Here is a 143,140-nt window from a genome sequence, read left to right as displayed (position 1 = left end):
CCATGGCATTCCAAGCGATGTTATAAGCAGCATGATTGACGTTTGTACAAGGTTTTTCGAGCTGCCATTTGAGGAAAGATCAAAGTACATGTCTTCGGATATGCAAGCGCCGGTCCGATATGGAACCAGCTTTAACCAGAAGAAAGATAATGTGTTTTGTTGGAGAGACTTCTTGAAGCTAATGTGCCATCCCCTATCAGATGTCCTCCCACATTGGCCTTCTTCTCCTATGGACCTGAGGTGAGAGTTTACCTACCTTAGCTTCAGCCTTCAATTATTTTTATTTTATTTTATTTTATTTTTTGCAGTCCTTTCTCTCTTATATATATATATTTATATAAATATATATATATATATATATATCTCTTTCTTTCATTTGTGTGGCTCATAATCGCTAGCTAACCTGTACACGTACGGCTTTGCGGGAAACGAATAGGGGTTGACTTTTGCAAATGAATTACTACGACTCCTATTACTCATGAAGTTCTTAGATATAAAGAATAATTAACTTGCTCGTAGTTGTCAAGCAATGATATCTATTACATGCATGTATATGTAAATATTAATAATTTGAGGACCAATCAAGTTGATGGTTCATGCTTTAAACAGGAAATTGGCGGCTACCTACGCAACAGAAACCAAATACTTGTTTCTAATGCTAATGGAGGCCATCGTGGAGAGCTTAGGACTTGTGGGAATCGCGGATGAGAAGAAGAAGACAGAGGAAGAAGAAGAAGAAGATGACATATTAAAAGACTTACAAGAAGGAAGCCAGTTAATGGTTGCCAATTGCTACCCGCCATGTCCAGAACCCAATTTAACCCTGGGAATGCCACCGCATTCCGACTATGGATTCCTCACACTTCTTCTCCAAGATGAGGTTGAGGGCCTACAAATACAATTCCAAGAAAAATGGATTACTGTCCAACCAATTGCTAATTCATTTGTTGTCAACATTGGTGATCATCTAGAGGTGGGTCGTAAGTACATCAAAGTGCACGAAATCCAAAAAATATATATAATTAATTCAAGTAGTTTGTAATTAACTGTTGATTCAATTATATTTTAATTTGTCTCAGATATTTAGCAACGGAAAATACAAGAGCGTTTTACATAGAGTATCTGTGAACCCTATGAAACCTCGAATATCGGTGGCTTCTTTGCATAGCCTTCCTTTCCAGAGCATGGTTAGGCCGTCGCCTAAACTGATCAACGAAGCGAATCCAAGGCGTTTCAAGGACACCGACTTTGCTAGTTTTCTCGACTACATTTCATCTTCTGAGCCCAAGAGGAAGAATTTCTTGGATTCTAGGAAATTATTGGATTAAGGCTATATATATATCTAGCTAGCTCGGAGAAGTACCGATGAATTAATCCAGATCTATATATCAAAACGGATTAGACGCTTGTATGTTGAGTACTTTCGTTGCAATCAATTATGTATCATTGATTACATGCATGGAATTAATGTATTTTTATTCTCTCTCTCTCTCTCTCTAAAGTTTGGTCAAACCTTTAAAGGATAAACCCCATACCTCACCTGCTGGTCAGTGTTATAATATATTGCCATATATATATATATGAAAAGTAACTTAATTAAAAAAGAATTGGTAAAAGTTATCGATTGAAATTTTTTTTAAAATGTTTAAAGATATATAAAAAAAATGATTGAAATAAAAAGAAAAAAAATAAAAAAAGTGCATTTGTAGTTATTGGTCAAATTTCATTCATTTATCATCGGTCTCAATAGTATTATCATATATATATATATAGTGTATGTGAATTTCCATTTGGATATAGAAACGATTTCATCTTATCTTATTATTATAATTTTTTTAAATTTTTACACAAAATATAATAAACAATTCAACTTTTTTAAATCTAAAAATAATAATAATATTAAAAATAATATTCTAACAATATTTTATTTAATTTTCATCTAAAACCATCTTATCTTATTCCACTATCTAAATTAATGGAGCCTTAGCTAGTGAACTATCTTGGAATGGCGCTGCATAAAGGTTGTGTTGACGAGGATGAATAAGATACTTAAATTATTAAAGCTTTTCACTATTAATGCAGATTCATGTCTCGTTGTCTTATTTTACAACGTTTACGTACTTACTACGTAGGCACATTTTGTTTTTGGTATGTTTATTTTTTTGTTGTTGTTGTTGTTTTTGCACATTAAGCTAGTAATTAATCTGATCGACCATATCTATCCGAAATCTATACCCACCCTTTTGTCGTCCAAGAGCCTAAAAATCTAGTGCCCCGCGTTTTCATGCATATCTAACTATTATATATATACAGCACCAATATTAAAATATTATATATATTAGCTAGACCCATCTCGATTGTGAAGTTAGAGATTATGAGTACTACTGATCAGTAAATATTAGTACTCGCATGTATTAATTATTTGGCTAATTATAATTAATTAATGAACTTAAGTCGACAGCTTAATTAATTCCCTTAATTTTAGCAAGTATTGATGAATTAAATGACATATATATTGTTTTAGTTTGCATGTGGACGGGGATCGATTATATATATATATATATATATATATATATATATATATATATGTTTACGAGGTTCTATTCATCATTTTGACCATTATTTTGTTAGCAATATGATCTTTAATTTGACACTAGATCGATCTAGGAAATCATCATGTAGTCATGTTTCAAGGTAATAACTAATTAAAAGTAACAAATTAAAAGGAGCCCTATTCTCTTGTATTCTGATCAAATAGACCCTACGATGCATGTTGGGTTTAGGATTGTCTAATTAAAATCTACACATGATCTCATGATCTACTTTGCATGCAGCTAGCTAGAATTCATGAGAGCTATGCATTGAGATCAAATGGACAGTACGTACTTATTTTGTTGAATACAAATTTCCTTTTTAATTTTCCGTGATCAATTACTTATATATGTGCTATATATGCTGTTTTTTTTTTTTTTTTTTTTTTTTTTTTTTTTTTATTTTTATCACAATATTGATGCGACACATTTTAAATGATTTCATAAATCAATCACTTAAATGAAAAATTAGGTATTTAAAACATGCATGATCGATCTTTAATTGATATAATTGTACGTGGATGATGAGAAACAAAATTTCTCAATGATCTTTTGGTGCATATGGTAAAAAATTGTCATGTTTGGGGTAGATGTAAAAGTTACTTCATTGTTATGGAACAATATCCCACTAATTAATCGAACACGTTAAGAATTTAAACGTGGTAATTAAAATAATAAGTACTGCAATAAAAATAATTCAACGAAACATATATGATCATTCATTAGAATTAACTGATCACAAATAAATAGTTTTCTTGTAGTGTCCAGCATATTCTCCTCGTATATATATATTTCCTGACTCGATTGACTCCGTCCCTTATAGCTAGCCAGCCTCCTGCATGCCTGCCGTCGTAACTTGCTGCATATATATATTTATATATGTTGACCGCCTGCATGCGTCCCTTCCTTTCTAATTTGTTGTACTATACTATTGTCATGGCGACGGTCCAATCCATTAACATCTTCTTTCTTTCTTTATTTATTTATTTCCCTTTTGACTGCAAAATGGATATTATATATTAAGAAGAACATCAATTATATATACTTATTTACTTATTTAGAATATGCAACAAATGGATTGAATTATTCTCCAAGGGTTGTAATTAGGCCTTTAACTCCTACATTGAATTATCAAAACAAACAAACTTGAAGTATTATTTGAAGGTATTTACGTCACACGCTATTTATATAACATAATTTGATTTATAAAATTTAAATTTTAAAATTAAACTTTTAAATTAAATTTTGACATGTAAATTATGTGTGGTGTAATGATTTCAAATAGAATTATTTGAAAAGAATAGTTAAAATTGTGATAGTTGTTATTGGGCTAAACTCAAGCCCAATTAAATAGATCCTAGAATATTAATATCCAGTCCAATATAAGGCTTGGGCTTGTGTTCCTATAAATAACAAGCCCGTTCCGTGCTCATCTCGATTTGTACTCCTAGAAGGTCCTCTTTTATGGGCTTTATGTCTTCCTCCCGATGATGTCTCCTGGGTTTCCCCTTCTCATAATGGTTGGGCCATTATCCATCGGGTGACAGACAACACAGTCTACTTTACGACGGAGTATGTCGCTGCATTAAGAAAATAACATCCTTATTAAAAACATTTCCTTTGGCCTCACTGTTAGAGTCTTTAAAGACGACTGCTTGTCGTTATATATTTTATTTTTAAGGGTTCAATTATTAAAATTTGGAGAGTTTGATCCCTTTATATTTAAAAAAAAAAAAACTTCTAGAGTGATTGATCCCTATGTTTTAAAATTGGATATTTCAATCCTTATTCACTCAAATTAGACCATAATGGTCAACAAATTAAAAAGATACAAAATTAAATTTAACAATTAGAAATTAAGAATTTTTTTTTTAAAAAATGCCTGAATTAGAAGAGGGTGCGCAAAAGGATGTTATCTAAGAACATTCATAATGAATCATTTATCTTATCTATTAAAATACATCACCAAACTTCACTTTTTTTATTTTATATATTGACTTTTACAATATATCATACATTAGTTTATCTATTTTTTTTTCATATCATTTAAATATTATTTTTTAATTTTTTTTTAAACATTTCTTTTCTACCAATAAATTTTTAATATCCATATATTTGCAAGATATTATTATATAAAATGTAATACAATTAAGTTCTATACACACAAAATAAAAATATATAAACCAAATAAAAATAAAAAATAAAATCAAAATATGAAAAAATTAGATAAATAATATTTTCAAGATATGTTTTAGAAAAAAATTAAATAGAGGTGTTTTAAATGATAAATAATAAAAAAAATTGTATTGAAATGTAAAAATAAAAATAAATAAGGGAGTAAATAAAGTATAAATAAAAAAAAAATTATTTAAAGGATAAACAGTACCGTTATATGTGACGGGTTATTGTAGACATTTGCATTTTACATATTCATCAATTCTTTAAATAATTTACAGTTTTTATATTAGATATAAGAAAGCTCTAAAATGCCTAAACCCAATCCAATCCACAATCTTCTGTCGCAACTATCACCCACACACGCTGCACAGACTTCAAACACTTCAACGCTTCCATCCGGCAATGGTGACTAAGAAAAACACGAGTGCATAGAGAAGAAACACGCCCAGAACCAGAAGAGTGCTCACTTCCCCGCTATGTCTTCCTCCCTCTCTACCTCCTCTGTCTTCCGAACCCCTCCTCTCCTCAAACCCACCTTCACCACCAGTACTACCATTTTCTCTTCCAAACCCCCACCTTATCAATTCCTCACCATCAATTCCTCCCTCAACAACAACAACAACAGCAGCAACAACAACAACAAAAGCAACAAAACAAGTTCCTGGGTAAGCCCTGACTGGCTCACCTCACTCACTCGGTCTTTAACGTTGAGCAAAGACGATGACTCCGGCATTCCCATCGCCAGCGCCAAGCTCGAGGACGTGTCTGATCTTCTGGGCGGTGCACTTTTCCTCCCACTGTTCAAATGGATGAACGATTACGGACCCATCTACCGGCTCGCTGCGGGGCCTAGAAACTTCGTGGTGGTTAGCGACCCTACCATTGCTAAGCATGTGCTGAGGAACTATGGGAGGTATTCCAAGGGTCTTGTGTCTGAGGTCTCCGAGTTCTTGTTTGGGTCGGGTTTTGCCATTGCCGAAGGCCCGCTTTGGACGGTAATGATATCCATTTTTTACGGAGTGGGGAAGTTGGTTAGAGTTCATTTACTTGATACTTTCGGGCTATAATCATGGAGTTTTTACAATGCTGCGTGTTGTTGGTTCAATGTGGGTGGGCTTTGGTTTAGAACATCATTTTTGAGCTTTCAATGTTATGTTCTGATTCACCTTATTGAACGGATGGTTATGTGCCCCCCAATTCTCCCGGTTTCTTTATTGCCATAATGGACAAGCATAATTTGTGCTTTATCTTATTTTGCTTGTTATTCTCGAGAATAAGTATAGGTGATTGTCTTGCCAGGTTTATTTTTTGCACTCATGTCATTGCCTCCGTTTTTCATTTTTGTAAGCTCTCAGCCAGTAACAAAAAAATACACTGAACTGGTTATGATCCATGTGATTTTTAATATCTTGTTAACAGGCAAGGCGTAGGGCTGTGGTGCCATCACTTCACAAAAAGTATTTGTCAGTGATGGTTGATCGAGTGTTTTGCAAATGCGCTGAGAGATTGGTGGAAAAGCTCAAGCTCGATGCTTTAAGTGGCAGTCCTGTAAACATGGAGGAAAACTTTTCTCAATTAACTCTTGATGTTATAGGTCTGTCTGTATTCAACTATAATTTTGATTCACTTACCACTGATAGCCCTGTGATTGATGCAGTTTACACTGCATTGAAAGAGGCAGAGGCTCGTTCGACTGATATATTACCATATTGGAAGGTATATCTTTCTGCTGCCCTGTTCTTGCTTTTCATTATATTTTTTTTCCCATTTTGATAATCATATACGTACTATATTGTGTCTTGATGTAGGTTAAAGCTCTTTGTAAAATAATCCCAAGACAAATAAAAGCTGAAAAAGCGGTTACTGTGATAAGGAGAACTGTTGAAGAACTTATTGAAAAGTGCAAAGATATGGTGGAAGCCGAGGGAGAAAGAATAAATGAGGAGGAATATGTAAATGACGCTGATCCAAGCATTCTTCGCTTCTTGCTTGCAAGCAGAGAAGAGGTCTGCTAGTGTTCTTTGGCCTTGTTTCATTACACAGATGAGACAAGATAAGATGAGAAATCTGTGAATAGTAGTGAAATAATTTGAGTTAAAGATTTTATAGGATTTTGAGAAATGAGATCGAAAAAGTTGAATAAAAAGATTATAAAGTTAAAAGAGGGTTAAAATATAATTTTTTAATATAATTTTTATTTTTTGATTTGAAAAAGTCAAATTGTTTTTTGTGTTTTGTTTGGAAGTTTGAGAAAATTGTAATGACTAGGTAATGATTAGATGAAAATTTTGAAAATTTGAAATTGAAAAATGTTTTTGTTTAAATGGTGTTTAGATGTTGAGATGAGATGACATGATTTGTGAAACCAAACCAAACCTTTATCTCCTATGTATGGTTTGTTTTGCTTGTGATCACTGTGTCATTTGTTGCTGTCCAGAATGCACATATGCAGAGGTTTTCAGGATGGTAACAACTTGGTGTTTAGATGTTTTGGGACTGGAAAATTATTGGTGCGTTTAAAACATACAAGAAGAATTGATTTATGGTTACATGTGCTTATAAATGTGAACAGGTTATAGTCAAGACTTTAATTGAAGACGTGAGAGTGTTCCAGGTTCTATAAGTTTGCAAGTCACTTCATTAGTTTTATTTCAAATCTTACTAGATTTTCCAAGCTTTTGGCTTTGGAAGCATAGAAAGGGACAATACACAAAGTTTTCATCTAGTTTTGCTTGGTTGTGACTGTTGCCAATGGTTGAGTTTCCATGCTTCAAGTTTACAGTCCCTGGTTTTCCGCCTTTCTGGCCAGAAGTTGTCGCATATGCCTGGAATTCACTCCATATGAGCATGCTTTTTTATTACTCGATTTTTCTATGACCACCTCCGCAATGTCTCTGCATGTTTACACAGCTGCCCACTTTATCCACCTTCAAGAAAAAAAGTTATTTTCATCCATGATACACTTGCCTTTGAATGTGGCAGATGTATCACCTATGCTACACATCTACCGTTGTATTGTCTCAATGTTGTCTTGAAGGATTTTTGTTAGGGTAATAGCATTTAGTTTTGATACAATTGCTAAATACTGTTTTAGGTTTCAAGTGTACAACTACGAGATGACCTATTGTCAATGTTAGTTGCTGGTCATGAGACTACTGGTTCAGTGTTGACGTGGACACTCTATCTTCTGAGTAAGGTATCCTTTCCATTTTCACTTCTCTCTTTATTATTTGAGTCTGCCATTTGTATGATAAATTGATGCTAACTTTAGCATCTGACTGCATAGGCAGGCTCTGTGTTACCGATTCAGAATAAATATATAACATCACACCAATTTATACCCATCTCTTGATACTTGAAAGATTTCTTTTGATTTTTTTGTCCTAATTGAACAATACCGTTCTCATCCATGATCCGTGTATGCCTTGTACCAATGTTTTGACCCCTAAACTGCCTGTTGGCTCGAAATGTTGGCTGAACATAGGTAATCGGGTTCTGTTGCTATTCAAATGGGTCCAATATATGTGTTAAGAAGTAATTTATAAGAGGTTGTAGCCCTTAAGTTACTATCACAGCCCGATCCTTACCGATTCATGGACCCTTGCTCAAGTTCTTATGATTTGTATTGTGGATCTGGTGAACTATAGAACATGTGTAAAATATTGATATGCTACTTTGATTGCAGTAATAAATTTGGACGTGATTCAGACTATCTTTTCCCTTGAATGTGGTATTTGGAGAAACTGTTTATTGTTCATCATCTTTTGCAGGACTCGACTTCATTGGTGAAAGCACAAGAGGAAGTTGACAGAGTTCTACAAGGAAGACCTCCTGCTTATGAAGATATTAAGGATCTAAAGTTCTTGACCCGCTGCATAATTGAGTCACTCCGTCTATATCCACATCCTCCTGTCAGTTGCGTTCTTTCTCTTCCACTTATATCAAAATAATATGAAATAGAAAGAGTATGTGGTAATTCTGCTGACTCAATTTGTTGCTTATTTCACTCTTTCAAATCTTCTAGGTCTTATTAAGAAGAGCTCAAGTTGCTGACGTGCTTCCTGGAGCTTTCAAGGTTAATGCTGGTCAAGACATTATGATTTCTGTATATAATATCCATCATTCCTCACAGGTATCGGCTTATGTTGTTTAAACTTCCCTTTTTATGGTCAAATGTAATTTCTTTTATTGTGCAATTCAGTAATTTAATGCATAATTGAAACAGACCTGAGATGTCTGATTTACTTGTCTTTCCACATTTCTACATTTTGGTACTTATCGGGAAAAAAAAAACCCACATTTTGGCAATCTTCTTGTTATTTTTCTAGGTCTGGGAGAAAGCTGAAGAGTTTGTGCCAGAAAGATTTGACTTAGAAGGCCCAATACCTAACGAAACGAATACAGATTTCAGGTATTGGATTTTTATATCCTTTCAGAGATGCCAAAAGAGTTTCATAACTTCAATGCTGTTTTTTACCTTTTCAATCCCATTTACAGAAATGTGTGCTCTTTATTGTACTGATAGCTCAAATGCATCCATTCTTTACTTTTACATATCCCTTTAACACTGGCGCTGATGGTGCAAAATATATACCACAGATTCATTCCATTCAGCGGTGGGCCCAGAAAGTGTGTTGGTGATCAGTTTGCTTTGCTGGAAGCTATTGTTGCTCTCGCAATCTTTTTGCAGCACATGAACTTTGAGCTGGTTCCTAACCAAAACATTAGCATGACTACTGGAGCAACAATACATACAGCAAACGTAATGTCATCTATGAATATTATTAGTCGATCCATGCACAAGTAAAGATTACACTAATTGCCATGATTTCAAATCTGGATTAGAATTCAGATCCCAAGCAATATATGCATTATTACTCTTTTGGTGATATGCTTGATGGGTTTTGTCTGGTTTGCATTTGATATTTTTATTTCCGTTGACGTCATCGATGTATGCACCAGTCAGTGGTTTCTATGTGCGCATAAATTATTGAAATGTTTAGGTTTTGTTTTAGGAAAACGGAGGACCAAATAGAAAAGAAAGAAAAACAAAGATTTGAATTCAACATATTGGAGTCGACTTACTCTTATAGAGGAATGTGATGTGTTTTAACATGGTGCTATCATTGCAGGGCTTGTACATGAAGCTGAGTCAACGACAAACAAAAGCTGCATTTGCTTCCTTGTCTTCTAGGTAAGCTGTAACTTTGTACATAAAATCTAATAATATCCAAGGGTTCTAGCACAGAAAGTGTTGTGGTAATTTGCGGTTTTGGGAGAAAACATAATTTACCATTGTTATGATTCTTTTGAGTGACAAAGGTAATTTTCTGTGTATCGTCGGTTTACCATGTTATGCATTAGCATTTGGAATAATAAAATTAATACGTCGAAAGCCGCGGAGTTTGGTTTGCTGTTCTCACTCCATTGTAAGGGAGGTGCCTGTGCTTCAGAGAGTGAAAATGGTGGTTAAAAGAAAATAATTATGTACACTTACCCTGTGACTACAAATATGTAGCAAAATAGTATATCGATGGATGCTAAGATCATGAAAAGTTTCATTGCCATTTCTGCAGTTATACAAGGACTCGTCATTATTCTTCTTGTGAACTCACCTCAGATTTTGCAAATTCTTCTACATAACCAGAGCCATGTAATAAGCAGCTTACCCACATATCTTACTAGGTGGAATTGGCTGCCTGAAATATGTATATATATATATATATAATATAATAAAAAAGGACGGTAGAAACGGAAGTTTGTAAGGGAAAGCTTGTCTCGACTCTGATTCTTTCGCTTCTGATTGGCTTTTGCTCAGAAATGGTAAAAGATAAGAGCAAATCACTGAGAAACAAGAACTGGGCTCTCTTTACTAGTTACATGCTAGCGAGTTCCAATTGCAATCAGATATAAGAGATTTTTGCAAAAGGTCAAGAAGAAGAAGGAGCAAATATCCAATGGGAAGGCCCGAGGGATCATCTTCAGCATGAGGTCAGTAGGGAAAAAGAACAAACAATTGGGCCAGTAGTTTGGTAATGGTTTAGCTGTTGGACGAGGATCTGCATCTTACTTTAAGGGGACACAAGAAGCGGGGCTCTACTGTATGCGTGTCCTTTTCACCAACCAATTGCTGATGAGCTAACTAAGAATGAATAATCTCACTATTTTTATGTAACAAATCAGTAATGTTAGGTATAAATTTTAAATGTATACATCTTTTATAAAAAAATGTAGGCTCCATAATAAAGAAATAAAAGATAAGGATTTTTGTAAAGGAATGTTAGGTAAAAATTTTAAATGTATAAATCTTTTGTAAAAATATGGGCATCATAATAAAGAAAATATAGAGATTTGAAAATGTTATTTCAGCTTATAAAAGTGATCGATTGTTATTTTTATTTTTTTATTTTTATTTAATGATTAAAAAAGTAATATTAATGAATTTGTTTTTTTTTAAATGTTTTAAAATATTTAAAAATAGTTGAAAAAACAAAAACAAAAAATTGCATTTACACTTATGTTACAAGAGATATATTCTAAAGTCTCGTTAGGATATATAAACGGTTTTATTTCATCTCATTATTATAATTTTTTTAAATTTTTATATAAAATATAATAAAAAAATTATTTTTTTAAAATTTTATAATAATAATAATATTAAAATATAATATTTTAAAAATATTTATTTAACTTTTATCTTTTATTTAAAATTATTTCATCTTATCCTATTTCCTCTCACACTACATCCTCGGTGAGTGTAATACTACTCTTACCCAAATGTTGTCTGTGGCTGTTGCTCTTCTAATAAGTATCTTATTTAATATTTAATATTATATCATAATTATAAATAACACAATTTACGTTTGATATAATTTGATTAGTAAAATTTAAATTAAATTTTATTTTTAATATTGTATATAGTATAAATTTTTTTAAATAGAATTATTAGTTATTATTATTATATTTATTATTTATGATCTCCACATCCCTCAATAGGTATCAGTCACTATCCAGGTATGTTTGGAAGATGAGATGAAAATTTTATGTTTTGTTTAAAAATTTAAAATATTATATTTTAATATTATTATTGTGTTAGGATTTGAAAAAATTGAATTAGAATTTAAAAAAATTGAATTGTTTATTATATTTTATATAAAAATTTGAAAAAAATGTAATGACAATATGAGATGAGATGAAATAAAATTTTTTTAAAATTTATATTAATCGTGGATTGTAGGAATATTTTATTAATATATATATTAATAGATACCTCTTTCTGTTCATACAGAATCTAAGTTGAGAGGTTATTATTTTTTCTTTTAATTTCATATATTTTATTTTATTTTTTAATATATTTTATTTTTTAAAAATATTTAAAGATATCTGAAAAATATTAAAAAAAAAAAAAGCAATTTTGACTAAGATACAGAGCAAACTTGAGTTGTATGGTAACTGTTCATCCGACCCGACCCGACCCGAGATTTACTGTTCCGACCCGACCCGAACCCAAGACTATTCCGTTACCTGATTGGCCGACCCGTACACTGTTTTCGAAATACCCAATTACCCGATTTTTTTTTTTTTCTAGAAAATAGATATATGTTAGTCTCTTAATCTTCTGACTCCAAGAATTTACAAAAAATATGTTTGTAAATATCCACATAAAAAAAAAAAAAAACTAAAAAATATGGGTATTGATCCATAAAGTTCCATAACACATCATCTCTTACTTTAATCCTATCAAACACTTGGCGAGCACTTCCAACACAAACACACTTGGCATACATATCAATTTAACCGGACCCACAAAAAAGTACTTCAAGTAATCTGCATGCCCACAAAAAATTGATGTCCACATGAATCCTATCCATGCGTGTTCATGAATCTTCCTCCTGTCTTCAAAACTAGCTAATCTACATGCCCACAAAAAATTGGATAATGATACTAAAATTGGACATCCTCTATTGCTAAGAAAGAAAGTGAAGATTGAAGAACATGCCCACAAAAAAAAAAAAATTCAATCTAAAGAAAAAAGAAAAAATGGTCTTACTCTTGGATTAGCTAGTTTTGGTCCAAAAGTACTTCAAATAATCTTCAATCGATCTCATTTAAAATATTTTTCAAAGTTATCTCCACATGAAAAAAAATTATGTTAAACATATAATTAATTGAAAAGACTATATGAAAATAAAATTCAAATATGAATCTTATCGGTTTCTAACTTGTAGCTTTCAGCATCTTCCATTACATCTTGGGAGTCATAATTAATGGAGGGAGCCATTAACCAGTTTTGTGTGCAAATAAGAGATTCAACTGTTGTTGGGGCCAATGAGCTACGAAATGAATCTAAGACACGACCTCCAACGCTAAATGCCGACTCAGAAGCAATAGTAGATATGTGAATAGCTAACACATCTCGAGCCATATTGGCAAGGATCGGATATCTGATTGAGTTCACCTTCCACCATAGTAGAATATCAAAGTCGGGTGTCGATCCTTTCAACACTTTCCATGAAATACTTATCCAATTCTGATTTAGACTCTACCACACCTTTTGATGCTTGATATTGTTCAAACATACTTAATATATCATCCACATTATCATAAGAAGTATTGCTTTGGGTCTCACCAACACTTGATTGGCTCCTACTTGAACCTACACTAGATTTTGAATATTGCTTATACATCCGCTCAATGATCTCCTTAACCAATCAACAAGTTCAGACGCTCGCTCATTCCCAAGAAAATTTCTAAAACAAAATTCCAAAACTTCTAACTTGAAGCGCGGATCAAGCATAGATGCAATAAACAACATTTTGTTCAATTTCTCAAAATCCCCCCAATACTTGTCATATTTCAACAACATCCTCTCCGACATGGTTTTCAGCATATTACTCTCACTCATAGAAAATTTGTTCAAATAATTATAGACTGTAAATACTTCTCTAATGAACAAATTTGAAGTTGCATAAATTGAGCTTGAAACCCGCAAAGTCGTATCATAAAAAAGCTTCAAAAATTTTACAAAAACCTTAATGGTTTCCCAATCATGTAAAGTTGGTATTCCTTGTCCAACCTCACGTAAATATGGGTCAAACTCATTGTCTTCATCTTGCATCACCTCAAACGCCGCATAATATTTGAGAGCCGCACTCAACATTAGATATGTTGAGTTCCACCTAGTTGGAACATCAAGACAAAGAAGCCCACCACCCAAAATATTTTGCTTCTTTACGCATGACTTGAACTTATTAAGTCTTGCAGGAGAAGATTTAACATATTTTACTGCATTTCGAATCTTGACAATTGATTTATCAACTATATGTTGAGTTCCACCTAGTTGGAACATCAAGACAAAGAAGCCCACCACCCAAAATATTTTGCTTCTCTACGCATGACTTGAACTTATTAAGTCTTGCAGGGGAAGATTTCACATATTTTACTGCATTTCGAATCTTGACAATTGATTTATCAACTTCTTTCAATCCATCTTGAACAATGAGATTCAAAATATGTGCACAACATCTTATATGCATAAGTTCATTCTCTAATACCATACAATCCCTAAGTTTGGCAATTTTCCTCAAATAATCAATAGCCGTAGTATTAGAGGATGCATTGTCGATTGTGATTGTAAATATCTTCTTTATGCCCCATCCAAGTACAGATGACTCAATCTCTTTTCCTATTGTTATTCTTTTGTGATCAGGAACTTTCTTAAAATCTATAATCCTCTTATGCAAGATCTAATCATCATCAATAAAATGGGCTGTTATGCACATATAGTTAAGATTTTGAATTGATGTCCACATGTCAGTAGTGATGCAAATCTTATAATCAGATGCCATGAACATGTTCTTCAACTTATCTTTTTCTAACATGTACATCTTCATACAATCTCGCATAATAGTAATGCGAGAGGGGATTGGAAATCTAGGCTCAACTACGGCCATAAAGTCTTTAAAATCTTGTTTTTCTACAAATCTAAACGGTAGCTCATCCATGATTATCATTTTAGCTACCGCCGATCGTATTTTCTGTTCATTGTACTTAGCAAGTCCAACACTAGGACTACTAGTTGTACCATCCACCCCCGTCTTCCTAGTCCCGGTCATTTTTTATTGGGGGTTATCCCTTCCAACTCCACTAGCATTAAAGACTTTACATGTCTGATGATGGTACTTCAAAGATGGAGTACCTTATTTTTTAGGATGACATAACAAAACCTTACCACAATAATCGCATGTGGCTTTGGGCTCATTGGGATCCTCGACATTCTCAATCCTCGTAAAGTGTTGCCATACATCTGATCTTCCCCGTTTTCTTGTGATAGGAGGGCGAACTTGAGGACTAGTTGTTGGGAGAGAGCTATCCAAAGTTGGAGGCTGAGTACTATCCAAATGAATCACATTAGACATTGATTCAGACCCAGATGAAGGCATATTCCCTGCAAATTAAAAAAAAAAATAGAGTAAGATACCTGCAAATTAAATAAAACATATTCCCTTAAAAGGATGCAAAGAGAGACTCAAGCACATAATAACTATCCAAAAAATTCATTCGCATTCGCATTCCATTGATTTGTATTTCTTTTGAAGTGTACTCAGCAATTATATCTGCTAAAAAGAAGAAAAGCAAGTGTCATCTACCCAAGTTACTGTGCCTTGATTGTCAAATTGTTTCATTGCAGGTAATAGAGTGCTATGGATCCAATTACCGTGGGGTCAAGTTGATCCTACCACTCATATCTGAAATGCAAACTATCTTATTGGCCTTTAAGAAGGAAAACGTTTGACAATGTATCTGAATAAAACAAAGAAAAACTAGAAGAGAAATTGGGTAATTTTATAAATTAATTTCCATTTTGGGGTTTATTTTGAAACCCAGTGTTTATACAAACAATCAAAATAGCAGCACTGTTTTAATACATTTATGTACACGTTAGAAACTGTCCAAAATCACATCACTTTTGGCTTAGAATTTGGAGTGATCTCCTTCCACTTAATTAATATATATATTGAATCAAAGATGTGCTACCGGAACAAGTTGCTTTTATTGATCTGAAATATTAGCTTGAAAATAGCAAATTACAAATATTCCAAGTAGTACAGCTAGCTTATATATCAAAGTAATATCAAACAAGCAATGATCTCATGATCACAACTTATTAACGTACAAATTATGAATATTTTGATAAGTTAGTGGGGCATCGGCACCGGACCACATTCGAACCAAAACTGATTAATTTGGACCGTCCACTAATTAATAATTTAATTAAGTGTCACACTAAATTAAGGGGCCTATGGCTGTGGGGCAAACCCTATTATTTTTGTCTGCCACACTTTCCACATTTTTGTCACCTTTGATTGAGTTTTGTGGGAATCAACGAGGACATGAATAGATACAAGCAATTACAAGGGTATTGCCTTCGATCTCTATGCAATATGCAACGTCATAACATAAAATTAATATACCCACCCAATTGCAAAAACTGGACTTCAAACTTTAAATGAAGGCACTTACGGGCAAGTGGATCATTGCAAAACTTAACACTAATGAATGCCAAAACTTTAAATGAAGGCACCCTAAACATGTAGTCAATTTAAACGAAGGGCTAAAGCTCACAAGATGGTTGGTTTTTGTTACTTGTTTGCAATGGTGCTTCATACAAACAATTAACTTTGGTTGAGGAAAGGATGCAAGAGAATAATGGGAATGAAGTGAACTGTTTTAAGCCTCAAAACAGAGTGCATAGCAGAATTTTCTGCACCTCCATAGACAGCTAGTAGCTTTAGTGCATTCATGCCTTTAAGCATCCCTCCATTCAATCACAATCCCAACTACATAGACTAAGGACACTAGTATTGAAGAAAACTAGCAAGAAACATCATTTTTTTTTTGTTTAAACATAGCAAAAAACAGCAAGGGTGAATCCCTTATAAACTAGAAAATTACAACATAAAAATCACTAGTTTTAATAAAATCCTTGGTTGCTTAGTAAGACTATTAACTTAGGGAAAATATTAAAAATACCCATTCTCATCTCTATTAATTTAATACATAAAACAAAGGGTTAAACATAACTAAGAACATAATTTAAACTCAAGAAAACACGAGGAAGGGATACATCAAAAATGCCTTACAAAGCACACGGCTGTGAGTAAAACAGAGCACAACATAAAAATATTATCCTTCCTCTATTCGGTTACCACCAACTAGAACAATCATGAGAGGAAAAAATTGAGAAATCAGTCTAGAAACTACCGCACAACAATCGGCCAGCACAGAAATTCAAAAATCCCTAATACATGGCCCGATTTCAACCCACACGATTTTAACCCTAAACCAGATACCAAATTTTACCAACGAGCATAATAGAACAGAGATGAGAATGGGTTTAACCCACTAACCTTTCCGCTCGAGTTGCAATGGAGAGAGTGAGATCTGCGAGAGTCAGCTGCGATGGAGAGAGCTGCGATGGAGGAGAGCGGCTGCGAGGGAGAGTGTCGACTCGAGCGGTATTCTGTAAGATTTTAGATGAAATCGGGTAAACGGGTAATACCCGTTTAAAAACAAATCGGATAACGGGTATTCCGTTTCCGTTTTAAAACACAACCAGGTCGGGTAATTCGGGTCGGGTTGGGTCGGTAATTCGGTCGGGTCGGGTATTCGGTCTTTTCTTTCACCCTCTGTAGCCTATCGAATATATTATTTTTATTTTATGAAAATGTTTTGGATCTATTTAAAAGTATTTAATTATTTTATTTAATGATTAAATAAATATTTTTTTATAATATTATAAATATTTTATTTTTTTAAAAAATATTTATAATAATTAAAAAATACATAAAAACAAAAATAAAATAAAATAAAATTGGTGTACTGCTTCTGGCTATTTTTCGATAACCTGACAGAACTCTTTATTTTATGAATAAATCTTCTTCACACAGTAGTGTGTGAAGAAGCCGCAGCACACCAAACGTGCTGGGGTGACAGAATATTTATAGGGTAATTCTATGCATCAACCTACACACTTCACACATCATGCATTTAAATTTTTTTTTTTTTAAACCTCAATATACTAAATGTGTTAAGTGTGTGATGAATAGTAGACTGATGCAAATATTTTTCCATATTTATAACCAACTTCAGCAAATTGCAATACAACCGGATCAGAATATCAGAGTACAGAGTGACATACCCAGAAAGTGGCGTGAAAGTGTCTAGCTGATGGAGGACGAGATGACAGAAAGTCGAAACCGAGCCAGGCTGGCTATAATGGAGCTCTCCAACATGATCAGCGTGCCCATGTCCCTCAACGCCATCGTCCGCCTCAACGTCCCCGATGCCATCTGGCAAGGCGGCTCCAACTCCCCGATCTCGTCTTCTCAGATCCTCGCCCGTGTCCTCCCCTCCCAGAGCTCTGCTGATCCAGAGAACCTCCAGCGCATCCTCCGCATGCTCACCAGCTACGGCGTCTTCGCGGAGCACCATAACCCCAACGACTCCGACTCCGAGAGAAAGTACTCACTCACCGAGATCGGAAAGACGCTCGTCACGGACGGCGAAGGTCTATCGTACGCGCCCTACGTGCTTCAGCACCACCAGGATGCGCTCATGAAAGCGTGGCCATTGGTCCACGAGGCCGTGGTGGACCCCGCGTCGGAGCCGTTCGTGAAGGCCAACGGGGACTCGGCGTACGCTTACTACGGGAAGAAGCCGGAGATGAACGGGCTGATGCAGAAGGCGATGTCGGGAGTATCGGTGCCGTTCATGAAGGCGGTGTTGGTGGGGTACGATGGGTTTGAAGGTGTGGAGAGACTGGTGGACGTTGGGGGAAGTGCAGGGGATTGCCTGAGGATGATCCTCGGGAAGCATCCTAACGTACGGGAAGGGATCAACTTTGACTTACCGGAGGTGGTGGCCAAAGCACCGATCATTCCTGGTGAGAAACGGCTAGGTTTATTTTTTGATTGAATTTTTTTCTCCTTAGTTATTTAGATGGATAATAATAATAATAATTCTTAGTATAATTGTTAATCTTAGGTTTATTTTTGATTGATCTATTTTCTTCTTAATTATTTGGATCGATTAATAATAATAAAAATAATCGTAATTAATAGTATGCAATTCATAATAAAAAAAAATTTATACAATTTTTTACTATTCACCTAAAAAATCTGACAGAGTTTGCACATGAACTGTCAGAAGTCAGAAGCCTTTAGCCGGTGTCTGAAAAGTTGGATGGTTACGTCTACAGTGCACAGATAAAATTAGATGAGTTTTTAAAAGTGGGGTTTGCTATGCATCTGTCAACATCCGGTACACACTTCATATATTTTTTTTTTTACACTCAATGCATTGAGTGTGTGCCGGTATAGACAGATGTAAAAATTTTTCCTTTTCAAAATCTCAAGTAGCGTGCGTTTGAATACACAGATGAAGCCAGCCGTACAATTAGGATGAGATAGTTGGTATCTCATGTTTAGTTTAGAGTATGAAAAATTTTAATATTGTAGTATAGGAAAAATAAATTTAAATATTTTATATTAAATAAAAATAATAAAATAGAAAGAAGTCTTATCAAAAGAATGGTTTGAAGTCTTGGATGAAATTTTTAAATTAATTATTATAATTTTTTCAAAATAATTATTACAATTTTTTTAAATTTTCAAATAAAAAATAAAAAATAAAAAACAATTCAAACATTTACAAATCTCAAATAAAAATAATTTTATAAAATTATATTATTATAATATTTTAACTTTAAAATATTTTTTATTTAATTTTTTTTCTCTCCTCTCTCAAAATTTTAAAAATATTCAATTCAAATGATCTCACTACTATTTATAAATTATCTTATTATTATACAAAAAATTCTTATTTCATCTCACTCTTCAAACAAGCCTAAGTGTTTGATTGATTGGGTGATGAAAGGTAGTACATATAGATAGATAAAGTAAAAGAGAAATGATATTAACAAATTTTAAATGGTTAAATTTTGTGTAAGTTTTATAAAAGAGTATTGCTATTCATAAGTCCATACACCACACACTAAAATTTTTTTATTTTTTTTAAATTTTTTTAAAGTTTTATTTTATTTTATTATTCTTAAAATAATTGAATTATTCTACTCATAATCTATATACCACACATTTGGTAAGAGAATAAAATTAAAGAAATCATAAAAAGATTGGTGTGTGGTGTATGAGGCTTAGGAATAGAATTTTTCTTTATAAAAATGTAGACTTTATTTTGAAAAAGTGTAAAAATATTATTTTCTTTTTACTGAGATTTATTTTTTTATAAAAAGCTTATGCTGGTTTGTCATACTTATACTTAGCATTATTTATATATTTTTTATATTTAAAAATATATAAAAAATATTTGAAAGAAAAAAGAAAAATTACACTATTGCACGTTGGGCGGTACACGTTGAACGGCAGAATAGCACGATCCTAAAAAATCCATGTGAATGCTAACGCGACAACTAGTTATTTCCGACATATTTAAAACAGAACATAATATTTGGTGTGCATTGATGGGTCTATTTTGATCTTTACAGGAGTGACCAACGTTGGTGGCAACATGTTCCATTCTATTCCTTCTGCTGATGCCATCTTCATGAAGGTTTTGTCTGTTTTTAACTACTCTTCTCACTCCTCTCTTTGTTATACGAATTGCTTGGACAAGGTTGTTATGTGTTAGGATCATCATAGCCGCATATCATTTATTATTCATCAAAATTATATATGTGTATATATATTCTATCCACAGATCAGGTACCGATGCCTAATTCAGACAATAAGAGTTTCTCTGTTAAGAAATAACCAAGTTTCTTCGAGTGGCTAATGAGCCTTGTATATATATAATCTTGTAATTCTTGAATTAATGTTATTTGGCAGTGGATTCTGACGACATGGACGGATGGTGAAGTAAAGTTGATCATGGAGAATTGTTACAATGCACTTCCAGCAGGAGGGAAATTGATCGCCTGTGAGCCTGTGCTGCCGGAGCAGTCGGATGACAGTCATAGGACGCGCGCCCTTTTAGAAGGAGATATCTTTGTCATGACAATCTACAGGACCAAGGGTAAGCATAGGACTGAAGAAGAATACCGGCAGCTTGGTCACTCGGCTGGTTTCCCCCATTTCAAGGCACTCTATATTGATTATTTTTACACTGTTTTGGAATTCCGAAAGTGAATTCATTGCATTGGGACAGATGCAATATATATGGGTTGCAAGGCATATCCAGCTGACTGGCTTTGCTTTGCTTGGCTTGGCTTTGCTTTGGGTACCCATCAACGAGATATATATCCTCTTATCTAATATTATGCATGGCCTTTACCAATTAGCTAGGTGTCTTCATATATACTCGAAATAATTTTATTGGGTATTTGATTTCTATATTAAATGGAAATCCTTTTTATAGTACGGACATGTGTTGCCGTTATTTAAAAATGATATATATATATATATATTATCTAGAAAGTGATAAGTATTAATATCCGAGTGTATTCATATCGATAATTTTTGACAATTTTAGCACAGAAAGATGAATATCTGCATGTAGACTTCCTTTATAATAAGATAGACATTAAGGCGCCTTAAGATAATCGAAAATAAATTTTTGCAGTTGAAATATTAAACGAAGTAGTAGGAGTTGAAGAAAAAAGAGTTGGTTGTGTGTTTCAAGTTCAATTTCTGGATTATGCCCAGAACCCATGGCCATGTGTTATAGGACGTTGGAAGTAAAACTTTATTTTCCCGCGTTCGCGGTTGAGCCACTCGCATTATTAAACTGGTGCTTGAGAAAATTCTCCAATTATTAATGGAAGATGATTGTAAAGAGGGCGGAAGAGAGTAGTAGTATGGTTCAACTCAACTCAATGCTGGTAGACCAAACGAGTATGGTTCAACTTTAATTAATTAAAAAAGTCGACAAAGTTGAAACTGAGAAGCGGATATTTATTATACGTAAACCACACCACCTCCTCCTCCTCCTCCTCCTCCTAAAAAAGAAATATAATAATAATAATATATAAAAGATCAGTGAAATGTAGGAATCGAATCGAAGTGGATGATGGCGTTCATCAACCCATAAATTTGGAATAATTAAATAAACTATAAAGTTAAAAAGTCAAGGAATCATACTATTGGTGCACCTCTAATGTTAATAGGCCACGAGTCCATGACACGTCAACCGAATTAGTGGCTGCGCTGACTCTGTCGTTGACAAAGTATACTCTTCTATACTTGAGGATCGGGTTGGTTGCCTTTGCTTTCAGTTTAAAACTTAAACAACGGGGCCGTTCTACCCTTCTCTGATTCGCACCTCACTCTCCCAACTCTCTCTCTCTCTCTCTCTCTCTCTCCATCCCCTAAATGAAATGCCATAGGAAAATAAAATACCACCCTTCACAACAATGACCACTTAGCTAACGCTCTCTCTCTCTCTCTCTCTCTGCGCCTTGTTTCTCTCTCACTCATTGATATTTCTCTCCCTCTCTCTGCTTTGTTTGGTAGTAAATGATAATCGTGGTTGAGGAGGTGGTCGTGGTGTTGCTACTTCATCTTTGATTTTGAATTGGTGAGAGATTGATTTTTACCAAAGTTTACCGGAAAAATAAAGGGGATACAAACACAATGTTCAGACTCCACAACAAGAACAAGCATGCCAAATCTGGTAACAGAGTTGATTTCAACTTCTCCCGCTTCAAGGCCCTCCAGGTCCATCATTGTTCCTATATCGATCTTGCTTTCAAATTATACGAATTACTGGTGCTTTATTCGAATAGGATATATGCATGTTTCTTCAAGTGCCATGATCTTTATAGGGTATTACCGTGAAGGAAAATTATATTGCACGTTATGGGCTTTTAAACAAATAAAACAGGGTCAAGTAATCAGATAAAAGATTTAGATATCAATAGAGGTGGTAGACGAATATGATTCTCCTGTACTCATGTCCATTTGCGAGTACTGGTTATTTATGGGAAATTTTGAATAAATGTCAATCCTAGTTATAAATGAGGGACGTTTAGAGATGCAAGGAAAATTATGTCCAAGTCAGATGTGGCGAATTGCTGATGCAGTTATTGACTCTTTAAACCTTGTTATTAACTATTGCTAGAAAACTCTAGAAAGGATCTGACAAGTGGATGTATAGATAGATTTAGGTTCAAGTCGCTGGTACCTACAAATTGTGATTGCTCTGATGGGAAGCTGAAGTGTGCGCCTCCAATGTGTGGTGGCTTTACCTCGCAAGCCTTCATTTCTCACCTGCTAGTTGCTGAAATTATCGGCTTGAAATATGAGACTGCTTTGTATAATCATTTTCCGTTGTTGTTGTTGTTATTATTATTATTTAATGCTCTGTATCAAACTGTTTGGGGGTATTTCTGGGTCCTCTCCTCTACCACCTTCTGAAATATCCTCTAATCCAATGTTTATCTTGCTCATATAAGAAAAAATAGTGGCTGAAATTATTTATCATAGACTATTGATTCTCCTATTGAAGTTGTCATCAAACACTATTGAATGTTCACCTCTGAAAATTATGAAGGACGCTCTTTATCTTTTTCTTCTTCTTTTTTTCGTTTGATATAAAGTTCAATTACCACCATTTAAAATTATTTGGATAAAATGTTTTGTTCAGTCGAGTGTGCAAGCTTTTGAAGGATCTTTAGTCAATAGTCGCAAAATATTTGCTTACTACTGATTTTATGTTGTAAAAGGTTCCGAAAGGCTGGGACAAGCTGCTTGTATCTATTATCTCTGTCGAAACTGGGAAAACGCTGTCAAAGTCAGGCAAAGCACTTGTACATAATGGAAGTTGTCAATGGGCAGAAACTCTGTCAGGATCTTTACGGATTTCACAGGATGACCCTTCAAAGGAGCTAGAAGATTGTTTCTTCAAGCTTGTTGTCTCCACGGTATTGTTGTTGCCTTTTTGCTTCTGTTCACCAACTTTTTTCTTCTTCCTTTTCTTTTCTTTTTCGAACGATGATATAATATCATGATATCCACTCTTCACTGATTTTCCATTCTCTAAATAAAATTTTGAACGTGCTTCTTATATTTCATTGCTCGATTTTAGTGTCCATTCTCAGAGCGTGCTTATAAAATTACTTAATTTCATCTGGCTTAGACCTTGTGCTAAGTATGACTTTCTTACCGTAGGCTTCATCTAGATCTGGCATCCTTGGGGAGGCCATTGTCAACATGATAGCCTATATGAGTTCACCTTCTCCTGCTCCAGTTTCACTGCCACTGAATAAGTGCAATTATGGGACAATCTTACAAGTGAGTTGTATAATGCTACTTGGTCTTCTTCTTCTTCTTGTTGTTTCTTTTTATATATATATTTTTTATATTTTGCTACAATGCACATCATTGAAAAAATTAGGACATCGTAGTGTACCTATGAGATCTCCCCCTCCCCCCCTCCCACTTCTTTTTTGTTGAGATATTGTATGCTTTTATGGTTATAGCAACAATTTTTTGGCAATCCAATTATAAAAGGCTTCTTGACATTTCAGGAGTCCATTAATTTATATGAAATCTTTAGAAATGAGGAAAAATATATTTCTGTGTATCTTCCCCCATCCCCCCACGTGGGCGGGGGTTACCCATACAAATCCTTCTTGCCAGAGTGTGCGTGTGATGATATTCTTATTGCAGAATAATATTTTTTTTTTCTAAGGTCAAATAAGACCAAATTTTTAGTAGTGCAGGTGCAACTTGTTCTTGGACTAAATGAATTTAATAGTGGCATGAATGGGACAAATTATTATGAGTATACTGTATAAATATATATTTCTCTATACTAGGAATTCAGCACTTACCAGAAAAACAAAAGAAAAGAATTTGACTACTTCTAAGAACAGAAGTTTTACATTTATGTGAAAAGGATGCGTACAACAAATTGGATAAGTAGTCATATGAAGTAGTACTTGCACTCAACCGAGAACTCATGTTTCTTTCCCTTATATCTCTCCCCTGCCATTCAGTATCTCAATGGCTTTCCTCTTCCAGTTTAGAAGAAAAGAGTATGCTTTTAGCATTGCATATGCTGAACTTTAAAAAATGTGGCATCTATGAGTTTTCCTTACATGTCTGACTTGCAGGTAAAAATTCACTGCCTGACACCAATAACAAAACTCAGGTTAGGATTCTATTGTAGATATTCTTCATCATAACACTAAGTCTTTAATATTCTGTTTGTTATGAAGATTTACTTCTCATTTTTCAGGGATGAAGAATCGAAAGAGACGAATTTTCGTATGGAACATCAGGAAGCAAATTATAATGATGTGGACTCTAAGTCAGATGTGTCTGGAAGCACATTTACGAGGAGTATTGGATCTTCCTCTAGTAAAGATTTGGGATCTACCTCTCACCCAGGAGAACCTGGGAGTAGGGTACTATTACATTTTCCACTCAAAAGTGTCTATATATATAAATATATATATATATATATATATATATCTTGTTAGAACTTAAAGACATTGTAATTTTAATCGTTGTTCATTAACAGATCATAAGTTTTAGTCGAACTTGTTTCTGCTAGACACTTTTAACGCTAAATGTGATGCAAGTGTTGCATGCAGTGTACTAACTCTTGAAAAAACCCTTGGTCGAAGCAGTTCTTTACTAACCCTGAGATCTCCAGTTATTATTTACAGAAACTAGAGAGATTATCAGAGACTGAGGTGATTTTCCTAAATGTTTGTAAGCCTAGTTTGAGCCTAAAAGATGAATTGAAAGCCTTTTCCTTTCGGTAGCTAAGTCTCTAGCCTACAACAACACACCTTCCATCAAGTCCTTCCTATTATGCCTTCAACGTCTGAAAATTATCTAACCAGATTGTGATCATGAAGCTAATTTGGAACTTGGAAGTCAGATGCGGAAGTCAGATGAAAAGATTGTTCTGTTTGATTATGTTATGCATGAAATAGCGTTCCATTCAACCACTAGCAGTCAAGAAGCTCCTGTACATTAGCCCCGCAGTTATCTGATGTGTGCATTACATATCATGTGGATGGTTATTGGTAGTTACTACACAATATACTGCCAATCAGCCTTTAGTTACCATGAAACTTATATAATATCCTTGCTCCCCTGTAGGAAACAAGTTTCTCTGCATCGAGTTCACATCATAGCAATGATTCGAGGGAGGGTTCCACAGGGAGGGAAAAGTTCTCCCCGAGAAGCAGCTTAAGTAGTGATGGACATGGTCTAATTGGAAGAGAAGCAGCAATCGGCTCCCAAGACATTGTGCATTCTGGTTTCAATCCCATCGGTAATCCTATTCAATCAGATCATTCATCATCTAATTTGCGGCTAACAGCATCAGGAAATGACTCCCAGAATAGTTGGCAAGAATTTGCAACATCATCTTTGAAACCTGCTGGTTCTTCTAAAAATCTTATGGAAGCAGCACATGATACAATTGATCGTGCAGAAGCAAAGATGTGGGAGAGGGATGCACGGAAGCTGATGCTCGATTTGGATATACTGAGGAAGGAATTCACCGAACAGTCCAAAAACCAGGAAAATTTAACCATGGAGCTTTCAGCAGCATATGCTGATCGTGATGGTTTAAAGAAACTTGTTGAACAAATGAAAATCTCACTAGAGAGACCTATGGTGCAACAAGCAGAGACTGAGCATTCAACATTTCAAGATGAAGACATATCCCATATTCAAAAAGAACTAAAGGATGAACTGAAGTTTCAGAAAGAATCCAATGCCGATTTGGCTCTGCAGTTGCAGCGGAGTCAAGCATCAAATCTTGAGCTCGTTTCTGTTCTTCAGGAGCTGGAGGAGACCATAGAAAAGCAGAAAATTGAGATAAACACTCTTTCAGCACCACCATCAAAACTTAGTGACATTGAAAACTTTATCCAAGTAACTGTGGAAGAAAACAGAAATTTAATGCTCCAGCTGCAACAATTGCAGGAATCAGAGAAGAGTTTGCAAGTTAAGGTACAACAGCTGGAGCAGGCCTTGGAGAAAAATCATCCTGAAGGGAGTGAAGGGAGTTTGAACAACTACACCATTTTAGAAATTGAGGCCAACTTCAAAGGTAGATTAGATGCTAAAGACGAAGAAATCCTTATGTTAAGAGCAAAGTTATCCGAGTCTCTTAAAGGAAGAAACTTCCCTGATAGGGGATCCATAAATGAAGGTGATGCAAATCTAATCAGAGAAATTGAAATATTGAAAGAAAAAATGCAGGAGCTAGAAAGGGATTGCGATGAGCTGACAGATGAAAACCTTGAACTTTTATTCAAGCTTAAGGAAGCAAAAAAGAATTCCATGATGGGAGGCACTATTGTCGATCTTCCAACCAATGAGCTATTAAATAAATCTTTTGTCAGCTTTGAGCCTGAAATGACTGAACATAAATCCCAAATGTACTGTGTGGAAGATAAGTTACAGATTAAAAATCTCGTGGAGACTGAAGATAAGGACTTTCTCTCTACTCAAGAACTTGAGACTTTGAACATAGAACTGCAAAATCAAGTTACAGAACAGGGTAAGAAATTGACTGACAAAATTTCTGATATTGCAAAACTTGAGACTAAGTTGCAGTATAAGGAAGAAGAGATTGGAGTACTTAAACAGTGTCAGATTGATTTGGAGGCTAAGATCTCTCATCTTCAAAAGGAGAATATCCAGCTAGAGAAACAAATGAAAGTCATGCATAGAGAAAGTGATATCACATCTAAATGCTTAAATGATTTGCGAAGTGATTTGATAGTTAGCAACAGCTTGGACTCCCATGTTTCTGCCAATAAGATTCTGGAAAGGAAATCTTCAGAGCTAGAAAATGGAAAACACGAACTAGAGCTTTGTATAATGGAGCTTAAACAAGAAAATATGCAGTTATCATTGTGTATATCTGGTTTGGAAGATCAACTAAGACATTTGACTGATGAGAGGGAGTCCAAATCTCAGGCTCAGAGTCTTCAGGATGAGATCTCTAGGTTAAGGATTGAGATAAGTTCTGAAAAGGCAGATATGAAAGAGAAGTTACAGGACATGCAAAACCGCTGGTCAGAAGCTCAGGAAGAATGTGACTATCTTGTAAGAGAAAATTCAAAATTAAAAGCAACAGCTGTGAATCTCATTGAAGAATGCAGTACGCTTCAGAAATCAAATGGAGAGTTGAGGAAGCAAAAATCAGAGTTGCATGAGCGTTTTGCCCTCTTGGAGGCAAAGTTGAGAGAGTCAGAGATAAAATTTGAAAATTGCTCCAAAAGTGTTGGAATCTTAGAAGATAATATTTCTTCAATGTTGGTAGATATTTCTTCAAAAGAGAAAAGCCTTACTTCAGAATTAGATGCACTTGTTGTCGAAAATAGAAGAAACGTAGAAAAACTTACTGTGGGAGAAAGATTATTCAATCAGATGTATTTGGAGAAAAATGTTGAACTTGAGAACCTCCAGCAACATGTAGAACACCTAACCGATCAACTTTCTGCAATTCATGAGGCAAAAGAGAGAATAGCTACTGATGCTGTGCTTGAAGTATCCAATTTACTGGCAGATAAAGTTAGTTTGGAATCTGCTCTTCAAGAGTCTCAAACCAAGATGAAGTGGATTGAGAATGAGCTTGAAATGACACGAACAGAATCTGAATCGAAGCTGCAAAGCCTGATTGATGAGCTTGCGGCTTCGAAACAAAACCAGGAAAAGCTGATGGCTGACCATGAAAGGGTGTTTAAGTTGTTGGAGAATTATAAATCAGATGAAGAAAAGTTTAAAAATACCGTGAATGGTCTTGAGCTAAAGCTCGCATTTTCAGAATATGAACGGGAACAACTTTTGGAAGAATCCAAAAAAATGAAGGTTGAGCTCCAGAATATGGCACATCTTCATGATGATGTTTTGGCTGTTAAGAATGACCTTCATGCAACCAAGCTCGAGAAAGAGAGATTGGAAGCATCACTGCATCTAATATCTGGAGAATGTGAAGATCTGAAGACAGAGAAGAATTTACTGGTTGAAAAGATCTCTGCTTTAGAGGACTGTAAACGTAAAAGAGTCACACTAGAAGACAAGGCGCAATGTGCTCGGGAAGCTGAGCTGAAGACGGAGCTCGGCCAGATCAAGAAAGCAAATAGGCAATATCAGCAGAAGATACGACTACTTGAGGAAGAAAAAGATCAGTGTGTAACAAAAGCTCAAGCCCTTGAAGAAGAACTAAAGCTGATGAAGGAAGGAAAGCAGAATCAGAAAGAGTCCAGCAGCCCTAAGATTCCTAGCTTTTCTAAAACCAATTCCAAAGTTACTCCCGTCCGTGAAGATATGAAGCCCTCAAAGGTCAGTATCATTTCTTCCTCAATTGCACATTAATATTCAATGTCAACACCAACTAGTTAGCTTTATCTCTTGTGGATTGATTTAGAAGAATGAAATGGTGAAGAACTCTAGTCAGCATCGCGATTCTAAAAGGAGACAACCCTTGAAGAATGGTAAAGTACAAGAACTTTTAAACGATCAACAGAAACTTAGTGGCAACCAATATCAAAGAGAGGTAAGACATCTGAATGTTAGGTTTGTTGAATTCTGCCCCTATAGCTAATGTTGCCAAAAAGAATATGTTCTCGTCTCTTTGATTGCATGTATAGCTCACTGGTATTTGCATGATAGAATCTAATTGTAAAGAATCCTTTAAGTATGGATGATTTTTCTAACTCAATATCTTTTTGTTTTTTTTGTTTTTAAAGGATGATAGTGGCAATGAAATTCCTGATGGAAGTTCTCCTGCTGTTGGAGTCGATCCTGCTTCAAAGCTTCAGTTACTTGAGAATGAACTTGCCAAGGCTTTGGAAGCAAATAACATATATAAAGCTCAGATTGACAGGTAAGTAGATCACAACACGTCTTCAGACATGTGAATTTGCATTTTTCTGTGCGTGATATATTCTGTATATATATGCTTGCAGTGATTTGCAATGCAAAGTTTTGTACAAAGAGGTCAAGAAGAAAAAATAAAAGAAAAAGGCTTTCCATTTTTCATTCCGTGTATGCCATTAGATTCTTCTTGTTAACTCTAACCGATTAATCAGAATGCAAATATACCTTCTAAAGATGAGATGACTGAATATGATTGTCTTTTAGGTCTATGGATGAATAACAAAGCTATGAAGTTGATTCTTATTAACATCAACAGATCTACAGCGTTTTGTGGTTTTACATTGATTAAAATAAACAACTGAAATTCTTTAACCACAAGCACCATAGTCTCAAACTTGACAGAATATTTCGACATTTACCCTTGCATGCAGGTTGTTGTCTGAGGGACAAAGCAGCCACACTGACGTTTCTAGAAAATCAACAGCTGAAGACGAAATAGTGGCAAAAGAAAGGAATGGACGCACAAAATCATCACTAGAGGCAGAGTTAATAGACATTCGCGAGCGTTACCTCCACATGAGCCTCAAATACGCAGAGGTAGAAGCTCAGCGTGAGGAACTTGTGATGAAGCTCAAGACAGTCAAGAATGTGAAAAGGACGTGGTTATCGTAAAGTACTGATCATTTACCTTAACTATAAACTTTTTGGTACGGTACGTAGTACGTACACCATTTTCAGGTTGCTTTTCAACGAGTCTTTTTCCAATTCATCATCCAGCGTGAATTGTTGTGAAGGATGATCGAACAGGCCTAGCTAGCTCTGAAGCTTGTAAATGTTCCGCGGGATATTGTTAATCCGTTCTGCTTGCTAGAGAGCGGAGTCAAATATTATCGAGACGTTGAAGAGATAATAAATAGAAAACCCTTTTTGTTTGATTTATCCGGCCTCTTTAGCACTGTATATTGCGACAGTTCTACGTAAGTACAAAGGTATGAAAACTCCATGCATCCAACTAATTTTTTTTAGTGCATAATAAATGCAACTGATCTTCTTCTTAGTGGTCACACTCACAGACACGAGAAGTGCAGCTGATGTTGGAAAGCACGTACGTGGAATTAAGATGTATTTAGACGTTGAATTAAGTTAAATTCTTTATGAATAATGAGTTGAGATTATGAAGTGAGTTTTATAGGATTCACTTTAAATAAGTTTAAAGATGTTTAGATATTAAGATGAGTTTATATGTATTTATAGAAAGTTAAAAAAAATTATGGGTCTCATGTGTAAAGAAGTGTTGAATTGAAAAAAAGTTGTGGATCCTATAAGTAAAAAGATTTTGAATTAAGATGAATTTAATAATTTAAGAATTGAATGTTTAGATGTTAAATTTAATTTAAAATTAGACTGAATTGAGTTGAATTCAGATAAATTTAACAAACAAATAGCATATATATTGTTTGTTTTGGTATCAAATAATATTATATTATATTTGTATTTTATCACGACACGGGAGGCTTGCTTCACCCATTATCCACTACTAAAGTTGGTCTCACATGAATCTTCGAAGTGCAAAATCGCCACTTTCAAGTTTCAACGACATTACGCAATCGCAAACATAATTAGACCTTTTTATTTTTTTACTAATGTTTCAGAGAGCTAAAGAAGGAAATTGCTGGGGTCAGTGCTGATCATGACAACATGAGATCTCACTCAGACAACTTAAAGCGAAGGAAAGCCGCGAGAAAACGGCCTGCCTTCTACCATGAGAGAAGTCTCGACTCTTCTTTTCACAAGGAACGTCTCTCTGTGAACGACACCAAGGAATGCTAGCTTTGTATACGTGGCACAATTCGGTGCAACCTCTCAGGCCGATCAAAACTCTAAATCTATGTATCTGACGGCTGTGGTTAACCTGGTAAACGGCCTAATTTATCATAAAAATTTGATAAATTAGGTAGTGATCAGGTCAACCTCCTGGACCCAAAATTCTTGCCACCTAGGCAGTCCATGTCAACCTAGTACATTCTCATTGCAGGAGTACATGGTAGGATAGGCAACAAAAAGTTGATCAGTACTATTACAAATTGATAATATATAAAAATCTAGAAAAGAAAATGGAAAGATCAGTGGGAGGGGAGGTGTCATCGGATGCGGAGGAAAGAAGGTCCCAAAGGCATATTCCATGGAAGATGCTGAGACTCGAACTTTGTAGCCTCCCATCTCACTCTTTTCCCTACTTTTTCTTTCCGCTTTGCTTTAGAAAAAAGTGATTAGAGGCCTACTTAAGTCATCTGAACCTTTTATTGCCCTGGTGACCAAGCGAATCCTATAACATCCAATCCAAGCTCCATGACCAAACCCTCTTAGTACCGCACCATCCCATCACAAAGGCCTTGGTGTCCTCTCTGTCACCCCCTCCAATGGCACCAAATTGCTCTCAAACTGATCATGAAGTGGTGGGAGGGGGTGGCTGCTTATATATTTGTCTGCAGCTTGATGGTGGTGGCTGCATGGTTGTGTAGTTTTTTCACGTATGCGTTTGAAGCTTTTTTGCCATGCTAGGCTCTTTCATCCAGAGCAGCGGTGGGGAAATAATAATGGCTGTTAAGACTGAATCGCCTTGTTAAGGGCGGTTTCTCTTACAGGGCAACTTCGATCCTTTGGCATTTCCAGCAGTACTACTATTTCATCTTCCTCGGAATCTCTCTTATAAGTTTGCTTCGATCGCGTGCATTTGGGCTAGCTCGAGGAAACTTCCATCACAAGGGCGGCGACTCGCTAGCTCATCACTATATAAATATGTTTGTGTGTGTGATTTTCTTGTTTTGTTTTTAATTAATTTGTAGTAGTATGAAAAGCAAAATAATGGCTGCTGGTGCTGGTAGCAAATCGTATCTGGGTACGTAAGCTTTATTATATAGATCTATGTCATGTAGGACTCCGGCCAAAGTTTATGAATGCACTCTAAATAATAATGTTGTGTACTGTGAGTTTGGAGCATTGTATATTTGAATGAAGCTCATTATTAATTAATGCAGCATATATAGACGTTGTTGGAGGTTTATTATTGCAGTCTTAGTTGTTATATATATATATATATATATATATATATATATAGATAAGGTTTGGAAATATTTGCTTGAGTGGTGCGCTCGATCGATCTTAGTTTGATGAAGCGCCATTAATTGTGAGCGGAAGGATTTATTCATGCTGCATGCATGCAGCTGGATCTTGATGGCTAAATTAGCTAGCTAGTACTCCTACTAACAAATTACTATATATCGTCAATATTTATCTCCTCATGAATTCTTCCGGAATAGCTGAACTTCACATGATCATGAGGACCCCAGAAAAATGTCTCTACATGAGACAGAGACAGACAGACATAATCATAAGTAGGATTATATATATGTGTGTGTGTGTGTGTGAGTGAGGTTTTGGGAAGAGGGAGGTGGCTAGGGAACGTTAATTACTAGGACAAACTTCTTAATTAGAGTGATCAGATAAGAGAGAGAGAGAGAGAGAGAGAGAGAGAGAGAGAGAGAGAGAGAGAGAGAGAGTTAATTGATCTTGAAACGTCATGTGTATTAGCTAGTTAGCTGATATATAATACCATATATATACTATTCATGAACTCCCTAGTTGCATGTATGTGTGTGTGTATATATATATATATTTCTTTATATTTAAAAGTGCCTATCGCCTAATGAACAATAATGAATAGTAATCTTGTTTGACACTTTTCTTCTTCCACTTATGTCCCTCTATACATCCTCACAACAATTATATTCCTCGCAAAATCACTAATCATCACAAAATCACCACACAACAAATCTCAAAATTACCACACAACAGAGCAAGAGAGTTGCGTCGTGACTACTAGAAGCGGCATACAGCGGCGTCATGGTGGTCTTATGGTGGTGGATTTGGGATCCCGTGAAGAGAGAGGGCATGAAAGGAGCTAGGGCTTTGGCTGGAGGAAAGGAGGAAGTGGAGGGGTCGTCGGCGAAGGAGGAGGTTGGTGGTTGTGGCGTGGGGGTGGCTAATGGTGGCGCTATGGGGAGAAACCCGTGCGTGTAGAGGGGTTGCGTGCGTGAGGCTAGGGAGGAGCAATAGGTGGTGGGTTCCATGGAAATGGTCCACGTCATGAGGGGAACTCGGTGGCGGTACTTGGTGAAGCTGGGGCTGAGCCGCGGTGGCCCAAGGGTGGAGAACCCTTGCGTCGAGACCCATTTCGGGTTGCTCGTGTGCAGCTGAGGGATGAGTTGCTAAGGGGCTTCGACGATGGGGTTTGGTCGCCGGCGTGAGGGGAAACCGGTGAGGTGGTCGGTTACGCCGCAGGGTGGTGCACAGCAGCGTTGGGCTGCTTCAGGGAGGAGATTGGGTGTGAGAAAGGGAAGACGTGCGGCTGAAGGGAAGAAGAGAGAGGGAGAAAGGGAAAGTGAGGGGAAAAGACTAGGTTTGGAATTTTAAATCCCAACCCTTCATCTTGAATCTCTAGATTTGATCCAACGGTGGAGGTCTAAACATTGATTTAAACTAACTTAAAATAGATAATTAAAATATAAATATCATATCATACACTTAAAATCAACTTTAATTTATAAAATACTAATATTTCATTATTAAATAAATAATGAAGTTTTGCTAAATATTTTTAAGAGAATAAAACTATCTAATTAATTAGAATTTTCAACATAATTTAAATCTTATAATAAATGACAAACATGAATGAACAGTAATTTTGTTTGACACTTAATTCTTCCACTTATGTCCCTCTATACACATAATTAAATGATGAAGTTTTGCTAAATATTTTTAAGAAAGTAAAATCATATAAATAATTAGAGTTTTTAATATAATTTAAATCTCATAATATTCTTAATTAACTAAAAAAAAGAAAGAAAGCAGAAACATGGAGGGTGGATTTGCTTCATACAGACTCACTACATCTTCTGGATGGTTGGGTAACTTGACATGCATGCATTGATCTCTACTGTCAAATATGGTTAATTTGTAGAGCTGAAACTTCCATGCAGAGCTTTAACACGTGATCATGATTGATTTTTCAGGTACAGATAATCAACCCAAAAGAAATGTTTGGAGATACTGTGATTTGAATAAACCCTTCTTATTAAAGTAGAGAAAGATGAAAATTAATAGATGTTTGCTTATATTAGGTTTTATACTCTTATGCATTAGACTATTTACTAATCAATCTTATGTACTTTTTCAAGCTTGATGATTATGCACTAACAACTAATTCAATTATTTAATATTTTATATTGTATGTAAGGAGTCACACTTTATTTTTTCTTTCAATTAGGCAAATGTGGTAAACGTGTTTTCCACGTTTAAACACTACTAATATATATATATATATATATATAAGTTCTCAAAATATTAAAAAAAATGTATTTATTACATAAACATAAATGTATTGGTAATAAAGTTGTAATAGCTTAGAACATAACAAATTATTTCATTTCAGACAGATTTCTATGCATATTATGGAACATTCATCAATTCATCTCTAATTATATTTTTACTACAAGAAATAGGAAAAGTTCAGAATGAGCATAATTGTTTAAATAAAAAAACAGAACCTCTAGACAAAACACCAGTGTAAATTGAAGTGTAAGTTTAAAATGAGTTTGTACAAGACTCACCCAAAACAAACAAGATTATACAGTTCAAAACTGTTCTAAACACCATATTCTGAGGAGCCTTCTCCTTTCCCACCCCCTTTATCACTCTAAAACTACTCCAAATCATCAGATTCAGTATTTCACAAAAGGTTTAAACTTTAGGAGCTCCTTGAATCTATATTTTCTTGAACAAATATCCACCCTTGTACATCAGACCATCAAGAACCTAAACGGGGTCAGTCTCACGATCACATTTGAATTTAATAAAATGTTGAAACTCCCTATAAAGTCATAATTCAAACATATATGTTAGCGAAGCTAAGATTTTGAAAAGATGAATTAAAAAATAAAAGATAATGCATATCACTCAAGTTCACTTGTAATCATGAATCTTGCTGTAATTTTTCTTGAATGAATAGAAACTATATATTAAGGCTCTGATGTGAGTAGTTATGGTTTGAAATTTGGATACTAGATATATACTGCGATTCTGAATTGCTCATTTGCTTGCCATGATAACCCAGATGTTCCATCATGTTCACATCATGTTCCTTCGTTACATCCAATGCAAGACATGTAACAAAATATTTGGTGTAGATCAATCACAAAACTAAATGAATGTTTGATATGAGGGCTATACTACAATGAACATCATCACTGCATGCAAACTAAAATCATGGTCTAAATATAATAGTTCAAAACATAAAATCAAAAGCCAAAATACATTAATCAAACTTAGAGATATACACTAAATCAAGCATGTGCACAAGTTAGCATTTTTACCTACTAAGTCAAATGAATTCTTAAATGCCCTAGCTGGGTATATCCTTCTTATATTTATTGCACATCATTTGTTATGGATCCAAAGACATTATCGGCTCTTTAACTCCTTATATTTATTGCACATCATTTGTTATGGATCCAAAGACATTATCGGCTCTTTAACTCTATAAATCTCCTACATCCAAATATAAGTTCTAAATGATACATGTTATGTCTATATATGTGAACATAAACTTTGACATCAGTAAACACATATAATGCCATATTTACAATCTTGATTATAATTTATTGGGTTTAACCCTCCGGATTTTTTTTTATCTTATTTTTATTTTTTATACCTGATCTATTTCCATTATTTTCTATTCTTGAATCACAACATGACATTAAATCAATGATTGAAACTGAACATACCAACAAGTTTACACAAATTTTCTAGTAGGAAATGTGTATTTTTAAACATAGTAATATATTCGAACAGATTTGAGTACTTTAAAAAAGCCACCACCTAACATACTAAAAGTTATGTGCATCTATTTTCTGCCTGTTGTGTAGCTCCACTAAATTTAATTCTCTAACAATCCATGTTAAATTCAACCAAACATAAAACAAACCATCTAATTGCAAATTTAATTTTCCAACACAAAGAACAGACTAGCAACACTAACTATGGCATTAACAATTAGGTCCAATAATCTCCATGAGCCTAGAAGCCATCTATTTTCTTGACAAGGTTGGAAAGCAAAAAATTTATATTACACAACCCCAAAAAAGAAGGTAGAATCTTGTAAATGAGAGCACATCTAACATTAGAAAAAGAGAGAACACAGACCAAACCGAGATACTCGAGCAATTAATAGAACAAAGTGAGAAAATCAGATAAATACAATCCTCTAAGTAGCACAAGTTTGAAAGCAAAACCTTAGAAGCTCGCTGCATAGATCAAATCAAGAAACCGGATCAATTACTGGAACAAAGTGACAAAATCAAATAAATACAAGCATCAGAGCATCACAAATTTAAAAACACTAAAGCCAGTACAATCTATTTGCAAAACGTGGCTTTATTGACCTATTGAATTGCAATTTTCACTTTAGAATTGAGAGTGACCATTTATTTAAAACTACTTCTTATTTTCTTTTATTTGTTCAATTTGGATATAATAAAATAAATGTAGAATACTGGAATATAAAGGAAACACATCTGATTTGTAGTTTGAGAGGAAACAAGTTAATCAGCCAAAAATGGTAACAACATACCTGAACCTCATAGTAAAATACAGAAGGAAATAGTGGTCATATGGGTCAATCAATAAGACGGCCACATAAAAGTTCACATTCGTTTGGAGCACTCTCCCTCTGCATGAACGTGTTTGGGATATATCTTGGGTAAAATAATTTTCTTAATAATCAACCTTATTAGAACAAAATCTATTAAGAACCACAAAATGATTGACGTAGTGGGCATGCGGGCCCACAAAGATATGGGAGCACATATTAGAAAGTGATTCTGGATACATCAAATGGGAACATTGGTGTGGCTCAGTATTTTTATAAGCATGACTCTATTATCAGAAAGATAAATAAGATAACAAAGTTTCATTATATTTTGTTTTCAAAAAGAGTGGAGCCTCAATTTTGTAGCCATTGGCTAATCGGGGTGGTCCTAATTGTATGCTATTTCAACATTTTGGTGGCTACTCCCATTGTAACTAAGAAAGTAAGAAAGGGAAATTGCATACATCGAACAGTCCATTTACATAGGATTGAAAGCTATTTTTTTTCCCTCCATTTTCATATGTTTTCTCCATAGTAGAACAGACAACGATGTAGTTGATCACAGTTTGGGGCTAATCCATTTATTGGAGTTGTACAAGATGTGTAAGGTAGTTGTTTTGATAGCAAATTCTTGGAAACTATTTCGAGTGACCAAATGCTAAGAAAATATATTCAATTGCATGCATGCTACCCTACTCTTCTCCTGTGTTATTGGTAAGAAAAGCAGATGGGACATGGCGGCTGTGTGTTGACTATAGGGGCTAAACAGTGTGACCATGAAAGATAAATTTCTCCTATTCTCGTGGTTGAAGAGTTAATGGATGAACTACATGGGTCAACTATATTCTCTAAACTGGATTTGAGGTCTAGCTATCATCAAATATGGGTTAAGCCAAATGACATACCAAAAACTGCCTTTAGAACTCATGAGGGACACTATAAGTTCCTAGTGATGCCATTTGGGCTCACTAACGCCCCCTCAATTTTCAAAAGTCTCATAAACGAGATATTTCGACCATTTCTAAGGAAGTTTATACTTGTGTTTTTTTATGATATTTTGGTGTACAACAAAACAAAAGGGGAGCACACACAACATTGCTCACCTTAGAGATACTAAGGCATCACAAATTATTTGCAAAACAGTGCAAGTGCCGGTTGGGGTGTGAAGAGGTGGCTTACCTAGGCCATCTAATTTCGGCAAGGGGGGTACAAGCAGATCCGGAGAAGCTGAATGCTATGGTGGAGTGGTCCCTACCTAAGTCCCTTAAGGCTTTGAGAGGATTTTTGGGCTTGACGAGCTACTACCGCAGATTTATAAAAAGGTATGGTGAGAGTGTGTGAAGAGGTGGCTTACCTAGGCCATCTAATTTCGGCAAGGGGGGTACAAGCAGATCCGAAGAAGTTGAATGCTATGGTGGAGTGGTCCCTACCTAAGTCCCTTAAGGCCTTGAGAGGATTTTTGGGCTTGACGGGCTACTACTGCAGATTTATAAAAGAGTATGGTGAGAGTGCAGTGCCACTTACCCGGTTGTTGAAAAAAGATGATTTTCATTGGAATGAATAGGCAAAGATTGCATTTCAAAGGCTGAAGGGGGCTATAACTTAGCCACCAGTTTTGGCTCTCCTGGACTTTTCCATACTATTCATAATTGAGTGTGATGCCTCAGGAATAGCAATAGGGGCAGTGTTGATGCAGCGTGGAAGACCTATAGCATTTCTTAGCAAGGCTCTTAAAGGCAAATCCCTCTCACTGTCTACCTATGAAAATGAGATATTTGCTTTGGTTTTAGCAGTATTAAAGTGGAGACCTTATTTGTTGGGAGGGACCTTTGTGGTTAAAACTGACCAACAAAATCTCAAACATTTGCTCGATTAGAAAATTGGAACCCATATGCAGCAAAAATGGATCACTAAGCTACTTGGCTACGATTTCGTTGTGGAGTATAAAAGAGTCTGAGAATAGGGTGGTTGATACCCTATCCCGTAAGGATAAGGAACCTGAAGGGGTACTAATGTTGATCACCTTTCCTAATGTGGAATGGGTGGAGGACTTGAATAAGGCCTATGATGTAGATGCGCACTTACAGGAGTTGATGATGAGCTATTCAGAAGGTAAGTTAAGCTCTAACTATACCTTGAGGGATGGGTTACTGTTGTACGATAATAGATTATGCATTCCTCAACATGAGGAATTTAAAAATAAGTTAATAGAGCTATCCCATTGTAGTCCGTAGGGGGGACATTCAGGTTATGATAAGTGTATTCATCGGATGAGGAGAGATTTCTACTGGACGGGAATGAAAAAAGATTTGAAGAAATTTATTATAGCAAGTGATATTTGTCAAAGAGTTAAGGTAGATAACACTCTAACAAGTGGCTTGCTGCAGCCATTACCCATACCATCTCAACCATGGACTCACATCACCATAGATTTTATTGATGGGCTTCCCATGTCACAATGGTACGATTGTCTATGGATTGTGTTTGATTAATTGACTAAGTATAGCCACTTTGTGCCGCTAAAACACCCATACATAGCAAATATAGTGGCTGACTTATTCCTAAAAAATATCCTTAAGCCTCATGGATTACCCTGCTTTATAATTTTTGACAGATACCTAATATTCACAAGCCAATTTTGGCAAGAGCTGTTCTTCCTACAGGGGGTTCAAAATGTCTATGAGCACTGCCTATCACCCTCAAACTGAAGGGCAGACGAAAGTTGTCAATAAAACTGTCGAGAATTACCTGCGGTGTTTCACATGAGATATGCCTAAGGACTGGGCAGTGTGGGTTTCACTTGCAAAGTAGTGGTATAATTCCACTCAGCACACATCCATGAGGATCTCACCCTTTGAAGCCCTCTATGGTTACCCCCCACCCCATTGGCTGGACTACATTTTGGGAACAGTCTGTGTACATTCAGTGGACCTCACTTTATGCAGCAGAGACCAAATATCAAGAATACTTAAAGCAAAATTTACAGCAAGCCCAAAATCGCATGAAAATGTATTATGATTTGAAGAGAAAAGAGCAACAATTTGAAGAAGGTGAATGGGTATACCTACGCCTACAACCGTATTAACAGACCACCGTAGCTCAACGGTGCAGCCACAAACTAGCACCATGGTTCTTTGGTCCATTCCAGGTGCTGCAACGTGTTGGGGAGGTAGCATACAAACTGGATCTGTCTTCATCATCAAAGATCCCAACTTAAGAAAAAATTGGAGTTAGGATTTTGACCATACCCTCACTACTGCTTGTAGATGAGCAAGGGGTTCTACGGCCTGAACTTGAGGAAGTCCTCGGTTGTCGCATGGTCAAGGCGGGGAACAAGGCAAGGGCAGAGTTGCTCATTCATTGGCATGGGCAAGAAGCGGCCGACGCCACTTGGGAAGGCTATTCGCGGCTGAAAGAACTCTTCCCCCACCTTGCGGGTAAGGTGTTCTGATGGGGGGAAGTGTGTAACACAACTGCTGACATTAGGTTGACCAGGAGGAACGAGCAGCGGCGGTTGGGTGATATCTGTAAGAGGAGACCGAAGAGAAAGATGATAGGGTTCACGGGACACTTGGGAAGTGAAGGAACTGAAGTGAAGTGTCGTGTGTACGTGTGTTTTAAAGTGAAGTGTACTAAAGGCAGGTTGTCTGAAGGACTAGATGTAGGGCGTGGACTGGACTCAGCAGAGTGGGCTCAAGGGACTTGTACTTGGGCCGAATCATGCATGGATTTATTTAGTTGTTTTCTTTTAGTATTTGTTGTCAATTGGACTACTCCAGATGTTATTTGCTGGAGACGTTATTTGCTTTTTATTTCCTTCTAGTACAGGCCCATGGCATTTTTATCATACTGTAGGGTTCATACTATGTACGGTGCTGTCATGTGCCTATTAAGGTATGAAAATTCTGAATGAAAGCTTAGTTATTTCTTCTTTACCTGTTTTCTCTCTACGTGCTCTGAAAAGGCATCCCTTAGGGAAGCTTTTTCCAGTGTTATTTTTCCAAAGTGTTACAAAAGGGGTCTGAGTTGAGAGAGAGAACTTGAGAGGGAGAGGGAGCCGAGAGAGAGACAGAGAAGTTGCAGAAAAATTACAATGGTGGTGGAAAGGATTATCGGCAGGAGGGCATGTGGAATTCGTCATTTCAACGAGAGAGAGGGGGAAAGATATCGAGGGAAACGAGAGAGAGAGAGCGAAGAGAGATGAAGGACTTTGCCAGTACTCATCCCATCCCATCAGTCAGCCAAACCATCCTTCATTCTGACAAGCAATAGAACCACACTAACATAGCGACGAATTCACTCTGAAATAATCGGAAGGATTAAACAAAGAACAAAGAAGTTTGGTTATCAGGGATACAACCGTAATTACAATTAGTCATGCAGGGAGATAAGCAGAATAGACAGTCTCAAACAAAAATACTATTCATTCCTATTCATTTGTCAATTATAAAAATATAATATAATATAAGATATATATATATATATAAACGGTATTATTTACATACTGGATATATATAATAATGTGCATGCATCATGTGGGCTACTTCAATTTCGCTATCATCATAAGCTAGCAATCCCATATATATATTTTATATATTTGGGGAACTAAGGTCATGTTAATTATATACTTACTTACTATACGTACAATATCAATTAATTAATATCATAGCCTACATATATTCAGAGAATCCGTCTCCCTGAACACTTGTAGCCACCTACGTACATATAATATATGATGTACGTACATTTATTATATGAAATTAATTTGATATATAATTACCATACAAATACTGAAGTTTTTTTATTATTTTAATTTTCTTCTTTCACATAAAACAGTAGTTGATTTGTTCATGATTTTCCATCTCCTCTTTCGAATGCACTGGACTGGACTGGACTGGACTGGGAAAGAAAAAAGGATTCGCAAGATTGAAGGTTGGAGATGGGCTGGAAGAGCTGCAAAGATGAGATGGGATTCTTTCGAAAGGAGCTGAGAAATGTATGGGCCTGACACGCTTGGATTCTTATTGTCACTCCCGAGCCCCCCAAATTAAAATGGCTATGGATATTCATCCAGATGAAAGATAAAATTCTCAACGTAAATCAAATCATAGAATTGCATTGCTTTCGGACAGCATTTGGGTTTTAAATTTTAATAGAAATATATATTAATATTCCATTATTAAACACCCCCTAGCTCTTTGACACATAAATGGATGATAATATGTGATTTGATATGTGAATTTAACACAAATGAAATTAATAATTTTGAGTTTGATATTAATATGTTCAAATCAAAACGGATTAACTTTTAAGATACTATTTATAAACGGATTGATAATTAGTCAACCCGCTTAATCCAAACTCAATCAATTTTGACCTGATTTTATTTTAAAATTATAATATTATTATTATTGAGTTATAATATTGATATTTCTTAATATGTTTATATTTTTATTATCAAAATTGTAATTTTAGATCTATCTTCATATTTGTTATTGTAGGACTTATCATATTGATTTTATTATATATTAAAATTTAAAAAATATTATTAATTTTTATCAGTGGATAGTCTTATTTTAAAATATTATCTCTATTAATAAATATAGATTTTAAAAATAATAAATCGGATTTAAATTGACTTATAATCGTATATTTATGACTTTACACTACCAACACGAGAACTGCCGTACATCTTTACTCTCTCTCTCTCCGAGTTTGGGTCACTACCCACACCTTCCCAATTACTCCCAAACTCTGCACCCCTATCTCATCCTTACTCTTGTTCCATTCAAATCCCGAGTGGTAATAAACCCTAAACTCCCCAAAACCTAATTCCAGTTCCATACATTTCTGCTACTTACTGCCTTTTAGTCCCCCTTCTGAACCAATCAATCTCTTAATGGCACTCCTCCCATTTTATCTGGTGCATTCTTCCTTCCCCAATTTCCCGTCTATACCCTTTCAATTATGCATAATCCTTCTCACATTCTGATGCTTTTTTCCTGTGGTTTTGCAGATTTGAGGCCCGATTGGTGAGAGACATGAAGCGAGAGTTCGAGTTTCAGCCTGAGCCGGACAATTCACTCGGTGGTCGGACTCCGACCGATACGACTGAGTCCACTTCTTCTCGTATTGAAGTTTATGACACTGTTAATAGTAATTGTAAGAGATTCAAAGGTTCTTTGGTGAACGGTTTAATTGTTTATACTCGTGAAAGAAAGTCTCGGTTTAATTGGTCTAACGGACTTTCCGAGAATGGCCATAATGAGCAACTTAGGAGCCCGGATGAACGCGAAATTAATGTTAACGCTTCGGTTGAGGATGGCCGTAAGGGTAAAGAGGTCCAAATTGTAGATGGTGACCACCTCATTTGTAAAGATAAAGAGTTGGTACGATCTCCAGCCAAGGAAGGAGGCCCCGCGGGAAATATTGTGGTGATTGCTACTCAGAGTTGCGAGGGAAAGAATGATTTTCCAGAAAAAGAAGTTAGGTCGTTCACGCCGTCGGCAGTAAGACCGAAGGTCAAGCCGGAGCCGACGGAGAGTTTGTTAAATGCATCAGAGGATTTGGATGGGGAGGCAACGGGTGGAGTAAATTTGACACCGAAGAATAAGTTGGAATTGAAAATGTCGAAGAAGATTGCTCTGAATAAGAAGCCGATGACCGTCAGGGAGCTGTTTGAGACTGGCTTGCTCGATGGGGTGACTGTGGTTTATATGGGTTGCCACAAGGTTGTTCTCATAATACTTGATATTTGCATATGCCTAGAATATGAACCTAATGTCTTGCTTAAGGCTAAAATTCGTGGCATTTCAGTTTCAGGGATCTGGTCTTCGCGGCACAATTAGAGATGGTGGAATTTTGTGCTCGTGTACTTCCTGCAATGGATGCAGAGTGAGTATTGATTATTACTCCACTTTAGTAAAGCATGGTAATTACTTTTTGCGAATGCGAAGGCATTTACTTTTTTGCTTCTCCTTCCACACCCCCAAATTGTAGGTTATTCCTCCTTCCAAATTTGAGATGCATGCTTGTAAAACATACAAGCGGGCGGCACAGTATATTTGTCTTGAAAATGGGAAGAGCCTGCTCGATCTGTTGAGGGCATGTAGGGCCTCTCCTCTGCATACTTTGGAGGCAACAATTCAGAACATCATTGGTTCCACACCTGAAGAAAAATATTTTACCTGTAAAAGATGCAAAGGTTGGCTTTTCCCTATGATTTTGATTTGTCACTATTCTTGTATCAGACTAGTTCGGATCAAACTCTTAATTATAACAATTGTGACAATCTTTCCTATTTTATTTTATTTGTTGATTGGGTTCAACATCCCAGGGTGCTTTCCTAGGTCTTGTGTGGCAAAAACGGGGCTTCTATGCAATTCATGTGTGGACTCATTGGAATCTCATGATACCCCTACGCACGAGGATGGTAAAAGGTCCGGGTACAGTTTCTTGACGAGTTACTTTGTGCATCTTAGCAGTTTATGTCACTTTCTTTGTGGAAAGTGGATATTGTGTTCTTTTTCTAGGGTTCATAATCATCTTTGTTTCTCCTTAATTAGTTAGTTTGGGTTCAAAATAGCACTTTTCAGATGTGGATTCAACCCCCCCCCCCAAAAAAAAAAAAGAAAAAAAAAAAAGAAAAAAAGAAAAAGAAAACATATTTCAGATGTCAGTTCTTATAGGAACATGCATAGTTCCTTGTTTTGCAGTAAACCGGTTGACTACTGTCATTAATTTGTGGGATATCCTTTTTTTTTTTTTTGGGGTTTTTAGCAGGTGTATAGTCTTGGTCTTTAGATATCTCTTACCAAATGCTCTTATTGCCTTATTTCAGGGCATCAACATCAGTAGTGTTTTCAAAGCCCTCCAGAACTGCTTCAGGTTCTATTTCTCCGCACAATAAGGGCCAATGGAAAGCTTCAGTCTCTGTTTCTCCTCAAAATAAAAGTCAATGGAAGTTAAAAACAAAGTTGGTACCGTTTTAGTATCACTTGTTTGGTTTGCGTGTAGCTTATTTCAGATTAGTTTTTTCATGAAGTGCACATTATATCCTACAAAAAAAAAAAAATTAAGTGTACATTATCTCTTAGGTTTTATGCTGCAAGAATATAATTTTATAGGACAAGTTTTTCTTATCATATTTAATTGGTTTACATATTCTATACACAAAAATTTCCTAACACGGTTTCAATTTTTTGTTTTTTCCATTTAACTTCCCAAACTGTATTATATCAGGTCACCAAAACGAGTTCTCTTCTCAAAGTACTCTAAAAGTGCTTCCGCATGTATTACTTCAAAAAATAAAAGACCTTGGAAAAGAACAGAAAAGTGAGTATCTTCTTCCGCATGTGGCCTAAGGTTTTGCTTTACTTCGTGCTAAGGAAATCATTGTTTTGGTGTTCTTTGTTCAAAAACATGAATTTTCTGTGATGTAATGTTTAGTTAGTGGTTGGTATTGTTATATAGTTTATATGACCTTCTCTATATGTGCTTCTATTGGTGTTATTTTCAGATCATCAAAATCAGTTTTGATCTCAAGATCCTCCAAAAGTGTTTCCTTCTCCATTCCTTCACAAAACAAGAGTCCATGGAAAATAACAACAAAGTTGGTATTTTTATGCCTTGTTTTTTTACGCATGTATATGACGCAAGTGTCTTTCCCTTTTTAGCAAGTAGATAATCTCTTTTATTTGTTGCATGCGTGTTTCTCAAGAGATCAACGGTTGCATAAGCTGGTTTTTGAGGAAGATGGGTTGCCTGACGGAACTGAAGTGGCATATTATGCACGTGGACAGGTTGTTGAGATGAACACCTCATACGCTTATGTATCATTGTGTCTTATTGATTTGTAATGTATTTCCTTGTCCTTGGCAGAAAATACTTGAGGGTTATAAAAAGGGCTTTGGTATATTTTGTCGTTGCTGCAATAGTGAGGTACTTTTCTTACTTCTTGAAGTTCGAAGTATTGTGGTATTCCTGAACTTTTTTACACATTGTTCATATTTGATTTGCAGGTCAGCCCTTCACAGTTTGAAGCTCATGCTGGCTGGGGGTCTCGCAGGAAACCGTAAGTTTTGTATGAGATATTTTCCTTTGTTCTTGAATCCCTCCATTCTTTTACATTCTATTAAGATTTTAGTGTTTATTGACAGTTATGCATATGTCTACACTTCCAATGGCGTATCTCTCCATGAACTGGCAATCTCTCTCTCAAAAGACCGCAAGTATTCTGCCAAGGACAATGATAACCTATGCATCATTTGTGCAGATGGTGGGAATCTTTTGCTTTGCGATGGATGTCCAAGGGCCTTCCACAAAGGTGAAATGTAAATAATGCTGAGCATATTGAATTAAGTGAATAGTTGTTGTCAATTTATGCAAACGCCTTTGGCCTCTGTTAGAACCGTTTTTTTTTTTTTTTTTTCCTGGGCGGGGGGAGGAGTCAGACCTTCGCTCTAACACAAGGGAAAACCTGGATACCCAATTCGAAGAATTTCCTAACAATTAGTTTCGTCACGAGGGATGATTTTTCATCCTTTTCTCCTATTATTGGGAAAGATCAAACACCAATTCTTTCTCTGGAGGTCGCGCCACTGCTGCCTACTGCTCTGGAAGAGGTAGCTCCAGCTCAACCTAACCCTTCTGGACAGCACACCCTCCTTCCAGTGAAGTCTTTTCATAGTTCTCTATAGTCTTATTGAGAATAATCTCCAGACAATAGATGGGCTGAGTTTGCCCAACCTCTGATGCCTAAGGCTGTTTTTGCATCACATTAAAATGTGAGACCCTGGGTTCAGTACTTCAATTCTGACCAAAAAGAAAAAGAGAGAACCAACATCACACACATAAGATCTTAACATAAAGTGTTACTTATATAAAAAAAATCTTGACCTAGAGTGTTTTATTCTTTTCAATGTTAGAAATATGGACTTTCTCTAGTCCGTCTTGTCTACAGAGCATCTTTAATGCAGCAACAGCTGTGGTTGGTAGCAAACTGGCTCTTCCAAAATTGGATGTCTAATCTGTTTATTCAAATTTCTTATCCTATTATCCACAGTTCTGTTTGCATCGCATTTGTGCCTCGGTTGTATCTCCCTCTATCTCTATTTATGTATGTATGGGCTTATGGGTATGTATTGTGATTGATATTCTTTTTCTTAAGTACCCCCATATATATTTTTTGAGGAGTAATGCTATATACCACTCTCTTATCTTATTTTGATCATACTATGTGACATATTCATCACCATTAGATGATAAAGAAACTTGCAATAAATGATCATTTAATGGTGATAAATGTGTCATATCATACTTAGTGGGATGAAAGTGGGATAATAGTATGGTGTATAGAATTTTCTTTTTTTGATTTGGGTCATGCCTTTGAGGGTGGTGGATTTGTTGGGTTGTTGGAGGAAAATGCAAGGCCGTCCTCAAGTGGCAGCAGTGTGGAAGATGATCCCGTTGTGCATCATGTGGTGTATTTGGTCGGAAAGGAATACTCGATGTTTTGAAGATAAGGAGCGCACAATGACGTAGCTGAATAATTTTTTTATTCACACCTTACTGCTTTGGTTTTCAGCCAGTGTGTTAAATAGAAACAATGTTCATGACTTCTTGTCTTTAATTTATCGTTCTTAGAATGTATTTAGGTGTTCTTTTGTATACTTCCTGTGTACACGGGCTATGCCTATTCATTCATATTAATAATATTTCTCTTATTTATCAAAAAAAAAAAATTCTTTCTTTGAGAGTGCTCGAGTTTAAGATCATGTATGTGCTTTTTACTTGATCTCTGGCATAATTTTGGATGACTATATTTTTTGAATTTCTATGAGTGAGTGGTTTGCATCAGTAGATTTTAATGCGCAAACTTATTTGCTTATGCAGAATGTGCATCTTTAACTAGTATCCCTCGTGGCGATTGGTACTGTACATATTGCCAGAATATGTTCCAAAGAGAAAAATTTGTGGAGCATAACGAAAATGCTGTTGCAGCTGGAAGGATTTCTGGAGTGGATCCCATCGAACAAATAACCAAGAGATGCATCCGTTTTGTCAAAAACATAGAAGCGGACCTTAGTGGATGTGTGTTATGCAGGTAAAATGATTACTCTCTTTCTTGTTCAGAAATCTATTAGAGCTAATGGGCCTTGTCATTCTCTTCATTGTGCCATTTGTAATGAGCAACAATTGAACACTTTTCACTTTTATGTTACCTTCATTAATTTTCACTGTGTGGGATAGCCATAGCTTTTAACTTTGCACTTGCAGAGGTTATGATTTTAGCAAATCTGGGTTCGGGCCCAGGACGATTTTACTTTGTGATCAGGTAATTTCCTTGTTTTATGTCATCTTTTGTCACACTCTCAAGTAATGAGAGCATGGCATGCTATTTGTGAATTCGTTGTTGCTCATGCTTAAATAACTAACTGTTAGGCTTTGTTTTTCCTACTCTTTTGGCTTTATTAACCTGCCAGTGTGAGATGGAATTTCATGTTGGCTGTTTGAGGGAGCACAAAATGGCATATCTGAAGGTGTGCATATCAAGATTTGTATGTTGTTTTTATTTGGATTACTTTGTATGAATGATTCGTTCTTCTATCAAGTGGGACATACAACTCTATTTTTGGATCCAAATGTTGATGCACTTTCACGACAGGAATTGCCAGAAGGGGAGTGGTTCTGTAGCATGGATTGCACCAGGATAAATTCTACTTTGCAGAAGTTGCTAGTAAGAGGACCTGAGAAGCTCCCAGAGTCTCTTTTGGATGTTATCAAGAGGAAGCAAGAGGAGAGAGGTTTGGACACCATTAATGATACCGACGTTAGATGGAGGCTTCTTAGTGGTAAAATTGTATCTCCCGAAACTAGATTTTATCTTTCAGAAGCGGTTGCCATCTTCCATGTAAGTTCAGCCCAGGCTGTGCATAGATACTTAATTTCTCAAGTCTTTAATTTTGTATTTATATTAGTCAGTCCAAATAGTATTTGATCTTTTCTTTAATTGTTGGATCTTTTGAAATAGCCATTTTATGAGTGGATGTTTTATTTGATTCAAGTTAAATGTCTAAGAAATTTGCCTCAGAAAATATATTAAGGAATGATATAGATTATACCTATTTTATTTAATAATCAACTAAAAACCACTGTACAAGTTATGCCATTGAGTAATCTCGTAGGTAGCATTATGCTTCCATTAGAAATCTATCTGCCCCTAAAATAGCTTAACACCTTTGCCATCTTTAAGCACATCTGGTTTGCTCCTGTAGTGTCTGGGGACATCCGATCAAGTGCACTATTTCACATGGTTTATAACTTTAAATTACTGGGCAATGTGACCACTTGACTCTAAACTAACTTGAAATTTCCTCTTCCCCAGTAGTTAGGGATTTAAAAGTGAGATGTTATGTTCAATCCCATGCATGCATAAGTTGTACATTTAATCATAACGAAAGAAAACAGTATGTGTTGCCCCAGAGTACAGAGTAGCAACCCATAAAGTTCCTGATTTTGATGGATGGTTTGACCATTCATCTCGTCTCATGGTTGGACTCTAGAGATATATACTGGTTCTTTTTGTACCTCTAGCCTTCATAATTTTTTTTTTTTGGATAAGTAATAAACTTTTATTGATCGAATGCAACTATGCAAAACCCATGTACACATGTAGTATACAAAAGAGACCCCTAATTACACTCTAGCAAACTGAAAAGAAAGTAAAAACTCATGAACATTCCCTCTCTTTAATACAATAGCAGAAAACCATTGAATCAAAGAAAATACAAAAAAGTTCCAGATTTCCCCCGTTGTTCTCTCCTTGTTGTTGAAGCATCTCTTGTTTCTTTCCAACCATATACACCATAATAATCACAAAGGGACCATCCTCCATGTTGAAGCATCTCCAGCCTTCATAATTTCTTTTAAGCTTTATGCTTATTGGTAGCTCAACTAAAGGGAAGTCTAAAGGGAGGGTATTGTGAAGACGGGAAACGAGGGGTTGGGGTGGGATTTTCGGGTAGAGTTTTAGTTCTACGGGAAACAAGGGGTTGGGGTCGGGCTTGGTGTATTTTGGGTTGTTTTTCACGGGCTTTTTGGGTCACTAGCGGCTTTCTATTATGGGCAAGGTGCTTTCTTGTATACATTCAGTGTACTTGGTTACTCTTTTTTATATATATAATATTTTTACTTATAAAAAAAAAAAAGACCTTTCTAATGCTTGCATACGGGGGAGACAAATGAATCATTCTTTGTGAAGGTGGAATAAGTAGCAAGAAGTGCAATATTTAATTTGAGATACTTTACATTTCAGGATTGCTTTGCCCCTATAATTGATTCAATTAGTGGACGTGACCTTATTCCCGCCATGGTTTACGGGTGAGCATTTAATAAATATATTTTTTTTCAAATGATAATGCATTTTTAAAGCCCATGTTAAGCCATTTCTGTCCAGTCTGTTACTCTTTGTATTAACTTAAACACTTCTTCAGACAGAATGTAAGGGGCCAGGAATTTGGGGGAATGTACTGTGCATTATTAATGGTCAAGTAAGAGATAGTCTTCTCTAAGGTCTAACCTTTTATGTTGTCTTACTTTGAGATATGATAGCAGTCTCTTTTGCTTACACTCTTTTGCTTACATTGCAGCTCATCTGTTGTATCAGCTGGAATTCTCCGAGTATTTGGCCGAGATGTTGCGGAACTCCCTTTAGTTGCAACAAGTAATGGTAACCATGGGAAGGTGAGAAGCTAATGTGCACTGCTTGGCTAATAATCTTTACCATTTACCCCGTCTCTGTGCTGTGAAGTCAAACATTACAGCTCATAATCAAACAATATGAGTTTCATAATCTACCTTTATTACTGTTCAACACATTACCGCCATTGACTGCATGTTTTTACAAATTTTTTCCTGGATTTACAAATGGACTCCCCAGTCTGTTGTTTTTGTATTTTGGTGATGAAGTTTTGCCCTGCGGTTTTTTTTTTTTTTTAAGAGGAAATTTTGCACTGCAATCTTAATATGACTGTTACATGCATCTACAAACATGTAATTCACATTCTGGAAATCAGTGGTATTAGAAATAGTTCATTGGTGGAACGAACGATGAAATTATCTTTAATAAATTCAGTTGGAAAATTGGCAGTGATGACAAAATTCAGCGGGTTAAAAGCAATCCCCGGTGTAAAATCTAACACTGTTGCTGTCTGCTTCAAGTTTTTTTCCCTAATTAAAAATGGGAAAATACACTTATCACCTCAAACTAATAAGTATTTCACACTTTGTCCCAAAATTACAATGACACATGGCACCTTCCAACTATAAAAAAGTTGCAATATGCACCCTCATCCAATTTTGTGCTATTTGCAACTTTTTTAATATTTGGAGGGTGTAACTTGCAATTGTTACTATTTCCAGGTGCTAAATGTAAAATGTCTGTTAGTTAGAGAATGAAAAGTGCATTTTATCCTAAAAAAGAAGAAGATGCAGACAGGGCCATTCTAGTATTCACAAAGAGCTGAACCTTATTCCTATGTTCGTGATGACGACCTTTGCTGTATGTTGTTGAATCGTGCTTGTTGAACTATATTTGCAACTATTAAGTATTCTCTTCCCCATTCAATGTCACTCTGAAAGTGAAGCTAGTCGTCACCTAATGCAATACTGGCACAAGCTTAGTTTTTATGTGACGGAACTCTGGCTTGCAGGGCTACTTCCAAATCTTGTTTTCCTGCATTGAGAAGCTGCTGTCTTTCCTGAATGTGAAGAGCCTTGTCCTCCCAGCTGCAGAAGAAGCGGAATCCATATGGACGGATAAATTTGGTTTTGAGAGGATGAAACCTGAGCAGGTAGGATAATATGCATCTCAACCTGCTTGCATTTCAACTTTATATAACATCGTAATCCTGTGTACCATGCTGCAGCTGAGCAAATACCGAAGAAGCTGCTGTCATATGGTGACCTTCAAAGGAACATCCATGCTTCAGAAAATGGTTCGCCAATATCGAGTCATCGACACTTGATTAGAACAGAGAAGATGTAGTTTTTTATTTTTATTTTTTTATTTTTTAAAAGCCCTCGCCTGGGTTGGTTTTGTAAATATCTTCTGCTCTTGCTCAATGAAGTCACTTTTTTAGTCATATATTTTCCCCTTTTGATCCTGGATAAAGAATTTCAACTAATTAGAGTATACAATCAATCGGGTTCAACTTCTCTTTGTGCCGGACTATATATATATATATATATAAAATATATATAGCAGAAAGTAAAGGAAAAAAAGGTTTTCCCAACACGACTGCCTACCACATTTCAAGTTCAGACTTAAGAAATATCATTTGGTGGTTACTAATATAATAAAAGTGTTCGAGGGTGTAAGCAGTCGAATGAAAAATGAAAATCGCCGGCTAGATTTTGATAAAATCAAAGTCACAGTCATCAATTGAAGAATACAAACTATCCTTCCCTTTTGTCTGAACCCTGAAGAACACGATCAGCTTAATCATGATCATGGGATCACGCAAAGACTTCCCGCAGCCAAAAGCAAGCACTCAATAGGACTGGGAACTGAAATTACAACCCTCGGGCGGCCATCCCTATGGCAGCATTTCCTTATTGGGATTTGCCACCAAAATCAAGCATCTCCAATCGACGAGGCCACATCATACATACTCCATCTCAATAGATGGATCTAGAACACCATGCGTTGATCTACAAATGCATAACTGCAAATATGCCTGTACCATCTAATCTGCTCATCCCAATTAGAAAATCCCTTGATTTTTTTGGGTTCTCTACTTTTCAAGGGGGGCTTATGAGACTAGTACATGTAAGTTTTTTGACCTTTTGCTTAGGAAAAAATTATAATGATGAATGGAAAGTTAAATCATTCCAATTTTCTTTTGCTGCAATGAGTTGGAAATTTCAGTTTTTGAGGTCGCTATGTTCAATAGGAAGTAGACAAAAAATACAAAAGAAATAAAATCTCAAACTTTCACAGCTGTGATTTTCGGTGCTTGATAAAAAAAAATAAAAATACCCAAACTTTATCCAACAAACAGGCACTGATCTACAGGCCTATAACCATCATTTTTCTTCAATCATGGATGCTTGAAAGAAACTTACAGGGCGTAAGAAAAACAGAAAAAAAAATTAGATTTTTTAGGAATAAAAATGAAAGAGAAAACATGTGTGAGTCGGTAGTGGCTGGGTTTCGTCGGTCGGTCGGAGCTTTCTTGTTGAAGATTCCAGATAGTGACTGTAAAGGCTGGCAAAGGAAGAACTGGGGGGGGGGGGTGGAAGAGGAAAACCAAATTCGAAATTCACTCTGCTCTGCTTTGATTTGGGTATGGTATGAGTTAGTTGTAAAACTAAACGCAACGTTTAGTTAAAAAAAAATAAAAAATAAAAAATAAAAGCCAAATTACCAGTTCGTGTTGTGTATATGGGAATGAGGCAGATGGGTAGCTTTACTCTTGTTATTATACCTAAGAATTTGTCTCTTAAGAAAAAAAATATATATATATTTGATCTAGTAATTTTGACCCATTAATTGTAGAGTATCCAGTAATTTTGTGCGCTCCAAGAGGCTGTATTACTCTTCAAATTAAAGGAGATAGAAGATGGTATTCTTGTAAAGCCCTGGTCTCAAGTGGATTGGAGAGTTACTTCTTGTCACATAAAATCATATCTCACTATATAGATATAAACTCCAAATTCTCAATTACACATAGATCTCAATATTTTAAACTAACAATTCCAAAATAATTAACTAATAACACCACAATGTCTTACTATAAATGTCAACCTCTCAACATACCACGTCATCAGAACACAACAAATTTATTGAATAAAATTCTCCAATAACCATGGCATAATATCTTTGTGATATATTGGTGATTTCCCTATTATCACGTGGCCTTAAATATGATATTTGGTTGAATATGTTGGTTAAGATAAAATTATATTACTCACACTATTTTATTGAGAATTTATACTCTTTTATAGTCAAGAAAATTGCCAACTCCCACACCCCCATTAAATTGTTACTTACTAAGCACGTGACAGATCACCACTTCATTTCACATATTTTTTAGAGTTGCTTCCTTTGAAGTGATAGCTTTTGAGCCAAAAATTCCAAAGCGTACTTGGTTTAGTCACTTGAGGCTGAAAGTTTTTGGAATTGATGGTTTTGTTGCATGAAGATAGTTTTGGTTGTACATAGAGTTTCCTTATGGTCATATTTAAGTTATTTTACAACTTTTGTTGGAGTATCTGTATTGTAATTATTTAGAACTTAATGGCTCTAGCCGAACTTGTGAATGTGTTTTTTATGATCATTGTATTATAGTTGTGAATAGTTTAGAAATTGTGTATTTGATATATATTTGTAAAAAGGGATTAAGTTTTAAAAATATAGGTTGAACTCTGTTCATTTATGGTTTTGAGTTTAGGACGTTACAAAGATGGTATCAGAGCTTAGATCTATGATTTTGCAGACACTTGGGAAAGGACGATGATTACAGTTGGAACATAGGTTAAATACACCATAGAATTAGGACTTGATCCTCATTATATGTTGTTTTGGATGCCAATAGAGTGTCTTCCACATTAATTTATGTGTCGTTTGGATAGTAAATTGAGATGAAAGTTGAATAAAATATTGTTATTATATTATTTTTTAATATTATTGTTGTTTTGAGATTTGAAAAAGTTGAATTATTTATTATATTTTGTCTCGAAATTTAAAAAAATTGTAATGATGAGATGAGATGAGATGAGATAAAATACTTATTGTATCCAAATGGGGCCTTAATCTTCATTAATCCTTGCTTAGTGGGGAAATCAATCCATGGACGGATTTAAGGTTAAACAACCCCCTTGTAAAAGTTGACTTGCTAGCTAAATCTTCTTCTTTGTTGATATTGTCTCTCTTTTTGGATACGAAGGGATCACAAATTATAAAAAGTTAACATCGACCCAAGACAAATATAATATTCTTATTCATTTCAAACATACATAAATTGAAAACAATAAAAATATCCCAGTGATTACTTTATTCCATAACATGCTATATATATAAAGGCTTGCTAGGTATAAGTGGTTTACGTACCAAGTACCAACACTCACATAGCTTTCTTTTTATTGAAAAAAAAAAAACTTAGAAAGAAGAAAAAAGTCATCTATCTCACGAAAATTATTTTTGTCTTCAATTCGTACTATTTTATTAAACGGATTCCTTACATTTAACATCAGTGCACGATTTGGTGTGCGAAATCACTCGCAAGAAGACTTTTCCATATATATAATATGCTATATACAATTACTAGTTACCACTCCTCCTTGTCTTGAACGGATCGATTGTAATTTGGTTATATCTTCGATGAGGGATGACATGTTTAATTGAGAGGATCCTCCTTTTTCCATTGCCCTTCTTGCCATCTCTCCAAGCTCTCTTGCTTTCTTTCTTCTCCTTACACCTTCATCTCCCCCATCCATCAACAATGCTATTGCCTTCTCCACTTTTTCTTTCTTCACCAAAACCCCAACTTTCTCTTCTTCCCCCCATCTAACAGGAATCTCCACCCCTACTCGAATCCCAATCCTCAAAATTTCTACCACCAGCTTTTCATTGAAGAACTGCTCCGAAAAGAGAGGCCACGTTATCATTGGCACCCCATGGCACACACTTTCTATCGTTGAGTTCCAACCACAGTGTGTAATGAAACCTCCGATTGCCGGATGAGACAGAATGAAATCTTGGGGAGCCCATCCCTTGATCAGGAGTCCCCTCCCTTTGTTCCTTTCCTCAAATCTTTCATTCTCCAGCCATTCCTCCAACTCTAAATATCTCTCTCCTGTTTTAATCACCCAAATAAATGGTTGTTTTGACGCCTCAAGACCAAGCCCAAGCTCGATTATTTGTGAGGGAACCAGGCGGCATAAACTGCCCAGACAAGTGTAAATAACTGAGCTTGGTTCCATCGAGTTAAGCCATTCCAAGCATTGCTGCTCGTCAATTAAGGTTTTGTCACCTCTCTCGAACTTGTCCAAACTCTCCTTGTTATATAAAGAAACTGGTCCAACGCACCATACCTTCTTCTTGATGGCCTTCCCGTACTCCTCAACGATCCCCTGCTCCAATTCATTGAAAGTATTCACAACAACCCCATAAGCTGTTGACTCGGCCTCTTGCATCTTGTCTCGAACATCATCCAAGCCGGGCAGTGTAACAAATGAACCTGGAAGCTGGGCTCTTGTTATCAAAATTCTTTGGGGCAATCCTGGGATCACGAAGGGTTCCGAGTCGGAACTGATAGAACGGTGAGCATTGTAAAATTTGATATTATGGGAGCTTAGAAGTGAGAAACAACCCATCCCGTGGAAAACAAGCCTTGGGATATTGAACTTTTGAGCTGTGTTGGATGTCCAAGAGAGGCACTTGTCAGATATGATGCAAGTTGGAGGGTGCCTTTGATTTTGGAGGTGCTTTTCTAAAGGTTGTTGTAGCATGCTCAAACCTTCATAGAACTTGGTTAGTAGGTCTCGTGAAGGGAGGATGTCAAGATTCTCGTACCCAGCAGGAAGTCCCACTTGTTTGCATGGAAATTCCAGTTGAACAAGCAGAATCGGGAGGCCAGATCCTGTTGCTCGATGAATGGTTGTTTCGAATCTGGAGGCATTGTAGGGGGTAGTGACCAAACTGACAATCACGCCATGCTCTGCAAAGAGCCTAGCCATGTCTATCATGGGTATCATATGGCCTTGTGCCATGAGCGGTATCAAAACAAAGTGAGGTTGGCTAGTTATCATGGAAGCCATTGCAGAGATCAAGAAATGATCGATGATAGTGGTTGCAAGAGCAGGTAACGATGGATTTTGTTTCGGTCACCAAATTGCTTGTGATGTCGGGTAAAATGGGTGTTGCATTCTGTCGGCCATATAAGGGCGAGGTCTGATTCCTTGAGCTAGCTAGGACGTTGACTTGGAAAAACACGGCAAATATTTTTCTTATTTTTTACTTGGAAAATACATGACAACTGTTCAGAAAATTGACAAAAATGCATCAATTAGCGACTATATATATATATATATATAAATCTATTCATCATAATTATTGCAGCACGAGGACTATTCAGACGTTGGCGTCAATTTGCGTGCATGACGAGGCAAGTTTCATACACGCAAAATTATTTCTTAGTAGGTCCCTCCACGTACATTGTTAATTCTGAATTAATGGTTCCGAGTGATCGCAACTCCTCATTATCAAGTACTTGCCTATGTATTGATTAGAAAAAAAGTACTAGCCTATATATTATGAATTGAGAATAATTTTATGTCGAAATTAGGATAGTTGACTTGAGTAGGTCCACTTTTGAATCTGTCTCCCTTTTTTTTTTTAAAATGATTTATTCCGGAGAGAGATTTTTGAGCATGTAATTTATATATATATATATATATATATATATTAAGTAAAATGGATGGATCGAGTGCTTAAAGAAAGAGTCAAAATTAGTTGGCTGCAGCTAGAGAATGGCGTATATTTCCGAGACATTTTTTCAGATTTTCAAGAATTACTATAATATATATATATATATATATATATATATATATATATATATACACACGGAGTGAATGGACCGGATCTATCCGGATTCTGGCCCGGATTTGAAATTTGGGTTCCAGTCTGGATATACCCGAATTCTCAAGACGAAATCCGGATGAACACTCCTAGAGTGAATAGATTGGAAATATATATATATATATATATATATATATATATACATGGAGTGAATGGACCGGCGTTGAAGGGATCGAGCCATATATATTCAAATGCGCATCATGCTTACTCCTATATAGTAATTAATTAAAGGTTTATTTCGCAAACCCCTTGACCAAGACCTAGCCTTTTCTTTTGAACCTCATCTCTCAACCATGCAATGAACAACTGCAATTGCATGTCAAGGGGACAAGCTAGCTAGGGAGGTTCATCTCTCAAGGGGACAAGGTGTGCTCGACAATGGGCTTAAGTGAAACTCAACCCGTGCGTTCGCTTAAATCTTGCGCGATAGTGGGCATGAGCAAAACACAAATCCTAGTATTTGTTCGAATTGCGCTCGACACACTGCTCGAGCTAATGTTTATTGATTGTTCGCTCGAGGTATGCTTAACACACCGCTCGAGCGACAGACGTTTTTTTTGCCAAATTAAGGTTTTCAGGATCATTTACTATAAATATTTTATATTTGACTTATTTTGTATGATTTTCATCATATTTTGAGGGAGAACAATTGTCAAGTGAGTGCATATTGTGTGAGAGTAAAAAATCATAGAGAGTGTGAGTTGAGATTGAGTGATTGTAATTTCCTCTAATTAATAAGATTTTTGCAACTTTATAAACGTGTACAATTTGGCAAACCATGTATATTGTATAGCGTGTGCTTAATCGTGCTTGCTTTTACTTTAATTTATCATCGTTGGTGTGTGTGTTTTGCACCACATTTATATAAATATATATATATACGTATTTTATTATTATTATTATTATTGTTTGATGAACTATAAGCATATATTCCTATTGATTGGCACTTACTATTATAATATGGATTTATCGATCATTCTCTAGGGGATGAAGATATTTATAAAGAAAAATATTACTTTGCCCACTTTATTTGTCCCTTATTTTGACACCTTATATATTTTGTTTTATTTATTTAATAGTTAAAGAAGTAACTATTAGTGTATTGATATTTTTTTTAAAAATATTTTAAAATAATAAAAAATTTGAAGAAAAATAAAAAAGAAATTTTAAACTAGCGATAAGATGGAGTGATACACTCTGAGCACAAAGTAGCACCGCTTATTTATAAAAGAAATTTTACATACATAAATAGATTATATGAAATAAATTAATAAATGATACAGTTTTATGTGATTCGTTAGATCTATTTTATAATAAAAATAATTTAATAATCTAACATACTATATTAAATCACATTAATTTATAAATTTATTTTTATATAATTAGAATATTTTTTCTATTTATAAAGCACCCAAATTCATTTAAGATGGGACGGAGGATGTGAATAATATTGGTCGGACACAAAATATGGAAATAAAGTTGGGGTGAGTCAGATATTTTTGCAGCCGATATTTCTCGACCTCTCGTGTCGAATCAGCTAATATATATATATATATATATATATATATATATATATATATATATATATATATACTAGTAAAGGGCAAACATGTGCATTGCACGTGTGCCTAATTGTGAAAATATAAAAAATATTTTTAAAAAGAAAATTTATGAAATCTAAAAATATGTAATAATAAAAGATTGGTTAATATATATAATTATAAAATGTAATAGTTTTGTCTATATTTTAAGATTCTCATTGATTATAAAAATAATCACATATAAAAAAATAAACTTACATGAAGATTTACTTATTTTTAAACGTGACTTATAAAATAAACGTAACTTATTTTTATTACAGGTGCATTTATATAAATTAAAAACAAATTGAATAACAACATCTATTTGTATAAATAATAATAAAACATACTTGGAGATTGATGCAAATAAAATATCAGTGAAAATAGAGCTAAACAATGAACAAGAAGACAAGCACAAATGACAAAACCAAAACACCTGTTGTAAATAAATATATTATACAAGATCATGTAATCATTTCAATAATATGTCATTTCATTTCAATAATTATTCCAAGAGGGTAGCTAAAAGAACAATGAGAATAGGAGAAATTGACAATATGATATTGAACTATTTACAATTAAAAATCTTAATACAGATACAACATATATTGAGCAATTCTAATTAATAATCACAATTGCATATATTTGCAAGATGCCTTGTAGAAATAAATGCATTAAATATTATAAAATATAAATAACAACATCTATATGTATAAATAATAATAATAATACATACCTGGAGATAGGGGCTAATAAAAGATCGGTGGAATTAGAGCCAAACAGCGAACAGGAAGACAAGCACAAAGTGACAAAACCAAACCGCCTGTTATAAAGAAATATATTATATAAGATCATATGATTATTCTAATAATACATTGTCGTTTGTCAAATAAAGCTACACCAACATATTAAAATATAATTTGTTAATATATTTTATTTAAATTAAATTATAATAAGTGGTTATCTAACTGTCAGAAACAAAAATAACTACATAATAAGAATAAAATTTGTGAGATTGCAAATAAAAGTTGCGTAATATCCTAATTTTTGTTTTTGTTTCTATATATATATATATATATATATATATATATAGTTTTTCTATAGTTTTCAATCATATGACAATAATTGTTAAATAAGTGTTAAATAATTTAATTATATAATTATTTAACACATGAAAACATATGAAAAATTGATTACTTGTCAATGCACAATAAACAACAAAACGATAATTTAGATTTATCAAATTTCTTAATTTTAAATATTAATGGATAGAGTTTCATCTTTATATTAAGTTTTTATTTTTGATCATAAAAAAATCACATTTGTTATGTGCAAAATATTGATAACCATAACATAGAAATCTTAATTACAAATAGAGTACAAATTTATGTCTATGTTTTTAGAATTTATTTTCTGGTTTACAATACATATTATACACGTGATTTGCATAATGTTTATTTTCTGGCCTTTTCTTCTTCTCCCTTTTCATCATTTTCTGTTTTTTTTTTTCCTCCTCTATTTGTTTCTTTCATTCGTAGTTTCTTTTTTTTTCTTAAGTGGTTTTATTTCTCCATTTCTATCTTCCCCTCTGTTTTTTTTTCTTTACATTTTCGTTAGTCTGTAGGTGTTTTTTTGTAAATGGTTTTATTTTTATTTTTTATTTTTCGTTTTGTCTGTGCTTCCAACATGCAAATCGGAATGGATAGAAATTTCTTCTAGTTGGCTTACATCTGGAGTTTTTTGTCTAAAGATCTAAACAGATTCTTGTATATTTGAATATATTTTGTTGAGATCTAAACGATGGTTTTCTACAGATCTAGAAATCTTCAGATCGTAGTCAATGTTTATAGCTTTTTCATATATATTTTTTTGTATTAAATTACTTTCCTACAGATCCGATTCCATGTATATTTTTTTAGGGCTCTATATTTGTTTTTTTTTTCTCTCTCTATAGATCGGAACAAATCTTCATATATTTAAAGCTATCATGTTCAGATCTAAACTTTATTTTTATTTTTTTTACTTTTTCATTCGTCTGCGATTTTTTACGCCTTCGTCTTCTGTTTTCTCATTATGTTTGTTAATTTTTTCTTCTATTAAGTAAATGAAGATGTGATGTTTATTTTCTACAGATCTAAGTTGGCGTATTTTTTTTTATGTGGGTTTAATGTCTCCAGGAATAAACCCATATAAAAAAGAGTACTTTTGCTACACCACCACACTTCACATTTTTTTTTAATTTTTAAAATTTTTAAAATTTTTTAATTTTTTTTTTGAGTTTATTCTTTTTAAATTATTTCAAATTTTTTATTCATTATTTATATAATAAATATTTGATAAAAAAAAATATAGAGTGTGTAGTGTTAGGAAGATGTGAAGATTTTTTGTTGAAGCAATCGTGTCCAGATGTGCTTTCGTAAGTTTCTTTATTTTTTTGTTTTGTTTTGTAAATTCCTGCATCTCTTCTTTATTTGTTACTTTTGTTATTATTTAAGCCTGAAATCTCAGATGTTTGATCGCTAAAATGGCTGTATCATTTCTTTGTTAGACGTGAAAATTTAATATCGTTTCTGTTATTTTACTTTCACTCTATTGTTCTGTTATTTTAAATCTCAACAAATTTTCATATCTTCGATGTTCCTGTTTTTTACATTTATTTATTTTTTCTTCTATTGTGAATCTATAGATAAATGAATGCATGTGTTCGTTTCTGTTGGGGTTTTTTTTTCCTGTACGTATACCAACCTTTTTCATATTTCAAAATTTATATGTTTGACACACACACACACACACACATATATATATATATATAACATATCTATTACATGTTATGAGTTTTGGCTTAAATTTTAGGAATTTTAAGGACTAAGTCTGGAAATACTTTAAAAAAAAAGAGGTCTAGGATATTCAACCAAGAAATTCTTGACATGTTATTTATGTCTTTTATGTTATGTATATGCATGTTATGAATGTAAAAGTAATTCTATCCTGATGTTATGAGTCTACAATATAATTTTGCTAAGCTGTAATTAATGATTTCTGTAATCATAAAAAACATAAAAAAAATTTCACATCTATAAGTATTTAACTATTTTATGAAAGCAAAGGAAATTTCATAATTAATAGAGCATAAAACCAAATGGAAAGCATATCAAATTTAATCTGAAATTTGAAAGCCAAGCAGCAAAATCTGGCAGCAAATTTTAAACGCAGAAGCAAGGAAATAGATTTGGAAAATTTAGACAACGACAACAGTAAAAAATGAGACAGTGACAATTGCTTTTATAGTAAACCGCAAGCAGTGGGAAAAAATTAAAAATACAATCTGATAACAGAAAGGTGAAATCCAGAACATACGAGAGTAGAGGACAAAATGGGAAAGAAATGTTGACATTCAAAACAGAATAACAATGAAAATAATTCGGCAAAATCCAAATTAAAACTGACGAGAGACAGAGCAGGAAGGTAAAATACAAAGATGGTGGAGGTTAAAATCGGAAAAAATAGTGGACGACAGCTGCTTATTGGCACTTATTATATATAAGATATATATATAAATATATTTAAGATGAGATAGCCTAACAACTTGAATTGGCTTAAGTGATAGCCTCACAATTTATTCATAATTTATTGATAATTAATTTAAATATAACAATATATTTTATTATATTTAAACATATTAAATTAAAAAATAAAAGTTAACATTTAATTTAAAGTAATAATATTTTATTACATAATTGTATACAAAATGTTATTTAGTAGTAATTTTATCATATTCCACCTTATAGATAATCAAGACGTGTAATTTGGGAGGATATATATAGTTGAGTCTTTTCAGATCTTCCCGATCGACACTCAAAATCAACATCAACATTGCTGATCCTTACGTTTAATACAAAATGAGACGTCAATTTTGTATCCAACGTATCGTCCCACTTGAATTGTTGCAATAATTGATGTCGACATGATGTGAACAAAATTTCCATTCAACTTTTTGAAAATAATTGCATCCATAGATTCTTTTTTATAATTTTATGAAAGAACAAGTAGAGATGCATGTATGCATGCATTCTCACGAAAAGCATGATTGCATCTAAGAAATTTTGAGAGCAAGTCATGCCAATGGTGTGATCAATTGGCATGATCATGTATTTCTAATTTTGTCTTTTTGAAAAATGTTGTGTTGAAAATGGAAGAAAACGTTATTTTTATTGACAGACAGACAGACAATACAATTGAGATATTTTTTTTTAAAAAATTTCAATTCCAGACAAAATTGATCGTATCATGTCTTTCTCTTCCGGTCGTCCCTTTCTACTGGTTGCTTGTGGACTAAGATGGTTAACTCCATCTAATTTGCCCAAGACATACGTTGCTACATCCCTGCTTCTAGAAACCTTTAATATATCACGTTATTTCCGGAAAAATCTATTACTACCCTAGTTATAGTACCTTATCTTCTTTGTAACTGTACTTGAATCTCTTTATAATATTACGAGTGCTTCCTAGAGATCTTCTTTGTAAGTGTAGCTGAATTTCTTAATAATATTCTGAAGAATCCATCTCATTCTTTGTAATCTTCTTTGTAACTGTAATTGAATCTCTTAATAATACTATGACTAGGAACATTTAAAAACTTTGTCGATTGAAATGAATGAAACTAATTACTCCACGACAAAGTTTTAAATACCGTTTCGGTCGAGACAATAGAATGAAATATTTCGATACCGATACTGTTTCAGAATAGTCTATTTATGAATAAATAAATTATATATATAATATAATATATAAATCTTAAAAACGTATATAAATGAAAAACTCAATAATACTTCTTATATACAATAGAGGATTGGGAGAAAAAGAATATTTGAAAACAAAAATACTTATTGCAATCGCCTGGTGCAACCGATGCCCCACTTAATAAAATTTTTTCATTTCTTTCTTTCTCTCTCTCTCTCTCTCTCCCCCTCCATTTCACTTCTTTCTCCCTCCCACCTTTTCATTTCGTTCATTCTCTCTCTATCAATTTTTTCTCACTTATGCTAGAGGGTCTAGTGCAAAACTGAAATTTGAGATTTCCGAAGACCACGAAGACGAGAGATAAGAGACCCACGAAGGCGAGATACCCAACAATGATCTTGAAGACACAGATGATGAAGATTTTCGCTTTGAAGACGTGCCAAAATGGTTGAACTCGTCTCCCTCCATTCGTCTTTTAACACCTTTAGCTAAAAGTGACAAACAACTTAAATTCAGAACTTCAAATGCACAACAACTAAATCTCATACCGGAAATGAATCTATAACGATCTAATTTATATGCAATTCTGTTCAAACTTACATCAAAACCAATTGATGAACTCTTATGCTCGTCCAGACCCAAGAATTGCAGGGCTCTCCTTCCACTATCCACAACCGTCACTGCAAAATTTGACTGTTTTCCTATTCATAATTTAATGAAGAAATGAACATTAAAAAAAAATTTGGAATTTTGGATCAACGGGCCAACCTTTGAAAGAAGAAATCTTGAGCAATTGCTCGATGACCTTCCGGTTGACGTGGCTATCATCGACGGCTAGAACTTGAGCTTCTACAGAATCAAATGGCGAAACATCAAAGTCGTCTATAGAGAGAGAGAGAGAGAGAGAGAGTTGACATCGTAGAGGGTTTAAGAACCAATTAAAAACCGAAAAGCCGTTTGGGCTAGGGGTGGGCAGCGGGGGCCCACCCCTCTAGCCGTTTTAGCACTTGGGCTAGAAGGAGGGGCCGGGGCCCCACCCCTGCACTACCCATGCCTGTGAAGTGAGGAGATAAGTGACCCCAATGGGGCCTCGCCCTGCTCCGCATCCCCTATATATTAAAAAAAATAAATTTTAAGTATTTATAGAAATATTTATTAAATAAATATATTGTATATAGATATATACAATTTGTTGAAAACTTGAAGTTGTATTCAAGTTATTGGATTACCTTGACCTCCTAAACTAATCTTTATATCAGAGGCCAATATAATACAATAGTTATATTTAAACAATGTGAGACTTACTTTCTATATAAATGTTGGTCTAGGAGATCAAAACAATACAAAATACAACTCTAATGAGTTTAAATTCTTTTTGTATTTATAAATTTAAATTATATTATAATTTGGGTTCAAAATTTTTTTTTAGACCAAATAATAGTTTTTAGACCCAATGGGTCGTGTGGCTTGGACCGGCCGTGCCAGGGGGGGGGGAGGGGCAGTTTCGATCCCACCACCCGGCACTGGGGCTGGAGGCCCCACCCCGACCTCCTGGGGGCAAGGTGGACCCTTCTTTGGGCTTTGAGTTTCAGAAAAGATTATTTATGAAAAAATTCTTTAAGTTCACTCTTAATTACAAAATCGTCATTCACTTTTAATTTCATTTAAGATGGATTTTGTATACCGGGTAAAATACCAAAAATCGGTTGGTATTGATCAGTATTAATAGAAATAATCGGTTTTGACCCGATACGAAACACACACCCCATTGTATTGGGTTACACTTAGGTACTGTTTGACACGGTAAATTTTGACTGTACCGACAAGTACGAAACAATATTTAAGATTTTGCTCCATAAAACTATTATGTAGCCAGCTTTAAAATTGAAGAAAAACGTAAAAAGTTGAAAAAAAAAAGCATCGAAACATATATTTACTTATAATGGCGCCAAAATTAAAGACTCGTAATTAATTAAATTACCAACGTCGGATTTAAAATCAACCCTCTTTTGAAAAAAAAATGGATGCAAAATCAATTAGTAATTATTTACTCCATTAAGTTCTACAATTTAGAATCAAGAACATAATTTATTTTCTGAACATATATAAATAGGAAAAATATTGGAAGCAACACTTTTGCAAATCCTACGTGATATCATCCAAACCACACATCTCTCAAATTTGAAATTGGACTAAGAGAGAGCTGATGAGAGAGAGATCGGAGATGAGAGAGAGAGATCGAGATGAGAGAGAGTCCGAGAGAGATCAAGAGGAGAGAGACGACGAGGGATGAGAGAGAGAGAGAGAGAGAGAGAGAGAGAGCTGATGAGAGAGATATTGGAGACAGAGATGATGAGTGAGGAAGACAGAGAGGGGTAGAAGCCAGAACCTTCTAGTGCGTTTTGCACAAGCCATGTAGTGTGTGCAATGTGTGCATAACTGTAGCAATACTCGTATAAATATATCTTACATAATCAAGATCAAATAGTTTTTCAAGTAATGAAAATTAAGCTCATCGGTTTCGAGTGCAAAAGGAAATAAAGAAACTACCAAGTACTCATCATCCCGACTTGTTCACCGATATGTTGGATCAACGACGTCACATTCAAGTAGGAAGATCCACCTTTTTTGACAGCCCTCTTAGCCATTCCTTCAAGCGCTCTTGCTCTCTTTCTTCTCTCTCTTCCTTCCTCTCCTTCATCCATCAAATTCTCTATAGCCTTCTTTACATCCTCTCTCTTCACCAACACCCTGCCCTTTTCTTCTTCTTCCCCCCAGTGCACACACGCCTCGACTCCCACTCTCACACCAATCCCCAATACTTGGACGATTAACTTCTCATTGTAGAACTGCTCCGCAAACATCGGCCATGTTATCATGGGCACCCCGGCACTTACGCCTTCTAGCGTGGAGTTCCAACCACAATGCGTCATGAATGCTCCAATGCCTGGATGGCACAGTATTAGCACTTGCGGCGCCCATCCTCTTATTATAAGACCCCTCCCTTCAATCCTCTCTTCAATCTTTTCTTCTACCAGCCATTTCTCTAACTCTGTAGAGTAATCTCCTTCTCTAATAACCCAAATGAATGGACGGTTGGATGCTTCTAAGCCCAAAGCAAGCTCCACTAGCTGTGAATCTGTTAAGTTACATAGACTACCAAAACAAACGTAAATGACAGAGGCGGGCTCCATCGAGTCGAGCCACCTCAAGCACTGGGGCTCACCAATACAGGACTTGTTTCCCCTGTCAAAATTATCTGATACCGCGTTGTTACATAAAGATAGGGGTCCGATGCACCAAATCATCCTAACCACTTTCTGATATTCTTTCACGTACCTTGGCTCTAACTCTTCAAAAGTGTTCACCGCTATCCCTTGTGCCGAAAGCTCTGCCTCTATGAACTGGTCGATGAGGTGTCTCCATTCATCCGAACTTTGTTTCATTGGTTCAGGCAGCTGGGCTTTAGTGAATTCAATTCTATCTGGCATGTCGGGCACCAGAAATGACTCCGAGTCAGATGTGACTCTCTCGAGCACCTTGGAGCGAGATACGTTATGACTGCATAAGCGTGCGAAGCAAGATATTCCATGGAAGACAAGCCTTGGAATCTTAAACTTGAGAGCGACATCTGACGTCCAAGGAAGACAAATGTCAGAAATAATGCAGCTGGGACGGGATGCCAACTCCCCCAGCCACTTTTCTAGTGGTTTTTGCAGCATGTTGCTTGCTTCAAAAAACTGTGGTATTAAGTCCGGAGAAGGGAGGATGTCCATGTTTTCGCATCCTTTCCGGCAACCCAGCTTCTTGGCAAGGAAAGCGTAGTGAAACAAACTCGAGGTTGAGGTTCGAGGCATGTGCGTGATCAAGGATTTTGTTGAACCGGGCTGCATTCTGGGGTGTTAGGACAAGGGTAACTTTTATGCCACGGTGTGCAAGTAGTTTGGCCATATCTGCGAAGGGAATGAGATGGCTTTGGGACATTAGCGGAAGAAGGAGGAAGTGAAGCTGGGGAAGTTGGGAGCCCATGGCTGAAAGAATATTGAGGAGTAGAGAAAGAATGAGTTGAGCTGCTTTTTAGAAAAATTCTTCTCGCTATTTAAACAAAAAATTATAAGTGAAAAAACTATATATTAATTATAGTGTAAAAATTGAATAGTAGAGTAGGTGAGGCATATAATTCTTCTTTTAAACAAAGTATAGAATGAGTCCTGAATTGTTTGCAAGCCACATACTGACGTTACGTAAGCGGCTTATCATCTCGAATTAAACTTTAACGGTGCTGATCTCCTGTCGTTTTTTTTCCATTGGCAAATAGTATTAATATAGAGGTATCTTTGGCCTCGTTTGAATTCGAAACTCATATCAATTCATTACAATTCATTTTTTCTTATTATTAAAATTTTATTAAATTTTTATATAAAATATAATAAATAATTTAATTTCTTACATTTGGCATTAATAATACAAATATAATAATAAAAATATATATTTTTTTATATATTATATTAAAAATATAATAATGAAATGAAGGTGAAGGTTCTCTTGAGTCTTGTGTTGTTGGAGGGAGAAGGGGAAATGGTAGTGAGAGAGAGAGAGTGAAAGGAAAGAGAAAAATTAATAAAATAACATTTGAAAAGTAAATAGTATATCTCTAAAATGTTGAAATGCTGTCTATAGTTATGTAAAATTATAAAAATATATAATTTAATACAGTCAAATTAAAAGTCATATTATGTAAATATGTATTTACATTTGCAGATATAGATACCAATACCATTAATGCTGGGAGACAAATTTGTTCAGTCAGGGGATCATAGGATAAGGTTGGTTGGTCTGATTGGGTATGGAGAGTTGTTGGGGACGTCGGTTGACTGAAAGGTGGATGGCTTAGGTATTTCTCAGAGGAGATAGAGAGAACTCACTGGAGGAGTTTAGACAATACAGTGGTTTTGGACCCTTTTTATTTTTTTATTTTTTAATCTCTAGTCCGTTTATTTTGCCTTTATAGCATCGCCTTTGTTTGGTGTTGAATACCAGTTGGATGTTTAGGATTGCTTCATTTTTGGCTGCACACATGAATATCGTGGACAGGTGACGATGTGTACGTAGACACTACGTACATGTGATTCACCCATCAAATTTGTAAATAGTAATAAAAGAGAACTTTTAGTATCTGAACTTTTTTTTGCAAATGTTTTGGGTTTTTTTGCAATCATTGTTAATTTTCTGGGTCTGATTTTCTTATCTAAACTTTTAGTATTTTTTGTTTTGTTTGGGTGGTGGTGGTTTACTCTGTTGTTTCTTTCCATTTTTGAGGAATCTTTAGTATCAACATGTGAAAAACAAGATAAATAACCTTAGGTGGGCATTTGATATTGTATATCTCTCTTCAAACTAGACCATTCAATTCAGTAGAAAACTGTATGGCTGTGATGACAAAACAAATATCATTAACTAATGGGCCCTTTTGTTAACTTGTTGCCTCAGGACATCGTTCTTAGAAAACAAAACTCTGCCAAGTTCATGAGCACTTATGCATGGAAACATTTTCTGCAATTAAATGTTTGCATGGACATTTTCCTATTTTCTTGGCTGGCATACTCCGTGAAGAAAGATAGTAAAGAGATTATTTATGTGTCTTAAAACTTATTTATAAGTTTATAGTAAAGAGATCTCTGAACAAAACGCCACAACATTTCATATCAACTAAGTCTAAATGTCACATGATTATGGCTCTGCCAAGGACAGGAAAAACGCATGTCTCATCTGCACTAGATTTGAATCATCACAGATACACATATTTCCTAATTAAGCACCCATTTCCTTTTATAAAGATAAGATCCAAAATCAATACATGTATACAATCTCATTCCCACAGGTTGAAGCAACGATCCCACTTAGGATCATGATCATATTTTGCTCATTCTGTTCTGCATGCATAAGTACATAAAATGAAGGAAACTCGACAAACGAACACCATGCAATTGTGGGTCTCCCATCTGTGCCTCACCTAGCCAATCCACAGACATATTCACCTGATCAGACACAAACAGAGCAGTGATATTAGGCATTACTGCTCTGTTTTCATTTGGTTGAGTTGAATATTTTGATATTTCCTTACTTCTTTTTGAGTAAAAGTATTTGTACTTTGCCTGAAAATGATCTTAAAAAATTAACTTTATTATCACATCTTGTTAGTCAATAATTAGCCATTGGGCTTCACAAGTACTTAGGTACGCTTATTTGATAAGTGGTTTCTATTTTTTTCGAGTTTCTTTAAATTATAAAAATAGAGTAATTTTCAGTTCATATCTTAATATCTTAATTTTTATATGTCAACTCATATATGGATTATTTCTAAAGTGACACTCATACAAATTTAAGAGATAATGAGACTGCTATTCATTTGAAAAACTGATCACAAATGACTTCAAATATTTACTTGTCTAGTAACACAAGTCTCCTAGTCCCTCCTCATAAAAGGAGGGCAAATAAGGACCCCTCAATAGTGTGAGACCATTTCACTAAAATAGATGGATGCCCTTTAAATGACTTAAAAGTGAAGTGTAATTATTGTCACAAGATTTGCTCTTGTCATCCCAAAAGACATGATACATCAAGTATGCTACAACATCTTGGTACTTTTAAACAACATCCTCATAGAATCAGACTTACGGATCAACAAACTATGAGTTGTGAGGGGGCTCTTGAGGGAATTGGAGATAGTGATGTCAATAACTCGGCAAATGCACATAAGTTTGATTCAGAAAATGTACGAATGACAATTGCTGAAATGTAATTTGTAATAAGCTTCCATTTAGGATAGTAGAAACCCAGAGATTTAGAAAAGTATGTAAATCACTTGAACCAAGGTTCCAAGTGCCATCTCAAACTACTGCAGCGAGAGACTGTATTAAACTATTTAAAATAGAGAAAAAGAAGTCAAGGAAAATATTTAAGACAGTTGGGCGGGCTAGTTTAACCATTGACACATGAACATCGATTCAAAACTTAAATTATATGTGTCTTACTACACACTTTATCGACTGTAAATGGAAACTCATTTACATCCGATTTCCTAAATTAAGTTTTGATTTTGGAATGTGAACAAATTTGGGGAGTAACTGTACACATCCTAAATCATTTTTTGATTTTATTTTTTTATTCCAAACTTATATTTGAATAGAATATAAAGAAAGAATATAAATGAAAGTGATAGAAAAAAATAATAAAGAAAAAATAGAAAAAGATTATTTTAATAGAATAGAAAAATGATAGAAAACGAAATGTATGAGATTTTTAAAAAATGAGTAAAATTTAGAAGAAAATTATAACAAGTATGATTTCTAGCCAAATTTAGAAAATATTACGAGGATCCGGATGAAAATGATCTTAAAAGTGTTATTACAGACCCTTTTAAGAAGATAAGGGTAGTCCTTTCCATGATGGTGGAATGGGACGTAGCGGGCGAGAGGAGATGAGTCTAAAAACCAGTGTGTAATTAGAAGTGCAGGATGCTACTTCAGGTGTAAGGTCTAGTTGCAGGTCATTCCAGTAAAGGACCTCTGTTAGAGCATTAGTATTAATTTTTCTATATGTATATAAAAAATCATATTTTTTTAAGATTGATTTTGTATATCAAGAAAAATTTTCATATTGGATTGAGCATCTTTGAACCAAATAATAATAAAATATTATTTATTTTTTTTATAAAATCATTTTTTTATATATTTTGCAATTAGCATCTATTACTTACATTTGGTATTAATAATACAAATATAATAATAAAAAAAATATTTTTTATATATTATATTAAAAATATAATAATGAAATGAAGATGAAGGTGAAGGTTCTCGAGTCTTGTGTTGTTGGAGGGAGAAGAGGAAATGATAGCGAAATTTTATATTACGATATTATATATAGGTGAGTGCATTAACTAGTCGTTGACTATATATTAATTATATATATATATATATATATATATTTTAAAGAAAAATATTATTTGTATTTAAAATAAAATTTACAAAAAATTTACTTCTACATATATTAATTATTGATATGCTAAAAATTATAAAATTCAAAACAAAACTGACAAAATGAATCTTATAAGTAAAAGTATAAGTAAAAATTATAAGTATATGTATCACTACTCCTTTTTAAAAAGTAAACTTAGATATTTTCTTTAAGGCCCGTTTGGTTGTAAGATTTAGCAGAGATCAGCTTAGTTTAATCTAATTTTAAGTTGTGTCTAACATTCAAATACTTAACTCTCAAATTACTAAACGTCTCATTTCAATTTAAAATTTTCTTACACATGAGACTCACAACTTTTTTCAACTCAACACATCACTCACAACCTTTTTTCAATTTTTTATAAATAATACTAAACTTATCTTAACATACAAACACATCTAAATTTAATTTAAATAGACTCGATATAATTCATTTTACTTACTTAACTCATTATTATTCTTAAATAACACATTAAATGACTCAAGTTTCAACGACAGACAATAATATGCGTCCTGCTTGTCGAACTGATCAACCCAAGTAAAATGAGACATCGGAATACGTCTGCTAGCTAGGTTGATTCTATGCGTCTTGTTTGTTGAACTTACATGATATCTTGAATTAGCTGTGTCATATCCATGTGGGAAGAACCCCCATCTTCAACAGCCCTTTTTGCCATCTCTCCAAGCTCTCTGCCTCTTTTCCTTATCTCTTCTCTTCTCTCTCCTTCATCCATTAGCCTGTCAATGGCCCCCTTAACGTCTTCCTTCTTCACCAACACCCCCATCTTCTCCTCCTCACCCAACTTCAATGGTTCCTCCACCCCAACCTTCACGCCAATTTTTAGTATCTGCACAAGTAGTTTCTCATTCATAAACTGGTCCCCAAATTGCGGCCATGTAGCCATTGGCATCCCGGCGCATATTCCTTCTAGGCTTGAATTCCAACCGCAGTGCGTTAAAAACCCTCCAACCGAAGGATGTGATAAGATTAATAATTGCGGAGCCCAGCCTCGAATCAAAAGGCCTCGCCCTTTGATCCTTTCTTCAAATCCGTCTTCTAAAACCCATTTCTCCAATTCTTCCGAGTTTTTTGTTTCCCTTATGACCCAAATGAATGGCTTGTTTGACTCTTCTAAGCCCAGCCCGAGCTCTATCAACTGCGAAGTTATAAGATTACAGACGCTTCCAAGGCAGGCATAGACAACAGAGCAGGGTTCCTGGGCATCAAGCCACGTCAAGCATTGGTGTTCTTCAATGGCAGAGTTGTGACCTCTCTCTGCCTTATCCATGTTGTCTTCGTTGCAAAGCGAAACAGGGCCAATACACCAGACTTTTGCTTCTGATCTTGCCATCCTAATTCCTTCGACATACGCAGGCTCCATCTCTCGGAAAGTATTGACAATAACCCCGTATGAGGCTAGGTCGGCTGCTATCATTTGCTCGTTAAATTTGATCATCTCTGGATCCATGGGCACAGATAGTTGAGATTTAGTGAATTCAAAATGATCGGGCAATCCGGGCAAGACAAAGTACTCGGACTCGGAGGATATGCTGTCGAGAACCATACTGTGAAGGTGCGAGTTATGGAGGCACAAGAGAGTGAGGCAGTTTACTGTAGAGAATGGAAGTCTTGGGATATGAAACTTGCGAGCAACATCAGCTGTCCAAGGGAAGCTCATGTCGGAGATTATGCAGCTAGGCTGAGGTGCCAGCTTCTCAAGCAACTTCTCCACCGGCCGTTGTAGCATGCTAGTTGAAGTCAAGAACTTGGTGGATAGTCCTAGAGAAAGAAGCTTGTCGACGGTGTCACACCCTTCTGGTATTCCTGCTTCTTGGCATGGAAACTGAAGTTGGATAACATGGATTTGAAGCCCAGATTCAATGGCGCGAGAAATGCTCGTTTCCAAACGAGCCGCTTTAAGTGTAGCGACGACCATGGTGACAATAACACCACGCTGTGCCAGCATTCTGGCCAAGTCTATCATCGGAATCATGTGGCCTCGGGCTATTAAAGGAAACAAGACAAAGTGAAGTCGGTGGGGTTGAGAAGCCATGGATTCTGGGATGGAACAAATTATGCCAGATGATGATGATGATGGTGAGCTTCTCTAATAATTACTTGAGTAGTGTTTGTTATATAAGAATATATTTAAACGCAGTAATAATGTTTTGCTTAGTGCCACTTTTAGTTTTTGTGGTGATGACGCAACAGCTTACATAAGTTTTACTGGGTAAACACGTACATTACATTAATATATATTATATAGAGACATGAATTAATGATAATTCTCTTAAAAGGTTCAATTATTCATGTGTTAATTGGGTTGATCTGCATTTAATTATCAGGTCCAGTGCTGGCCTGGGAGTGCGTTTAATTATTTGATCCAAGGGATGGGCACTCGCACGCTTCGTTACTCCCATTGGAAAGTGTTAAAGAGTACTGAGTGTGCATGTCGGGTAAGGATATTGGCTTTGCAGTTCACACCGCACAATGCATGTCAGCTTTCCATTAAATTCTTATTATTTAAAAACAAATTCAATTTAAAAATACCCACCCAGCTTTAATATTTGTTCCACTTGTATTTATGATAGTGTGATACTTATATATGTATTCATATTAATTACTTATATATATATATAAAAGTAAATGTATTCATATTAATTTAGAAAACTAGCAGTGTTTTGTTGATCATGTGAAGCTAGATATTGATGATCTAGATGATGATCGATCTTTGTTCCATACGTGCATGATTCAAATCATGTTTTGATCTGATCAGCTTAATTTGTCCTTTTATTATAATTAAATAATTCGAGCCAATGTATATATCATCATTATCTTCTGAATGAACCAAAGCTCAAAACCCCCAATCGGAAGTTTACGAGTTAATATTAGCTAGGTGCTATATATATATATATATATATATGTTTTCATAAATATTTCTTTTTCCCAAACTGATAAAGAGGATGATCAGATTGGTAATGCGATAAACTCAAACAAAATCCCAGTACCATTGATGGAGCAAAACAAAGCTGTGGAGATTTGAAGTTTAAATATGCATATACACTATACAGCCTTGAGCCAAGGAGCTGGAGAAGAAAAGTAGGCATATATATATATAGAGCTCCTTATTCTTTTGAGGCATCTACGTATAATAATAATCAAACAAACTACTAGAAGGAATAATATTATAAGTAGTACTAATAGTACTGGAGTAAGTAAAACAGTACTAATATTAACAAGGTCTTACGTTATTATTATTAAAAAAAAAACAAGGGTGGGCCGGGGTCTTACGTTATCGGTTTAACTGCAACTTGCTTAGAGTTATGTAAGAACCTACGTACCTAACACAAAATAGGAAGTTCAACCCTTCGGGCATTTGACTTTGTGACCTTTTATAAACGTATTTATTGTTGTCTCAGAACACGGACCAACAAAAGACCCGGGCACCTTGCTCTCATCCTTTTTTTAAAAGAAGAAGAAGAAAAAAGAAGACTTTTTAAATTTATCCGTTGCCTTTTTTTTATGTTATGTTTTTTTTCTTCCTGAAATTATTTTGTTCCACTATAAATTAACCCACGAATAGAGTTAGAGACTTGTAGTAGTGCGGTGCCCTTTTCTATTCTCCAAGAGTAAAAGAATCAATTTGTAATTATAATGTCATCTTCAGCGTCTCTTGCAGAGTTGAAAAATAAATAAACAGAAGGAGGCGGGAGAAGGGGTTAGGGTTCGTGCGTGGGGGAAGAAGATGAGGGATGGGATGCGGGAGAAGGGTGCGGTAGATTAGGGTTGGGGTTAGTCTTTGTGCAAAGAGATGCGGGGGAAAGGGTTAGGGTTCCTGCGTGTGCAGGGGAAGGGATTAGGGGGGAATAAGAGAATCGAACCAAAACACTATACAACGTCGTTTAGTATTAATGTCACGTAGGCACCGAGGCCACAACGGGGATAAGTTGCAGTTGCATTTAGCATTTTTGAAATAAATAATACTCTACTACATACGTAATTGTTCCTCGGAACAGTTGTAGATCCATGAGCATGTAACGCTCCCTCGTTAGTAGTGTACTTAAAAAAAGTGGCATTTCATGGCTGCATCAGCAAGCAATCCTGACGCTTTAATTTATTTATACAGCCCAAACAACATCATCGAAATACAGGCACTCTCTTGATAACACATGCATGATACATGGCTTGCACTGACCTTTAGGAGATCATACAGCTAGTGCACAGACAAAGTTTCTTTTTATATGTTGAACTTGGTTTGCTTCTTTGTCAGCTGCATGATATCTTCGACAAGTAGTGCCATGTTGAGGTAAGAAGATCCTCCCTCTTCAATCGCCCTCTTACCAATCTCTGCAAGCTTTCTTACTCTTTCCCTTCTCTCCTCTTTCTTTCCCGTCACCCATCACCAGCTTGTCCATGGGGCCTCCTTGACATTCTCCCTCTTCACCAACACCCCAAACTTCTCTTCTTCTCCCCATTCAATCAGCACGTTGGCTCCCACCCTCACACCAATCTCTAAAACTTGCACAATAAACTTCTCATTAAAGAACTGCTCTTCAAACAAAGGCCATGTTATCATTGGGATGCCACCGCAAATCCCTTCCAGCGTGGAATTCCAACCACAATGTGTTATGATTTATGAACCCACCAATTGCCAGATGGGAATTAGCACCTATGGTGCCCAACCCAGGATCAACAAGCCTCTTCCTTTTACCCTTTCCTCAAAACCCTTCTTTAATAACCATTTTTCCATCTCTGCCCTTCTGTACTCACCTCGTATAACCCAAATAAATGGCTTGTTCGATACTTCCAAAACCCAAACCTAGCTCTACCAATTGCGGAGGTGTAAGACGATTAAGGCTTCCAAAACATGCATAAATTACTGTTCTAGGTGGCCATGAATCAAGCCACGTCAAGCATTGGGATTCATCAATAGAGCCTTTCTTGCCTCTCTCAGACATATCCAAGGTTGTTGCATAGCAAAACATGGCCAATACACCATATTTTTTCTCCTATTGTCTTTCGATATTCTTGGGCATATGCCGGTTCCAATTCCTGGCAACTGTTAACCAATACTCCATATGCTCCTCCTTCAACTTCCCTAATCTTTTCTTGAACACCACTCATATGATCTTGCTGGTTCGAGCCACGATTGAAGGATCGAGGAGGTAGCCGAGCTCTCGTGAATCCAATTTGATCTGGCAATCCGGGTAAAAAGCTATGAATTGGAAAGTACTGTCAATACCTTGGACTTGTGTAATTGTGAGAACACACAAGATTGAAGCAATTTGTACCTTCGAACAGGATTCTTGAAATGCCATACTTGAGGGTGGTATCAGCTGTCCATGCGAGATTTCTATCAGATATGATCCAACTTGGAAGGGGCTTTAGCTCTTCAAACATGATCTGCTCCAGCTGTTGCTGCAACATTTTTTTTTTCAAAAAGGAGGACGGAGCCTCCATAATATTATATATATATATATATATAAGTGTGATCCTCACTTAAGGCGGAAGAAAACCATCAAAAGAAACTGGAGAGCTGGGTTAAAAGAGAAGACAGAAGATTAGCAACAAGCTAAGAAAAAATGGTTAAGTGATGGGGATCAAAATTAAAGATTTTTTCATGTTGTTATTGCCCAAAGACGAAGGAATTCTCCCGTTCAAAATATGAGACTAGAAGACGGTACGGAGGAGGAATCACAGGAGCTAGTTCATGGGGAGGCAGTGAAATATTTTGAGGATTTTTTGGCTCTACAACCTAATCAGGGGAGAGAGTTAACTGAACTGAGCCACCTTTTACAACCTATAATACTGGAGAGTGAACAAAACAATTTAATGGAGGTACCTTTGGAGAAGGAAGTGAATAGGGTTTTGGCTTCCATAGCAGCGGAGAGTAGTCCGGGGCCGGATGGGTTTGGGTCAGCGTTTTATTTGTCATCTTGGCACGTGGTTAAGGAAGATGTGATGGAGGCCGCAAACGATTTTTTCAAAGGTATGGAACTCCAAGATTCTACACTTCTACATGCATTATTCTTATACCAAAGGTGAAGCATCCTCAAAGTTTTGATAAATTCTGTCAAGTAAGTCTTTGCAACGTGATTTATAAGGTTTTTGTTAAACTATTAGTGAATAGACTTTCAATGTTTATTGGAAAAATTATCTCGAATAAGCAAGGCGCCTTTGTGAAAGGGAGGAATATTTTTGAAAACATTTCCTTAACTCAGGAGATAATTAAGTTGCTACACAGGAAAGCGAGGGGTAGAAACATTATGCTGAAAATAAACATGAGTAAAGCATATGATAGGGTGGATTGGAGATTCTTCGATCATGTCTTGGGAAGTTTTGGCTTTCCAATGGCTTTTCGTAGGCTGGTGCTTGGTTGCGTAGCTTCGCCTTGGTTTTCCATCATGATGAATGGAACATACAAATGCTTTTTTAAGTCATATAGGGGCCTTCGTCAGGGAGACCTGCTATCTCCATATTTATTTATTATTATGGAAGAGGTGTTAACTCAGTTGATTAAGGAGAATGTGGCTGAGAAGAGAATGAAGTTGTTCACTCATCCGGTTAATGCACCGTGTTTCGCATCTTTTGTATGCGGATGATGTGGTGGTCTTCGCTAATGCTAGTAAAAGCTCTATTCGGTGTTTGGTGGAGATATTGAAGAATTATGAGGAATGAACAGGACAGTTGGTGAACTATGAGGAGTCTACAATTTTTTTCTCTAAGAGACTTCCTATCCGGCGCAAGAAAGAGGTTCTATAGAAGATGGGTTTTTTGGAGGGACAGTTTCCGTTTACCAACTTGGGGGTGCCTATAGTGGATGACAGATTAAAAATTAGGCATTTAGATCCTTTAATTGAGAGGGGAGAAAAGAAATTGGCTGGTTGGAAGAATAGGTTATTATCGCAAAGGGGAAGACTTATCTTGCTAAGGCATGTGCTTTCAAGCATGCCTATACATCTTCTTTCAGTTCTACATCTGCCAAAAGCGATTTTGAGGAAGTTAAATAGCCAATTTGCTTCATTTTTCTGGGGAAAACAGGGAGGAAAAAAGAAGTGGATGTGGAGAGCTTGGAAGAAATTATGAGAGCCAGTAGAGGAGGGAGGCATGGGAGTGAGGAAGTTAGGGGAGGTGCAGAGATCATTTTTTATGAAGTTTGGTTGGAAAATCTTGACTCAAAGGTCATTATGGGCAAGGTTTTTTAGGGCAAAATATGTTAAGAATGGGCACATTGTATTGAGTTTGGAAGGTAAACCGGGGTTGAAGTTTTGGAGTGGTATTGTTGAAGGGTTGTCAGACCTGTTACAAAATTCAAAATGGAAAGTGAGGGAAGGAAAAGTTTCGTTGTGGTTTGATAAGTTTTTAAATTCTAGTCATTTGCTTGAATTTCAGGAGTTTGTTATTAATGATCAGTGGGATGTTGAGAGACTTCAGGCGTTGTTAGGGGAACACTTGACTAGTGAAGTGGTATCAACAGTGGGAGTGTTACAAGAAGTGAAGGATGTCTTAATATGGTTACCGGATAAAAACAGTATTTTCTCAACTAAGTCGGCATGGAAATTAATTAGAGTGAAGATGCCAAATTTTACTTGGGCGAAGTGGGTCTGGAACAGCATGCTTTCAAAAAAAATTTCTTTGTGCATGCGGAAAGCTTTCTTTAATTGTTTGAGTGTGGATGAGCAGGTTAGGAAGTTGAGGATTCTTATGGTTTCTTGTTGCAACTGCTGCTTGGAGGGGCAAGTAGAGGATTTGAAACATGTATTATGTAAATGTGAGTTTGCAATAGAAGTGTGGAAAAAGATCTCGGGTGAGGTGGGCGTTCCATTTATGCCTCAGCAGTCCTGGCATGAGAGGGTACATGTATGGTTCAATAGAGCTTCTAGGCATTCTCAGCTTGGGATTATGGAGGAGACGGTGTGTAGCAAGGTGGGAAGGAAGAGGTGAAAGCTTGATTGAGGTGTGGGGATCGATACAATATTGAGTGAGGATGTTGGTGGGGCAGGTACGAAAAGTTAGGAAGCTGTCCGAGAATGACTTACGGGTGTTAAGGGGAATGGATATGCCACTAGTTGAGAAGAGTTGTTCAAAAATGAAAGTGGTTCGTTGGTTAAGGCCTGGAACGGGAAGGTTTAAGATCAACTTGGATGGGAGTAGCCTTGGGAACCTAGGTTTGAGTGGAGGGGGCGGTGTCCTGCGTGACCATGGGGGTAGTTTGGTGGCTGCTTTCTTAACTTATTTTGGGCAGTGTTCTAGTATTGAAGCGGAGCTAAGGGCAGCGTTGGAGGGTTTGAAGTTGTGCATAAGTTTGGGGTTTGTTCATATAGATATAGAGTGTGATTCCTTGGTTCTCTTGGATTTTGGCTGCAAAGTTTACAATGTGGTATCTTTGGAATTTTTGGGATCAGTTGTGGAGGTTATTGGAAACTTGTGATTTCTCCATTAAGCATTTATTCAAAGAAGGCAATAGAGTGGCTGACTTTTTGGCGAGAGTGGAGCTTTGGGGGAAAATAGGTTGTTCATTGAGGTGAACTAGTTTCCTCGGGAACTGAGGGGTTTGTATAGATTGGATAAAATGGGGTTACCTTACATTAGAGAGGATTTTTTATGTTTACAAGTTAGTGCAGGTTATATGATAGTGTTGTTCTCTTGTTTATCTTTTTGGTTTTTATTGCAATAAAATCCCCCTTTTTATAAACCACATCCTGCCATAAAGGTGGTTTTTGCCCAACCACTAACGGGAAGCCACCAATCGGTTCTTCTTGAAGATCAACCTCCACACATATTCTTGCCCCTGTAGCCCTTATTCTATACAGTGTTGCATTATCTGTACCCAGAAATCTACCAAATCTAGAAGCTAGAATTTGTAGACAATCAATCCGATACAGATGAAGGAGCAAACCTAGTACGAAGATCCATTGAGGCGCAATTGAAGGCTATTTCTTCACATCGAAGTCCACGGTCCAATTGAATAGTCTAAACTGACATCCAGCCACCATCCTCCCCTCTCTCGCCCAAGCATGAAGGTAGTCTCTCTCATTTGCCAAATGTAAAAAGACATGAAAATCATCCATAAAAATGACCATCGGAACCTCAGAGAAATCCCAAGTCTTGATAATCTTCAGTCGCAAGACATCGATCGACGGTCTCACCGCCAGAAATTTCAGCACCAGTGCAAACTTGAGGTCCTCTGCTACTCTGTCAATTTCCACCTCAAAGGAAACGAACCCTAACTCACCATTAATCTATTCCGGCTTCCTCAGAGGAATCCGAAATTTAGGTTGCGACAACGTCCTCTGCAGAGCTTGCGCAAACGACGGTTTCTCTCCTCCCACCCCAGTCGGCAGATCACCCTTCTCAAGTTCAAACCCTTCCAACCAACCACTAGGCAACTCCTTCTAATTACCGCCGGCCACAAAGGACACTGAAGTGTCACCCAGAACGGTCATGAGCCGCTGCCCTAGAAGCAGAGCACAGAAATGCGAAAACTTCAAACCCTAGTAGAGGGAAATAAAATCGCCCTCCTAATTTACCAAAAAGCCCCTTCCCTATTCCCAAGTTCATATGTCATTTAAAATTTCCACTGCTATTGCTGCAACATGCTCACCGCTGTAACAAAATTCTTCACCAGGTTTGGCGAAGGAAGAGAATTTGTATTCTCGCATCCTTTTGGCAAGTCGGCCTCGGCATATGGAAAATCAAGCTGCAGGATTCGGATGGATAGTCCAGATTTAAGGACACGGTCAATGGTAGTACTGAATCTAATAACATTGAGTGGTGTGGTGACTATAGTGACTATACTACTATGCGCTATGCCAATATCTTGGCTATGTCTATCATAGGAATGAGATGGCCTTGGGACATCAAGGGTATCAATCAAAATGAAGCTGGGGATAAGACAATGTTTAATCCATTCTTACAATTCTGTAGAGATTGATTGACGTTGATCAGCTTTGGGTACCTGATCTGTTCCTTGTTTGGGTTGATTCTTATATATGGTACTGACAGTGACGTAAGAGCATACATAGGCTTACTCTGTGTATGGTGAGTTATACAATTTACAATCAATATTATTGTCGTTTCGATAATGAGTTGAGATAAAAATTAAAAGTTAAAAGTTAAATAAAATACTGTTAAAATATTATTTTTTAATATTATTATTATTTTAAAAATTCAAAAAGTTGAATTATTTATTATATTTGTATGAGAATTTGAGAAAGTTGTAAGGGTAATAATACCCTCCATTAAATAAAATAAAAAAAGTAGTAAATAGGTAGCAGAAGAGTAGTAATCTTATCATTTTTCAAATTGTAACAATGAAATGAGATAAGATAAAATATTTTTACTATCCAAATAGGGCCTAATTTACTCCATCTGAACTGGAATCTTGTTCCCTTTCAGATTCTTTTTGTTTAGAGAGACATCAAATTGAATGTTGTATTTGAAGTCAATGAGCCATCGAGTTCTTTATTTAGTTACGATTACAAAAGGATTTATCAAGTACAAAAAAGGATTGAACATAGAGGTAGGTGATGCATAGTACAAGAAGTGAGTATTAAAAAATTATATTTTAACAATATTTTATTCAACTTTCAACTTTCATATCATCTTATTTGTGTAACCAAACGAGGCCTTAGAATAAAAAAGGTGGTGGACTCCAACATTCGTTCCAAACTAGCTAATACAACACACACACACACAAAAAAAAAAAAAAAAAAAAGGAGGAAGGATTGCAAGCCAATGACATGGCCCCCATCATTTCCCACAAGGGGAGCCACCCAAAACGGTTTTGATATAGTCCAAAACTCAGACTGTGATACTACAACTAAAAAGTCACAGTGATTGTTTTGTGCCATATTTTGATGGTCTAGATTGACTGAAAGGGACTTTCATTTGCTTTTTCCTATGATCTTTGATTGGGAAAAGCATGAACATAGGAAAATGGAAAGCGATAAATAGTTTAAATCCCTAAAAACAACTGTTAGTGGTACACACGCCACTATTGGAGAGAGGAGGTTGGTCAAATATGAAAGATCCAAGGCCTTTGATTCCACTAGTGTTGCGCGAGGTGATAGAAAGCTCACCATGGCATCGCGAGGCATGGATCTCATGCTCGATTTTGACCTCATGTGAGCCACACATGCTGCTTTTTTACGATTTTCTTCTACCGACAGAAGGATCGGCGACTAGGGAGTCTTGTGGTGTAGTGTGTGACGGTCGTACGCCACTAAAAAGTAGTAGATTAGCCCATCTCCGTGCTTCGGAAAACAAGAAACATAATTAAGAAAAGTTACTAGACAGTTCTGGAAAGGATAAAGGAGGGATGAGTCAAAGCTCATGTTGGGTTTGTGGAGGCTAATTTTGTTGGTGTATCTGCCTGTTTTGATGACCCGACCCAACAATGATGCGTTATGATTTTTTGTGAAGCCCAAGCTAAAGCTAAAGCAATAGACAGAAAGTTCGCTCGAAGTTCACGCGACAAGTAGCTCAAGCGAAGCTTAAGCAGAGAGTTCGTTCAAGTCTCGCTCGACAAGTCGCTCGAGCGAACATCGGACAGAGAATTCGCTCGAGGCGTACTCGATACTTCACTCTAGTGAATACTGCAGAAAAGTGAAAATTGGAGTTTTCACTGTGTGACACTACAAATATGTACTTGCGAACAATTTAGTAGGTTCTGAATGTTATGAACAGTGAGATTTCGCCTCAAAGTATATTTTGTGATTCCTCAGTATAATAAAATCCTCTGCAGCTTTGTGGTAGGCATGTTGTCGAATCACGTTAATTTTGTGTCTCACTCCCCCAAGACAAAGATAAAGAGTTAGGTGGAGAAGTTTTGGGAGGAGAGAGAAAATATCTGGAAAAATAGGATGGCTTTCTATATTTATGAGAGTTACGTTGCATGCTAAACTTCTTACACTTTTATCCTATTTCTATAATTCTTAAATTCGTTCTTATTTTGTAAAATAAAAAATTCAAGAATTAATAAATAATATCACATTATTATAATATGATAGAAGCAAGATGTGGGTGTAGTATTTAGTCAAGCCCCAAATAGATAAATTTCATACAAGCCTTTTGTAAAACAATAGGTCCCACTAATAAAGAATAGTTTTTTTTATACTTTTTTTTAAGGTGGGGTCTACTTTTTTACAAATGCTTGTATGAGACTTGTCTATTTGGAGCTTGTACAAATCATTTCTCCTTTAAAAATATTTAGTGTAAACGTAAAAATCTTAATGACGTGATATTCTATAATAAGGGGAGTATTACACATAGTATTTTTAGAGTATTTAGAAAATTTTCATTCTTGTCATATGCACTTAATTATTTAATTATATAGACGATTGCATATATATATATATATATATATATATATTCCAAACAAGCTTCATTGTCATATTACAGATTATAGAAGAAAGTTAATTATACAATATATATGAGTGGATTTTTCCCACTATAAAAATCTAATAGACATTGAAGAATATAGATAAGGGGAATGCTTCCATATATTAGGTTGGAAGCTGTCCATTACGCAAGATTATACGCATATCAATTATTAGATTAATGAACTTTTTGCACTTTCCATTCATCAAAAGAAAGTAACAGATATTCCATGTCTCTTATGATAGACTGCATTGTCCAATCTGTTCATGTGCAATTGCCTGTACCACCAGATTTGAGTCTCCTTCAATGAGGATTGTCTTCAATGATCTCTATTTACTGCCTCCTAAATTGCCATTAACAATGCTATGGCTTGTCCAAAGTTTGGATTGATATCGTTTATGAATCTTGTGTGGATAAAGAGAGGCGTGCCAATGTCAGATATGCAAATCGATACTATATTGTGCTTCCAATATTACTTCTGATTGCCACATATAATATTGAAAGTGAAGAAAAACCTTTGAGGGAAAGTAGCCATCTGGCCTCTTGCTGGTGTGTTTATCATGTGGTCCATGCATTGTTATGTTTCCTGAGGGTTTTGGAAACTTTGGATACAAACCAATTTCGTGATGGACAATGAAAGTTGTGGATTACCTGGTTTCTTAAAAACCAAATCGATGTTATCCATGAATATGGCGGCAAATAATTGGAAATAATGAATTAATGTCTTCGATCTTCAAGAATATTGATTAAGATCCATGCCAGTTTGAGATAGGTTGGGAGGCAAAGTACTGATAGATATGTGTGTGTTGTATTATATTATATCGATGGGCGATCGAGATTGGATCGTGTATAAACCTACATTCATGCCGACATCGACCGCCGCTCCGTCAATAGGATATCTCAATTGTATGGGCGACCGAGATTGGATAATGTATTTTGTAACAATCCATGCTTATAGAATTATCATATATTGTTCCCTTCACGGAATCCAAGCGATAAGATCGATATATATATATATATATATATGTATATATATGGAAGATGCTTGTGGAGCCCCTCAAACTTACCGCTCAATCTTACTGCTCATACATTTTAATTTTTTTTTATTTTTTATTTAGTGGTTGAGGAAGTGATTATTAGTGAAATTATATATTTTTTATTTTTTGTAATGATTAAGAATGTTAAAAAAATATTTGAAAGAAAATAAAAAGAAAATGAACAACAAATTTATAACTAGCGGTATGCCCAGCGGTGAACGTTGGGCGGCCCGCTAGCACCATCATATATATATATATATATATATATATATATATTGCCAGCAATAAACCCTTCCTTAGCAGGTACGTACTTGATTCTCAAAATATTTCCAACATGATCTAGTTCTAATGTCGTTGGCATCAAAAGCTTTAATTTCTTGATTCAAAGGATCCTTCAACAAATTAAACAACCAAATCTGAGATTTTTCAAATGGCTGCTTATATATATTCCAAAATTTTAAGTTAGAATTGGGTCACTAGGAATGATATATTATAAACCGAATTATAGAACTTACTCCTAGAAAAATAAAAAGCATTAGATCTTATACACCGCTATCTTAATTATATATATATATATATATAGTAATGAAAGCACGATCGATGCATGATATATGCATGTACGTTGTTGTTGTGCCAATAGGCTGGCCATGTCAAGCATGGCGGGCATGCACTGGCACATCAATGCGCGGTATCATTGATCACAAAGTGAAGCTGGTGGTCGGACTGTGGAGCCCTCGCATAATCGGAGGAATATTAGAAAACGAACCAGATCATGAAGACAATTAATTTCCTGATGATCAGATCATGGCTCTTCCTGTTCCTGGGGACGTTGGATTAATGGCTAATTATAGATCACTTGTTAATATATGTGTGTGCTTCATGTAGGGAGACTGACGTGAGAGCTAGCATATCTCTATCTAGAAGGAATTGTTGGATTAAAAGGGCTGCAAAAAACACAATAGTCAGAGAAAGTTTGCTTCAAGGCGCGTTACAATGTCGCTTTCTTTAAGACAATATTCGCCCCCACCAATAACGGTATGCACACGGGTTACAAGCGAATTTGCTTCCAAGATACAATGAAGCTCAGAACAAGTCTGTTTGTCTAACTGCGTTATGCACACACGAAATTAGACCCCGAATACCCTCAGATTTTGCTATTCAATCAAGAAATTAGAAATCTGTTCTCTCGAGAACAAACAGATTCTAACAAGTTCTAATAATATGAAGAAGTGAAGAACTTGAGAGAGAGAGAGAATTCGAAATTATATTATGTCCTGTTCAAATGGCAGGTCAATGGGTCTATTTATAGATAACCAAAGGTTGTGAAAGAAAAGTTATAACTCTTTGTATTTCTGAAAACTGTTCAGAACAAGTACATATATTATGCATGTTGCCATTCGACACAACAGTTGGACTTAGTCCAATGGTCGCCTGGCTACCGTTTCAACTGGTTGGCACCAGTTCGAATCACCGCGTGCGCGCTTGGGAAATTAAATTTGTTCTTTCTAAGCATCGCAGCGCCTTGCGCAAGGAGCCCCTCCTTAATGCTTTGCTACGCCTCGCGCATGCCCGCATGCAGTGCGTCGCGCCCTTGAGCTCTAGCCGCGTGGAGAGCCATCTTCATAAATCATTTAAAAATGATTCTTGCCATGGGGATGATTCGAACTCCAGTCCTTTGGTTAAACCAGATCCATAATTACCACTCAACCAACGGGTGGCTTGTGTTGCTCGTAGAGATGCAAAGGTTTATAATTCTCATAAACATTCCACATCTTCTCTCTTTCCAAAGTAACTTACAACTTCCAAAATCAACCCAAAAATATTATTAATAATAAATATTATATATATATATATTATTTTGAAAATATTTCCAACATCTATGCATCAGTGTATATATGTTATTAAATTTAGCTAGGTTTGATGCAGGCCATGTGACTTTGTTTGTCTCTCTTATTTTTGTGGGACTTCGTGTTTTGGTTGCACTAGGAGCTGTTACCTGCAATTTGCAGTCTTGATCAGAAGATGCTGTCTTAGCAGGGAGACCGTTTTATTTCTCTTTCACAAACCGTACGTGTCACTTATCAGTTTGCAAATACTGCCGGCCCTCTCCATAAAAACTCGAATAAAGTTTGTATGTCATGATATCAAAAAAGGGCACCAAGCCAAGCTGTTGATGATAAAATGCGAACTAGTGGAAGGCTGTTCTGTAAATGCATGTGTTAGGGATTGCTTAATGAATCTTCTTTCATATCATGCAGGCAGCAGGAATAGGATAAGTACGCCCACTATTATGTAACACTCAACAACAGTAATACATCATGTGCTAGCTTGAACTCAACTGGCAATTATAATCATGTTCAAATTAGCCAAAACAAACTATGCCAATTATCACCAATAAGCATGATAACTTAAGATGAAGGGAAATTACTGTCTCTCGAGTACCTGATCTGTTAGGTTCAGTCTCTGCAACCTGTTTGTAGCATGATATCTCGAATTAGCAGTGTCATCTCCACCTGAGAAGATCCTCCATCTTCGACAGCTCTCTTTGCCATCTCTCCCAGCTCTCTAGCTTTTGTCCTCCTCTCTTGTCTTTCCTCTCCTTCATTCATTAGCCTCTCTATAGCCCCCTTAACATCTTCCTTTTTCACCAACACCCCCGTCTTCTCTTCCTCACCCCAGTTTACAGGATCCTCCACACCGACCCTCACACCAATTTTTAGTACCTGCACTACTAGTTTCTCATTCATAAACTGGTCCCCAAATAGCGGCCATGTAAGCATTGGCACCCCAGCACTTATTCCTTCTATGCATGAATTCCAACCGCAGTGCGTTAAAAACCCTCCCACTGAAGGATGGGATAAGATCAATAATTGCGGAGCCCAACCCCGAATCAAAAGACCTCTCCCTTCGATCCTTTCTTCGTATCTGTCTTCCAAAATCCATTTCTCCAATTCTTCTGAGGTTTCCGCTCCCCTTAGGACCCAAATAAATGGTTTGTTAGACTCTTCTAAAGCCAACCCGAGCTCTATCAACTGTGAAGGTATTAGATTGCATAGGCTCCCAAGGCAGGCATAGACAACAGAGCAGGGTTCCTGGGCATCGAGCCACTTCAAGCATTGATACTCTTCAATGGAATTCTTGTTACCTCTCTCGGCCCTGTCTAGGTAGTCCTTGTTGCAAAGCGAAACAGGGCCAATACACCAGACTTTATCTCCTCTTGCCTTCCTATATTCTTTGGCATATCCTGGTTCCAACTCTTGGAAAGTATTCACGATGACCCCGTGTGAGGCTAAGTCAGCTGCTGCCATTTGCCCACTAAATTCCTTCATTTTGGGGTCTTCGGGCAAAGGCAGTTGGGATTTAGTGAATTCAATATGATCAGGCAAACCGGGCAAAACAAAGTACTCTGACTGGCTGGATATTTTCGCGTGAATGTTGTGAACGCGTAAAACCTGAAAGATCAAGAGACAGAAGCAACTAACTCCAAGAAAAGAAAATCTTGGAATATGAAACTTGCGAGCAATATCTAGTGTCCAAGGCAGGCACATATCAGAGATTATGCAGTTTGGTGGAGGTGTTAGCTCCTCAAACAACTTCTCCACAGGGTGTCGTAGCATGCTAGTTGAAGTGAAAAAGTTGATGGCGAGTCCTAGTGAAGGAAGCTTGTCGAGATTATCACAGCCTTTGGGTATTCCTGCTTCTTCATAGGGAAACTGAAGTTGGATAACTCGGATTCGGAGCCCGGATTCAACTGAGCGAGCAATGCTTGTATGGAAACGGGCTGCGTTATGGGTTGTGGTGACAATGGTGACAATCACGCCTCGCTGTGCGAGCAGTTTGGCAATGTCTATCATAGGAATCATGTGGCCTTGGGCCATTAAAGGAAACAAGACAAAGTGAAGCTTGTGGGCTGGAGAAGCCATGGCATATATGGGGGGGTCAGGGTGGACAAAAGAGATGGAGTGATATTTTATACTAGACAACTTTCTCTCCAGCGCCGCTTTGCTGGTGATGCAAGAGCTTACATAAGCATATATATGGTTTAGAATTATTCTGGGTTGATCTGTTTCCCAGTCTCAAGTAATTTTAACTATTTGGCCTATCGCTTTAATGCCAAAGTAGTCCGTCTCTTCAATATTAATTACAGACGGTAATGTCAGTAGAATTTAGAATATTAAAAAAAAAAGGACCACAGTAGGGGATGATTGATTGCAAATCTGCAATGAATGAATTTTAAGTAGCGGATCCTCACAACATCAATATAATTCTGTTTTCACATTGGTAAAAAAATTATAATTTTGGAAATGTGATTAAAATGATATTATGCACATTGCTGATTAGATGAGAAAGCTTAAAAAATCGTGACATGTATGTAACAAGGAAACATTTGGGTGAAACCGCAAAATTTGACATCGGTATTAGTTAAACCTTCAATGTTTCACCGTTAACAGAAGATAACAAAAAAGCCAAACCCATGTAACTTTTGCTTAAAATCGTGTGGGAAGCCATTAAAGAAAACAAAGATTAGGGATAGCATGGCAGTTTGGCTTTATAGGGTGTGCCTTTGGTGAGCTTCATTTTGTTAATTCAGAAAAACGGGGGTGGGGTGTCTTGCCTGGTAACGTCATTTTGGATTATCTGAAGATGATGAGGTTCGCTAGCTGATAGAACTAGAATTCTGTGGATACAGATTTTACTTGCTTCTCAATTTTTTAAAAATATAAAATAAAAAATTGAATCTCTGTGTCTAGTAATATCGCGCATCATCGTCAATTCCTAGTAGCTAACAGCAGGCACATCTTCATCTACACACCAGCACACCCTTTCCAGCACAGAACAAGGGAAGGGCAGGAAGACAGTGAACCTTCTAATATATTCTGACACAATTTGATTCAGTATTAATCACGATCCTGTCTGCTATAAAGCTCAGCTGCTCCCATGGAAAACCATTCAACACTCGGTTGCAATAAACGGGTCTGCCTTTTCTCTTGTATAAGCTAGCAGCTCGCACACCTGTCTCTCGTCTTAAACGGGTCCGCTCTCACTTTTGAATGAACCTCGTCTTCATCCTTGACCAGCAAAAATGATGCTTTCCAAAGAAAAACAACAGATTTTATTCAAGTAAATGAACCTTACATTTTACGATTTGTTTAGTTCTGGGAACAATTTACAACATATGCAACTCCAGCAGAACACCAACAGATTTGATCCGCAGAAGGTATCGACTGGGGGATGGGAAAGATTACACAAAAAAAAAAAAAAAAAAAAGGACCCACGTTGTTCTCATCCCGCATGCAACTCTAATATACAGCGCCAGAGTTACATCTACACAACAAACCTAAAGATGAACAAGATACAATCCACGCAGCTTTCTCAGCTAAACACAACGAACCTTTCTCATCTTACAAAACTGGAGCTGCAAGCTCTCAATATATTACTCAAGTGCGCTATAGATACAGTCCACACAATCGTTTATGAACATTGATACAGAGCTCCATGCGTTGTCAATGTGATTCAGTTGCACTCACTTTTCCTTTAATTGTAGCCAACCAGAACCCAGTCTAGTCAATCACTTTTGTAACAAGAATGGGGGCAGGTCTCAAAGCTCCCAAGTCAACAATCATTTTCATCAACCTTTGTAAATTGCTACTTCTTAGGAGACTCCGAGTCTGGGCCCCTTCGACTTGAGTCCACACGATCAAGCCGTTCCACTCTCCATGAAAGTAAATTGGAAGATTTAAGTAACAAACCCAGGGCCGAAGAGCATGTGGCTCTAACAATTGCATCTGCTGAGCGACTCAATTTCCCTATCAACATCCCAAACACCTGAAAGAAGGCATAGGTTTTTGTAAATATGTTCAATTATAAAAACATACAACTAGTACCTACATCCGAGCATACCTGTGTATAGTAACGAGCTAAAATGTGCTGATCATCTGATAGAGAGAGCATGCTACTGGAGAAGTAAATAGCATTTGCCTGAATTACTGGCCACGGTGCATCAAAAGCCTGCCTCAGCACAGATGTAGACAACTCAGAAACTGTTACTTTAAAACAAAAAAGTAATATAATCCTATGATACACCTGAGAATTTTATTTTCCTTGGTTCCAGAACCATGAACTTATATCTCGAAGTTGAATGCATATTTAAGAACCAATACAAAAGATACTCTTATTGATTGAGATGGCACAAGAAAAAAATCACAAACAGAGAGAGAGAGAGCAGCAGCAGCAGCAGCAGCAGCATTATAACAACTTTAAAAATGCAATGGATTTGATTGGTTTTGTTGCTGCTAATGATAAAAACAACTTTCATAACCAAAGGGAACATTATAGGATGGCTACAAGGCAAGCTATATTTCAGTTTCCAATATTGGTTGGTCCAGTAGGTGGTCATGAAACCTAACAGACCAGAACACCTTTTCCTCCCTCTCTCTGCAACTCTGCCTTTCTCCTCTTTGCCACCAGCTGCCATCACTGCTGATTGAAACCCCTCCCTTTCTGCCCCCATCTCCACTACAGTCCACCAGCTACAGAAGCATCACTCTGGGCATTCATTGAAATTTTTTTTTTTTTTTTATAATTAATAAAGTTTATTGATCTTCAAAACTAGGCATAGCCCAAGTACACAGGTGGTATACAAGTGAGAAATGCCTAATTACAGCCTTCGAATGAAAAAAGACGCATACAAATTACCCCCATCTAATACAATAGTCTTAGCCCAAAGTAACACAGTTTGGAAAAATGAGTCTCTAATCCCCTCCAATGAATGTTCACTATTTTCAGAACATCTTCCATTCCTCTCATTCCATATACACCACATAAGACATAAGGGCACCATCTTCCAAGCATCCGCTACTTGACGGTTTCCCCGTGTTTCGCTCCAACAATCTTCCTTGCCTTCTCCTCATCCATGAGAACCCCGACACTCTCCTTTTCATCGAAACATGCAAGTTCCTCAAAAAGAATATTCCTTTGATCGTTGATATTCCTGAATTCTTCATCATTCCACGTTTTTAGGTTTGTCTTCAAGGCTTTAATTTTTCCAGCCACAACACAAAGCTGTGTGTACTAGAAAAATCATAAGAGGACCACCACACTCTCACCTTCTCCACAAAACCGTCAGCTTTCAACCACATGTTTTCGAATTTAAAATATCTACGTCCCTCATGAAGGCCCCCGCAATCAAGCAAAATAGGGAAGTGGTCTGAACAAAGTCTTGGAGTCTCTTTTGGCATAAATCTGGAAAATGGGCCTCCCAAGACGAGGATACGATGAATCTGTCCAGTCTTGACCAGACCCTCCCATTGGACCATGTAAATTCCCCCCCGCCAGAGGTAAATCAACGAAGTCAAGTTCGAAAATAAGATCAGAAAATTCTGCCATTGCCTGACTGATATAGGAATCCCCCGACCTCTCACTCGGAAAACGGGTGACATTAAAATCTCCCCCAATACACCATGGCCCATCCCACCAGCTACATAACCCAGCAATCTTCTCCCAAAGGAACCTTCTATTGTTGTCCAGATTAGGACCATATACACCAGCAACGGACCACTTGTGATCATTATCCACATTTTTAAAAGAGCAGGCCACCAAATGTTCCCCGATATACTCCTCAACTAGATTAACGATTCTCGTATCCCACAGCAGAAGAATACCTCCCGATGCCCCTTTAGAAGCAAGATAAACCCAGCCCATGTGAAGGCATCCCCACAAACTTCTAACTATACTTCTATCTATGAACTTCAGCTTGGTCTCTTGGAGACATGATATCAGTCTTCCAGTTTCTTAGTAAGTTTTTGACACGGAGGCGCTTACCCAGATTATTCAGCCCCCTTACATTCCAAGATAAAAATTTAGGTTTTATAAATCACAGATGTTCACCCTACCCTTGCTCCTTCCTCTACTTGCACTACCTTCCTGATAATTAAATGAGCAAGCTAGTCTCTTTAATTCCCCTTTTTTTTTTGGCATAGGATCTAGCCAAGTGAGGCTGGCCCGATTCAATAGCAATGAGGAGGGCTTTGAATTGATCTTCAAATCCCTCACACGAAATCTTTATGCATTCCCGCATTTCATCCACTTTTTGGAGGACCCAATCTGACTGAGGATTGGCCCAATGTGAACTTGGCAGCACAGAACATAAGGGGCTTGGCTCATCCCCTGTCCCTTCCTCTGAGTAGGCAACACCTTCCTCTAGCTCCTTACAAACCAACTGCATTTCGTACTCCTGCACAAGCCCCTCATTTGCAACTTCCAAGATATTCTCAAAAGGGGTAGAAGCACCTTCCTCGGGTAGTCTCCAGGATATTCTCGCAGGCCCTTCGTTGGATCCATCCTGGGTAGGAATACCAACTGAGGGGCTACACCAACTGGGTGTGAATAATGCCAAGGTGTCAACCTCAGTTTGGGGTTCCATTTGAGGTTCTCATGTAGATATATTAACAATAGGACTTCCCTCTATGTCAAACAATGTCGCCAGTTCATTCTGGCCTTCTTCCTCAGCCCAAGACCCCCTCTCATAGCCACAATGAGCATCCTCAGCTTCCCTCCGTCGGCGACAGCGTCTCCGACAAATCGGCGACCATAGGACCACCCACTAGGTCGTCTGCTCTCAACAATCAGTTATGTGTGTTCGTCGGCTCCTTCTGGCTTGTCCAACCTTCATTCTCGACTCCTTCCTCCATCGGCGGCATCCACCCCGGCAAGCCGTCGACCAAAAGCGCACCCAATAGGTCGCCTGTTCCCAACAGTAGAGTCTGTGTGAACATCAGTTCCTTTTGCCCCTCCTCCACTGCTTGAGAACCATTCTCGATTTCTGACACCATCGGCAGCCTCAATACCGTTAGCCCGGCACCCTGGGCTCCACCCACGAGGTCCCTTGGCCCCAACGAGGGGTTCTGTGTGGTCGCCGGCCAGTGGTTGGAAGATGACGACACATCTATGCCAATGGGATCCCTTACATGAATCATGGGTTGTTTAGCCCGTCGTGCTTAGGTTGTGCTTGGGCTTTACCTTTCTCGGCCCACGTATAGCTCATCTGGCACGACCCATTTATGTTCTAGCCCAGGCCCAAGCCCATAGTTTTATACACCCTCTGAATCATAAGATTGACCGAATTTCTCAATTGTACTAGTTCTTGCTTAAAAGAAGAAAGCTCAACAGACCTCTCCAAGGGTCCTCTCTCGATCAGGGAGTTTCTTCCCATTTTGATGTTAGTTCTGCAGGCTCGAGCATACGGCACACATCTCAGTCCTTCCTCCACAACGTCTATCTCCTTTTTATTCGAAAACCCAAAATTGCCCCACCCTTGGTGACAAAGCTGTTGCATTTCCCTGAGCATATACCTCCTTACCATTGTTGTTGGCAGCAAGCCACAATGACCGGACCGCCCCTACATAGGACTTGGGAAGAAAATTCATCGGCACTTTCTGGGTTAGATTTTTGGACTTTAGCAAACCAACCTTGCTCCCATTTTCCAAACTGTCGTAAGCTTCCCTCAGAGCAATCAACACTTTTCTCCACCCTTTCCCTCCATTTCTTCAGGTATGAAAACAAAGTTTCTTTTGCCACCACCGCCATATTCCACCAATGCCGTATAGCGACCTTGAGCATTGGAGCATCTCTGTGCGATGTAGCTTTTGTTACCATCCCGTGAGGTTGCATAAAACTCCTTGTCTCTAGTCAAGCATTCCTTAGGGGCTCCAATGAACCAGTTCAACGTAGACCTCTCCAATCAATAATTTTGTAACCTTCCAACTTCACTCTGTTTAGCAAATCCATCGACTACCTTCCTCCGACAATTCAAATACCTTAGATTCTATAAGAATTTGTCTTGTAAAAAACCATGATAATCACGTTATTACACATCGAGACTCATCATTAGTAAGAAAGTGTATGGAGAAAAAGTGTTCTTGAATTTTCAGAAGAGATTCATCGACTTATAAAGGCACGCTTTTGTTTTGGTTCTTAGATCTATGTTTGTGTGCAAGTCTCACTTTTTACCTTGGGCTAGAATAAGGTATAAGGACTTTAGGCCCATTAGCCTCATAAATGGGGTATACAAAATCATATCCAAAGTGCTTGCAAACAGGCTAGGGGTTGTCATAGGTAAGATAATCTCAAAGCCAAAGAATGCTTTTGTAAGGGGTCGCCAAATCCTGGATTTAGTCCTAATAGCCAATGAATGTCTGGTTAGTAGATTAAAGTCTAGTATTGCAAGGATTATCTGTAAGCTAGATATGGAAAAGGTGTATGATCATGTAAACTGGGACTTCTTTATTTATTAAAGAGATGTGGCTTTGGGGAGAAATGGTGTATGTGGATCAGATGGTGCATTTTAACAGCAAGATTCTCAATTCTGATCAATGGCAGCCCAGAGGGTTTCTTTAACAGCTCTTGAGGCCTAAGACAGGGAGATCCCCTGTCCTCTCTTCTTTTTGTTGTCATCATGGAGGCATTGAGTAGGATGTTATCGGCTGTGGTTAGCAACAGTTTTATGGCTGGATTTTCAGTGGGTGATCTGATAGGGGCCTTATATTTGTTTCTCACTTACTATTTGCATATGACACTTATTTTCTGCGAGGCAGATCAAGAATAACTTAGGGCACTAAAGGTGCTTCTCCTATGCTTCAAAGCAGCGTCAAATTTGAGAGTGAATTTTGATAAATCAAAATTAGTGTCAGTTGGGAACATCAGTACTGCTCGGCAATTGGCTAGCACACTCGGATGTAAGCTCGCTTCTCTTCCTATGACATATTTGGGATTACCATTGGGGGCTGCATCACGGGCCTTATCTATTTGGAATACAATTATTGAGAAAATAGAACGAAAATTGGCAGGGTGGAAGATATTGTATTTGTCGAAAGGAGGTCAGGTGACTCTTATCAAAACTACACTCTCTAACTTACCAACTTACTTTCTGTCTGTATTTCCAATTCCAACTAGTGTGGCGGCACGAATAAAAAAACTCTATCGCGATTTCTTATGGAGTGGGATGGGGGATGATTTCAAGTTTCACCTAGTCAGCTGGGATAAGGTGTGCAAACCAATTCCGTCAGGTGGGTTGGGGATAAAGAACTTGAGAACGTTTAATCGGGCACTTCTTGGGAAATGGCTTTGGAGATACAATATGGAACCGGAAGCCCTCTGGAAATTAGTGGTAGATAGCAAACATGGCCGTTTATGGGGGGGGTTGGTGTACTAGAGAGGGGAATGGGTCCTATGGCATGGGGGCTTGGAATCAAATAAGACAAGGGTGGGGGGTGTTTACTCGCCATACTAAATTTATGGTAGGGGAGGGTACTTGTATAAAATTTTGGAGGGACATTTGGTGTGGAGAGGAGGCTCTAAAGGACTCTTTCCCTTCCATTTTCTGAGTGGCATGTGATCAAGAAGCTTCAGTGGCGGACCTCATGGTTCGTTCAAGGGACCAAGTCCAATGAAATGTCACCTTTAGTAGAGCAGCCCAAGATTGGGAAATAGACAATTTTGAGGCTTTTTTCAGCCTAGTGTATTCTATGAAGCTGAATGGATTGCGGGATGATAAACTATGGTGGACACCTGCAGGTAAGGGTACTTTCTCGGTTCAATACTTCTACAAGTCCCTTGCACTTCTAGTTTCCCATGGAGAAGATAGTGGAGGAATAAAGCGCCTCCCAAAGCACTCTTCTTCTCTTGGACAACGACCCTGGATAAGATTCTGACTACCGATAATCTACGAAAGTGCCGGGTAATTATCTTAGATTGATGTTGTATGTGCAAGAAAACTGGTGAAAAAGTGGATCATCTCTTGCTACATTGTGAGACAGCAAGTGTCGTGTGGAGCTAAGTGTTCAGTCGAATAGGGTTAAACTGGGTGATGCCGGGTGGTGCTTCGCAAATCAAATATGTGTGGAAGATGGTCCCTACCTGCATTATGTGGTGCATATGGCAAGAGCGTTACGAGCGGACATTCGAATACAAGGTGAGGACACTAGAGGAGCTTTGTGCTTTATTCTTTCGCACCTTATTTCTTTGGGCCATAGCTGTAGATTTTATTGGTCTAAATGTACATGATTTTCTTTCTATAACAACCTAGATAGGTCTTATCTCTTATATAACTTCTTGTGTACTTGGGCTATGCCTATCCTTATTAATACTACCGTTTACTTATCAAAAAAAAAAGAATAAGGTATAAGGAGATCTTAAAATTTCTGGTTGATAATCTGACCTCCCTGGGCTGATTTCATTCATGCCACTAATCTTTAAAATGCTGTTTTTCCTTTCTTTTGATTTCAGATCCTAGAGCTTTGGTGCCTTCGAGTTAATGAAATTTTGTGCTCTGTTTGGTACAAAGACAACTGGCCAACCCCCAACCAACACTTGGTGTCAGTACGCTTCAACAGATATCCCATGATCGGTCTGTTCGGAGGGTGGTTTCCAGCAACTGACACCGACCGGTCCAGCCATTGGGAATATGAGGCCCCATGTGAGTCAAAATACTAAAGATACTATATTCTTGGTCACCTCACCAAAGCATATAAAATATAGCCGTAGCATGGGAGCTAGTGTTACGATGTCGAGAATCATGATGAAAAAGATATCATCTGAAGCATCTACATTAACAAGAAGCTAGATATGACGTCAATTGACGATTAGTAAGCTAAGATCGTTGGTGTTTTCCTACAAAGAACTTGGGAAGATTAAAGAAATAAACTCTTCTTCCTTGGTAACAATGATTGCACAAAAGAGGAAATGAGAAAGTCAAGTTAGGGGAACTAAAAAGAAGACATGTCTAGAATTTAAGGAAAGAACTGCGTGAACTAAAATAAGATGTAGCTCATCTGAATACAATCAATTACCATATGATCCAAGGCAATATTACTTCCTATTTAATATGAAAGTATTTCAGAAAAATGTGAACCTGTATTGTTGATGGCATGTAAGTATCAACCCTGGAGGGAAGATGTTGAGTAAGTTGCTTCGTGACATCTCTGACGAAGTTCTCGTAGTCACTTCTGAAAAAGACAAGGAACTATATTGTAATGTTATCCACCATTATAAGCATTAAACAATTCATCTATATTGTTTAAGAACTTAGCCAATTAAAATCTGTTAATGCGTACCGGTGATCAGAATTGAAACAATGTGTGTTAAACACAGCAAGGAATCCTTCCATTTCCATTAATGGACAAATTCGCTTAAGGGTATTCTGTTAATTTGTAGGCAAGGGAGGGAGGGAGAGGAGAGTCAGTAATATTCAAGAATCTCCAGTAGGCTTCATGTCATAGAAAACAAGAAGGATTGTAAGAAAATACCCGGCATGCCTGTCGAACACTAATGTTATCATCATGAAGATGCAGAACCAATCGGGGGATGGCAGCATGTACCTGAGAATGGTAAAAATGAAAAAATATGCCAAATCTCAAGCATATATCTATTGAGCACCATAAATGATTGATCAATAAGAAATGAATAAAAATAAAAATTTGCCATGTTTCTGTCAAACACAAGATTATCCCAGAGCAAAATGTCGAAAACATGTAGCATGACAGGCAAAGGTGAAAGTAATGGAAAGCCTAGTGTAAATATATACTTGTAAATTATGAATCGAAGAATCAAAACAGAAGAAACTTATGAAGCAAAATATGGATCAAGGGTTATATCAGAAGCTGAGACCAAAGACACATCTCACATAGCACTATCAATATCAAATCTATCAACAACGGCACATAAAGATAATTGATGAACGTCTTACCCAACAAAAGGAAATGAATAAAAAACACATCACTGGGATACAACAACAACAACAAAAATAATAATATTGACAGTTCCCATGCTAAACAGACAAAATGCAGTGGTAAATCAACAAATCCAAAATTATTATCAGTTCCATTTTGCTCGTAAAACTACACTCAATAAGAGACCTGTTCAAGAAATGCCTCCCGCTGCGCCCCAAATCCATAGGTGCTTAAAGCTCCAAATGCTGCAAAAGCATTGGCTCGCATCTTACTGTTCATGGATATCTGTACCAAATAACTTATAGATTAGCCTATTTTTTAGCTTTATATAACAATAAGCATGTTCCAAGCAAGAAGCAACCTTATATCAATGAATCACTGGTCTAGATTTACTCTTACGTGCTGAGCTAGAAATCCTCATATCCTGTGCTTCATGATGGTAAAACAATTACAAACTGATTCATTTCTCCTAAATCCATAAGTGAGGAAGCCTTTAAGCTGTATTTCCCAGCAGATTTTTAAAAAGCTTGGAGAAATTTCCACTTTCCTAAAGGAGATTTATGACTGGACTGGGATAGCAAAAGAGTTCCAATGGACAGAGTGAAAATTATTAACATGCCAAGGCTACAAACCACTGAAACCAATGGTAAACTCGATTTACATGCCCAATGTTGTACAAATAAAAGACCGACTGCAGTAGCTCCTGTTGTACAATTTATTAGTTTGCATCTTTGATCTGTTTTATTGTTTATTTTTCAGAGTGATTGTACTGTTTATTTTGGGATTTATGTTATTTTTAGTAGGCCACTAGAACAAATACAATTAGAGTAAGCATTTAATCTCGTCTACTCAAAAATGTTCATGTAAAGGGCAGACTCATAAAAAAGAAAGTCTGAATATTCCACGGGTATTGGCAAGTTTTATCTGGTTTCTCCTCTCCTTCCCATAGCTATGTTCTTGCCTCTTCTTCATGCTACTCCTTCTATGCTTCTTTTCTCTCTTTAAAATCTCTTCAAATATTGGGTTATCTGCATCAGTTTTGGTACCAGAAGCAGGTTTTGATCCTGGGACGTGGGTTATGGGCCCACTTGCTTCCACTGAAAACTGAAAGGGAATTGAGATTGATGCTTTCTTCAGCCCAATTTGCTTATATGTATGAGTCCTTGTAAGGTCTTCCGTGGTTATAACCTGGGAAGCCTTTAGACGACCTCCCCATGTCTCCACATGCTAAGGTTTCTAAGTCAACTGAAGCATTTGAACGATGAGTTCGTGAGTTGGATGGTGAGATTAAAAAACAAATTCATACAAGTAATACCCAATACAAACTTCAGATTGCATCACAATGCACTTAACATAGGAGATTATGACTATGTTGTAATTAGACCTGAGAGATGCCCACATGGATCCATTGAAAATTGCAAGCTCGTGGCATTGGGCCATTCAAAGTATCGCAAAGGGTTGAACCCAATGCATATGCCATCAACATTCTTCCCGACTATGGCATTAGCTCCACTTGTAATATAAAGGATCTAGTTGCCTAAACATCAACCTTTCCACTCCACCCATTGTGATCATTCACTTACCTATCTCTTACACTCCCTCTACTATTTAAACGACATTTATTGCATAAAATCCCTTTCGATTTTCAGTTCCCGAAAGACCTTTCAATTTCCACTTCCCGAAAGGCCCTTTAGGTTTCACTTCAATCATAGTTACTACATAGGAATAAGGACTTTTTTCTTTTTCTTTTCCTGTAAATACAAGGACTTCTTTCCTGCACATAATGTGGGCGTGCAACTAGTTTAAACTAATGGAATAAATATGGCACATTTGTATCTCATTGATTAACCAGCAGATAATACCAGTGAAAGCAAACACGTGTGCAATAATGTTTTACAGGATATATTCTGAGTATAGGAACGCACTTGAAGATTGCGGAGCCGTAGAGAGAGGTTAAGCAAATTTGGTTCCACTGCTGCATCATTTGGGAATGACTCAAGTATCTACGAAAAGTCAAAACAGGTGCAACACAAATGAATTAGTATTGCAGTGGACAATAAAATAGTGCATTACATATATTGTTCCACAACACACGTGAGTACGAACGCACAAACAGGCCCAAACAATGGAGCTCACCGTTAGTAAGCATGACACTGCAGTTAATTGCACAGATTCATCTAAATCGTCCAGTAAAGCTAATATCACACCCAACACCTGTGTTGTATACTGCAGAATATGAATAGATGGAATCTGCAATCCAGAATTTGCACATGTCACTGTCAGGAAGAAAGCGAATCATAAACACAAACATCAATGCACGTTCAGTTTTATGGAATGTATCAAGTATTAAATACAGAATATATCTCAATACCAGATCAAAGATGAAAGTTTTCTTTAGAACTTGCAAAACCAGATCAAACACAAAATTTTCTCGGGCTTCTGTTACAAGGGATTCGCTCAAAGCAAAGAAGCTACGGATGACCCTTAGCAGAAGAAGAAGAGCTAAAGCTAACACGGGCGGAAGCCCCCATTCCTCTTGACATAAAGGAGTTTACATCAATATAAGTCATCCACATAGGGAACGGTCGATGGGAGGGTTCAAGGATCTTTTCTTTCATACATTGTTACTTTGGGCTTCAGCTATTGTATTGAATGGGATTAGTTTTAATGACTTTTATGCTGCTTTTCACAGCGCTTAGCTTGTAATTAGGTTCATCTCTTGTATACTTCATGTGTACCTAGGCCATGCCTAATTATGTGGATTAATAAATTCTTCTTACTTATCAAAAAAAGGTTATCCACATAGATCCATTTTTTGTCTAAAACAGTAATTTGGCTAAAACAGAGCTTTAAAAGGCGTATAAATGTACATGGATGCCCTCATTTCTATGCAACTGCAAGTTGGATGTGAGCACCATAAATACATACAGCTCCAGTATTTGGTGAAAAATAATAATTTACTTTCGATGATTAATAAAATCAGAATAGAAGTTGATGATGTAGCTAAGTTTTGAATTTTCAATAATTAAAATAATTAAAAATATAACATAAGGAAAATGAAGTATACAAATAGATCAAAACTATCACCTATAACAGAAATTAAGGTTTCAGTACAATTTTAAAGTTGGCACAAAATATAAAACCTGTACTAGTCCTCTCAAACACAGACGTCTAACGTTTGGAGACTCATCTGATACATGTCGACACAACACCTCCACCATCTCCTCCAATAGGGAACCAAACCCACCGCTGCATTATTCAGAATATTAAATCTGAAAACTTGAAATCATATATAGGCCAGGATCATTAGCCACCATACCAAAAAGAAAGGTAAAGAGGTAATGAACTAAGACATGCAAGTGATGGATACAATTGAACAGAAGAGGTAATATGGATCACCAAAAATCACAGCCAATTAAACTAGACGACTTAACAAATGCTGAGCAGGCTTAAACCATTAGCATGACCCCCACCTAATATGAAAAGAATCCAAAAAGAACATAGAAAAGGCAGTCCAGATAAACAAGCAAAATTGGCAAAAATGCTGCAAGAGAAATCCCATCACAACAAGAATCGCCCACCCACAGCCATATGCACTTGTTCAAAAATTACATGAGGCGTGATTCTACTATTCTATTCACCTCAATAAGAAGAAGAAATGCAGCAGCAATTGCAAAATGGATAGCATCAACCACAATAGCAATGACTACATACTGTATAATATTAAATAACTCACAGCAAAATACACCCATTGCAATAGGGAAAGCACTAATTTGTATGTAAACATTCAATGCATACCTATAGAAACAATCGCAACACATGGAAACAATTAAAATAATAGCAGTGACAAAATTCTGTAAAATATTAAGTAGTTCACAACAAAATCCACCCACTGATAAAAGGGCAGCACAAGTGTGTATGTAGACCATTCAATACATACCTATAACGAACAAATTCTGACAATGCGGCAGCTGCAGCTTCCCTTTGGTATCTTTGCCGTCGACTCAGGGATTTACTCAAAATTATACAAATACTTTCAACCTGAGAAATTAACCACAAAATATCAAACATCAGTAACAATTTTGATAACTGCAAACTTAGTAAAACGTAATTGGTATGAACTACAGCTGAATTTAGGTTGACCTTATTAGAATATAGTTTGGTTGGGTTTTCAAATGTAAAAAGGTCTATGAGCTACACCATAGGAACCCGATCATTTTAAATTGGTATACTGTACCCATTGGCTTTGGGTTCTACTCCATTGACTTCAAAAGAGGAATACCTCTCATAAAGATATATGAAACTCAGTAAAGGAATATTATTTTTTTTTCCATCAGTAAGCAAGCTTATTGATAGAAATAGGCATAGCCCAAGTATATGAAAGTCAGTAAAGGACTATGAGGGGTTTAATAACAAACTTTGATGACTTATCAAAAACATTTTTTATACTTCATGTATACATGGGGTACGCCAATTTACTTAATTCGATAAAATTTTATTCTTACATATAAAAAAAAAACTATGGTGACTTCAATACTAGAACTGCAATAACTTTCATTAGGAAGGTAAATTCAAGCACAAAAATCATAAATCGTATATTCTTAGAAATGTGAAGAAGTTGGGATGCTTGGGGAATTAAATGAGATGAGAATTTTGTGAATAGTAGTAAGATGGTTTGTGAATAGTAGTGAGATAGTTTGAGTTAAGTAATTTTTGAGTTTTGGGAAAGGAGAGAGAAAAAGTTGAATAAAAAATATTATAAAGTTAAAATATTGTTAGAATATTATTTTTTTAATATTATTTTTGTTTTAGGATTTGAAAAAGTTGAATTGCTTTTTGTTTTTTCTTTGAAAGTTTGGGAAAGTTGTAATGATTAGTTTGAAAGTGTTTATGTTTGAGAAGGAAATGAGATGGGATGAGATGGGATGGGATGAGAATTATTTCCAAACATCCCCTTAATCTATAGCATCTTTCTCTCGCAAACCCTTCATTTCATATTTTAGTTCCGACTCTCTCCATGGCCCCAAAGAAAATTAAAAAAAGAAACTCCATAAAATGTAAAGGAAACAGAACGCATAAAGTCATATATCCTATTATTTTGTATTTTCTTATAAAGCTGCTAGTGATGTGATTGATCAACTACTTTTTGGCTGCCAAGATTTCACATGAACTTAAACCATAAGTGTGAATTGCTTCTTTGCCTATATCCAGTGACCATGTTCCCATGCTTAATTTAGTTCTGTATAATTTTCCTAATGTCCTACTAAAATAAAATTGTACACAAAATATCATGAAGTATCCTTGAAAAGAGCATCCAAAGTGAATTCTTTTACCTCTTTCGGTCTCTTAATAGAAATGCAGCTGGCTATGTCTCCAATAAGATTGATCCACCTCTCATTTTCATTTTGCTCTCCATCTCTGGCCAAAATCTATGATGGAAAAAGAATTGATCACCTTTCCTTCCCTTAATAATACAAACCCCAGTACTTGAAGTCTCCATTAATTGAATTAAATTATTATGCACATATGGTGGTTTACCTTTCCCATTTCAAGGTCTCCCACACATTCACAGAATGCCTGGAATGCAGGTAGAAGAGCCCTGCAAAAGTAGAAAAAGGAGGCATTAAAAAGAGTGCCAAACTTAAACAATAAAAGGAGTGCATAAAGATGGGTTTACCAGGAACAAGGATCAGTATATGCGAGTTCCTTACCGTAGTGGTCCATGCTGACCAGTCTGAACTAGACCATGACAGCTGCCCAACTGGAGAATCAGTTCTACAAGAACAGAAGCATACTTTTGTTCAACAGCTTTCTTTCCGACTTTACCACCACCTCTGCCACAACATCAAACATTGCAAAATTTTCAAACTGTATAATAGTGCAGAAACTGAAAAATGGAGCAGCTAATAGACCTGAAAAAAGCCGTAAGAGCAAAAATAGCAGCTTGCAGAATGTCTTCCTCTATCTGACCATCGACAAGATGGCTAGAGTTCTCTCCTTTCCTTGAATCGCCTCTAAGAATTGGAGTTTGGCTAAGGGAAAATATCACATGCTCCAGGAACAAAGATGAAAGCACTGTATGTTGGGAGAATGCCTATAAAAAATTTTAAAATATATGTATAAATAATCTAACCGTTGATAGAGTATAAATTATTGAAATGGGTCATCTAATTGGGAAGAAAAGAGATGATAATAAAGAAAACCAAACAGGACATATACAACCACGAAATGTACATGGATGACACGATCACATGTACAAGAGAGCATTCATGAAACATGGGAAACACTTTTTCAGTACAGGTTGCAACACAATAAAATAGAAATTCATCCACATAAAAAAAACAGTATAATTCTTCTGACCCCAGGGGTCATATTTCGAAGGCATGGTGAATTCCCTCTTACCAAATTATTTTGCCAAGAAAAGGCCAGCATAAGATTTAAGATCAGAAGTTAGCTGGGGGAACAGCTTTTATTCATTCCTCCTTCAAATTTTTTAATCTCCCAGATCTCATTAGCCTGATATATATTTTCTTCTTAATGTCTGCCATTATCATTGAACAGCCTCAATACTGTAATAATAAAAAAATCCAAAAAAAAACTCAATAACCTTAAGTATGGTCTGATCTGATCCTTCAAAACACAAGTTACAACAAAATCCAATGTCTCATATGAAAAGATAGGAAAATTGATACTAGATATGACACACAGGATACCTCTTTCTGAAGATAAAAACCACCTGGACCAAGAGTGATTAAAGGAGAAACTTATTTAAGGAGTTCCATTCACTGGTTCAAGACCAAACTCCTCTTTTTCAGGAAGATCAAAATTTATTGTTTTCTAAAAGCACAAATAAGACCAAAGAGGTACTTCCGCTTTAAGATAAGATGTCACATTTTTTTGTGGTGATACACTGATATCACATAAAACATGGTAAAAAACTATTTAAGATAAACAATCACTTACAATAACAATATTCTCACTGTAAATAAAATAGCACTCACATAAAATGCATCCTGCATTGACCAGCCACCACGAATTCTAGATATATCCTTTGTGACTATATCCCTCCCAGCGGTAGCCAATACTTCATTGAAAACCACTTTTGAACTAGTGTTCTCAGCTAGAGAAGAAATCTTTTGGAAGTGAAGGATTTTAAGGAGAGACAGGAACCACAAAAAAGAAAATGCAACTGAATTGTTGATACAGACAAGCCAGACAGTTGAAAAAACTAGTAAGCAAAAAAGAGCCGCCAACTTTAACATCAAACGTTAATATATTTAAATGAAAAAAGGATACAGCACCAAGTGTTTCCAGTCGTAAATGCTTGTCAGTTACATGAACTGTAGCAGAGAGCAAAGATTGGGTGGTCCTGTCGACATAGAAAATTATCAGTAACACCAAAAGTACAGCAATCCATCTTTATAAGAAGATATACACACAATTTCGTTAGTCTTAAATTTTTCACTTTTATAGCAGTTTATCAGTAGAACCTTGAAACATCACTTTCATTCAGCTCATTCCTCCTCTTTATGACAAATTCAATGACAGCTTGTATAACCCCTTCAGCTGACTGCTTGATCTTATCACATATAGCTACTGCACAACCATGCAGAGTAGCAACAAGCTGCAAGAAGCCTCGATAGTAAGAAGAAGCTGTTGCAATCTTTATTCTGAATTTTTAATTGAATTAAAAAAAAAACAAACAAACACTTACCTCATCCTTTGTCAACAAAATACACACGGAAGAAACAATTCTGTTGAAAACTTCTGATGGATCAATAGATGCATCCTGATTACATATATAAACAAGCATAACGTTTTAGTTTCAGAAAGGAAATGGATAAATAAAGAAAGAGAATGCAAAGAATTGGCGATAAACTTACACTCCTCAGGATGGCGATAACATCCTCAAGGGAGGACAAAGCACCATAGGATACTTCTATATCCGCACCAAAATTAGAAGCTGCAGGCCTCGGAAGCGAAAGAGAGATGCTGAAGAGCTGATCAAGGATCTAACCAAACAAGAACTGAGATCTTTCACCAACTTGAAGAGAAAATCGGAAAGGATATTGCATGTCCTATACTCTTTGAACTCTCAATGACAGCTAGTAATGCAGTACAGAGAATAAACTTTTTTGACACCATTAAAGCTTCCAGCCAATCACTTACCTCTGCAGAAACTTTTCTAACTTCAGAATTAGTGTCTGCACAACGTGGAAGATACATGACAACCCTATCTCCCAAGCACAATGCTTCACGACTTGGTAAGACAAATGCCGCTGGAAGGTGAACCAAACAATAGTATAAGATAGTGAAAGAAACAAGTAATTGAGGGGTGAACCAAACAATAGTATAAGATAGTGAAAGAAAGAAATAATTGAGGAGTCTGTCGGGAAACATTTTACATGGTAAGTTGGAAATATTCCCATGTACAGCACGGTCAACTTGCTTGCTATGTGTGCAACTTCCATGGCAACCCAGAGTACAATATCCACCTATGCAAACCATCCTAAACTTGAGAAGCATCTCAAACACTGCACGGCAACCTCTTCTTCTTTGATACTCAACAGGTGAGGCAACATATTGATCAATTTGTCTCAACATATGCAGTAGCTGCTCTGCCCGACTTCTCCCATCCTCTCCACTAAGTGTCATGATTGTGATGATTAGAAGAGGTATATATAAAGTCTCAAAGGAAAATCTAGTAGCATAGGCATTCAGTCAGAGCTATATATGCAGATCTAAGCAAATGGATCAAATAATAAGACCTAATTTCATTCACTCTTTCAGTAAAACTTGGACCATCAAAAAAGCTACTAAGTGTGGGAAATTGTGCACAAAAAGCAGGGGGTGGGGAGAGAGGGAGAGAGAGAGACTTCTTAACATAAAAAAAACAGCCATTGTCCTCAAACTCAACATTATTATACAAGAGGTCTCACACCACACAGGCGGCATAGTATACTACAGCCATTTAGGGCTAGTTTGGGAACACAAGTGTTCTCAGCTATTCTCACATATTACCTTCCCAAACATCACTCAAACACAACACTTTTCAATCTCAAATCTTCAACTTTTTCATCTAATCATTACCTAATCATTACAACTTTCCCAAACTCCCAAACAAAACACAAAAAACAATACAACTTTTTTCAATTTTCAAAACAAAAATTATATTAAAAAATTATATTCAGACTATGTTTTAATGTTATAATATTTTTATTCAAATTTTTCTCTCCTTTCCCAAAACCTAATAAAACATCTTAACTCAAACCATTTTACTACTATTCACAACCATTCACAGATCTTCTAAGTGTCCAAACAAGCCCTTAGAGTAAATCCACAGAATTAACACTCCATGTTCAAGAAATACAATCTTCAACGATTGTATATATTTCCAATTATTTTTCAATCTAGTAACGAATATAAAATTGGGACAATGGAAGCAAAATATCATCTCCGTTCAGATATTAGACAAAAGTATTTTTTTATGACAGGGGAACCACCCCATAGCAAAGCCCTTAGGACTCACCAATGGAAGCTAAACCCCCGGGAAGAGTAGCACAGCAACCCAACGCCATGGCCTCCCACTTAAATCGCAGTTTGATCCCAGGGGAATCGAACCTGTGACGTGGGGCTCATGCACACAAGTTCACTCTTACCACTTGGGCTACCCACGGGTGGGTAGATATTAGACAAAAGTAATGGCAGAAAATAAAAAATCAACACTAAATGTAAAGAGTTCGACCTGAACTTCTAAAGACAATTAACTCTACTGTTCCAGAAGAATAAGCAATTCAGGAAAAGCATCGACCTGTCAAATATAGACTACCTTGTGAGAAGAATTGCACACAAGAGAGTGATGAGGTTGTCAATAAGGGGATTGACAACATCTACCGGATCATTTGGTAGAGCAAAGAACCCTAGGGTGGCCTGTAGAACTCATCAAAGATTCATGACTGATAAGAAATTTCCAAGGAAAGAATTATCACTGATAATGGATTATACTCATTCGGATGTTTTCCTCACCTTCATCACATGGTTTCGTGTTTCAACCGTTAGTTTTGGCTCCACAGAAACCAAGGTAGTGCAGGCACTTAAAGCAAGGGCCTGCAGAATCACCCATAAAGAGAAAAAGTCAAAGAGCTTCCAACAAAATGCGCACAAGCAATACCTTTAGACCACAATGTTATAAGTTGATCCACTAATATACCTGAGTGCGAAGAAGTTCAAGACTGGAATCAAAAAATCCTTCATTGTCATCTCGGGCCTCTCGGCCCATTAAGGTCAATATATAGTCAAGCATTTGGTCCCTTCGTTTTAATGGAAATGATGCACCATTCTCTGCAGCATTAATGACAGCACGACCTGCATTATCAACATTACAGTAATGCTATCATCTTCACAAGATTGATAATCAGCAAAAAGAATATGATCATCTTTTCAATGGTTTAAACTGCTTCCTACAAAAATGTGAATATGATATACTATAAATGCCAAGCGATGAGCATTTTGAGTAGCAGCTCATATAAAAGGACATTTTTTTAAAAGACAATGTAGTATTGATTGAAAAGCACCCAAAGGCAATCTTTTGATTTTTTTTTTTTTTTTTTTTTTTTGTTCTTGAGAATTCTAGGCCTTCTTCACTTTTAGAGAGGCTTGAATCAGCTCTGAATCCCATGCTTGAATTCTTTCAAATGTCTATGGTCATATGGACACCTTATGAAGGTCAAAATGACAGCATGTAGTCCTCGATACCCATGATGCGCATTATCTCCATTGTTGAGTGCTACTAAATATTAATCAGAAAATTTAAGCATGAGATAATTATCTTAACACAAAAGCAGCCAAGCCTCTTCAATGAAATTATTTTCCAGTGTCTCCCCAAGGATTAACCCCTCTCTGCTTTATTGCAGTTTTCATCATGATTTTATGTCTAAAACCGGTATGACCAAACATGACATACATCTTGCTCTCCCTCCCCACTACATGTGGGTGCATGTACATGCTCTGATAAATACGCACACCACAGATAAACAACCATGCATAGCAATATATTGGCATATATCTTCCACATGATTATTATGGAACTTGATTGCTGATAATAAATTGGACAACTTTTCGACATTATATTCTATTTCAACCTTTTTTTCTTAGGGACATTAGTATTTCCAATTTTTTCTTTAAATAGTAATATTATTTTATGATTTCCGACAGCTAATATATAGCTTTAAAACAAGAAAAATGATAACTGTACTTGAGAAAAACTTGCAAAAAAAAAAAAAAATTACTTCTTCACATGTCAGCTATTGATATATTAAAAATTATAAAATTTGAATTTCAAAAGGAAACTAACAAAATGAGTCTTTGTAAGTTTTTTATAAGTAAAATTGTAAGTACATATAGCACTACTCTTAAAACAAATCAATTTATTCCATTTGTCAAGTTTTAAATAGACAATAGCAAAACTTTTTAAACAATATCCTAATTGAACAACCCTATAATGGCGTGGGGCTAAACATCGAGTGAACAGCTCACTGAGAGCACCTTGAGCAACAGCATGCTTTTACAATAAGTTTCCCACCCTCTCATCCACCACCCCGTGTCCACCGCCCTGACCCTACTCAACCCCGCCCGCACAGAGAAGAGGGTTGAATTACCCCCCCAAAAAAAAAACAGCGCCGTTTCCGCGTATGTGTTTTTATTTTTTTAATATTCGTTACCAAAACAACGTCGTCCGCAGAGGATGGGGTAGCACCCCCATGTGGAAACCCCATCCTCCACCCATGCGGGGGCGGAGTGCGGGAAGGGGCAACCCCACCCCATAGGGTGCGGGTAGCACCCCTACCTCTCATGCAACCTCCAAAGGTTATTTGGAACAAGTCCATCACCACAAGCCAAGAACACAAACAAATCAAAACTCCATGTGGAAAAAAATTATAGTCACAGAAATCTCCAAAGACAGCTGAAAAGCATTCATAAATGTTCTCTGATCAAATATCCAAAGAAAATAAGTAGAAAAAACCTATATCTATGATCACCCAAGATTATTGATGCCATACATGTTTGGAAAGATGAGAAAGATAAAGGTAATTTCAGGGTCCCGCAGAGGATATTAATACACCAAATTTAACTTAAAACAGACCTAGTAAATCAATGGCAGTTATAACAGCCTGCTTTGCTGTAGGGTGGCGCACATGAAGAAGCCGTGAAAGCATATTAGTCCCCTGCAAGGAGAATAAACTAGTCAGAAATAACAGGTGTCAATTGCATTAATTGATGTGTGTACTCAGATCTCCATGGAAAAGCAATAAGAGAAAATAGCAAAAAACCATACAACAAGTGCATCTATTCTGGCTTCGATAACTGTAGATGGAGCATATTTTGCGGCATATCCATACATTAATGCCAAAGCAGCATGAATATCATCAGACTCTTCTGTTCTGAGACTTTCGGAGAAAAAAGATAGGAATCTGCAATAGATGAAGTACTGACTTATTAAAAAAAAGGAAAAAATACAATGACCAAATTACTTATAAAAAGAAAAAATAATGATAATCTGACCTAGAAGGTATCGTATCACCAAAAATAATTACAGCTCAAGTAACAATCGGAAAAGATGTGACATCTTTTCCTTTTTTTTTTTGTCTAGATGCTTTTAAAGAATCAATTAAGGCACAATTGAAGCTCTCACCCTGCATTAAAAAGGTATGGACAATTATGCATAATGCAATTTCCATACCCCAGATCTCGATTATGAAAAAAATATTGCTTTTAACTGTTGGAATCTACCGAACATGACACTAAAACACAATTCCAAGGTGCCTAAATGCCTTTTCTGCAAATTTTTGTATTAATGAATTTGCCCAGTGGTATTAAGTTTTTTTGTTCAATCTTAGCAAAATAAGGGAAAAGCTAAAATGTATACTGCATTTCAAGCTATCGAGAAAGCAAAAACAAAGGAAAAAAATTTCAATGAAAGAAAGATTATCTCCGCTCCTTGGAACTAATAATGGCCGTGACAGGGGAGAGCTTGGTAGAGCAAAGAAGATTAGGTTCCTCTCAGAGCAAACAAGAACTACAGAAGACAAAAAAATGTAACCTTGAAAAATGAAATAAAAAATTAAGTCTTGATCGTTAGATGCTTATCAATTCCTTTGTAAACCTTTCTGCGTGATACTCTGGTAAATGATGTTCTCTCACTGTCATTAAGATGTTAGACGTCCTAGGTTGATAATATTTTACAAGTATTAAAATCTTATTATACCTAATAAAAGAAACTCATTAAAAAATGCAGGGGGACGCAACCCTAGTATACATTAAGTGTACATGAGAAACCCTATACAGAAGAAAAAGAACATTCCATCGGAGCTGGACTATTTGTTTGTGTGTATAATATGCACGTGTAAGTATAAAAACCCAAAAAAGAATGGGAGAATACTTTCCATCTTATAAAAATTCCTAGAATGTATTTAGGTGTTTTATTTTGTGTACTTCATGTGCACATCGGCTTCGCTTATACATTCGTTTCTAATAAAATTTCTTCTTACTTATTAAAAAATAATATTAAAATATGAATAAACCTTTTTTGTATAAGTAGAGCAACCTTATTCAATGCACAGAGGGACAACCCAAATTCCAGGAATAGGAATAAACCTTTGAAAGATACTTTGCCCAACATTATCCAGAATGTATTTCAGTTTGTCCAATACAGTATCCAAGTGGGATGCCGCAACCTGTGGTCAAAAGCAATAAGACATTAATACATTGCAAAATGGAAATAGTAGACAACATACACTGAACTCTAAGATACCAGTCCAATGGCTTTTGCCAAACCAAGCCTGTTTGTTGGAATTGCAATGTTAGCATGTTTATACATCCAATCTATCTGATGATGAACATAAGTCCTGTCATTGACCTTTTGGAGAAGCACGCCCAAGCAACTGAAAAGCAAAACGAAAAACAAAAATATTTTATGCACCTCCGAAAGTTTAAGCTTTTGTACCCTCACTGGGGTGGGCGATGGTCATAAGGGGTTTCATGGAAGTGCCGGCAAATCTAGAACCAAAGATTTATGCTCACTGAAACACCTTACACATCATGCAATCAACAAAAATTCATTACTTCAACGTTTAAAAAAAGAAAAAGAGAAAAAACCATGTCAGTGCCAGTGCCAGTGCAAAAGAATGCAATTGTTTGCTTGTGTAATATAGGTTTACAGGGACTAAAAATATAGTTTAGTCCATACAACTTATCCCTTCCCATGCTCGTCAGTAACCTCACCTCCGGGGCCTCTCACCGTTTCTCGTCAGGAACTTTTCTTTTTTGACCTTTGGTTACTAGTCTTTCTTTTAGTGTTAATAAGATGGCGGGAATAGGCAATTTACGGTGGAAGCAAAAACCTTCGTGCTTTCGGAAGTGGGTGGCAATAGCATTCGTATCACCAAGAGAAGCAGTAGAATGGTTACGTTTATTGTCATAAGCAGGACGTTGGCTTCATGGGTGGTACAGATGGTAGAGGAAGGTCTAGACTCACGACGGCATGAAGGTTTTTTCCGAAAAATGACGGTGGGTGATGGAGTTCTCACCATTCAACGTCACGTTAATTCTAGGGGATGCTTCTTGCAATTGGTAGAGCTCGAGAATGACAAGAAGAAGGGCTCTGTGATTGTCCCTGAGGGTTCGAAGGGCAGTGGCTAGGAAGATTTTGCCTACCACCTTGAGAAGGTGATAAGCAACACAATTAGGTTGCGAACAGATGGTGACTTTCGAAGGGGAGGGGAGACTGGTAGTGAGATGGAGGCAAGGAGGTTTCTCTCCTCAAATGGCGCCACCAACGCTTTAGTCCTAAGGTTACCAGAGAGTACTCAGACAAATAGCAGCTCTGCTATGGTGGCTGACAGGAGTTGGTCGAAGGGTAAAGGGATTGGCAGTGTAGGAGATCACGATCACGGCTGCAGGCCTATCCCACCTGCGGCTACCCGTCTCTTTCCACAAACTGACATGGGAGGTGAGGGGTCCTCTGTCGATAGTAGAAAGATGGGGGAAGTAGAAGGATCCTGTGGGTGGTCAGAGCACAACTGTCAAGGAAATTAGAGGAAATAAACATGTTAAAGAGGAAAGTAGACTTGGGCTCAAGTTTGGTTATGGGTCAGGGTAGTAGGCTCATGAAGTATAGAGAGCCTACGATGTGTTCTTCAAGACAAAGTAGTTGTGTTTTTCCTTGGAAAAGTATATGGAAAGTGAAAGTTCCCTCTAAGGTTGCTTTTTTCTGTTGGGTGGCTTCTTTGGGCAAAGTTTTGACTACTGATAATCCTAGAAGGAGAGGTATGTTTATTGCTGATTGGAGTGTCATGTGTAAAAGGGATGGAGAATCTGTAAATCACCTTTTTCTTCACTGTGAAGTGACAAGATTCTTGTGGAATGAGGTTTTGAGTTGGACAGGATTAAATTGGGTAATGCCTAGAGAAGTGGTGGATTTATTGGTAGGGTGGAAGGATTTGAAGGGCTGCAAGAAGGCGGCAAGGGTTTGGAAGATGATTCCTCCTTGTCTTATGTGGTGCATTTGGCTTGAGAGAAATGGGAGATGCTTCGAAGATAAAGAACGCTCTTCGGGAGTTCTTAGGGATTTTTTCTTGAGTACATTGAGTTCTTGGGCTAAAGCTTTTGTAATGGTGGATAATTTCCGGCTTCTGTTTTAGTTTTTCTGGTGTCTTTTGTTTTTGGAAGTAGTAGGTGTTCCCTTTGTATATGTCCTATGTACTTGGGCTTATGCCTATTTCTTTGAATAAAATTATTACTTATTAAAAAAAAAAACGTGTTCTGATAAGGCTGGACTGAGCTCAAGCAGAAGGGGGCCCTTGAAAGTTGGAAAGATGCCAATCAGGCCCGTCTCTGAGTGGCTGGCTAAGGAAGCATCTAGGGCCTGAGTTTCCATATCAGACCTGAGAATCCCAAATCCTCTGGCAGTTGTGCCGGCCACCACACTGATGACATAGAAAGAACCGCCGGCGACCCTACAGGCCCAAGTAAGGTCCAAAATAAGGCCACGATAGGGAAGAATAGAATCATAGAGGCGACGACGATTGTTAGTTTAGTTCAGAATGAAGCTGCCGCTTGTTCTCAGGCCACCGGGAGCTTGTCGTCGACACAGATAGAACCGCTGACCACTGTCGTCCCTACAGTACACAACTTGGAACAACTCTCGGCCTTGGAGGGGATCAACAACCGCGATGAGGTGGTGGCCGCAAGATTCAAAGGTTCTGATAGTCCATATCCTCCACAACCTCTAGAGGCTCTTTCCAAGGCTCAGTGCACTCTCCAAATGACCCAAGAAGACTCTGCCAAGGGGTCAGTTATGGTGGTTGTTGTTGAGTCCCCCTCCAGGGCTTTGTGCACGTTGGAAGAAGAGGATGAGACTGCTCCCGAAGATGAGGCACTCTCGGATGACAGGTCATCAATTGGGTCTGTTTTACAACTAGTTTGCAAGGAGTCTGGAGACATCTCTACCTTTAACAATCTGGGGGATTCGAGGGATGAACCCAGTCCTATTTGTTCTCTGCCTCCAACGCTAGTATGGATTAGCTCACAGTCAGATTGGGTCCTGAAGAAGTAGATGAAATTTGCCATTGCATAGGATCTCTTGCGAAGGTTTTGAGGATCAGTTTAAAGCACTCCTTACAGCCATCGAAGCAGGACAGCCCCTCATAGAAATAACTACCTATCCTTTCATGGAATGTCCTGAGACTGAATGACCCAAGCAAAAGCCTTAGAGTGAAGAACTTAATAAGGGAATGGAAGGCTGACGTTATTTGTTTATAAGAGACTAGGCTGAAGTTTATTGATAGAAGCATAATAAGTAACTTGTGGCATTGCTCTTATGTGGGTTGGACCAGCCTCGCTTCTAAAGGCGTTTCAGGGGGCATCATTGTGATGTGGGACAAGAGAGTAGTAAAGTTGGTGGAGGAGAATATCGGAGAATTTTTGGTAGCTTGCACTTTCATGAATGTGGAAGATGGTTTCGGGTGGGGGTTCGTAGGAGTATACAGGCCCAATAATGAAATCCATAGAAAGTTTCTTTGGTATGAGATTGCTGGTTTGTGCAGTTTGTGGGATGGCCCGTGGTGTATCGGAGGTGATTTCAACATCACTCGATTTTCGAGTGAAAGGTCAAGGGACTCTAGCTCGGGTTCAGCCATGGCTAACTTCTCAGCTTTATTTTTCGAGCTGGATTTGGTTGATCTACCTTTAGCTGGGGGAGATTATACCTGGTCTAACGGGAGGCTTGGTCTAGGCTGGATAGATTCATTGTCTCTGCGTCTTGGGAGGCCCACTTCCCCAACCTATGCCAAAAACGACTCCCTAGGCTTTGTTCTGAACATTTTCCTCTCTTATTGGATTATGGGGGTCTCCACGTGAGACGGAGATATTTTAAATTCGAGAACATCTGGCTAAAGGTAGATGGGTTTACGGACAATATTAAAACATGGTGGTCCTTATATCAATTCTCGAGCACTCCCAATTTTGTTTTAGCAAGGTAAATTAAAGTTTTGAAAAATGATCTGAGAAAATGGAACATGGAAGTATTCGGGAACATTAATGACCAATGGAATAACTTTTTCATGAGTTGCAGCGTCTTGATGAAAAAGAGGTGGATGGGGTCCTCTCGGATGATGACAAAGCAAGGAAAATGGTTGTAGTAGCTGAGCTGGAAAAAATCACACTTATGGAGGAGATTTCCTTGAGGCAAAAATCTCAAGCCCTTTGGTTGAAGAAAGGGGACAAGAGCACTAAGTTTTTCCACAGAGTAGCTAACTCACATCGAAAAAACAACACCATCGAGGTCCTCCATTTAGAAGGGATGGTTCTTTCGGATAGAGTCACCATCAAGGATCACATTGTCCACTATTATGATAAGCTTCTAAAGAAGCAACATCATTGGAGACCCAAGGTAGATGGGCTGGTTTTTTATTCTATCGATCAATCGAGTGCGGCTTGGTTGGAGAGACCGTTCGAAGAGGAGGAGGTGCTTAGTGTGCTAAAAGGGATGGACAAAGACAAAGCCTCTGGCCAAGATGGTTTCACAATGGCTTTCTTCTAGGCTAGTTGGGACATTGTCAAGGAGGACATCATGAAGGTCTTTCTCGAATTTCACTATTTTATAAGATTTGAGAAAAACCTTAATGCCACATTTATCGCCCTTATTCCTAAAAGGGCAAGGTCAGTAGAGGTGCAAGATTTCCGTCCTATAAGTTTAGTGAGTGGGGTTTACAAGATCATCTCTAAAGTTCTAGCCCAACGGTTAAGCGAAGTCATGGGGAAGATCATCTTAAAGTCCCAACACGCCTTTGTAAAAAGAAGGCAAATACTAAACTTGGTCCTCATCACTAATGAATGCTTGGAGAGTAGAATCAAAGCCGAATTCCCAGGTATCTTATGTAATTGGACATGGAAAAAGCCTTTGACCATATAAATTGGGATTTCTTGGTGCATATACTTGGAAGGTACGGATTTAGGGAAAGATGGTATCAGTGGATCAAACATTGTATCACAACAGTCAGATTCTCTATTTTGGTTAACGGCACTTCCGAAGGCTTCATTAATAGCTCTCGGGGCTTGAGACAAATGGACCCTTTATCCCCTCTTCTTTTCATTTTAGTAATGGACATTCTGAGTAGAATGTTGAAAGGGATGGCGGATACGGGCTTCATCTCGGGTTTCTCAGTGGGTGGTTCCTCACAGGGTAGTCTATCAATCTCTCACCTACTTTTGGCCGATGACACGCTGATTTTCTGTGAGCCAGACCCCAATCAGATTTGTTCCATGAGAGCACTCCTGCTTTGTTTCGAAGCTATCTCCGATCTTAAGGTGAATCTATCAAAACCTGAAATAGTTCCAGTTGGTTCGGTTAATAATTTAAGTGACTTGGCAAGGTGTCAACCTTGCCCATGAAGTACCTTGGACTTCCTTTGGGGGCCCCTCATAAATCCAAGGCTATGTAGGATGGGATTGTTGAGAAGATCAAAAGGTGGCAGAATCACATTAATTAAGATCACATTATCCAATCTCCCAACATACTTTCTATCTTTATTTCCTTTGCCTGCAGGAGTGGCGAACAGATTGGAGAAGATTTTTCGTTATTTCTTGCGGGGCGGTTTAGAGGACGTGAAAAAATTTCATTTGATTAAGTGAGATAAAGTCTGCACACCTTTGTCCTACGATGGTTTGGGGATTAGAAAATTGAGAACTTTCAATAAGGTCGTTTTAGAAAAATGGTTATGGCGGTATCATCAGGAAGGAGATGCTCTTTGGAGGAACATTATCGACATTAAGTATGGGAGCAATGGGGAGGTTGGTGCTCTAATGAAGTAAGAGGGGCTTATGGTGTGGGTGTTTGGAAATTTATTCGTAATGGTTGGGATGACTTACTTTTTAATTACAGACTCGAGGTGGGCAAGGGCACTCACGACATTCGGTGTGGCACTGCTGCTTTGAAGAACAATTTCCCCTATCCTTATAGGATTGCGTTAGATAAAGAGGCCTCAGTGGATGATAACATGGACACCTCTTATGATTCCACTCTTTGGTCAATGAGATTTATTAGAGCTGCACAAGATTGGGAGATGAGAGACAGTGCTGACTTTTACAGCGTGTTATATGCGCTGAATTTACCAGCAGATGAGGAGGATAGATTGCTTTGGACACCTACGGGGAACAAGAACTTCTCAGTCAGATCCTACTACAAGGTATTGTTGATCCATTCCCCGAATGCCTTTCCTTGGAAGTGCATTTGGAGGAGTAATGCTCCCCTAAAGGCTGCTTTCTGTTGCTGGCTGGTATCTCATGGGAAAATATTGACTATCGACAAGCTGAGAAAGTGTGACCTCTACATAATAGATTGGCGCTTCATGTGCAAACATGATAGTGAATCAATGGATCACCTCCTTCTTTATTGTGAAGTAGTCAAGGTTGTATGGGATGAAATATTCACAAGACTTGGCATTGCATGGGTAATGCCTAGGAGAGTGATAGATTTTTTTTATAGGTAATCATAGAAGTTTTATTAATAGAGGAAGGCAAAACCTTGGTACACAGGAAGTATACATGAGAAACACCTAGCTAGGGTTTACAATCGAAAGAAGAAATTCATATACATTTAGACCGTTACAAGCAATGGTTCCCGCCCATAAAAGCAATGTCTTAAAGAATAAAAGTTTAGTTCCTCCGTTGTTCTCTCACAGTCTTCAAAGCTTCTTACATTTCTTTCCCTCCAAATATAGCAACACATACAAATAAGAACCATATGCCAAATGGCCGCCACCTGTGAGTTACCCTAAATGCCTCGCCAACTTGCAAGGAAGTCCACCAATCTAAGAGGCATAGCCCATGACAAACCGACTTGCAAGGAGGGTGATAGATTTATTGTCATGTTGGAGAGGCATTCGGGGCAACAGGCAGATCGCGGTTATTTGGAAGATCATGTCTCTATGCTTAATGTGGTACACATGGAATGAGAGGAATGGTTGCTGTTTTGAGGGTAGAGAGCGCTCACCGAATGGGTTTAGGGACTTTTTCTTTCATACATTGCTACTTTGGGCATCATCTATTGTATTGCTTGGAACAAATTTTAATGACTTTTATGCTGCTTTTCGTAGCGCTTAGCTTGTAACAAGGCTTTTCTTGTATACTTCTAGTGTACCTGGGCCTCGTCTATTTACGAGGATTAATAAAATATCTTCCTTACTTACCAAAAAAAAAGAATGCAATATCATTTTTTTTTTATCAGTGAATGAACTATCAAATTCAATGGTGTCTCCTTGAACCAATAGACTAATATAGGATTAAGGCATCTATACCGGTGAAGAAGCGCAGAATGTTCATCCTCGGAAGTATAGAGCTCATATTGTTTGCTGAAAGCATTACCAAGAGATATCACCCAATCGGTATCTTGAGTCACATCTAAGGACTCTGCAAGAAACTATCACCCAAAGAAAAAGACACATTAAAGATAGATGTTACAATAAGGTGCCTTAGATTCCAAGCAAATATCTTCTTCCATTATGGCACTCAGAAATGTGTACAGTCAGTCTCTAGCAACATTAGAGTTATATTGTTTCTTCGTGCACCTCTTAAAAGTATACATATTATACAACTTTCAGAAATAATTCAGACAGTTTTGCTGGAACATCTGTCACTTGTTTGGAAGAATTGGTTTCAAGTTCAAATGCCATGAAAATCAAATTGAAGAATATGATATAAATGTTACTTCCAACATCCCCATACAAACTACAGTGGGCTTATAAGATGCTAAGCAAGCTATAATGACGATAGGAGATACAGATATCATCTGAACAATAAAGTCAAAGACGTACATTTATTATCATGTCATCCCAAGTCTCTTGATACGAATCATCCTGCTTTAGGTCTTCCGTGTCACTGACATATGCCTTCATTTTTGGAATCTAGAGCTTAGTAAAGACAAAATTAATTAGATTCTAATGCAAAATCATTTTATCTGATATGACAGATCACGACAAGATATACATTAAGAAGCCTAACCACAAAGGATTGCCAATTTGAAGTCAGAACAATTCATATACCATCTAAATCTATTAAATTATTGTCACAGTGACAAAGATCTTCCTGCTAATTGGGTGTATCCTTTTGTATACTTCCGTCTACTCGGGTCGAGTTCCTCTGTGTTTTTTAATAAAATTGCATTACTGATTAAAAAAAAAAAAAACATGGGGGAAATTCTCATAACCCCATCAAACAATCACCCATTGTGCAATCACCCCACCTGATTTGCAATTACCCCACAAACTATCAATTTCAGCAATCACCCCCAAACTACCAAAAAATTGCAATGTTCCCCCCTAAAATAGGTGACAGATACCATTCCTGAAAATTTTTAAAAATTAAAAAAATAATAATAATAATAATAATAAATAAATAAATAAAAGAAGCTGCCAGCACTTTTTGTTTTTAATTTTTTGAATTCAATTGGGTCGTCTTTTTTTTAATTGTTAGGGGTTACACGTGTAAGAAAGAGGGTGAATCAGCAGAAACATTGCGAGGTGGCAAAGACCTTGTGGGACTATTTTCTTACAGGACTTGGCATATCGTGGGTCATGCCTTTTAGATTGGTGGATTTTCTAGCTAGTTGGAGAGGTCTCCAAGGGAATTCACAAGTCGCAGCAATCTAGAAAATGGTCTCTATTTGCATGTGTTGGTGTATATGGCGGGAACGAAAAGATAGAAGGTTCGAAAACTGCGAGAAGACAATGGAGGAGCTGAAAGTCTTTTTCTTTAAAACATTGTTTTCACGGGTGGGAGCCATTGTTTGTAACGGACTAAGTGTCCAAGACTTTTTACTATCGTTTGTAAACTCTAGTTAGGTATTTCTCATGTATACTCCCTGTATTTGCCTACTTTTATGAATAAAATACTTTGATTACTGATCAAAAAAAATTGTTAGGGGTAATTTTGAATTTTCAGAGGAAAATGGGGTACGTCGCAATTATTTGGTACATTTGGGGGGGGGTGATAATTGATAGTTTAAAGGGTGATTGCAGATTAGGTGTTAGTTTGAGGAGATTATAAATTATTTCCCAAAAAAATAAATAAAAGGCTTGAAACTTCGGTTGAAAAAAAATTCCAAGTGTTAATTAGTGTTGTGCAAGGCTTAAAACTTAATGGAAAACAAACATCCACATATAAATCAGTGTTGTGCAGATAGCGATATACCTCATCTTGCCAAAACAAGATGATATTCTTCGGAAGAGAGGTGCTAGATAGCAAAGTACCTGCAAGCCAATGAAAACACTCAAACAAATATTTACTTATAAAAATAAAAAAAAAACACGCAAACAGATATTTCACAGATCAATAATGTTTCTCCAAAACAAAAAAAAAAAAAAAAGTCATTTTACAGGAGCATGACTGAGAAAATATTGGTGAAAAGTAAGTATAGTGCGGGGACAGGCAGCAAGCGGAAGGAATGATAGCCTCTGCAGGTGTGACAACCAGAAGCCCAAGTGGCAGTGGGCACAAAAAGGCTCCGCAGGGCCATGCTGATGCATTGATTGTAAGCCCTGTGCTACTGGGGCACCAAAGTCCAGGGTGGTTTAGTCCTTGTAGCCTCAGTTGTAGACATTGGACTAAGAGTCCAAGTGAGAATTTGGATAAAGGGCCTTTGTCTCCCCTTGTACCAAACAGTCTGAATGCAAAGGTTGGAAGGTGCTTCTCTCATACAACTATATTGAGCTGTGTACCATGTTTACTACTGGGTGAAAACGTGTGTGGGTTTGGCTAAAACTACACAAAGGCTGTCTAGTAGCATCATGAGAGCAGAAAGTTCTGGTAGAAAACCTACACACAACATGGTTACATAATCCACAAACACAGGCACACTTTAACAAAATAAAACAGAGCCAAATATTCTCCTTTACATTGGATACAAAAACCTCCACTTACTATATCACCCATCCTTTCAAGTTTTTCAAAAGAGATAATTCCTATCAATTGTAATGGTATATAAGTACTACCAGAGAACACTGCATTGCAAATTTCTTGTTGATACATAGAAAGTGTCTACATAATCTGCACTAAGAGAAGCCTACCGTCAAAATCTGAGTTGCCAGTTGCTCCCTCGCTAAAGGATCATGCAATAGCACCACCAAGCGAGCAAAAAGCTCCTAAACACATGCACCACTCATATTGTTGGCACTATGTCGTATTGTGGAGAAGAGAAGTAGAATTAAATAATTTAGTGACACCAACAAAGATTTTACCTCGGGACTTGGTATGTCTGAACGAGATTTACATTCACTGAGAATAGTATCGCTGTAAGAGGGCTTATGCCTGCACAATTCTGAAATACATCTGCAAACCTGTAAAATCAGCTGTGTGTAAGAATTCATAAAAAGAAAAAAATGTCAATATAAAACTTTGAGCCACCTCTCATACTAATTGCATCATCAATTTGGAATCCAAAGTTTATACTCCCAACAAGAAAAGGCAGCATCACACTAAAGGAAAAAAAATACAAACACCAAGGCATACAAAAAAGAAATGGGCAACCCTGAGAACATAAATTAATTTCCCTGCATGGAAGGAATATGCACTGAATTATTGAGAAAATCTTACAGTGGCAGCTGCACCAGTATAATCTCGTGGAATAATCATCTTCAACAGAAACGGCCAAAGAATATGCTGTACATTCATATATTATAAAAAGAAAGATGTCATACTCGGTTTAGCAATACCAGTCATGAAAGAACCAAAAACCCCCACCAAAGGTGAACTCAACTAAAATATCCGCATATGTAGAGTTAGCAATAATGACATACCTCCATCTCAGGAATGGTAATAGTCAACAAAAGAAGTCCTTTTTCACAGATTGCTCTCAATTCTGTCGGAAAAACTGCCCCAATTTTCACCTGAGAAGAATTTAGAGAGCCATAAACAAAAAAACCTGGAAACAATGCGCATTCACTAGTGTTGGATTTACCAATATCATCAAAATTTCATCCCTTTTCTTTTAAGCATATGACACCATCATTTGGGCCATCCGAAATTGTAAATATGAACTTCTCTTCTAATAATCATGCCACTCCACAAATTAAAATTGAAGTTTTCTTATCTATAGAAGTCAGATGTAAACCTCCACTCTCTTGTACTGGAAAGGAACATATGTGCCACTAGGCCCAAACACTTACCTTCGAGCTCTCAAGCTGGTTTCTATCTTGATCTGGTAGAGCACAATGCCGTACAAGATATTCAATGAACTCCTCCCCAGATGGACCAACCAAATAACAGTGCAAAGCCATAACCACAATCAACTAAAACCCAGAAAACATAATTTAATCAGAAACAGGGATTTTTAGAAGAAGTTTAAGAAAAGAAGAAACTCTAGGTCTATCAGCTCATAACAACCTACCTCTGAGAGTGCCTTTCGTACGCCTAAATTTTTCTCATCTAGTAAGAACTTAACCACATCAACCAGTAAAGGCCTTTTACTGTGCCATGCTTCAGACAACCTGCAAATAGAAGTTATAAGAAAGACAGCTGCTGCAAGAGAATCAGTAACCACAAATATAGAAACAGAAGAAACCTGGGCAATAGATGCTTTAAAACGCTAAGCACGCCAAAAGTCAATGGTTCTTCCTTCAACCTGCATTTCTGGAAGCAGATATATCCGGAAATAAAAATAAGTGCACTAAATTAAAGCTCTAAATAAGTCTTGAACCCCTACGAATGAAGAAACTATTTACAATGTTTTATGACTGTTCTTAATTTAAAACGAAAGAGTAAACAACAAGTCACAAATTCGTATATAATCTTAAGAACAGATCCTCAGGGAATACTAAATTAAAGTACTTTCGTTAAGGCATAAAACAATCTGAACTGGAAGGGACTCACATTCAGAAGGAACATAAACAAATCCTCGGGGTATACTAAGCCAACTGTCAGAAAGCAGCGCTGAACCTCGTTATACGTCTGTCATAAAGCAAAAGTTTTCTTAGATATAGAAAACTAGATGTCCAGTGTGGGATTAGAAAAGTTATCGTCATCAAACACGAGACATGGCAGACAGCATGGTAAACACAACTTAAAAACATCTTAAGACAAGACAAGTAAACATTCCTAGGAAACACGGAATGTCGGAAACAAGATTTTCAGCTAATGAACATGAGCCAAATAATTTTTTTTATATAAGTAAACATGAGCCAAATAATAACTTGCTCCCAATCCTACTGAGAAGAAGCAAAGCCAAATTACAGGCTACAAGCAATTTAAGGAATAGAACTCATAATTTTTTTTTTATCAATAAGTTGACCACTAGGCTGCACCCTAATGGATGGAAAGAGTAGTTATCATATCCAAAGAAGTTGCACAAAACTGAGTTGGAAATTACACCTTAAGTGCAACTGAGAAATCTGAATGCTCTTTGCTTTCACTATTCATGCAAACCACAGGGAGAAGTGTTGATAGAATTACTGTGAGCTCCTACATGCCATCACAAAAGTAAACCAGCACCAAATGAATTATATTTGTCCAAGAGTTTCAAATATAGGATATCAACAATTTCTGTACTATAAAAGAAATTGTAACAGCTTATAATAAAAGCTTATGAAGACACACAAAAAAATAAACCAAGTATATGTAAATACAGCATCTTCTTAATTCTCACAAATCCACGACAGTAAATTTTACATCCTCCCAGTCCTATGAAACCTCCTATATATCCTTCTGCAATCAAAGGTTTTGCTCTTCCCACATTGGTCAAGTTGACAAAGTTTCAATGGATAAGACCAACATCTGTCATATATATAACCAGGAAATACAAAGAAGGAAGAGCACATTACCTCAAAATCAAGCAAGGGAGGACCACTTTCTGACAGCAAAGAGGCATATAAGAGATTGTGGAGACTACAAGTAGCTAGAAAGGCAACATCTTGATCCTTTTTATATCTGAGAAACAGAAAATTGCAGTGCAATGATGCAATTGCAGTTGACTCTCATGTATATGAATGAGATAGATGATGATGTATGTAAGTCCATGTTCCTGATAATCTAGTGTACAGCACCATTCTTACAGTTCCAAAATTGTAGGGACAAGTCTTGGTAAAGCTGCCTTTAATTGTGCCCGGGTGATAAGGCCAACCATCTGACCTAATGCTTCCACAGAAGATAGGCGAACCTACTCCAAACAAAAATTAAATCGAACAGCATAATCAAACCACGTCAATAAATTACCACAAATATAAACAAACAAATGCAAGACATGTGTATAACCAACCAACCAGACAGAAAAGTCAAATATTTTACAAATAGTAGTATAATAGAGATATAGTTGTTCACCAACATATAAAATTTCACCTTGAAAAACATGTTTTTTTCTAGTGAAAACTAAATTTTTCATTAAAATATTCTTTCAACATCTCACTGCAAAATGGTAAGGTAACTGAATATAAATGGAAAAATAACTGATGCCAAGATAGAGTTGTATCTACAAAATCAAGGTTCAAAGTAAAGAGCTTGCAGGCAAAAAAGAACAATATCCATCTATAAAAATATTACAAACCTTTAGATCCCTTGAAGCTGCCCAGACTCTCAATAAAAGCTCAAAAGCAGAATGCAGAAAGGACCTGCACTAAAAGACAGTTCAGACAAAGCATGCTGAAAATATACCAAGGAAATAGGGAAACGAACTAGTAAAAATAGAAATTGATCTCACATGACATCACCATCAAGAAGTGAATGCAAAGGAAAGTCCACACTATATTGCCATACAGCCTGACACCAACACTTGAATGCTGGAACAGAAGAACATATATTACGTCTTTGCAGGCTAATGGTGTAGGGAAAAAATAGCAAATGTCTCAAGCAAAATCAGCTCCCAAAAAAAGGTGCGTAATATTTTACTCACAAGTTTGTAAAACAACCGAGATGTGTGTGTGCGCTCGTGTGTGTATTCGAATAAAATTCTTTGCAAACAAACTTCCAAGGAACTCATAAAGTCAGAAACAGAGAGCATCCTTGTAGTGAGTGAAAAAATGATGGCCACTCATCCAATATGTTCATACATGTAATTTCCATATGAGCAGACTTGCTTTTGTAAGGGTGAGAAAAAGTTGATTGCATAGAATTACTTAAGCTCAAAAACTCAACCTAGAACCATATTTGCAGAAAGAGCAGATATCACATTATCCATGGTGAACCAGTCAAGTTAGCTATGAGATTACTAGGAAGTTTTTCTACTTTTACTGTTGACTAACAGCCTTGGAAATGATGGTGTTTAAATTCAAGTTGGGGAGTACTGAACACACGTTATGATCCGACCTCAGATATATTTAATACGTAGACCTCAATTGGAACCATATCTACAAACCTAAGCCAATGATCATATTATTTTTTCCTTAAGCAGCATAAATCTTCTTCAAAATTGACAGACAATTGGAATCAAAGCCATAAGAAGAGGTCCTTATAAAAGTATCATTATGATTAAACTTTTATCTTGTTCACTAACAACAATGAAAGCTATAATTCCATTGCTTTTCTTTTTGTATTCCTACAAAATTGAATAACCCTTTTCTATAATGCAAAAAACCAAGCCTGTACGTGATATGCTAATTTGGCCATTTCCAAAACATCTATCAATCATGCAGTCTGCCCAGTATATGCCTCACAAACCATTCACTCCAGCCCTGACTAAAGAAAGCCAAAAAACACAGATCCGGGGATTCAGAAACAACTCACAACAACGCATATCAACAAATATCGCATTTTCTAGACTTTGCATCAGATATCAAATGTCCCAATGATGAGTCAGAGAAATTTTTTTTTTTTTTATAAGAGTAAATTTACTGAAACGAATGAAATAGGCATAGCCCGTGTACACAAGAAGTATACAAAAGAACACCTAAATACATTCTAAAATCAAGAGATTAAAGACAAGAAGTCATGCGCATTGTTTCCATGAGTCAGAGAAATTCACCACACCATTTGCAAAAATTGGCCGGTGGGGGTCTCGAACATTTCCAAGAATTGGCAAAACTCGTGAAAGCACACCTTTCAATCGTGGAGTGAACTGCAATGCTTCAATAGAATTAAAGAGTATGATAACAGTTTAGTTTAAGCAAAAAAGTGCAATAAACAAGAAACATCCATAGTTGGTCTAAAGCACAAAGAATGGAGAAGTTTGATAAATAACCATCAGCAGAAGCAAAGTCTGCGAGTGTTTGAACCATAGCTGGTAGAGCTGGATTTGGCCCCGACAAATGAAGAAATATCTCCTCCATCATCTGCCAAACCATGAAAATCAGTAGTCACATAATTGATCAAGAATATTGTGGAAAGCCTGGGGGAAGAGACAAGAGGGCTAAATGAGGACCCATTTGATGTTATATCAGGAATATCTGATAAGAGTGTTGAGAAAAGCCAAAGTCACAGCAAGGTTGGAGATAATATTCACAAAGTGAAAAAGTTATAACAATCAATATCACTTCAAAAGTGGGTCCCTCCCCCAAAAAAAAAAAAAAGAAAAAAAAAGAAACAATTAATCGTATATGGTATTCCAGAGTGATCTGATAAGATGGGGAGTAAATTGATCAAGTAAACAACTTAGCACCATATCGTCTATCTGTGGGTGCTAGAAATGTGCAGATCCAAACCATTCTACCAGTCACACTACCAGAATTGATAGACTGCTGATTGGCAGAAGCCTACACTTTGATGCTGTTTCTATTTAAAAATGTTCCTGAAAATTCTTATTGCATGATTTGATTAACTAAAGAAATTCAAGAAAAGATCCTTCACAATATTCCAAGTTGCTAGCTCTTCAATATGCTAAAAGAAAGTCTTCATTCCAGAATGTACAAATGCTGATCTTGAAAGAAAGAAATGGAGGATTTGTTTGCAGTTACAATGCAGACAATAAATACTGGTAGGATATATTCACTGTTGCAAACTGCCATTATAGTCAAGATACACCGCTGAAACAACCAACCACTTCAGCATTTTGGATGAATCTTATAACCTTTTGGGATCTATTGCAATGCTTCACAGAACACATGTCACCAAAACTGACACACTCAAATATAGTATTAAACAAATTGAAGAGTAATACTCCTGACATTACCAGCCAATTGGTCCCCTTTCTTAATGTCTAATCAGCTTCCTTTTCTAATAATAAAAATTTCATAACACTTTCATCTTGTACAAGAAATTTCCAATTTAGCAAGCTTTCCTTTTGGTAATATACAACAGGAATAATAGTCCATATGATCTTGTATGCAGAATTTTCAATTCAAGAGAGTTTATATCTATAATATATATGGGAAAAGTTAATATTAGTTTTGAGATATATATTAAAAAAGAGCACACTTCACATTGCCTATATACTGTCAAAACTGTTCAGAATAAGCAACAAAGAAAGAAACTCACTAAGTCAGGCAAATGTGAGCCTATTGAAACAAGTAGGCTTGCTGCAGCTCTTTGCCAATCAGCATTTAGCTCCTACATCAAAGAGAAACATAAAAGTTGTACCAAGGAAAAGTCAATTGAGTGTGAAAAGGCCACTTGTAATTTTTTTTATAAGAACATTTATTAATCCTCATAATTAATTAGGCATAGCCCAAGTACACAGGGAGAATACAAAAGAAAGACACCTAATCAGAAGCTAAGAGCTGGAAAAAACTGCATAAGTCATTAAAACTAGTCCCATCCAATACAAAAAAGGCCACTTGTAAATGCGAGCAGCAAGCAACAGGATCTCCAAGGCAGGAGCTTTGCAAGTTAAAATTATGAATTTCAAAGGATGATGGTGATCAAGGCCCAATTATTTCACACGTCACAAGATATCCATACAATGGCACATATTTATAGAGCCTAAGAATCTCTTGAAACCAAAAGCGGGAAAGACAACTTAGAGGTCTTAGAAGACTCATTTAATAATGACCCTTTGACTGACTCTTTTCTAACATGACTAGATTTCCCATCAGCATGTTAAATACAAACAATTCTTATGTCTGGAGAAATGTTAAATTGTCTCCACTGATAAGTAATATTCAACCCGAAACATCTACTCTCTTTTCCAATATCAGGCAAGTCCCACATTGAGTGGCTGAACCGAGAATGTGTTGCACAGGTGCAAGCCTAGCATGATATCCTTATAAGGTAAAATTGGACTTTATTAATGATTCTAAAGAGTTCCAATTATCACTTTGACTAGACCTTTTGGGGTTTCACATGGATATGATTAACGCTTTCCATGGATCATGGAAGAAATACCAGAGGCAATACGTTACATAGCATCAACAAAACAGATTTCAAGGCATGGTAATTATAATTGACATACTCCTTAGGGTTTAACGACTTAACCCAAGTTTGGAACCAAACCTTTGTATTGAAGTTGGCATGGGCAGATGGACAGCCATGTTTGGACACTTAGATGAGATGAGATCTCATCTCAAAATACTTATCAAAAGAAAATAAAAAATAAAAAAGATCTCATCTCAAAATATTTTATAATTTCCTTCACAAACATCACTCCAACACAAAATATTTTTCAATTTTAAATTTTCAACTTTTTCATTTAATTGTTATCTAATCACTATAATTTTTCCAAACTTCCAAACAAAACACAAAAAACAATACAAATTTTTCAAATTTTAAACAAAATTATATTCAAAAATTATATTCAATTTTTTCACTCTCCTTTCTCAAAACCCAATAAAACGTATTAACTCATATCATTTCACCACTATTCACAAAATTCTAATCACATCTCATTACCCAAGCATGCTCTTATCAATTATTCCAACGAAGTTATGGCTTTTAAGCTGCCAGGCCTGGTCAGACAACTGATGCAACAATCAACAAATAAGCCAAGTAGAAAATGAAGGCTTTCACACAATAAAATACCTTGGACGAGATCATCTCGGCCGTGGCAATCTTCGCCAGCTTCGCCATGAAAAGAGGATCCACGTCTTTCTTATCCAAGGCGCGCACTCCGAATGACATCACTTGAAAAACCCCGGCCATGTTTCCGAAACGCTGTGAACATTGATAAAACCTCTAATCATACCGCCCCGCAAATTTAACGCAGAGAAAGGAAAAAAGAGTGAAGCAAGCCCTAATTTCTACGGTGGGATCCAAAGCAATAGAATTCAGTACCCGGCGTCCTCCTCGCGATACAGCCCAGCAACAGTCAAGGACTAGAAGCGGGTTCCTACAATTGCAAACGCAGTTTAGGTCCAATTAACAAGATAACTCTACCGAATATGTATTCATATAGATATATATATAGAGAGAGAGAGAGAGGGAGAGAGAGGGGTACAGTGCCGCGATGTCCTTGAGAGAAGCGGACGATGACTCTCTGACCATGGGGGACTCGTCTCCTAGCAACGATACGAGAACCTGAACGGCCTCTGAGAGACCCAAGAAAAACCAACAGAATGTGAGATCAGACACCGGGGAAGAAGAATAAGAAGAAAAGCGCGTGCATAAGGGACGTACCTGGTGCAGGGATTGAGCTTCCGGCGCTGGACGACGCCATGGAGAAAATTCAACGCAAGTGGCGAAGGAAAGAGAAGAAAGATGAATGACTGAATTGGAGCAACAACCAGTTCAAGAAGAAGAAGAAGAAGAAGAAGAGACCGCGAGGCGACAGATTTGTTTGTCCGAGAGGGCAGAGACAGCGCGGCGGTGATGAGGGCCCCCCGAACGAAACTTCATACGGGTACTTGTTAACGAACTAAAGCTGTAAACATCTAATAAATCGTTTTTATTTTTATTTCTGCAGAAGAAGCACTTTTTTTTATTGCGAAACAAAATAATATTACAAATGTATTGAGGCCACGGACATTACCTACTTTTTTTCCATATATTTTATCTTATTTAATTATTATAATTTTTTTAATTTTTATATAAAATAAAATAAATATTTTAAAATTTTAAAATAAAAATAATATTAAAAAAATATATTCTAATATTATTTTATTCAAATTTTAACTTTAATCTCAACTCATTTAATATTATTTGTGAAAACAAATAATGTTGACCTAATTTAAATTAAAATATGAATTGGAATGAATTAAATAAAATATTATTAGAATATTAATTTTTAATATTATTATTATTTTTTATTTAAAAAAATTAAATTATTTATTATATTTTATATATAAATTTAAAAAAATTAGAATGATAAGAAAAAATAAATTAAGATGAATTTTCAATTCAAACAGAGGCTAAATAATAATAATTGATGATTTATATTTTCTACAGAAAAGAAATCATGTTTTGATGATAAAACTAGAAGACAAACAGGCCGAGTTACAAATGTTAAAGTGAGATTCGACCCATCTCACTTCCTGTCGCTTTGATTTTGGCAAGTTTTGATTTGGATTCACCACATTGATATGATCATTGAAGTTTGAATGCAATGTTCTGCATGGCCAATGGCCAAGAACAAAGAAAATTATGGGTAACGTCCAAATTATGAAAAATAAGCAGAAAAAACCAATCATATGTTACCTATCCGTACCCACCTAACTTTCAAATTCAAACAAGAAGAAAAACTCAAAACAGAGTTGTATCCAGCCCTGCATCGCATAACCCCCGATATATATAAATAAATAAATAAATAAAATTGCCCATGATTGGATTGTGGAGAATATAATAAATTTATAATTCTTTTATAACTATATTATAATTCAGTTTTAAATGAAATATAGTTATGTAAAATTAAAATTATTTATAGCGAAATGTCTCACTAGTTTTTAAAAAAAAAAAATTATAAGTATATTATTATGTTGCTATCGTGTAAAACTTGTCAATATTATCCTATAATTATGAACAGAACAAGGGAGAGAGCATTTCAAAGATTGGAATTATGTTGATCCATCTCCAAGAATATCTTGTCTCGAATTTTCTGATTCACCATACAAATTAAAGATTGAAGAACGTCTCAATGCGAGCTTTTCCAGGCTTTTGGCATATTTACATTTGTTCATAGTTCATGGTTGATGGTTTTGCCCGAGAACAAAGTTCACACTACCAGAAGTCAATGCCTTGTTATTTAAAGAAATTGCATGGGATCTCATCCATCACTATAGTACTAAAGAAATCTTTAAGTAGCATTAATAGATTTCTAGCAAGTTGAAAGAGAGATAAAATATTAGGAATTATACATTGATTGCTAGAGAGGTAAGCGGATACAAAAGGGAGAGCCGATCATTCAGACCTCGCACGCATTGGTTAAAAATTAATTAGATATATAGCTAACAACATAAAGATTAAAGAGTCACAGACTCGAAACATTTTCATTAAGATCCCTCGATAACTTTGTTATTTGTTTTTGAAATTGTCAAAAATCTCCGACAACAACATTGATTCCAGTGTTTCTGACATGGTAAATTTACGAGGGACAAAAGGTAATATTGTAACCCGTTGCAGAAGAGCATTTATAAATCGGAGGTTGATTATCACCGGGATAGGTGTGGGCTAGTTTGCATAATTGCTTGAACCTTTGCGAGTACTCGTTAGGCTGGCAAGCTTGTGGACCAGTAAAGTTCCCTGTGCAACAATATTTTGGATCTTTTAACTCATCACACGCACTGTAACACCCAACATACAAACCATCCTTGTTGGTGGCCACTAGGTTACCCGGGCACACATTACTCACATCTTCAACACAATCTACAATAGGGCACGACCCGGCTCCATCGATTAGAGACCCCCCAACCGGTTGGATTCGGACGGGCAAGTTGTGGCCGTGGTTCAAGCTCACCTCATAGGAGACCACTGATTGTTTAATATCGAAATTGAGCAAGGTGACGGGGTAAGTAGGTGGTGGGTTTTGGCAATTTATTGTGCCAGATCCACAGTCTCCAGTTTCGCATGAAAAATAATATAAGTCGTTGGTGGTGCACTTGGTCCTAGCCCAAATGCTACCAGTCCATTGATCGGGCATAAAGAATATCTCTAAAGTTCCCGGACCACGCTCGGGATCAGCATCACCAATTGACGGGCTGGCTGCAAGCCATATCGGATAAGTGCAACGGTTCTCGTAGTTGAAGATCAGATCCGAGTGTGCACTACCTAAGTAATATATATACACACACCTGGCTGTCAGATTAATCATAATATATGACTAGATCATCATTTTGATTACATTAAACTACGAATCCCTGGCATCACAACGATAATAACAGTACATAGCATTATGCAAATCAAATTAATTTAAACTAATTAAGATAGATTAACAATATATATTTTTTTAATCTAAGAAAATGTAACGAGATAATGACAAATCGCCCACGCACATACATACATACATACATACATATATATTTATATATATATATATATAATTATATATGATACCAGTTTTTGCCAGAGATCAATGCTAAAGGACGAATTAGTCAATTACCTGCAATGAGCAATAGGAGGCCGATCATAAGGTTGATATTGAGACCTTTGATAGCCATTGAAGCTTGGTTTAATCTCGAGTTATAGAAATGTATATATGTTGGAACTTCGGTCGATGGAAATAACTTAAGAAAGCAATCGAGATCAGTTTATGAATGACAAAAACATAATATGTAGATCAGAGTATATATATTCAATTTGCAAGGCATGCATACAGGGACTGATCAATTCATTTTTAATTTGGAAGGAAACTACCATACATAATAATTGGCAATGTAATCATTTTTATAATCTCTGTTAGATTGGGCTGCCATACATGGATATATATATATATATATATATATATATATGTGTGTAGTATATATAATTTTATATTATATATATGGTGAAGTGCTCAAAGTCAAAGTTGTCACTGTGCAAATATAAGTAGAGTAATGTTACATACAATTGTGGAGTATGCAAACGCTATGCAGTAGTTTTAAAAAAAGTGGGGTCCACTATTAAAAAATTAATTTATTTTTATGTGGGTCTCGTATTTATTCACTTTTTTCAAAACAACTGCACTGCGCTTACGCACTCACGACTACAGATATAATTTCTCATATAAGTAAACCCAATATCTATTCACTATACAATTAATGAAACGTAATTAAGCCCAATATATATCGTCCTGTAATTTTGAAGTTGTTTCATACTATATCTATCTCTATTAAATAAGTGCAAATAGGGGATGAATAGTATTTTCGTCCATTCATTTGTTTCCAGTTTTGTCCCTTCTTTTGTCATGAAATTCTTATTTCTTTTGTATTTTTCATTCATTTTGCCGACTGTTTTTTTACCATATTTGCCAACCATCGCCTTCCCTGCACCACCACCAATACCCTTGCAGAAACTGTAAGACCATAGCCATTGTGTTTCTTCAACCATAAATCACCAAGTCGCCGTCTAACACCAGCTGCACATCCTCTTCAGCACAGAAGCCCAGCCCCATATACATCCACCGCATGAAACCTCCTTACCCAGACTTAACCACCGCGTCCACATCATCCGAAACACAGCCACACGCCTCCACACATAACCAACACATCTTCTATCCTAACAAAGAAAAGCAAAACACCCCAAGCTATGCACAACCTTTCCACACAGACATCTCAGCCAACAGCCATCGTGTAAGCCTAGATCTACCCCTCTCTCTGTTAGGGTTTCGCCCTCAGCCACAAGCTACAACCACCGCAAGCCACGAGAAAGAAAATAACTCATATGCATATTGTGGCTTTCCTTTGACTCGAAATCAAAGAATAAATACCCATATACATGAAACTAGACCAAACCAAATATAATATGTAACATATATTTAGATCTAAAAAAAATCTGCTGAGAGGATTCACGAAACAAAGAGAAGGGAAAGAAAAAAAAAACTAGGGTTTGAAGGCAGAGACGTTAGGTTGGCAGCGCTAGGAGAAGAGAAACCGTGAGGGAGAGGAGGGAATTGGGAGAGAGAGAGAGAGAGAGAGAGAGATGTGGCAACAAAGGTGTTGTGGACTACGGTGACGATGGGTGATGAAGGAAACCCAAGGGAGAGAAGGAATAGATCAGTAAGGAGATGTCGAGAGAAAGAGAGATAGGATTTGAAGGTGAAACCGAAAGGGAGGAGGGGTTTGTTGTCGGCGGGGTGCAACGACGTGCTTGTAGTGCTGTTGATGGCGGCGACACTAGCTTGTAGGGAGGCTTGCTGTAGAGTCACGGGAGGGGACGACGCATAAGGGTTGGGGGAAAGGAAAAAAGGGAAAGAAATAAGGGGGGGAGGGGGAATTAGGGTTTTGGCCAATTCGAACCTAGCCCTGCACATGTCTTATTTTTAATCTAAGTGTGAAAATAATGCATAGAGAAATAAGAGAGTAAGAAATAGAGAAGGAAATGAAATACACTAAATTTTGAAACCAAACTTTTTATTCTTGATCTACAACTAATATTTTTCATCATAAAATAAAGTGATGAGTTTAATAAAAATTTCTTAGGAGAATAGATTCATCTAAATAATGAGAGTTTCAAAAGTAAAATAAATTAATAAATATTAAATAATATTCCTAAAAGAATAAAATCATTTAAATAAAATGATTTGTTAAAACTATATTATTTTCAGAGCTCCAAACTATAAAGAGGCTTACTTGAGAATTAAACTTTGTTCAATAACACTACAAATACATCATTTAAAATGATTTTGGACTTTTAAAATAGTTGGAAGATTTTAAAATACTTGACTCAATTTAAAAATTATTTGCCAGATTTAAAATAAAGATATTAGATTTAAAACGATTTTTTCTAGAAAAATTGTATTCATCATCCTGGCACTATATACCAACATGTGATTTATTATTTTTATTTTTGATGTGTAAATATACATATTTACACATCAATATATGTATGTTTAAATATAAAGATAACAATGACAAATCATATATTGATATATAGAGTAGGAGATGATGAGTTGGATTTTTCTTTTTTCTATAATTCATTATGCCTACTTTTTAAACTAATTTATTTGTTTAGAAAACAAAAAATTATGTAAAATTAAAAATCATTTATATCCATAGATCTATTTAAAAAAAAAAAAGAATCTGTATCTATTCCATTTAATTAATTTAAAAAATTTTGCTTTGTTTATACATTTTCATTAATTCATACAGGACTATCTATTATATCTTCAAAATATTGCAACACAAACTTCAAAAAATGAATAGGTCATCCATCTTGGTACAGAAGTAAGTCAATTTGGACAATAACGTCAAAAGAAATTGAACGTCCTCACCGCCAGTCCCGTGAATGAAACAACAGCCTAAACCCTTAAAATATTTTCTTATCAAACTTCTCAATGTTGTAATTATGTAACTAGATAAACATTGACTTGTATGGATCTCCCACTTTTTTTAACTTTATATTAAATTTACTTTAACTTGTGTAAATCCATGACTTAGTTTTAATTTTATGTGGCTTTTTTTCTTTTTTTTTATCATTTCTCATGCTTTATCAATTTTATTTCTCAACTGGGCACACGTGTAGAATCCGGCCTTATTAGCCAGTGTGTGTGTATACATTTATATATATATATATATATATATATATATATAAATTTGATCCATTGCCTTTTAGGGCATCATGTCTATCGTCTGCATCCTTTGATAGCCCTCTGCATTGAATTAGAAAGCATGCGAATTAAGGCGCGCATTAACCTTATAATTAAGTACAATGAAAATGGCGGTCCACGTGAATAGGTACGTACAATTATGAAAATTTCTCTAATAAATCTGACTATTACGTACGTACCTCGATCGAGGAGAATCCTTGAAATTTATCTGATCTAATTATATTTACTAATAATGTATCTATTAATTATTTGTTTGTTCTTCGTACCAATATATGTTTTAATTAATATAGAGGATATATATACGTACCCAATTAATTATAATGTTAATGTATTTTGAAAAATGGCCGGTACAAATGCTTCAACCTTATTTTACAACTCTATTTAAAATAGAGCATATTTTTATAAAATAATAATACTCTTCTAATTATATAATAACTGATATTATAAAATTACCGGCCCGTATTTAAAATAGAATTGTTAAAAAAAAAATTGTCTCTTGAATTATCAATCATGTATAATTTTAAATTAAGATAATATCCTTCGTGCATGCGTTGCGAATCTAAGACATTAAATTAATTTGGTGAGATGAATTACGTACTCATCAACCTTAATATATATATATATATATATATATATAATATTCGCACGTGAACATCCACAGTTCTAGATATAGATCATGCAAGCAAGTTATACGCACTAAAATTAAGGAAAATTAAACTGTACGTATAACTATTATGCAACATCAAATATTAATTCCTATCATTATAAATGATCAGACAATAATCGGCTATTAAAAAGTATATATGATCATATTAATAATCCATAGAATAATGTTTTATTTATAATTGGCCGCGAAAATAAATCAAGCTTGCATGCGCGGCCTTATTAATTATCCATATATATTTATTTATATATATATACATAGCTTTATTAATGTCTCGTCATCATTTGTCTGTTAATTAATGGAAGGAATATTGGAATATGCAGCTTCAATTGATCCAACTTGTCAAGGACAGAAAGTAATGAGATAATTAGCTCCACCGGTGCATGTAAATGTGCTGGTCTTGTCATCGTAGGCGTAGCTATAAGCCTGGGGACACTGATCCTTGAAAATCTTAGAATATTTCGTCGGTGGACATCTCTCTGGGACACCATAGTCTCCGGAGCAACAGTACTGCGGCTGATTGAAAGCCTCACACGCGCTCTTGCAGGCGATAACCTCCCCGTTAGATCCTTTAACTGCCAGTTCCGGAGGGCAAACCTGGTTCACATCTTTGGGGCAGCTCGTGCTTTGGCACCCAACCGAGCCGCCTTGCGGTGTTATTGATACGGGCAAATTGAACCCATCGACGAGGCTAATATCGTAGAAATCTTGTCCGCCATTGTCTGCTAGAGTAAACTCTGCGAGCGAGGCCGGCGGGATTCCACCCGCACCGTTGCATGTGATCTGGCCAGAGCCACAGTCGGCTGTGCCACAAGTGAACTTGCCGTTGGTATTGGAGCAGTGGGATCGAGCCCACATGCGGCCTGACCACTTGGGTTGAACATCAAGGGTTAACGAAGCTCCGGAGTCTAGCTGGAACCCGGTTGATGATAACTGAGGCCCGCCACCAGCCAATGTTCCTGGCCATATCGTGTAGGGGCAGTTGTTTTTTATTGTGAATGCAACCGAGTGAGCCCCTACATGCGCGCATGATAATTAAGTTTATCAGTATCATATATATATATATTTACGTTAATTAAGTACTATATATAACACGTACAATGAAAAATCATAATTAATTAGTACTGTAGGAAAAAAATCACCTAGCAAATTAAGGAAGAAATTAAAGAAAGATCACTAAGGCCATTTCAGGAAAGTGAACGTACGTGCCCGAAAAATTGCTGGTCCATTAAAATAATGCTTCAGAACCAGAGAAATGATCGAAAACCAAAAAGGAGATCGAGAAAGTAGAGGGAATAATAATATCAGAGGTTCTTACTCGAGAAGAAGAGGTAAGCAAAGGTAAGACCGAGGAGTACTGCTTTGTTTTCCATTGCTCGGATGATGATTTTTGTGTGTGATGATCAGGTTTAGATGAGGGAAACTATTATATACAAATATATGTATATGTGTGTGTGTATATATAGTAATAAGTTTTCAATATTACGATTCATGACAGGTGGGTATATTAATGTACAATCTAGGGTATTAATTATGTAGAATTTAATTTAAGATCATTGGCTGATTGACTGGTTGAGTGTAAGTATATAACTATGGGATACGCACACGATATGCCTATTAATTAAAGTAATTTTTCTATATTTTTCTTGGCCTTCTGAACAGAGATTAATATATACAAGCTGAACGTAAAATCTCATAATGTCAGTACGTACGACTACGTAAGTCATAATATATAAAGGACAGTGCTACAGCTCCCGCTGAGCTCTCGCTGGGGCTGTAGTATTATTTAATATATATTTTATTTAAATAATTTTTATATAAATTTTTTAATATTTTAAAAAAATAAAATAAAATAAAAATATTATTAAGAAAATATTTTTTTAATCCAAAAGTAAAAAATATATATTAAAAAATATTTTCTTAATCATGTAGTAAAATAAAAAATTGTAAAAAAATATTCTTTTATAATTTTTTATTTTACTTCATGATTAAGAAAATATTTTTTAATAATATTATATTTTTTTAAAAAAAATTTAAAATAGTCATATTACAGCCCCCGTTGGGGGCTCCCGTTGAGCTTAACATGTACTTTTTTATGTGTAATTTTTTAATTTATTTTTTATATAGATTTTTTTTACACTTATAAATATTTTTAAAAAATAAAATAAATTTAAAATATCATTAAAAAACACTTCCTTAATCAGAAAGTAAAAAAAAAAAATCATTAAAAAACATTTCCTTAGTCAGAAAGTAAAAAAAAAAAATCATTAAAAAACACTTCCTTAATCAGAAAGTAAAAAAAAAATCATTAAAAAACACTTCCTTAATCAGAAAGTAAAAAACAAATCATTAAAAAACACTTTCTTAATCAGAAAGTAAAAAAAAAAAAACATTTACTTAATCAAAAAGTAAAATACAAATCATTAAATATTAATTTTTATTCTACTTCATAATTAAGAAAATATTTTTAAATAATATTATAATTTTTATTTTATTTTTTAAAATATTAAAAATTATTAAAAATATCTATATAAAAATAAATTTAAAAAATATATATAAAAAAATGCTACATGCCCAGCGGGAGCTCCCAGCGGGAGCCCCCAGCGGGGCATGTAGCATTTTCCAATATATAAAACATGGATAAAGCTAAAGCCCCGCTCCCGCTCCCGCTTCCGGTCTCGTTATATTTTTTTTATTTTTTTAATATTTTTTTACTTAATAAATAAATAAGTATTTTTTAATAATATTATAATTTTTTATTTTTTAAAAAAATATTTTACAATATTAAAAAAATAAATATATAAAAAAGTGAAATAAAAAAATACAAAGATTTTATCCTGAGCAGGACTGGGAGCGAAACCGGAAGCAGAGGCGGTAGAGGCATCCATAAACCATTAATATATAATAAATATATAGTACTGACATAAATAGTTTATAAATCCTTCTCAAATTTTAACTTTATTTGTTTTGTCTTGGCTATAAATCAAATAATTAAAGAGATGATCAGTACATGAGTACTAATAGTACTAATATATATATAAATATATCTCCTTATACTTAAAAGAGCCTATCGCTCTGTGAACAGTGACATCAACAGTAATGAACAGTAACTTAATTTACGATTTCTCCCCCGCTCGCGTCACTCTCTGCCTCACAATTCAACACACAAATTACAAACTAACAAATAACGTCCTTCTCTGCAAATTCACCATAAAATAACCACACAAATAACGCCCCTCTCTACCTCACAGCAAATTCACAATTTCCCCCTCGTCCCTCTTTGTAAATTCACCACAAAATAACCTCACAAATCACAAAATTACCAAATAAATTTCCAAACAATTCACAATTCACCACAAAATCACAAAATTACCGAATAAATTTCTATTCAAATCACAAAATCAACACACAAATCACAAACCAACAGATCCGTGAAGAGAGAAGGCAGGGCTGGGGCTTCGGCTGGAGGAAAGGAGGAAGAGGAGGGGTCGTCGGCGAAGGACGAGGCTGCTGCTGGTGGTGCGGTGGCGTAGGAGTGGCCAACGGCGGCGCTACAGGGAGAAACCCGTGCGTCGAGACCCATTTCGGGTTGGTCGCGTGCGGCTGAGAGAGGAGCAAAGGGGACTTCGACGGTAGGGTTTCCTCGCTGGCGTGAGGAGAAGCTGGTGATGTAGTCGGTTACGTCGGATGGTGGCGCACGGCGGCTTTGGGCTGCTTGAGGGAGGAGATCGGGTGAGAGAGAGGGAAGACGCGCGGGGATAGGAGGAAATGCCAAGGGACTTCGACGGTGGGTTTTGATCGTCGGCGTGAGGGGAAGCCGGTGATGCGGTCGGTGATACCGCACGGTGGCGCACGGTGGCGCATGGTGGCTTGAGGGAGTAGATCGCGTGAGAGAGGGAGGACGCGGGACGCGGCTGAGCGGAAGGAGAGAGAGAGGGAGAAATAGAAAGTGAGGAGAAAAAGAAAGATTTTTAGACTTAAATCCAACCGTTTATCATAATCTCTAAATTTGATTTAATGGTAAAAATTTAAACATTAATTAAATTAATTTAAAATAAATAAATATTATATAAATATTATATCATAAATAAATTATTAAATTTAATTTATAAAATATTAAATTTTTTAGATTTAAATCTAATTCTTTATTATAAATTTCTAAATTTGATCTAATAATAAAAATTTAAATATTGATTTAAATTAATTAATTAACATATAAATATCATATCATAAATAAATTATCAAATTTAATTTATAAAATATTAAAATTTTTACGATTTAAATCAACCATTCATTTTACCACTTCTTTTTTTTTTTTCTTCGGTTGGATTGATTCGATTTTTGCAGTGAAGTACTATCATTATTACATAAATTATTCGTATCTCTTTTCACTTGTTAGGTGCAAAAATTGAGTTCATAAAAACTCTCTATAACTTTTTTTTTATTCGCATGTTTTTTCACATATTCTATTATTGTTCATCAACAGTATGATGAACAGTATGAACAGTATATTTTTTTTCCTCTCTTTTTTTTTTTGTTTGTCCATATGAATGCCAATGTGTAACGTAATACTGCAATCGTGTGTAGGAAATGAGAGAGGAAGAAAGGAAAAGTGGAAAAAAAATATTGATTTTTGAGTTTTAAATGAACAATAAAGAAGCTGTTTTTTTTTCTTCACATGTTCTTTTCGCATATCCTATTACTGTTTATTATATCATACACTAAAAATCAACTTTAATTTATAAAATACTAATTTTTCATCATTAAATAAATGATGAAATTTTACTGTACATTTTTAAGAGAAAAAAACTATCTAATTAATTTGAATTTTTAATATAATTTAAATTTCATAATAAATGATGAACATATATAAATAATAATTTTATTCTTATACATTAGACTATTTTAATATTCGAAATTATACTTTATTTTTT

General features: G+C 36.3%; 12 protein-coding genes and 2 pseudogenes across 20 annotated transcripts in view; 5 read left to right on the top strand and 9 right to left on the bottom strand.

The window, feature by feature from the left end:
* The window catches only part of LOC108985264 (protein DMR6-LIKE OXYGENASE 1), a 2,452-nt gene extending 981 nt beyond the window's left edge, over positions 1-1,471 (top strand). For all 3 annotated transcript variants that reach the window (XM_018957479.2, XM_035688553.1, XM_018957478.2), the window contains 3 exons: positions 1-240; positions 610-973; positions 1,080-1,471. The exon at positions 1-240 is cut by the window's left edge and continues 8 nt beyond it. In XM_018957479.2, coding sequence (XP_018813024.1) covers positions 1-240; positions 610-973; positions 1,080-1,328 — 853 coding nt within the window. In that variant the 3' untranslated portion in view covers positions 1,329-1,471. The remainder of the gene's footprint in view (positions 241-609; positions 974-1,079) is intronic.
* A 3,623-nt stretch (positions 1,472-5,094) lies between these two features.
* On the top strand, positions 5,095-10,336 carry LOC118347955 (carotene epsilon-monooxygenase, chloroplastic-like). Its single transcript, XM_035688552.1, has 9 exons — positions 5,095-5,764; positions 6,189-6,485; positions 6,578-6,775; positions 7,864-7,965; positions 8,540-8,680; positions 8,794-8,901; positions 9,098-9,180; positions 9,369-9,531; positions 9,902-10,336. Exons 1-9 carry the CDS (start codon positions 5,246-5,248, stop codon positions 9,965-9,967), a joined length of 1,677 nt encoding a protein of 558 aa, XP_035544445.1. The 5' UTR covers positions 5,095-5,245; the 3' UTR covers positions 9,968-10,336.
* A 7,558-nt stretch (positions 10,337-17,894) lies between these two features.
* LOC109016564 (caffeic acid 3-O-methyltransferase-like) lies at positions 17,895-21,205 on the top strand. Its single transcript, XM_035688551.1, has 3 exons — positions 17,895-18,714; positions 20,335-20,399; positions 20,675-21,205. Exons 1-3 carry the CDS (start codon positions 18,000-18,002, stop codon positions 20,972-20,974), a joined length of 1,080 nt encoding a protein of 359 aa, XP_035544444.1. The 5' UTR covers positions 17,895-17,999; the 3' UTR covers positions 20,975-21,205.
* A 959-nt stretch (positions 21,206-22,164) lies between these two features.
* On the top strand, positions 22,165-30,634 carry LOC109018562 (myosin-11-like). Of its 2 annotated transcripts, XM_035688549.1 has the most exons (9): positions 22,165-22,501; positions 23,509-23,706; positions 23,954-24,076; positions 24,901-24,938; positions 25,026-25,194; positions 25,901-29,104; positions 29,190-29,318; positions 29,512-29,648; positions 30,073-30,634. In XM_035688549.1, exons 1-9 carry the CDS (start codon positions 22,418-22,420, stop codon positions 30,311-30,313), a joined length of 4,323 nt encoding a protein of 1,440 aa, XP_035544442.1. In that variant the 5' UTR covers positions 22,165-22,417; the 3' UTR covers positions 30,314-30,634. The 2 variants fall into 2 exon arrangements, with proteins under 2 accessions (XP_035544442.1, XP_035544443.1); XM_035688550.1 differs by lacking the exon at positions 29,190-29,318.
* A 12,393-nt stretch (positions 30,635-43,027) lies between these two features.
* Positions 43,028-52,558, top strand: LOC109013110 (increased DNA methylation 1-like). 4 transcript variants are annotated; one of them, XM_018995075.2, is made up of 21 exons: positions 43,028-43,269; positions 43,363-44,077; positions 44,163-44,240; positions 44,346-44,550; positions 44,683-44,785; positions 45,187-45,321; positions 45,588-45,680; positions 45,865-45,957; positions 46,066-46,147; positions 46,227-46,286; positions 46,367-46,419; positions 46,505-46,671; positions 48,240-48,450; positions 48,624-48,681; positions 48,830-48,886; positions 49,012-49,257; positions 50,662-50,726; positions 50,840-50,896; positions 50,996-51,089; positions 52,058-52,198; positions 52,274-52,558. In XM_018995075.2, exons 2-21 carry the CDS (start codon positions 43,388-43,390, stop codon positions 52,370-52,372), a joined length of 2,787 nt encoding a protein of 928 aa, XP_018850620.1. In that variant the 5' UTR covers positions 43,028-43,269; positions 43,363-43,387; the 3' UTR covers positions 52,373-52,558. The 4 variants fall into 4 exon arrangements, with proteins under 4 accessions (XP_018850620.1, XP_018850619.1, XP_018850622.1 ...); XM_018995074.2 differs by having other exon boundaries at positions 44,683-44,791; XM_018995077.2 differs by lacking the exons at positions 52,058-52,198; positions 52,274-52,558 and having other exon boundaries at positions 44,683-44,791; positions 50,840-50,918.
* A 2,770-nt stretch (positions 52,559-55,328) lies between these two features.
* LOC109013112 (UDP-glycosyltransferase 73D1-like) lies at positions 55,329-57,314 on the bottom strand. The gene has a single exon (XM_018995079.2). It carries the CDS (start codon positions 57,165-57,167, stop codon positions 55,659-55,661), a length of 1,509 nt encoding a protein of 502 aa, XP_018850624.2. The 5' UTR covers positions 57,168-57,314; the 3' UTR covers positions 55,329-55,658.
* Positions 57,315-64,434: 7,120 nt separating this feature from the next.
* On the bottom strand, positions 64,435-65,228 carry LOC109005707. The gene is made up of 3 exons (XM_018984753.2): positions 65,076-65,228; positions 64,908-65,000; positions 64,435-64,795 (listed from the first exon to the last, which is right to left on the bottom strand). The coding sequence occupies exons 1-3, from the start codon at positions 65,133-65,135 to the stop codon at positions 64,619-64,621; spliced, it is 330 nt and encodes a 109-aa protein (XP_018840298.1). The 5' UTR covers positions 65,136-65,228; the 3' UTR covers positions 64,435-64,618.
* A 1,498-nt stretch (positions 65,229-66,726) lies between these two features.
* LOC109005705 lies at positions 66,727-68,406 on the bottom strand (annotated as a pseudogene).
* A 4,238-nt stretch (positions 68,407-72,644) lies between these two features.
* On the bottom strand, positions 72,645-74,419 carry LOC109005704 (UDP-glycosyltransferase 73C6-like). Its single transcript, XM_018984751.2, has one exon. It carries the CDS (start codon positions 74,374-74,376, stop codon positions 72,925-72,927), a length of 1,452 nt encoding a protein of 483 aa, XP_018840296.2. The 5' UTR covers positions 74,377-74,419; the 3' UTR covers positions 72,645-72,924.
* A 2,141-nt stretch (positions 74,420-76,560) lies between these two features.
* Positions 76,561-77,750, bottom strand: LOC109005692 (annotated as a pseudogene).
* Positions 77,751-87,227: 9,477 nt separating this feature from the next.
* Positions 87,228-89,772, bottom strand: LOC109005703 (UDP-glycosyltransferase 73C6-like). Of its 3 annotated transcripts, none has more exons than XM_018984750.2 (2): positions 88,184-89,772; positions 87,228-87,540 (listed from the first exon to the last, which is right to left on the bottom strand). In XM_018984750.2, exon 1 carries the CDS (start codon positions 89,662-89,664, stop codon positions 88,198-88,200), a length of 1,467 nt encoding a protein of 488 aa, XP_018840295.1. In that variant the 5' UTR covers positions 89,665-89,772; the 3' UTR covers positions 87,228-87,540; positions 88,184-88,197. The 3 variants fall into 3 exon arrangements, with proteins under 3 accessions (XP_018840295.1, XP_018840293.1, XP_018840292.1); XM_018984748.2 differs by lacking the exon at positions 87,228-87,540 and adding an exon at positions 87,674-87,945; XM_018984747.2 differs by lacking the exon at positions 87,228-87,540 and adding an exon at positions 87,674-87,940.
* Positions 89,773-90,831: 1,059 nt separating this feature from the next.
* On the bottom strand, positions 90,832-131,703 carry LOC109005702 (protein SHOOT GRAVITROPISM 6). Its single transcript, XM_018984743.2, is given in 52 exon segments — positions 90,832-91,567; positions 91,643-91,750; positions 98,649-98,742; positions 98,851-98,936; positions 99,043-99,114; positions 99,652-99,750; positions 101,391-101,468; positions 101,602-101,715; positions 102,609-102,714; positions 103,406-103,506; positions 104,799-104,894; positions 105,004-105,064; positions 105,177-105,299; positions 105,378-105,559; positions 106,467-106,598; positions 106,762-106,834; positions 106,956-107,089; positions 107,180-107,254; positions 107,349-107,477; positions 107,635-107,744; positions 107,871-108,109; positions 109,295-109,395; positions 109,492-109,572; positions 109,676-109,830; positions 111,608-111,689; positions 111,800-111,935; positions 113,119-113,198; positions 113,276-113,405; positions 120,318-120,439; positions 120,834-120,923; positions 122,209-122,243; positions 122,246-122,267; positions 123,084-123,158; positions 123,255-123,353; positions 123,610-123,675; positions 123,813-123,902; positions 124,182-124,304; positions 124,403-124,502; positions 124,577-124,644; positions 124,885-124,962; positions 125,383-125,472; positions 125,832-125,937; positions 126,063-126,166; positions 126,551-126,614; positions 126,704-126,782; positions 127,969-128,064; positions 128,180-128,270; positions 129,412-129,483; positions 130,891-131,022; positions 131,143-131,197; positions 131,306-131,396; positions 131,485-131,703. Coding segments are annotated over 52 exon segments (5,145 nt in total). The 5' UTR covers positions 131,525-131,703; the 3' UTR covers positions 90,832-91,387.
* Positions 131,704-133,384: 1,681 nt separating this feature from the next.
* LOC109005691 (thaumatin-like protein 1b) lies at positions 133,385-134,456 on the bottom strand. The gene is made up of 2 exons (XM_018984730.2): positions 134,399-134,456; positions 133,385-134,067 (listed from the first exon to the last, which is right to left on the bottom strand). Exons 1-2 carry the CDS (start codon positions 134,454-134,456, stop codon positions 133,385-133,387), a joined length of 741 nt encoding a protein of 246 aa, XP_018840275.1.
* Positions 134,457-138,474: 4,018 nt separating this feature from the next.
* LOC109005697 (thaumatin-like protein 1) lies at positions 138,475-139,624 on the bottom strand. The gene is made up of 2 exons (XM_018984740.2): positions 139,525-139,624; positions 138,475-139,222 (listed from the first exon to the last, which is right to left on the bottom strand). The coding sequence occupies exons 1-2, from the start codon at positions 139,577-139,579 to the stop codon at positions 138,549-138,551; spliced, it is 729 nt and encodes a 242-aa protein (XP_018840285.2). The 5' UTR covers positions 139,580-139,624; the 3' UTR covers positions 138,475-138,548.
* Between the last annotated feature and the right edge of the window lie 3,516 nt (positions 139,625-143,140).

This window comes from Juglans regia, chromosome 3, assembly GCF_001411555.2.
Source record: "Juglans regia cultivar Chandler chromosome 3, Walnut 2.0, whole genome shotgun sequence".
Taxonomy (NCBI): Eukaryota; Viridiplantae; Streptophyta; class Magnoliopsida; order Fagales; family Juglandaceae; genus Juglans; species Juglans regia.
Note: the sequence above shows the minus strand (reverse complement) of the source record. Positions and strands in the feature narration are given on the sequence as shown.

What these genes read in the sequence shown, in the direction of transcription:
- LOC109005691 (XM_018984730.2), bottom strand. Translation starts at nt 134,456, where the DNA reads ATGGCTATCAAAGGTCTCAATATCAACCTTATGATCGGCCTCCTATTG. An exon ending in CCTCCTATTGCTCATTGCAG is followed by an intron (nt 134,068 to 134,398) that starts GTAATTGACTAA and finishes TATATTACTTAG; the next exon opens with GTAGTGCACACTCGGATCTG.
- LOC109005703 (XM_018984750.2), bottom strand. Translation starts at nt 89,664, where the DNA reads ATGGCTTCTCCAGCCCACAAGCTTCACTTTGTCTTGTTTCCTTTAATG.
- LOC109005707 (XM_018984753.2), bottom strand. Translation starts at nt 65,135, where the DNA reads ATGATAGCCACGTCAACCGGAAGGTCATCGAGCAATTGCTCAAGATTT. An exon ending in CAAGATTTCTTCTTTCAAAG is followed by an intron (nt 65,001 to 65,075) that starts GTTGGCCCGTTG and finishes ATAGGAAAACAG; the next exon opens with TCAAATTTTGCAGTGACGGT. An exon ending in GTTCATCAATTGGTTTTGAT is followed by an intron (nt 64,796 to 64,907) that starts GTAAGTTTGAAC and finishes TGTCACTTTTAG; the next exon opens with CTAAAGGTGTTAAAAGACGA.
- LOC109013110 (XM_018995074.2), top strand. Translation starts at nt 43,388, where the DNA reads ATGAAGCGAGAGTTCGAGTTTCAGCCTGAGCCGGACAATTCACTCGGT. An exon ending in GAGGATGGTAAAAGGTCCGG is followed by an intron (nt 44,792 to 45,186) that starts GTACAGTTTCTT and finishes GCCTTATTTCAG; the next exon opens with GGCATCAACATCAGTAGTGT. An exon ending in AGTGGATGTGTGTTATGCAG is followed by an intron (nt 48,451 to 48,623) that starts GTAAAATGATTA and finishes TTGCACTTGCAG; the next exon opens with AGGTTATGATTTTAGCAAAT.
- LOC109016564 (XM_035688551.1), top strand. Translation starts at nt 18,000, where the DNA reads ATGGAGGACGAGATGACAGAAAGTCGAAACCGAGCCAGGCTGGCTATA. An exon ending in CAAAGCACCGATCATTCCTG is followed by an intron (nt 18,715 to 20,334) that starts GTGAGAAACGGC and finishes TGATCTTTACAG; the next exon opens with GAGTGACCAACGTTGGTGGC. An exon ending in CTGATGCCATCTTCATGAAG is followed by an intron (nt 20,400 to 20,674) that starts GTTTTGTCTGTT and finishes GTTATTTGGCAG; the next exon opens with TGGATTCTGACGACATGGAC.
- LOC109005704 (XM_018984751.2), bottom strand. Translation starts at nt 74,376, where the DNA reads ATGGCTTCTCAACCCCACCGACTTCACTTTGTCTTGTTTCCTTTAATA.
- LOC109018562 (XM_035688549.1), top strand. Translation starts at nt 22,418, where the DNA reads ATGTTCAGACTCCACAACAAGAACAAGCATGCCAAATCTGGTAACAGA. An exon ending in ATTATGGGACAATCTTACAA is followed by an intron (nt 24,077 to 24,900) that starts GTGAGTTGTATA and finishes TCTGACTTGCAG; the next exon opens with GTAAAAATTCACTGCCTGAC. An exon ending in ACACCAATAACAAAACTCAG is followed by an intron (nt 24,939 to 25,025) that starts GTTAGGATTCTA and finishes CTCATTTTTCAG; the next exon opens with GGATGAAGAATCGAAAGAGA.
- LOC118347955 (XM_035688552.1), top strand. Translation starts at nt 5,246, where the DNA reads ATGTCTTCCTCCCTCTCTACCTCCTCTGTCTTCCGAACCCCTCCTCTC. An exon ending in CCGAAGGCCCGCTTTGGACG is followed by an intron (nt 5,765 to 6,188) that starts GTAATGATATCC and finishes TCTTGTTAACAG; the next exon opens with GCAAGGCGTAGGGCTGTGGT. An exon ending in CAACAATACATACAGCAAAC is followed by an intron (nt 9,532 to 9,901) that starts GTAATGTCATCT and finishes CTATCATTGCAG; the next exon opens with GGCTTGTACATGAAGCTGAG.
- LOC109013112 (XM_018995079.2), bottom strand. Translation starts at nt 57,167, where the DNA reads ATGGCTTCCATGATAACTAGCCAACCTCACTTTGTTTTGATACCGCTC.
- LOC109005697 (XM_018984740.2), bottom strand. Translation starts at nt 139,579, where the DNA reads ATGGAAAACAAAGCAGTACTCCTCGGTCTTACCTTTGCTTACCTCTTC. An exon ending in TGCTTACCTCTTCTTCTCGA is followed by an intron (nt 139,223 to 139,524) that starts GTAAGAACCTCT and finishes GCGCGCATGTAG; the next exon opens with GGGCTCACTCGGTTGCATTC.